General features: G+C 38.0%; 7 protein-coding genes across 9 annotated transcripts; 4 read left to right on the forward strand and 3 right to left on the reverse strand.

Moving 5' to 3' along the window:
- The first annotated feature begins 19,566 nt into the window (after nucleotides 1-19,566).
- LOC121511373 lies at nucleotides 19,567-22,867 on the forward strand. The gene is made up of 2 exons (XM_041790026.1): nucleotides 19,567-20,085; nucleotides 21,795-22,867. The coding sequence occupies exons 1-2, from the start codon at nucleotides 19,591-19,593 to the stop codon at nucleotides 22,122-22,124; spliced, it is 825 nt and encodes a 274-aa protein (XP_041645960.1). The 5' UTR covers nucleotides 19,567-19,590; the 3' UTR covers nucleotides 22,125-22,867.
- Nucleotides 22,868-25,141: 2,274 nt separating this feature from the next.
- Nucleotides 25,142-26,422, forward strand: LOC121507394. Its single transcript, XM_041783734.1, has 2 exons — nucleotides 25,142-25,696; nucleotides 26,023-26,422. Exons 1-2 carry the CDS (start codon nucleotides 25,178-25,180, stop codon nucleotides 26,323-26,325), a joined length of 822 nt encoding a protein of 273 aa, XP_041639668.1. The 5' UTR covers nucleotides 25,142-25,177; the 3' UTR covers nucleotides 26,326-26,422.
- A 3,059-nt stretch (nucleotides 26,423-29,481) lies between these two features.
- Nucleotides 29,482-62,674, forward strand: rufy2 (RUN and FYVE domain containing 2). Of its 2 annotated transcripts, none has more exons than XM_041787660.1 (20): nucleotides 29,482-29,611; nucleotides 31,545-31,806; nucleotides 38,469-38,642; nucleotides 38,825-38,942; nucleotides 41,481-41,582; nucleotides 41,930-42,053; nucleotides 42,925-42,989; nucleotides 43,093-43,158; nucleotides 43,679-43,748; nucleotides 45,191-45,292; nucleotides 45,488-45,604; nucleotides 45,702-45,794; nucleotides 46,223-46,297; nucleotides 46,378-46,475; nucleotides 57,778-57,897; nucleotides 58,070-58,199; nucleotides 58,286-58,380; nucleotides 59,801-59,849; nucleotides 60,072-60,152; nucleotides 60,239-62,674. In XM_041787660.1, the coding sequence occupies exons 2-20, from the start codon at nucleotides 31,731-31,733 to the stop codon at nucleotides 60,380-60,382; spliced, it is 1,899 nt and encodes a 632-aa protein (XP_041643594.1). In that variant the 5' UTR covers nucleotides 29,482-29,611; nucleotides 31,545-31,730; the 3' UTR covers nucleotides 60,383-62,674. The 2 variants fall into 2 exon arrangements, with proteins under 2 accessions (XP_041643594.1, XP_041643586.1); XM_041787652.1 differs by lacking the exons at nucleotides 29,482-29,611; nucleotides 31,545-31,806 and adding exons at nucleotides 34,624-34,977; nucleotides 35,102-35,390.
- A 111-nt stretch (nucleotides 62,675-62,785) lies between these two features.
- Nucleotides 62,786-72,486, reverse strand: hnrnph3 (heterogeneous nuclear ribonucleoprotein H3 (2H9)). Its single transcript, XM_041787674.1, has 11 exons — nucleotides 72,422-72,486; nucleotides 71,292-71,388; nucleotides 70,895-71,050; nucleotides 70,484-70,627; nucleotides 68,992-69,130; nucleotides 68,027-68,226; nucleotides 67,339-67,434; nucleotides 66,848-66,963; nucleotides 65,716-65,851; nucleotides 63,872-63,928; nucleotides 62,786-63,679 (listed from the first exon to the last, which is right to left on the reverse strand). Exons 2-11 carry the CDS (start codon nucleotides 71,377-71,379, stop codon nucleotides 63,600-63,602), a joined length of 1,212 nt encoding a protein of 403 aa, XP_041643608.1. The 5' UTR covers nucleotides 71,380-71,388; nucleotides 72,422-72,486; the 3' UTR covers nucleotides 62,786-63,599.
- Nucleotides 72,487-73,092: 606 nt separating this feature from the next.
- Nucleotides 73,093-78,712, forward strand: LOC121509508 (phenazine biosynthesis-like domain-containing protein 1). 2 transcript variants are annotated; one of them, XM_041786936.1, is made up of 10 exons: nucleotides 73,096-73,276; nucleotides 73,550-73,649; nucleotides 75,881-75,979; nucleotides 76,207-76,316; nucleotides 76,708-76,737; nucleotides 77,085-77,173; nucleotides 77,291-77,382; nucleotides 77,592-77,675; nucleotides 78,218-78,280; nucleotides 78,423-78,712. In XM_041786936.1, the coding sequence occupies exons 1-10, from the start codon at nucleotides 73,193-73,195 to the stop codon at nucleotides 78,533-78,535; spliced, it is 864 nt and encodes a 287-aa protein (XP_041642870.1). In that variant the 5' UTR covers nucleotides 73,096-73,192; the 3' UTR covers nucleotides 78,536-78,712. The 2 variants fall into 2 exon arrangements, with proteins under 2 accessions (XP_041642878.1, XP_041642870.1); XM_041786944.1 differs by lacking the exon at nucleotides 75,881-75,979 and having other exon boundaries at nucleotides 73,093-73,276.
- A 963-nt stretch (nucleotides 78,713-79,675) lies between these two features.
- dna2 (DNA replication helicase/nuclease 2) lies at nucleotides 79,676-92,773 on the reverse strand. The gene is made up of 25 exons (XM_041786926.1): nucleotides 92,361-92,773; nucleotides 92,011-92,064; nucleotides 90,632-91,505; nucleotides 90,332-90,443; nucleotides 89,625-89,774; nucleotides 89,159-89,342; nucleotides 88,300-88,448; nucleotides 88,011-88,133; nucleotides 87,615-87,864; nucleotides 87,338-87,452; nucleotides 86,316-86,472; nucleotides 85,948-86,139; nucleotides 85,577-85,819; nucleotides 85,342-85,455; nucleotides 84,199-84,308; nucleotides 83,854-83,963; nucleotides 83,525-83,653; nucleotides 83,124-83,216; nucleotides 82,786-82,979; nucleotides 82,470-82,559; nucleotides 81,950-82,163; nucleotides 80,815-80,904; nucleotides 80,488-80,673; nucleotides 80,236-80,382; nucleotides 79,676-80,000 (listed from the first exon to the last, which is right to left on the reverse strand). The coding sequence occupies exons 1-25, from the start codon at nucleotides 92,388-92,390 to the stop codon at nucleotides 79,947-79,949; spliced, it is 4,164 nt and encodes a 1,387-aa protein (XP_041642860.1). The 5' UTR covers nucleotides 92,391-92,773; the 3' UTR covers nucleotides 79,676-79,946.
- Nucleotides 92,774-93,488: 715 nt separating this feature from the next.
- Nucleotides 93,489-99,332, reverse strand: LOC121514850 (zinc finger protein 32-like). Its single transcript, XM_041795233.1, has 2 exons — nucleotides 99,114-99,332; nucleotides 93,489-95,321 (listed from the first exon to the last, which is right to left on the reverse strand). Exons 1-2 carry the CDS (start codon nucleotides 99,271-99,273, stop codon nucleotides 94,372-94,374), a joined length of 1,110 nt encoding a protein of 369 aa, XP_041651167.1. The 5' UTR covers nucleotides 99,274-99,332; the 3' UTR covers nucleotides 93,489-94,371.
- Nucleotides 99,333-132,542: the final 33,210 nt, after the last annotated feature.

The following is a 132,542-nucleotide window of genomic DNA, read 5'->3' on the forward strand; positions in this document are numbered from 1 at the left end:
AGAGCAGTGATGTGTATTGCTCATCCCACAAGACAATTGTTTCTGATTTGTGGGATTGAACACTTTGAGTTCAGTCTTTTTTCATCCACAACAAAGGAGAAAAACAAGTAGATGTGAAAACTCAAAAGGCATGTTCAGCATAAGAGTGTTTGACAGTTGTGTGGAGGCGCTGTAGGTGTCCGGTGTGTTTGTGGATAAAGGTGCCTCCATTTGTTTGGATTTGTGTGTGATTTGTGTGTATGAAACAGGTTTATTCTTTACAGTCAACACAATGAATCGTTTCATGTTGAGCAGAAATTCTTTACAAAAGACAGGAATGATTTTTTGTTTGTTTGTTTAAGGGTCTGTTTCTCCAACACCAAAAGCTGAAACCTGGGGTGTCAGAGGTCATGCCCTGCATATTGAGGCCATAATTCTCCAAGCAGGTGGCCAATTTTATGGCTCCTTTCCTGTCATTCCCACTCCCTGATTTCTGATGCTGTCCCCTGTCCTGTTGAATAAAGGCATAAAATTCACAAATTAAATCATTTTCTTGGTCAATTGTTTATTGTTAGGCATCACATTCAACAATGGTAACAAATTGTGGTTTCCAGATTGTGAAATTCTCTCTCGGCCTTACACTTAACTTGGAATAGTAATATGATTCCTTAGGCTGCAGAGCATTTGATCAGTTAAAAATGTAAAAGTTATCTATATAGGGTCTTAATAAAAGGAATGCATACAAACAAACAGATTTTATCTCTTGATTATACAGAGATATTCTCTCTGAAAACTACTCCTATCATAATCAATGATAATCAGAATAGTACTGCATTGATCTCATATTTGGGTCCTTTGATGTATTTGTCTCCTCACTGTCATCAATATTAGGGTGTTTTATGTGAGAAGCATCAAATATAACATCAAACTTCTAGCCACACACAGAGATGTGCAGTAAAACAAGTTTTTATTCCAAAGGTGTTGTCTTTAAACACAATTGGCTGAACTCACTTCTCTCAGGATGGAATCATCCCAAAAATCTGTAAATACACATTTATGAGTGAAATAAATACACTTTCACCTTTGATACAGTTTCTTGGGAGTGCCACAGAGCCACAACTGCATGGAAACATCTTAAGCAGGGCGACACCACAGGATAATCATGGGTCTGTTTCCCCCCCCCCCGACCAAAGTCAGCAAAGGCCTGATGGTTGGATGGTTCTAAAGATTATCCTACCAGATTTTCTGTGGTGTATTAAGAATGATCTTCCCCTCTCTGACCTGCTTGAATGATGATTTGGTCATTCTGACTTGGGATCGTAAATACTGAGCCTGTTCAATAGTAACTCTCAGGGGTCCACGATCACACCGTCGCAATTTCATCAAACGCTATATTTGTCATATGACAGCATGAAAACCAAGCCACATTTTACATTGTAATCACTTTGTGTGGAAAGCATGATCTTTAAGCTTTCTTTCAGTTTTTATTTGATGTCAATAGGCTAAGTAAAACAGGAAATATGATCATTTAATTTAATATAAAAATCTATGTTACACATAGGGGACAGTGGACCATGCTGTGCAGGACTGGCACTGGTATTTTTTCATCATTTCGACATATTGTACTTTCTTTTTTAAAATGACAGAGAAAGAATTTACCTATGTTCCTGCAAAATAAAGTATATGGATTCAATACCAGAGATATTTTGCCTTTTTTTTCTGAAACCAGTTTATGACCCACTGTAAACAGCCCTATGACCCACTTTTGGGTCCTGACCCACCAGCTGAGAACCACTGGTCTATAAACTTTACTCAGGTGCGCTGCTCGGCTGCGCACTGCATGGCAGCATGCTCCATCAATCAATTTGTAATCAAGTATTCAGACGACACTGTCCTGCTAACACTGCTGAATAACTCTGACAACCCAGGCTTGCATCAACAGGGTGTGGACAAGGTTGTGACATGGAGCAAAAACAACGCTCTGGAAATAAACACCAAAAAAACAGAGGAAGTAGTTTTCAGCTCAAAACCCATACCTGCAGCTCCCATTGTCATTAATAATGTCTGCATAAAACAGGTGGAGTCATTTGAATATTTGGGCGTCATGATCGACTCAACATTATCATGGAAACATCACATTGACTTCATCTGTAAAAAGACTAAACAAAGAATATATTTCCTCCGTCGCCTCAGATCATTCGGGGCCACACAGCAGGTGCTCCTTCTGTTCTTTAACTCTGTCGTCCTTAGTGTGCTGCAGTACTGTAATGCCGTATGGTATAGCTGCCTCACAGTCACTGCAAAATCTGGACTAAGACACTTGATTAAAATCTGTTCAAAGATTGTGGGCCAACCTCTGGACGCACTGTTTGACGCTGCCTATCACAATAACACCATGCGATTGGCTAAGAACATCATTTCCAACCCCAGCCATGTTCTAAACAAAGAATATGTAATGTTACCATCAGGGCGTCGGTAATCTGTGCCACGCTTTAATAGGGTCAGGTTCAAACAGTCCTTCATACATAAGTCCATCCTAAAGCTAAATGAGGAGCTTAATCCACAAAATCACACAAAATCAATGAGGTCATAATTGGGTAGACGTTTTTTTGTTAATTGTCCTCATTGAATGTTATATGTATGTCTGTGTATATCGTCCCTTGAATTGTGTATGACGGAGCTGCTGTTTTAATGCAAAACAAATTTCAGATCTTGCTTCTGACAATTAAGTATTATCAAATCAAATCAAATCAAATATAGGCCAGTGGTGACCGCAAAACCTGCTCTTCTGTTGCCTTTAGTTTAATAACGATCCATACTGTTTGCAGTAAGAGTTCAGTCACACTGAAAATACTAGAGGCTCATTTTTGAGATAGGTAAATATGCAAGAAGGTCTTACTTTGTTTATAACACCGGTGGTTATCCTTTACTGGATGTGCTGCTTTAGAAATGTGGGGGATGAATTAAGAAACTTCTGCAGAAACCACTACACCACTGTGTGCCATCTTTACAGAAAGAAGACCCTGATAATTGATGGGTTTTTATAATAAAGGTACTTAACAAGTTTTGTCTCTTTTGGTCTTCCCTCCAAAAAAAAAACTGTCACCTTGTCTAAAACCTGGTCTGGAAGTGTAATTTGTTCTCATGTCTTCATGTATGCCGCTGCTTCCTCATGCTCCCTGCATAGATGTCATCATCATCTTTTTTCTCCCACAGGCATGGTCCTTAAATTCCTGCTTCTTTTTCTCAGCTTTGTCTTGATCTAATGTAAAGTTATCTAGCTTGACAGATGAGCACAATGTATTTCTTTGTATGTGGGGGGTTTAAATTGTGCAACAATGACTGAATGATAGAAAATATTCAGCAAACACAGCATTACTGACCACAGTATCTACAGAAAGTTATGGTTAACCGAGACATCTCTCAGTATGTGAGCATGCAAACTGCAGTTGTGCTGCACATCCGGCCTTAGACTACTTTCAAACATTGCTGTTTATTCTGTATTTTGTTCTCTTGAGGTCTTCGTTTATTTTCTCTTTTCTTAGATCTTTTGCACCATCATCCTTCTTCCTTTTAATCGTTTGATCTTCTGCTTTTCTCTGATCGTCTCTTTATTGAGCAGATTTGAGTCAGGATTTTGGAATTTAGTGCAGTTACACAGTCCTGACTGTGCAGTCAACTCTCCTCCCTCCCTCAGACTATAAATATAAGTCTTTGGTTATGGTGAAGAGAGAGTTTAACATGTTAGGCTCCACAGGGTCAAGAAAGGAATGTTTGTGTGTGTACCTGTCTATTTCTTGGTGTATTATTAGTTTGACATCCCTAAAAACCCATGAGGTTCTAGAGACACATAACACTTAAACCACAATCACAAACAGAGAACCAAGCACACATACGCCATCCAAATTCTTTATGCTCATTTAACTTTAAGTCATTTGCACGTGTTTATTTTCTTGTTATTCTTGAACAGTGAGCCACAGTGTGCGTGCAGTATGAACAGACACACTCTGACTGCTTCCATCTGCAGCTATTTTATGTTAATGATGAAAAAAGAAGCACACATTGTTTTGTCTCTCCGAGACAGCCATGCTCATCACAGATGTCCATGGGTTTGTCTCCTACATTTGTAAACCACAATATTTGTGAGTGAGGGAAAAGAGTGTGATATGTTCTGTCTTTTGACAGCAGCATAAATAGCTCCTATGATGTGCTCATTAAACTGATGAAGAGTGAGAAAAAAATACCGTCTGCTGGTGCTTTCTTGGATGGGTGTGTAAGAGTCTTTGGTAAAGAAAGAAATTCAGGAGATTCAGCTTCAGATGAAAAAGTCAAATAAGGCTGAGGTTGACTTAATTCAGAAACTTAGGCCATAAGAAAGGTCTGATATAAATGCTTAGTGAACCTGAGCTTGTACTATCCTCTAGCTGTCTGACTACTCAAGGCATTTTAACAGTGCAGGCCACATTTAAGGCCTGCTGAGACTACACAAATTTAGCCAGCTTTTGCATTGTCACAGCACATCAACAATCATCAGACCAACTACAAACATCAGGAACACATAATAATAAGTGATGCACCCAAGATGGCCCACGACCACAACTTGACAAGACTGGCATATTATTTTCTCGCATTTTTTGTCTGGTTTGACCCGTGGATCTGATGTCAACAACATCAACCCTGACACTGACACAGGATAGGATTTCTCCCTAAACAACATACAGTAAACTGTGTCCTTGTAGTAGCTTTATTCACTTCCCCTCACCAAATCTTTTTGTTTAAACACAGAAAAGCTGGCATATCAACCTGGACTAATTTTCCAACTCTTTCTAGGGGATCCTGAGGTGTTCATAGACCATATAATTTCTCCAGTGTATTCTGGGTTTGAGGTCTTCTACCAAGTAGGACGTGCTCAGAAGACCTCCGAAGGGAGGCACCCAGGAGGTATCTTGATTAGATGCCGAGCCACCTCACCTTCAATGTGAAGGAGCAGTGGCTCTACTCTTGGCTCCCTTTGGATGTCTGAAAGGCTGAGCCCAGACACCCTCAGAGGAAACTCATTTCAGTTGCTTCTATCCGTAATCTCATCCTTTAGATACCGCTGGCAGAAATTAGTTTTCATACCTCCAATTCTATTTGAAAGACAGTCAGTTTTGTACTTTTTGATTGTCATGAGTCCATGATTGTTGCTTCTTTTGTTTTCCTCTCTTTTCAAAGGACAAGACTGCTAGCATCAGACAAAAGGCCTCTGTTGTAGCTGTAGTCTGATACGGCTTTTAACCAGTCATGCTCATTCATACTCCATTCACACGTTAAAGGTGGAGGCTTTTATGCAAAAGCGTCCTCCAGTATTACATTCATCCACATTCACTCACAGTTTAATTTTTGTGTCTCACCCAAAGACAGTTCAACATTTGGCCACAGGGGATTGGATCAAACCCCTGCCCTAGCGGAGAGATAACCCACTCTGAACACCTGATATGAATCTGAATAACTTATCTTAATCAGTCTATAATAATCACTTTCAGTGTCTCGTTTCTGTGCAAAGTCCCATTTAGATAGAACGGATTGGAAGTTGCACCCATATTTCACGCATAGAATCATGGGGGCTAGGAATAAGGTGGATACAAAATTTAATCCTTGATTAGACCTCTCACCATTTTCTGTGTTTTATTTATTAATGTTACTAGTGTGTAATGTTTGCCTTATGATTATTCCATGAATGTAATTGCCAGACATTGGTAATAAATAAAGTTGAATTTAAAAAATCTTGAACTTTAAAGATGTACATATTAAGGCAATCCTTTTGGAAATATACAACACCTCAGAAGAATGGTCTGCTGCAGCCAACCTTTTGCAAAATTTGACAAGACCCTGAATTGGTCTAATCTTCATTTATGCACTGAGTGTTGAGTTTCAACTTTACCTGTAGTAGCTTTCAGTCATGGGACCTGGGCAGAGGCCAGGGCAAAACAGCTTCGGACAGTGGCAGATACTGCTACTATATGTAGTGCTGAGGCAGAAGCATTTTATTCTCCAGTTGCACATTTTCCCCATTTACATACTATTATATTTACAGTGGTAGAGGAACTTTCTTACACAACTGCCAGGATAAAAGTCTACAAAAGTACAGACAGTTTTAGGTATTTATGGTGTGTTTGGGTGAGAAATGCTGCTTTTAAGATAGTGAATGGGCAAAATAAATCCTACTCTAATAATGCTAATAACCTAGCATTAAATAGTTTGTGTTACTTCATGAGAGTATAAGCATCATGGTCAGCGGTCACTTTGTAGTATCAGTTAAAAAGCAGTCTTATTTTGATCAAGTTTACATGATATTCTATGGCAGGATTAGGAGAAGTCTGTTCTATAGAGACAGCAGTGTCTAACAGCATAATGCGCTATTTGCTCCTCCAAAAGTTTTCTCAGATGGGATTCTGCAGAAGTAGAGCCCAGGCTTGTCTCCCCATCAGTAAATAAATAAATAATGAGTGTGTGGTGTCACATGAAAGCTATGATTTGGTGTATTGTTAATACGCTGCACTAAAGTTGTGTTCATTTTTACTTTTGAAGCACAACGGTTAAGAAAAACATTAGATAAGGATTTTGTTATTCTGCAGACTCTCCCTTTATATATATAATCATTGCTCCCACCACCCCATCCCAACCCTGCTGCTGGAAACTAGCGTGCCTGTTCCACTACTTAATGGCATTCCTGTGTTAATGTATGAATCATGACACTTCACTTTGACTCTGTGCTCCTCTTTCCTCCTCTCCCTCTCTCTCATTCATCTCCCTCCGTCTCTCTCTCTCTCTGTAACGGTTTAACCCTCCACACATGACTTTTCATTGGGACTTCCTCTGAAGTGCTGGTAGGTCACATGCATGACGACCAGGTTAACAAGTGGGCAGGTTTAGGAGGTGGGCAAGAGAGGTTGAGGTCAAAAGTCAGGATAACAGGGAAATCCCAGAGCTCATTACAAAGCCGCTCATCCTCCTGTGGGATGATTATTTCAGTGAAATGCTTTGATCTGCAGCTCTTTAACAGGTGACAGATGACTGTTAATACTTAATCTGCTATGTTTTGCTGCTTTATCCTCTGTACCCTTTGCTGTTTGACTGTAAGCCCTACTGGTGATGATTTACTGGCATGCTAAACGTCCATGTATAATGTGGAAAACATTACCATGTGGACTGGATGTTGGAGGATCTACCACGCCTGACAACCTCTCACTCTCTCTTAGGTCACAGTCACTGCTGCTCTTAATAGATATATTAGAGGAATCCAGGTCTGATAGAGCTACACTACACTATAAGTATTTATCCACTCCTCTTGATTACTGAATTCAGGAGTTTCAATCAGACCTGTTGCCACAGGTGTATAAAATGAAGCACCTAGCCATGCAGTCTCCATCTGCAAACATTCATATAAAATGGGTCGTTCTGAAGAGCTCAGTGACGTCAAGCGATGGATGCCTCCTTGCAATAACACAGTTTGTGAAAAAATCATCCCTGCTGGATATTCCACAGTCAACTTTAAGTGATATTATTAGAAAGTGGAAGCATTTAGGAACAACAACTCAGCCACAAAGTGGAAGACCACTTAAAGTCCCAGAGAAGAGTCAACTAAGGTGCATGGTGCGCTCTGCTGATTCCAGAGCTGAAGAGTTCTGAACTTCCACTGGCATTAACATAAACATAAAAACAGGAGCTTCATGGAATAGTTACTGTTGAGTGGTATAATAGGTATGATAGACTAATGCCAAAGGAAATAGATAATATTAAACAAACAATCCTGATAATCACAACACAGAAAATCTATTCTTGTAGCCAAAATGAATGAAAACAGATGTTTTTTTCTTCTAAAACCCTACACACAAAAGCATATATTAAAAAGTGTTTGCATCAAATATTACCATTTTCATGATGAATCTATAAGGAACAACTCCTAATATGTTTTCAATGAAATGACTGGTTTCAGTTGTAAACTTTTATACCTAACTTACAGAATCTATGTCATAAACATCACATGATTTCTGTACTTTTTTTGGTAAGTTGAAGTACATTTTATTGTTCTTTAACATTTTCTAGTATGATTTTAGAGTGATGACGACACTTTTAGAGCCATTTTATCTTTAAAATTATATTAGCTCTATAGGGTGTTTTTTGTGAACCTGTACCCAAATGTTGTATACATTTTTTTTTTTGGTATTTGAATAAAATTGTATTCTAGTGTTGTTGTACTTGAGAATGGTCTTGTCTTGTCTTGTCTTGGACCCAAAAGTCTTGGTCATGTCTTGGTCTCGGTGTACTCTGGTCTCAGGCAAGTCTTGGTCTTGGATAGTGTGGTCTTAAGAACAATACTGTTGTATTCAAAATTGCTTGAAACTGGGTGCTGGTTTAGCAGGTACCCATATACAAAGGCTATGGTCCTCCACGCACATGGGATTGATTTCTGTTCTCGGTGCGTGTCGTCCCCTACTCTCACCCCATATCTCCTGTCTCTCTTCAGCTGTCCTTTCATAATAAAGGCAAAAAGGCCCAGAAATAATCTTTTAAAATACTTGAGATTAGTGCATATAACTTCTTCATAGGCTAAAACTATTTCTGTAAGAGAATGCTCCCTGGACTGTCCTGAGTTTGGGCCGAGCCCCAGATATTTAACTTTTGTGTCTCCACCCCTGACCCACACATAAATGCACCCAACACCACCACACACTGAAGGGTGAAGGGAAACAGCTCAGTAAAAAGCTGATGGCTCTTCAGCAGGTACATGTCACCTCATCCTGCTCTTTGATAAGAACAGACACTTCCCTTAACATGGGACTGGCAAATACATGCAAGCACAAGCACACACACAAAGGACATTTCAAATCCAGCCTTCCTCAAACTTTTCAAACAGTCTTAGTGGAAATCAGGAAATGAAACAATCAGAACCAATCCACACAAAACTGTATTTGCCCAAATACACAACTCCCCCTCTACTTCCAGATAATATTTCAAGGGCAAAACGTTGTCTTAAACTGGGTTAATATGGTGATGCACAGATGATGTTTGCAGACTACAAAAAGGAGACAATGAGGAGATATGTTTGCCTGACTATTGATCAAGTTTCAGTGTGTATAATGAAATAAAAAGCCTGAAAACTAACGTAATGTTTTCTGTTATCCTGTAGTATAGCCTGTATCCCAGGACCCCAAATGTCTGCAAGAGAGTGTGACTGGTAGCAGAAATTTGAGTTAATGAGAGAAGGAAACCAGCACAATACACACATCTACAGAAACGTAAAGGTGCTGATCGAGGAACAAAAAGGAAGAAAAAGAATCTCACAGAAGTCTTAAATGGTACAAATGAGCCCCAGCAGCCCTTAGCATGTGTGTGTCAAAGAGGAACAGGATGTGTGTGCCTGTGAAACAGCGTTTACAGGATCAGGAGCCATGTCATGCTTCTGCTGTGAGAGTGTTGGAAGTTTAACCACAAGTTCCCGAGTCTCTCCAAGAATAATCCAATAGATATCTAAATCACACTCATATATTTGGTGATAGATAGGGCTGACAGTATGGGGAAAAAATCGAACTGCTTTTTCGCCAATATTAATAGGCAATTGGTTTTTTAAGTATTTAATTTTATGTATTTTTTCAATAAACACAAGCATTGAATTAATATATATTATAACCAACACAATTAGATTTAACAAAGGCTGACAGATTGTGAAAAAAATATCTTCTTGCAATTACTCAGACTCAGATGATATGAATTGTCATATTGAAGGCCTTGATCAGTTTTGTGAAAAAATATTAAAAAATAAGGAAAACAGGATGTTTTGCAAATATTTTTTAAAATTGACACTTGAATGTTTGCATGCTAAGTAAAGTATATCATCTCTGCTGCAAAATATTCTGCTAAACTGACTCATTTCCAGTCAAAGAAATATTACACCTTCTGCCGTTTGAAAATAACAGACGCTGAAATTGTGATTTAATCTGAATTTCAATTAATTGCCCAACCTTAGTGATGGTATAACTGTCTTTTTTTTAGAAATGAAGCTGTGCAAACAACCAACTCTATCACGGTACATTTCAAAGTAAAGAAAAAGTCTCACATCTCAATGCATAGAGGATGTCAATTTTAAGTTGCATCACAAAAAGTCATTCTATTGCCATGAACCTGCTTCTCTCAGTCATCTCAGTGAGCAGATTACAACAGAAACGGGAGCTGGCATATTTTAACATTACTGAGGGGCATGTTTGTGAGGAAAAGTCACATTTCCATAGAAGGAATCCATTTTGACAAAATAATGGCTATCTTGACAATGAATGCATCATTCCTGTGGTTTCTGACTGATTCTCTTCCCTGCAGGCAGACGTTTGGTTTCATCTGAGATACTCTGAAAATCAACTTGAAGATGTTTGGCTTCCTCAGAAACTCAGAGACGTTTGAGTTTACAGTACAATAGAAATGTATTCAATAGGAAAAAAACGTCAAATTTACATCATCAATTTACAATTCAGAATTATAAAATATAACAGGGTTGTTTTTGTTTGTCCTTCAGTGTTTGACTTCAAGGTGTTTGTGTCTTTTAATCAGATTTCAGATATCTGAGCTTCCTTTAACAACGAACAGCTTTCAGAATCTTTGAAAAACCTGCATTTTTACCAAAACAGAATAATAAAACTGTAAGAATAGAAAGTTTTAAAATGACTACAGAGGAAATAAACAGTTGCTCCAGATCAAGGCCGCCCATAATGGAGGATAAGAGGGAAAGCTGTAGTAACAGTTTTTTTTCTCTCTGAATAATAATCACTCCTTTCAAAGCAACAAATTTTTTTTTATTCCGTAGTATATAGTCTTCTTCAAAATATAAACCCCTTTTCTTAAAAGAATGAAAACAGCTTAAAAGTGACAGAAATGGGTAAACTGAGACAACAATAGATGGGAATTTGCAAAAATGGGTATTAGTGTCAAAGACAGTCAGAAAAGTGGTGGAAAGGGTTTGATAAATGGCAAAATTGGTTAAAAGTGGCAAAAGGTCAGTAAATGTGGGGAAATAACATCAAAAAGTAGCAAAAATTGGTTTGAAGTGACAGTAATGGGTAAAGAGAGACAGAAAGTGAGCAGAAAGTGGCAAAAAAAATGGGTCAAAAGATGCAAAAACGGGCTCAAAACTTTAGAAAAGTGACAAAAAGAGGTGAGAGGGGCAGAAAAATTGCTGTAGAGGTAATTAATGGGATTGTAAAATGGCAAAAATGGTTGAAACAGAAAAAAATTGGTCTATGGTGGCATGAACAGGCAGAAAAAGTGTTGGAAAGGGTGTAATAAGTGTCAAAATGGCTTAAAATGGGCAAAAAGAGCAGGAAAGGTGGTTTGAAACAAGATTAGAAAGTGGCTGAAGCTGATTCATAGTGGCAAAAAAATAGGTTAGCAGAGATAGCAATAGGTGGACAGTGGCAAAAATGGGTTAATAGTAGCATGAACAGGCAGGAAAAGTGGTGGAATGGATTTAATCAGTAGCAAATGGCTTAAAAGTGGCAAATAGAGTATTAAAGGTGATAAAATAAGATTAAAAAGTGGTGAAATAGCTCAAAAGTAGCAATAATGGGCAAACAGATGCAAAAAGCAGAAAGCTACAAAAATGGCTCAAAATAGTGGTGAAAAGGGATTTAAAAGGGACAAAAATGGGTAAAAAGACCAAAAATTGGTGGAAAAGGCAGTGAATGGAATTTTTGAAGTGGTAAAAATGCACCAAAAGAGGGAACAGGCAGAAAATGTGGCAAACATGGGTTAAAAGTGGCAATAATGGGTTAACAGAGGCAAAAAAAAATAGCAGAAAGTGGCAAAAATAGGTTAAAAATGTATTGACTGGGATTGTAAAAGTAGCAAAAACAGGGTGAAAGTGGCCAAATTTGGTTTAAGGTGGAAAAATGGGGGGATAAGTTGATAAAATGGGGTTAAAATTCGGCAAATTGATAAAAAGAGGACAGAAAGGGCTAAAAGTATGACAAACTTAAGAAAAGTCTCAAACAATAGTGGCAGGATGGATGAAAAAATGATTAAAATGAATTAAAATGGGCACAAATAATTTCAACATCAGACACCAATAATAAATGGACACACTTTTCAGCTCTAAAATGAGATACCTGTTAGCCAGGATGCTAGCACCAGTTCTACTTATTCATCACACAAGCACTGATATCAATAAATCATAATTGGGGAGGGCCCATTCTCTGGGTTTTCAGGCCCAGCCAGGTCTGTGGGCGGGCCTGCTCCAGATTGTAAAGTTATTGATTCATTGATAAAGCAGAAACTCACAAGAGCAGCTGCATGTTCTTTTAATGTGCAGCATCCAGGATTTCTCATGTGTGCTTGTGTATGTTGGAGTGTGTATTAGGAGGTTAGTTACAGGATCATCTCCTACCGTCAATGAGGTGTGAACCCCAGACTTCTCACACCACCCTCACCCCACCTTTACACCCGCCCAGGTGTCAAAGCCCCCACTGAGGTGACACTTATCACTGGTCTGGGAAAGAGCTGCTCTGCAACAACACACACAGAGACATTCAAAGATACCAGAGGATGTCTCGGGTTGGAAAATGTCTCTCCTTCTCAGCAGATATTAAGGTCTATAGATTATCAGGTCTAGACCAGAGGGATAAAGTGACTGCTCCATGGTGATACATGACAACCATGGAATCAGCACAGGATCTTTAAAGTGGCCATTCAAAGATTTAAGCCAAACCACTGTTTACTGGCGATAGCAGGCTCAGTAGCTGGCTCAGCATGTTTCAGGCTCTAACACACACATAGAGGTTTATCTCTCACTACCTGCCTTGTGACCGTTTATAGGCTGTGTATCTCTCTCTGTCCGTCCTCCTCCTTTCCTCTAAAGATAACTACATCACTCACACAGCAGAGGCTGAGACGGTTTGGGATGTTGAGTCACTCTAAAAAGGCAGATAACTAAACAGACACATGTGTCAGCATTACAGCCAGCAAACTCTGATTTTAGCTCAAATGGTTGACCTGGTGGGTCCTCAACTATAGGAACATTTTGTAGAAGTTTCCCATGCAGCACAAACATCAGCGAAAGTGTAAACATTTGAGGAGGACAGGAGCCAAATGTTGTTTCCCTAGACTGAGTGACAGGGAAAGTTGCAGGTGTGTTATATAACCTTTATCCAGCCCTGCTGTGATTTCCAAGTAAAAGTTGCATCAAACTTTGGGATTTCTGCAGAGAGCCCTTTTATCCAGAGAGGAATTCACTGTTTGTGTCATGTGTAGGAGTCCGGGTCAGTTCACTGTTTCAATCCAATTCACAATCTTTTCCAGGACCAAACCATTAGAGGGCTCATGTTTGAGGAGCTGCTGCCAGGTTATGTTTTATTGTTGGATAACATGATATGACAACACTGGTTTTACTGTCACACTAAACAGCCCAGTGGCTTCAGGGGCTAAAAAAGTTTGCATTGCCAGCCAATCACAGCACAGCTGATCTGACTTGGCTTGTTGGGAGCATTGTACTCCAAAGGCTCCAGTTTTACCGAGCCTTTTTATCTCATTTCTAGTCAAACAATTCTCATGATAGTAATTGTTGCAACACTAACCTTACAAGAGCAGATGAACATCTTATTTCAGGATATTACACTTGAAAAAAGACCTGAAATGGCTGTAAGAAGTAAGAATATCTGCCAATGCACTTCCCCTTAGTGTCTTGAAATGTGATTTAACTAATTTAGATAAAGATATCTAATTTTAAGACACTCAGCAAAAATGTGCTTGTTAATTGTTACAAGCATTCCAGGTGTGATGTTTCACTTATATCTTGAAAGATAATGTTCACTACCCTCTTAAGAGCCTGCATGTATATATAAGGACATTACATCTTGGCTTTCCAACAACATACTAGTAATTTCTACCATTTGAAATTTAGAGAAAATGGCCCAAAATGTCCACTGCAGTTTGAATACTTTGCTTGAAATGTTTGGAAAATTTTCTGTGAATCTTCAGGGATTTTTATAGTTATTTTAGGGAATTTACTTGGATAGTTTCATGAAAATTTTAGGGATATATGTATATATTTTGGCAAGTTTCACTTGAAGTAATAGAAATTTGTTTTTAAATTTTAGGCATTTTCATATTAATTTGGGAAAGTTATGTGTAATTTTTAGGAATTTGATTTGTGTTATGGGGAGAATTTGCTTAAACATTACATAGCACTTTATTTTAGTTGGCCCTAATTACCTTATAATAATAATCCCAAATAAGTGGTAGAAACTAAAAATCATTCTAAACACAAGGTGAATTAATATCACAGTGAACATTATGAGAAGAATGACAAGAAAGCAGACAAATACACTCTCTGAGATGTGAGTTGTTGCAGTGTATTGCATGCTTGCAGACTGCTGTTTGTACTGGGCTTGGTAGCTGCCAGAGACATAAACCACAATTCACTTGTTGGCTCTGTATTAAACTGTCTGTTGGTGTAAATAAGGTGCATGTTCTTAATAAATGTCACAAATCACCATTTCAAAAATAGCTAATAATAGTTTTAAATGGTCACAAATTAATTCTGAAATCATCAAAAGCCCTATCCCCACACAGGATCTCTGGAGCTCAGCCAGACTGACAATCAGGTTCTTGGTCACTTCTCTTACTAAGCCCCTTCTCCATTAATTGCACAATTTGGTCGAGCAACCAGCTCTTGGAAGGGTCCTGGTTGTGCCAAACTTTTTCTCTCATGCTCTTGGCAACTCTCAGTGCTGCAGAAGTATTTTTGTAGCCTTCCCCAGATCTGGACCCTGCAACAATCCTGTCTTTGAGCTCTGCAGGCAGTTCCTTTGACCTGATGGCTTGGTTTTTGCTCTTTGCTGTGAGGTGTCACCTCTCATTAGAGAGGTGTGTGCCTTTCCAAAGCATGCCAAATCATTTTAGCACATGTGGACTCCGATCAAGGCATAGAAAATCTCAGCAAAGGTCAAGAAAAATGGGAAGCACCTGAGCAAAATTCCAAGGGTTTTTGAAAAGGGTCTAAATACTTACTATGTCAGTGTTTTTACTGACTGCATCAGGCTGCCACATAAGAAAATTGAAAAAGTGAAGGGGGTCTGAATACTTTCTGAATGCACTTTATATGCGGTTCTTGCTTTACTGGCTGAGCTTGAACAGATTATTTATGCTCAGCATTTGGATTTGTGTTTTAGGCACTGTGGCTCACTGAGAAATAGCTTGTTAGATCCGAACAACATCCAAATATGCACCATACATTTTAATGGTTTGTCAGAGCTTGTTGCTTCAAGTTTTTCTGCAGGCCCACTTCACCACAAGTTGTATTCTTAATTATCTAAAAAAACAGGGTAAAATGGTGTTTTTCAGAGGAATGTCATAATCAACCTCTGCTATTGTGTAGCATTAAGATCAAGTGTGTCTTCTAAGTTAGGTTTGGCATTTGTTTTGAATTTTTTTCCCGGCAAACATGAACTGTTGTACAAGCGTATTTTGGCTCTGTTTGCCATTTAAGCTAACAAGAAAAGACAACAAAATATTTCCTAAATTATATTATCTTCTTTAGCAGCTTTCATACTGCCAAATGGCCTTTTTGATGAGTCACAAAAAAAGTGAAAAACTTTGAGCTCCTGCAGCTCATGATGGATGTTTAGGACTCCGCTGCTCTCTTGTGGTGCCCTTGTGTCTGCTGAAGGGCAGTCTGGCACAAACACTACAGGGTTTGATGCCTAATGGGTCAAAACTCTAACTCAGAGAAAATAAAAGACACTTTTTGATTCTCCTCAGTTCATGAAGTAAAATCTGATTCCAGACACTAACACAGACTGACTGTACTTTCTATATCAAAGACAGTACATGTGGTGTTTTGTTCATTTTCCCTTATCAGGAGATTGTTTCAAAAGTTTAACAAGTCTTTCCATTTGTCAACATTTAATCGCCACTGTTAAACCTTTTCTCTACTTTTTATCTACTTCTCTACATCATATTGACACATACGTTCATGAAAGGATGGGGACAGAGCTACTATAAAGTGAATTTGTGCTACACTATACACAACAAAAAAGGACCCCTCATGATCCTGTCTGAGCATGAAGCTATTTTGACAATGTTTGCAACTGTATTTTACATTTTTTTCAACAACAAAACTGCAGCTGTCACACTTTTCCAACTCAATTAAAAGGTCAAATATAATGATTCATCCAACTATCACATGCTGTCTTTATAATTTGGTTTTCCCTTTAAATGGAGGTGTCTTGCCTTGACTCTACTCCAGTAATAACAGGCTGCATCCTCCCGTGGACACCATGAGAGTCTAGTCACTTGTACTGTAATTGCCACTGACACTGGGTGTGCCATCTTTGTGACATCCCAGTGATAATAGCTGATATCCTCATAAGTGTTGTTATCCTCTGTGCGGTCCCTGTAATCTGGGTATGAGGGAGGTGACACTCAGACTGCCTCCAGCAGGGACTACGTTTGATCTGTCGCGCCTCACCATCACAGCCTTCACATGTAAATTTAACTCGATGCAGCGATGAAAGTACTCATCACACTTGACTGGAGTCTTCATGTGGTTACCATTTAAAAACTATTCAAATTAGCCTTCATTTGAATTCTGGCCTTTGAAAATCACTTAATCCCCTACTAAAGTGTAAAAGATGGCATGATTATCTGACTAAAACGAATGTGTTCAAACATATAGTGTTGTTGGGATTTCTCCTAAAATGTTCACTATTTTAATCACACAAATATCCAAAACTGATGACACTAACTGGGAGGGGGCAATCTTGAGCAGAATGTGTATAGAGTAAACTTCAAACTGTTGGAAATCTTTTTGAAAAAATCCTGTGTGGGACTTTAGGTTTGAGTCATTTTTGGCGACCCCTGTGGACAAATCAATTGCTATTATCCTTTTGCCTCTCTTGTCCTGTTATTTTTCACCCAAAAAAGAAATGATCGAAAATGTGTTACTCAATAAGAGTCATTGTTGCAGATTTATTTAAACAGTCTGTTTTGGCATGGAGCATTAATCACTAAGTAATCAGTCTTATCCTCAATGGCCTTGTTAGCTTTTGTAGGTCAGAAATACACATCAGTCTTTCAGTCTGTTTAAAAACCATCTAAAAACTCCTCTGAGGAGCTTTAAGGATATTTTTACATACAAGATATTTTTAAAAGCTGTCTGCTGCAATTTTATGTAGTATGTATGAAACACTCACAAAGCAGGCAGACCACACTATGTTTCAGTAGAGTGGAAAATTAAAACTCTAAGATGCAGACAAAAAGAGGGAAGAAAGAATAAATTATGCTACTATCCCATGACTATAACACTGACAATTCATACTGAACCACAGACTAAATTTCCAGTCCACTGCTGTGTCTTTAAAGGAGAGCCAATAATATTTATTTTACTTTTAAAAAGGGGTACTGGAACCCTTTCAATTATACCAGGGATGTCAAACTCAACTCACATTTTGACCTTTTAAGCTGATGATATTTGAAACTTGTGGTTTTGAATTCCATCTAATATTTTGACCTTTTAAACTAAATATTTTAATTTTTCACACATATGTTGTGCTTTTAAACTCATGGTCTCAAGTTTTACCTCATATTTTGACCTTTTATACTTCTGATGTCCAATTCTATCTTAAATTTTGACCTTTAAAACTGAATTTTATCTCATTCTTTTTTCTTTTTAACTCAAGATTTCAAATTTGTCTCGTATTTGACATTTTAAACTCCTGATATGAATTTTTTATCTCATGTATTTGCCCTTTAAAACTATATTTTTTCTTCTAATTTGTGTTTTGGCCTTCTTAACTATAACTTTGACTTTTTTTCTCAGATTTATGGCCTTTAAACTTATAATTGTGAGTTTTTAAAATCTCCAAACCACTTATCATTAGTACTAAGATTTTTTTTTACCCCCATAATTCATCACTGGGTAAAATGAGGTTGACAGTTTATGGTTAAGTGTTGATGCTGTGAGGCTCTCAGGTTAGTCCTAACTTCATAATTCAGCCCCTGCTGTGACTGATTTTGCGTTTTGTTTTAAACAAAGGTCCTATATCTCTTACTCAAGAATGTCTCAAATCATTGTATAGGAAGCACTGGGAGTGAAATGCAAGAGGGAGAATGACTTTAAAGTGTACTTTTAAAGAAGAATAGGAACCACTTTGTATGATTAGGCCTATTACTACAAAAGAACACAAAATAGCCATATCCATGAAATATACTACATGGCAAAAGTAACTTTCCTGGATGGCACACAATATGTGGAAATAAATATTAACTCAAATTTAGAAGAATTGGCTTTACTTCTAAGAAATATGTGGCCTAGGTGGAATGGGGGGTTTGAGGCTGACTGGGCATCTATGTGTCTTTGTTGATTCAGCTCTTGGATTGTTAGGGACAAAATCAATTAAAAAAAATAATGTTCAGTTAACACACACAAGATTATCTAAAGGTAACTCTTTTTGATTGCTGATGGTAACTTTGTTCAATCATACATCATTTTCAGTCCACGGTAGTCTATTAAAGCATCTTTAGGTTGGAACTTTTTTTTTTTTACCAAAAACTACCAAAGTACCTTTGGATTTGAGTTTCGTTTACTTTTTTATTATGCACTGCCAACGCACTGACAATAATAATTAAAACAAATGCGCCCTCTGGTGTTTGCAGGCAGGTAGCACATGTACACTGCTGAATTCAAGTCATCGTGAAGAAAAGTCTTAGAAACTACAGTTTCCCGTATGTTTAGGGAAAAAATCCTAGATTGAATTTTGAGCTTTAATTGCACAGTGGACAAGTGGAAAAGTCGAAAAGCCTTTACTCAGCAACAAGGAAAAAACAACACTACGCTATAACTTTTAATGTTGATAGATGGAAATGACTTCCTTCTGCCAGCCGTAGCTTGACATACCGTAATATACTATTTTCTTTTCCTTTCTTTTTCTTTTTTAACTTAATGTTAAACAAAAATAGTTCTTAATGTACCGCAGTTTCCATATAGATTTGTAATGACTAAACTTGACTCTTTTCTCTAAAATAATCATAATGGTAATTTAGTTTTTTTAATGGTTATTGTGGAAATCGTGGCTTCTTCAGCAAAGAGAAAATACCGAGCCATATTTATAAAAAAAAATACATTTTTCATAAATGTATAGTGTCTAAACATGAATTACTTATGAGAAGTACGCACGTTTGCCTTTATTCACATAAGAATAGTGGCCCTATTTATGTAGAAGCATCAAAACAAAACATTAAGTGTCAAATGGCACCTTCGGTGACACGTGCAGCACGGAACATCCGGGTAGTTTTCACAATAAAAGCTGTTTCATGTTGACCAAGGGTCCAAGTATCGCATACTTTTTACAACACATTGTTTTTATAAGGTAACTGTTAAACAGCAGAACAATTACCATATGCCTGTCATCGCCTATGCGTTGCAAATAATGTAAAAAATCAACGAGTTGTGCGTGTTAGCATGATGCAGCCTACTACGGATGTCATGCGCTTTACTCGCGTGCCATTTTGTGCCACTCGGCGTACCGTAGTTAAGCCGACACTTCCTGACGTATTCCTGCGGCTCCAGTGGATGACAATAGTGATGCCATGGCGCTTTTGAATGGCACTTTTTACTTCAAAACATTCCCAGACGGCTCGGTTGACAGGTCTAAAGTAATCTGCACTTTTTGCCAAACTGAATTTAAATATCATCGAAGTACTTCAAGTCTGAGCTACCACCTTCGAGCTAAGCATTCATTCCCATCTACTCCGACTAATTCAAGCGGTCAATTGTTTCATCAAAGACTGCAGAGCACCATTTTGGAGTGCGCTAATCGCCACAGACCCGTGAATGAATTTCAGCCTGAAAGGTTAAATTCAGCCTTGCCTAGTTGGCTCGCGACTGACCGCAGGCCGGTGGACATTATGGACGAGTCTGGAGTGAGGGATGCCCTCAGATTGGCATGTTATGACCAGTTATATGTCCTACCGTCGCAAGGACCAGTAGTTTCAGGAGAGCAGGACGAAACGGAGAAAGTGATTAAACAAGAACTCCTGGAAAGTGAAAATGCTGTGTCGTTATCTGGGGATCACTGGACGTCAGTGAGTCACATGCACTTTGGCATTTATCTTAATGTGTAACAGTTCTGAAACAAACAAGCTTTGTGTTTTACAGAGTTGGCATTTCGAAGCTGCTCACTACCATCACAGTCATAGTTAAAGATCACCCGGGCTGTAAATGTGTTCAATATTGAGTTGAGATCATGAAGCAGCTGCATATTTTCATTCAGCTGATTCTCAAATCAAGACACTGGTTCAAACTGCTTATCAGTGTTAAAGGTTAATTCACTTTTTATAACACGAACTAGATTTACTTAAAAATGACTCACAGAAGTGGAAAAAGGCCATTTGCGGCTACATAAAGTTACTGTGTATTTAGTACTGTAGTTATTGATGCTGAGGATACAGCTTGGGTGGGGGGTGTCATGTGAGGCATGGGTAGCTGAATAAATAGCCCCTTTCTCCCGCTCTTCATGGCTGTGATTTCTGATGAGCAATGTATTTTTTCTGTTGAAAGACAGCCGGGTGAGAGCTTTCTCAAATTATAGGTTCCTCTTTGGAGCTTTCATCTCGACTATCCACTGTTTTTGCATGTAAAATACATGCAGTCATAATGTAATAAAATGAAGTAAAATCTTCATTTTTTGAAATCTTTTTATTTGTACTTTTTGCAGCCTAAATCAATAGTTAATTCATTCCTTGTTGCAATTTCTTAGCAAACTGTAAAACAATATACAAAGGTTTATATTTGCCAATAATATACAAGTAACTGCATACTTTTCACATGGACTCTACAGGACAGTTTAATACAGAAAATAAGACATTTTTTTCTAGAGCTGTCAGACAATTAAAAGAAATCAAATTAATTATAAGCTTTGTTGTTGATTCATCACAATTAATCACATATGTTGATTATTTGAAAAAGATTGCATTACTGTCAGATTTAAGAACAATAGCAACAAAACAATCAGAAAGGACATCTCTCTGAATGGCATCAAAATTTTCCACTAGCTTTTGAAACGGAAGAATTTGATACCGAGGGCAGATTTTCTACTTACTAGTCAATCTAGGATGGTATTAATCTGTAGAATATGGATTTTATCCTTAAAATTATAAAAATAAAAAGCAACAATATTTTTTACATGTCTTTTGATCAAAGTTATGAAGCTTCTTTAGGCAGTTGTGTGAAATGCATCAAAGTGTGATTAATCAGCAGACAATTTTTAACCGATTTTTCACACCTGTGATGGAAAATTTGGTCAGCACTAATTTTTCTTTTTTTTTGCAACACATGTTTTTTGATCACAGTTCTAATTACATGAAATAGAAACCCAGTCAGAGCTGCGATCTTGTTCTTGCCCTATTTGTCAGGATGTCTGAAAGAATTATTTTTGAATAAATGTTACAATACCATTTAGCAGATCCAAGTGTCCAAAGTGATGTACACCTGAGAGTAAGTGTAATGCAAGCAAAAATCTAGACAAGAGGAAACAACATCAGTAAGTTCTATAAAGTGCTTCAAGTCCAATCAGACACTGGTGCTGCCATGCATTGCTAGAGGCTACGCACCTGGTCTACAGAAGTTTTTTGTTTTGTTTTGTTTTCCTAAAATAGTCAAAATCTGCAATGAAACAAAAAAAATATTAATGTGAAACCTCTCATCATTATCAAGTTGATGTGTTCACAGAAAGTATAAAGATTATTTCAACTGCTTGTTGAGCAATAATGTTGTTTCCTGTCATGCCACACAGGGAGCTGGAAGTGGTGATGACCAGGAACAGGAGAGAGTCAGAGATGAGAAGGAGCAGCATTGCCCCCTGCCCGTCGTTAGCACAAGCCTTCCCCTGGTGGAGCCCTGTGAAAATAGCCATCAAGAGATGGAAGTTTCTCTTAAACGAAGAAGACGAGCCCCCACAGAAACTGAGATAACTTCTGCAGAGGCCCTCAGCAACTTTAGAGATGAAGATGAACTGTTTCTGCTCAGCCTCCTGCCTTCACTGAAGAGACTCACAATAAAAAAAAGAATGGAGGTCCGGATGAAATTCCAGCAAGTGCTTTATGATGCAGAGTTTGAGGACTGAAGTGCTGGTTTAAGAACAATAAATGGGTTTGTTATTGCAATGAACAATGGACAATTATTCAACAATGAATAGGTTTCTAAACCATTATAACCTACTTATTTATGAAACACCAGGGCTACTTCACAATATCAATAAGTAGATCTCGTTATGTCATTGTAGCACAGTTGTGTACAGAAGTTTATCCCTTAGTTTGAAAACAGAATAGTATTAATTTTTATAGGTGAATAAGCCACTTTGTTGTTAGTATCTACTAAATGAAAGATTTAGTTGTTAGTTATGTCAGCACACGTGCAGTGTAATACATTAGTGCAATATATGGAAAGATGTGTTTAATGCTATGTCCACATATTTATGTAATTGTGTAAGGCTAGCTTTGAAACATGTGCTAGTAATTGTTAATGTTATTGTTATGGAATCAGATGATTATTTGTTTAGCCATTGATTGGCTAACGTTTGCACTGGCAAGTTGTCTTTAACAGAATAAACATATGAGTCTTGCTGAGCCATTTTAGCCTTTGACCAGTACTTAGACTGAGAAAACTGTTTTTTCATACCTTTGTTATTGGAGAGGTCATGAAGTGTCAATTGCTGTAAAAGCAATAACACAAAAATATTCAGCTTACCAACACTGCTTTTTTCAAATCATTTGTACATATTACATGGTGTTCACTGACTGTTCGTTGATGTGCCCCCTCTTTCAGAAGTGTGTTTTTTTACTATGTTTTTGCTTCAAATAAATGTGTCATTGCTCCTGTAAAACACTTTATATTTCCTTGATTATTGATAAAGGATTACATTTTCTGAAGTTAGAGGATGAGCAATGAGGTGTCATGGCATTACTAGCCCTTTAGACAAAAATTCACCCGGTTTATTGCTTGTTTTGATGGGCACATTCAAATGTTATACAGAAGTTGGCATACAAAATATAGCATGACTTAAAGGTCACATATTTTACCCTTTAAAGACAAGTTCATATTGTTCTCAGAGGTCCTCAAAACATGCCTGTGAAATTTGCTGAAAAAACACTTTAGTACAGGATTTTTGCATGTCTAAAAACCCCTTTGTTTCAGCCCTGCTCAGAACTAGCTGTTTTTGTGTCTGTGGCTTTAAATGTTAATGAGCTCTCTGACTCCGCCCCTGACCACACCCTTCTCAGGAAATGGATGTGGCACTCTTGATGTTACAGACACTTTTATCCAAACTTTATAGCCTGACTGGGATTTGAACCATCAACCTCCCAGACCATAGTCAGCAGGGTAACCCACTGAGGAGGGTGGAACTTTCCTCCGTGGGGAGGGCCAACCAAACCTGGGGGCGGGTGCTTACTCCCCATGTGAGGTCACTAGAGATAAAATCTGAGAACAGCTTGTTTCAGCACACATTTTCTGAAAGGTGGAGAAAGAGAGGGTGGAAGGGAATGGATTTTTCTGGTACTTGAGGGGATTGTGGACAGGCCAGGGGGACATATTTCTGTTAGAAAAGCCTGAAAAAGTGATTTTTGCATAATATGTCCCCTTTGATTATCAGTCAGTCAAGGTAAGCACTATCTCTAAAATTTTAAACAAATGGTTTATAAGCTTATAGAGCTGATTGATACTCAATGCATGACTCTTGAGCCACATGTGGCTCTGTTGTGATGACTTGTGGCTCTTTTAAGTTTTGCTAGGAAAAGTAGGTTGATTCCCGCAGAAAAATTAAAAAACTGACATGTTGACATCAGAAATGATCTATTGCAAGTGACATCAACCACTTTGTTTCCCACATTTACACAGAAGGCTTTAAATGTCAAATTTAATAGTCAACCATGTCTGTATATTTCCATTAGATATGTGCAACAAAAGAACATGCAAGATAAATATCACTGATTCTTGTGAAAAGGAATAAAACATGGTGAACACCTGACTTTATACTTTTGATTTACTAAAACTGTAAGTTTAGGACTGAAGTAGCAGATTATTAATTCTAATTTTAAAAAAATTTTGTCCACCATATCTTGTATTTTGTCAACTCTGTCAGACACTCTAAAATGTATGTAATTTGTATTTAATTAGTTCGAGGTGAATGCCAAATTTTCTGTTTTCTAATACTGGTATTCAGTGATGATATTTAGTAATAAAATGCATTTTTTAAACTCACTTTTTTATTTTCCCGCTCAACTGAAGGACCTCATCTTCTGAATTTTCTGCTTTCCTAACTTTACCAAATCACCCTGTTAAACCTATACTTTAAAAACTGTTATTATTGTATAAATATCTTTTATATTAACAAATAGGCAGAATAAAATGAACAGATAATAATGCAAGTTTGGCAAATGGAACTAAACTGTCGTCTGACACAGTCAACAAACATCTGAAGGACTTGACAATGGGAATAAAAATGTGATAGTATAAACTTTTTTTAACCCAAAATGGTCGTTTTAATCACCCCCAGGTTTGGTTTGTGGCTCTTGCAAAGGTATTTTTTCAACAGTGTCGCTCTTTGGTTGAGGAGAATTGAGTAACACTGCTTTAGAGTATCAAAGCATGTTTTTTGTTGCCTTATTTGTGCAAATCCAGTCAGTAGAAGTGTTTGCATTGGTTCGGTTCTGAGAGAATTATTTGATAGGGGACAACTGTTTGTTCATTTCAAACCTACTCCCCATACTCTGACAATGCGTGTGGATGAAAAGCAAACATAACTGTGTTCTTGGATATCTTAAAGATATCCCCTGTCAGTAGCAATGGAGGAAAGTATGGGCAAAGAATGGCTGGGGGGTGAGTCTTGGCTGGATGCCGTAAGCATCGGTAGCATCCTGGCATTGTCGTCAGTCTCTCCCATGATGGATGGGTTCTAGGAATGTGTTACATTTTACTTCATAAATCACATTATTATTTTTCAATAATTGTTTGAACATAAAGAACGACCAATAATCGTTTCACCAGGACTGCCAGTGTCAGCTACAACCTTTTAAAATCTGAATTAGTGTTCATTTTTGTCGCGTTAATCGCGCGCTATTTTGTCCCTTTGGGCACACCGTACTCAACTCACCGTATTGTCCTCTTGCTGCAGCAAAGATGGAAAACAACGACCCTACAACGATTTTAAACGGTACATTTTACTTTAAAACACTTCCGGACGGCTCAATTGACAGGTCAAAGGCAATATGCTCCTTTTGTCAGACTGAATTTAAATATCACCGAAGTAATTCGAGTTTGATCTACCACCTACGAGCTAAGCACACAGATGTAGCTAACCAGACTTGTGTTAACGGGCGACAGCAGCAGCAAAGGCAGCAGAGCTCCATTTTGGAGTACGGGAATCGCCACAGACCCGTGGATGAAATTCAGTCGGATAGGTTAACGACAGCGCTGGCTATATGGGTGGCAACTGACCGCAGGCCAGTGGACATTGTGGAAGACCCAGGTCTAAGGGACGTCCTCAGGTTGGCATGTTGTGACCAGTCATATGTGTTACCATCGAGGGGAACTGTAGTTTCACGAATACAGGAACTGTACGAAACCGAGAAAGCGACCAGACTGGAACTCCTGAAAGGTGCAAATACTGTCCCATCATCAGGGGATCAGTGGACTTCAGTGAGTCTTTTTACACACCTTTCTGATTGTGTGACATTGTTTTTCTTAAAAGCAGCCCCTTTATAAATGTTATTTTAAAAAGTCAAGTCCATGAAGTACATTTCTTTTTTTATCCACTTGATTCACAAATCAAGATACAGGGGAGAGTTTCTTTAAACTCTTTACATAAATTTAAATGCAGATTTAAAATGCTATATGATGACATATTAAAGATTTAAGTTATATAATTGATCATATGTAGCCCCATGAATCTTTATTTGTTGATTGGTTAAAATTCTTTGTTATTAATATTAAACAACTGTTTATTCTGTTCTTATACCATACAGGGAGCAGAAAGTATTGAGGACCTGGAGGTGCGTGTTAAAGATGAGAAGGAGCTCCAATGTCCTCTCCCCATCATTAGTACAAGCTTTTCTCTCATGGGACCCCGTGAAAACAGCCAGCAGGAGATGGAGCTCCCTCTTAAACGTAAGATAAGTTCTGCAGAGACCCTCACCAACTCAAGAGATGATGATGAACTGTTCCTGCTCAGCCTGCTGCCCTCACTGAAGAGGCTAACTATAAAAAAAAGGATGGCGGTGCGACTGAAATTCCAACAAGCCCTTTATGATACAGAGTTTGAGGACTGAAGGGCCAAATCAAAGGAAAAAATGTTTGATTAGTGAAAGTGCTTGTTACCGTATATTTAAAAAGTTGGAACATGATAACATTAAAAATTTCAACCAATATCACCTGTTATAATTGATCAATCAGTGCTTGCAGTTTGCCATTGAAAGGTGGGATGTTTAAATCCCTTTTATGCCTCACCTGCAGTGTGTATCACATAGAGACGAAATAGTGTGATACTGGAACCAATAACAGAGGTAAAATGGGGGTTGGTTGGTGGCAGTGTGTAACGTTGGATCCTCAAGGTCTCAATTGCCTTTTTGTGTGTATGAGGTTATAGCTGTTTGTTTACAGATAGTGCCTCTTATGCCTCCTTAAGGCTGTAATCTTAAAACCACACACTGAGACACCAATATTATATTGTTGCTGATGCAATGTTAAAGTACAATGGCAAAGTTTTGTTGTGGTGCTGTTGCAAAATCACTGTGTAAACGACTAATGAAACATCAGTGCTAAAAGATTTAATTTGTAGATCTCTATAATCAGTCTAGTCAGGCATGTGTTCAGAGCTATATCTCTTTTTTTGGAAAAATGTGTTAGTCTTTTAGGTTCATGTGCAGTAAAATGTAATGCAGTGTAATGCAACAACTATTTTACTGCAATATATCAAAAGCTGTGCTTAATATTATGTCAAAACACATCTAATTGGATCTAGGGCTAGCCTGTAAAAATGTGACCGTGAGTACTTGTTAACCTTGTTATACAGAAATAGAAATTGTGTTTATTTTCTTTTGCCATTAGTAGGTTAATGTGTTGTGTGGGCAAGTCTTCATTGACAGAGAATTTGGTATTTTGTCATAACATTGTAACTGGGGAAGTAAGACATTGCCAAATTCCAATAAAACTACCATACAGTACATGGGACAAAAAGAGACAACAGGAGCGCTATCAGTATCCCTCAAACCACCAGTGGTCATGGAGGGAAATATTTGAAAAAAAGAAAAAAAACAGGGGGGGGGGGGGGGCGGCGCATAAGACCTGATCACATTGATATAGATGATCCTGGTCCAGACACTCAAGATGATTTGATTCAGAGGGATAGAAACACGTGAAATCTAGCATGTGTGTCTAAACACAGTAAGTATGTTCAAATCAGGTTGAGGCCATTAAAAGCATCAGAATGGAGAGATTTGTGACAGAAAACAGACTTCTCTCTCTGTACTGGCACAGAGCCAGGTAGCTGTGCTTTGGCCATAGTTCACCATAAGGTCAGGGGGCAGGCTAGTTGCTGGAGTGCTTGTCTATTTTTCATCTGAACCAGATTCAACAGGATCAACATCTTACCTGACAAAGGCATGTTTTAATCCATATTTCACTTGTCTTAAGTCCATTATCACAATAAGCAGGCTTTGGCTTTGTCTCTCTCAAAGCTGAAACAATTCAATCCCCCTTCTCTGTTTGTGTCGCAATGCTAAAGATCGGTAAAGTATCCGATGATAGACATATCTGTCACAATAAAAGCCTCCAATCCTAATCACTGTTGACAGCTTTTATTTTGAAGCATAACATCAGGAAATGTAGTGTTTTCAGCAGCAAATTAACAAAGATGTCTCATGAAAGGGAAACATTACTTCACATAACTCAGAAATTGAGATATTATGAATACCTGCTGTGTTAAATACAGAATGAGAAAATAAGATTTAAGAATAAGATTTTTTATCTCTAAATTGTCTGTCATGATGTAAATGTAGGTGGTTTCTCTGTTGGCTTAAAGAAAGAGTTTTAACATAGCATAGCAGACAGATGATACCTCCATTCAGGTTATCTGTGTTTTTTGTTTTTTTTTTTTGTTTGTTTGTTTTTTTTTACTTGAGAGGATTGTCTTTGTTGGATTTTATGGCTTAAGCATATTCAACAGACACCCCCAGCATCCTAGAGCAGGTATTACTGCCTCTAGTCTGCCTTTTTTTAAGCTTGATTTTAGAAACTTAGAGGTTTTTTCATTCCTGAAATTTAGTGTGGTGGTTCATAATACAAAACAAAAAACCCTTAATTACAGATTTTTAAAATGATTTCATGGGGACTTTAAGATACTCCAGTGTGTGTCAGCTTGCACCCTGTGTGCCACTCTGTGTCTCAAAACACCCAACAGTACATGTTGGTGCATTTTTTAAAAATATTTCTAACCATATGAGTTAAAGGCCTTTTTAAATTTCTCAAACCATCTTGAGGGTCTGAACCTGGATCATTTGTTCTTGTGCCCCCCCCCCCCAAACAAAAAAATCTGCTTACTAACTCAACCATTTGTGGATTTTGTGTCATTTGTTATTAGAGTGCTCACTGGATGTACAAAAATGTTTCCTTTCAAAAGTGTTTTTTTTTCTACAGTTTATTTGTTACGAATAAAAAATATATTCCTCCTGTAAAACTGTTTTCATTTTTTGCCAGTAGATCGCAAAAAAGGACTCAGTCCTTCAGAAGTGGAATCTTGTGCTCAACCAGATCTGAACTTATAATCCGAATGGAAGTGTGTAAAGCAAGGAGCTGTTTCTCATTCTTAAACTACAAACATAAATGTTCATATTTTCTACGTTAAATATTGGATGGTTATACCTCCTCCTTGATCTGAGGTCCTGTATTTCCAAAGGATGCTATGTCATTCATCTCAAAACTCAGGCAAACACAAGTCTCCACACACAACCAGCTTTGTTAAATTCACGACCAGGGATTGGCTGTAAATCATAGGCATGACCCTTATTTTGCAACTGTCAGAATTCACCATTCATATCTTTTTTGTTTCATTCATATAAAGAGTGAAATATTTTGATTTGTGGGTGGGGTGGTATGTGCTAGTTCATATGAATCCTCCCTCTTGCATCACACTCTGCTCCATCCTCCCATCATGTCTCTCCTCTCCTCTCCCAAACCTCCTCCCTCTCCTCTTTTTGCTGTTACTCACAAACCCCTCCCCCTTCCTCAGGCTCTGTGCTCTCTTGTCATTGGGTGCTGTGTGGGGTGATGGTTGTGGTTTCTGTCGGTGATGTCTCCAGAGCGTGTGCCGGCTTACTGCTTCAGAACTACAAGGGCTTATTTTCTTTCACAGCCTCGCAGCAGCTGTATTTGACATGAAATGATAGATAGATAGATAGATAGATAGATAGATAGATAGATAGATAGATATAGATAGAAGAGGTGGATTGCACATTTTACAGGACATAGATCATGCACATTTCCTACTTCTCTGGACCGACGACTGGGTGCTGACAAGCTGCAGATAAAGGACCTGAACTCGCCTTTCTTTTGCCTGAGGTGAGATGCAATGACATGACAGCATTCTGTACATTTCTATGAGGGATGGTTATGTGTAAAACATACTTCCAGCTGTGTCCTCCGTACTTTATATAATGCAACCTGCAAAGGTCCTTAAAATACTTCATGTCATGTACCAGAATCTGTAACATAGCATCAAATAGAGCCAGCAAATGCTGCAGCATGAAAGGATGGTTACTACGATGAAACAGCATCACACTCCTATTGGTGGGGACAGGCTTCAGTGGAGACCACTGATTGGTTCCTGCAGCTCTCTGTTATGCTGAAGGGTGTGTACCTAAAGTGATGAGCCTGGTCATATGGTACAAACACATCCCCATGATAGTGTGTGTTTGTTTAGGTGTGGTTCAGAGGGGGTGACAGCAGAGAGATGGAATTGATGGAAGTCAATGTACACATAAACAAAAAGAAAGAGCCTGGTTCATGTCTATTTTAGATGTTCAATCAGAACGAGCATTAGAAAGGTAGCTTTAAAAACTTCATCAATTTCATGAGAAAGGTACATTGAATAGCATTAAATTAATCAAAAATTGCAGACGAACGCCAGCATGCTGCTTAAATTGCACAAATAAAAGCAACATTTCATTGGCAATGTATTTGTGCGATTATAGTGTACATTTGCTTGCAATCTTGATAACTGGTAACAGGATAATCTTATATTGGGAGCCAAGGAAATCTGCATTAGTTGCCATGGCATGGAATGAGGTGTCAGTATTATTTTACCTTGTTTTTTACTAGTATCATGTTGCACTTTAACTTCTGGTATCATGACGGCCCCACATGAGGAAGCAAAAAAGGAAAAATACTTATAAATGTATACAAAGCAACAGCATTTGAGATAGAAAACCTTTTGGTCTGAGTTGCCTATTCTTTGCTTACTGTGCTAAGAAGTAGCCATTTAAAGAATGAATCCAAGCAGGAAACAGCTAAAGAGTTTATAGATTCACAAGAAAGCAGTCATATGATCCTGGTCAGGCTTGAGCTATTAGGGAGAGAGAGAGAGAGAGAGAGAGAGAGAGAGACTTTATGGCAAACAGAAAAAAAGGACTAATGCCACTGATCTGTGTAATGTAGTTTACTGTAGCCTCTATACTGCTACAGTTTCTCTCCCAGTGTGTCAGTGGCTCAGAAAATATTAGAATAAGTCGGTACGGCTGAAGGTTTTAGTCTATATAATGGTAAAATGGTGGCTCAGTGGATGCATATGCTCGCAGAAAAGGTAAAAATTCTATTTTGTTTTTTGAACAAACAAAACTTTATAATGGCTGATGTTTTTTTTTTTTTTTACAAAAATCTGATTTATTAATTTGTTACTCTTAAGCACTATAGTGAGGAGCATCTTACTTTATTCATGACAATAATGGTCTAGTGCCGTGCTGTAGGGGTGAGTGGTGTCGTCTGTAACAGAGAATTTTTAGATAATATAAAGTAAGAGGCACTCCAAACAATGTCTTAACTTTTTTGGTAAAATCAGGAGCTATTTTGTTGTTTTCATATGCATTCATTTTTCTCATGGCTGGCTTGAAATGTAATTTGTAAAGTAATTGCAGTTTCTGAGAGCATTCAGGAAAACTTGAGGGCTGTCCAGTCAGAAATGTTTGACAGAAATTCAGTTGACCACAACTGGAATTTTAAGCAACATAGGCCCTATTGTGGAGGCTAATGTAAAATTAATAACTATATTCATTAATGTATTGTGTACAAAGCACCAAGACGTTAACCAAAGTCATTTTCCTTCCATGTGCCTCATTAACAATAATGATTGTAACAGCAGTTTTTGTTGTAGATGTCATTACAGCCACACAAAAAAGTATAATAAAAAAAGCAAAGGTTTGTACCCAGCTTAAAGCACAAGTGATCACAGATACAAACTGAGTAACTATTTCTGTTTCCACCGTCTTTTTGGTCCCAGTCCATCCAGAGCAGCTTAGCAGAAGTCCTGCACCTTCTGACACTGTGATCTAACTCAACCTTACTGAAGGGAGGATCCACTGGGAAATCTGAGGAAACTTGACTGTGCTAGCTACCAGAGCGAGCCTCTTCAGGACTCAGGGATCTGCATGAACAGTACAGTGGGCGGAAGAGAGTCCCACTCACCATGTACTCCCCTCAGAGTCTCCACCGCTGGGGCATCACTCACAGTGAGAGCATGGAGAGACTAGCCTACAGCCAAGGTAGGTGGAAAGGACTAATGAATTACAGGAATGAGGCTATCTAATGCAGGATGACACATCCTGTCACATCCAGCTGATTCCTTATCTCATACATGGATGACCTAAAACAGCCTAAACCAATCAGTAAATTACATGAGTTCTCTATTAAAAAAGGCTTAGATCGGGCTGAACACCTATGATTCACCAACGCTTCAGAAACTCATCTCATTTAGACAGATCACCAATCAATGAAGACAGGGAAGCTCTAGTACTGTCAGTGACATCATAGGTTGTTATGAAGCACTCATGTGATGTAGAGATTTGTTTAAAAAGACTCTATTTATACCAGGATCAATATAGTAATATAATTTGTTTCACAGTGGCAGAAATTTACTGTTTCCATCTTTGTCATTATTTGCATAATTATTGGCCATCAATGATACATAGCTGAATAGCCTGGGGTTGTTGATGGTTTGATAACATCAGTTTAGTATAAATCAATACATAACTATTATTACTTGTTTTACAAATATTTAGCGGAATAATTTAGTACATTTTGAGAGAATTATTGGTAATCGTAAAAAATGTTGAATGCAGCCATAATTTATGTTGTTTGGTTGTATTATTCCAAACACTAATTTCCAACCTGAAAACCAAATACTCCTTCCTCCTACACAATAGAATACACAATCCTAATAGTGTCCTACACAACATTTGAATATTACAATCAAGGCATAAACAAAACTGGTTCGTGTCTGAGTATTAAAAGAACCACAACACTGAAATGATTGATATAATCTTTTTGAAACAGTATTGGTTATTTCTATTTCCCAAATCGTTCTTTCAAAGCTGTCGCTGTAGAGTGACATCCTTATATTTGCTGCTCTCCTTATCACATTTGGGGTCTCTTGTACATAGTGACAGTTGATTTTAATAACAGCTAAGTTCACCCCCTTTAATTTCAACAGCAACATGATAAAATGTTTTAAAGATAAATTTTATTTCTTTTAATTTTCTTTTGTTTTTTAAATTTGCTTGAAAGGATCTAAAATTACATATATACAGTGCTTAACAAATTTATTAGACCACCACCCAAAGTAAGGTTTATGGCACAGCTGCATCATGAAGTACTTTAATGCTGACTCTTTCATTTTCAGTGAGCACTCCACGTTTTACCATTTTGAACAGGAATGAGGAATTTCAAACTGCATTCACCTTTTTATAACCAAATTTGAGCCGGCTCACTGGGCTTCTCTGAGAAGTCAGAAATTAATCAAGCATAACATTCGACCACTAAAACTCATTTTTCTGTTCAGGAATGCAAGTAAATAACTATAATTTGACATGTTAATCAAGAAATAATAACGTGCTTTACTATTTTTTTCAGTTTTTTGTAAATCAGTAAATTTGAAAATTCATGGATAACAACAATAATTATAATTTAGCATTAAAAATATCAGTTGGGTTAAAGAGCTTTTACATATTGGTGTATTACCCATTGCAGAAACATAAAAAATGATTTTGGTAATTACCATTGCTGTTAATTTAGGGCAGCTGTGGCATAAACCTTACTTTGGGTGGTGGTCTAATAAATTTGTTAAGCACTGTCTATCACTATTTAAACCACCCCCCCCCCCCCATAATTCCTTCAGAAAAACACAAACATTACACATCTAAATGAATTCTAGCTGTAATAAAACTCACAGTAGGAAAAAAAACAGATATAAACAATACAAGTATAATGAAAGTGTTATAAGGCTACAAAACTGGCCAAAAATCACTTGTATTTTATTATTTATAACTAAAAAAAATATCACTGGATTACTTATTAATTAAAAAAAACTTTTGGCAACATCTAACTAAGTTAGTGTAACATTATCCTACAATGTAAATGGTTATTTGTCAAGAAAATGCCTTCAGTATCGCTTGCTAGTTGAATGTGCCTTATAATACATAAAACATATGACCATTTCAAATATAGACACTATTTTACACCCCTAAATGGTAAAATGGTCACATATGATGCTTCCATTTTTCAAGCTTAAATTGCAGTAATTGCAAGAAATCCTATAAGAACAGAACCTATAATGACATTTAACACTACTATTCACCTGTTTAATAAGTAGGTTTCTTCATTTTAGTTAGAATGTTATGGCCACTGCCGTAGTACCAAAAGAGATTTAAAACTGCATTTCGTGAGTTCTGGAGGAAACATGAAGTTTGAGTTGATAGAGGCTACAAAGAAAGTCAACCGAAGAGAGCATATATGGTTCCTTGCCCCATAAAGGGTTAAAGAGCAACAGACATTATTGCTGTCATGTGTAAATGTGTACTGTACTACAGTAAATTACAGTTATACAGTTAATTTGAGCATACATTTCACTTAATTATAGTGGCTTTACAATTGATTGGTCTAAATTTATGTATTTTTTTTTTATTAAACAGCAAAATAAAAAAAAGAAAAAGAAAAGAAATAGAAACTCTTCAAGGCATTTCATGATGCAAGCAGTGAGGTTACTAAAGTATTCAATCGTCTGTCTGTTTATGGCTTTACATGAAGTTTGTTAATTAAATCTAAAACTTGTCACCTATGATTTTTAGATTAAAAATGTCAAAATAATATTGGTTAGTCAAGTAAAATATCCAAAGAAAATCTCTGAAATTGCTCCGTCTAACAGATTCTCATATCTTTCTTTGCAGGTTTGGATGAGGTAGCTTTGTATAAAAGATTAAGATTTAACCATTGCAGTAAGATGAGTAATATTAGCCCCCTTTTTGAATCTCAGATTTTTAAACAGCAGGTCTGTAGGGACGAGTAGGCAGCCGTGTGCTTCTCACCTCCCCCAGCAGGGGGCGGCACGTCCCCAACATGGCAGCCCTGATGGCAGCCACCAAAATCATGACGTAGTGCTCCTTTTGTGTGTCTTGTGAGCCTTTTGACACCGCCCCTCCAGCGGGTGTAGCGGCACGGGCAGAAATCTGTCTGTTGGGTCTGCAAGCTGTAAACAAATCTCTACAAACGCTGAAATGGACGATAAAGAGTTTCTAAATATCTGGAGCAGCTGTCCGTCCTGTCACCGCCGCTGACGGCCACCATGTAGACGGACGCCTACGTTCTCCTTTCAGAGACCGATGCGTGGTTTGTTTTTACACTAACTAGACCTGTCAGCGCTTCCGCCGGTGATAACACAGGTATTTTATATTCTGGTTGTCAAAATGGTCGCCTGGTGAATTGTACATCCAGCTAACGCTCGCTAACTGTTAGCATCCCGCATGAACCTGGTTGTTTTCGCTCCGAACTGTGATCATTTCAAAGGTACTGAACATGGCATCGCCTGCAGACCACGACCTGACTCTGTCCGAAGTGGACAGCAACAAGGAGAAGACCCAGGTGTTTGGCATTTTAAGGCTGCAAGAGGAGAAATCTGCTGTTGGAGATAAAGCTAACAGTAGCAGCAGTGCCCGAGGAGGAGGAGACGGGCGATGGCAGGCTCCTATCTTTGCCTTGGCCAGGAAAGCATCCGAGACCATTTCAGGGAGCATTCACGTCCTGCCCAAAGTGTCTGAGCACAGGACTTCTTTGCCAGGGGACTGGACCGTCCAAGGTAGGGTTTTATCAGCACCACGGGACATCAGATTTATGCAGGGGGTGCAGGAGTGTGTCCGCAGAGGCGGTTCTGGTTCAGATAAGTCTGGTGATTGATTCAGGGACTCAAAAGGTAATGTGACCCAGCCCTGAGCTTATCAGGCTCTTCAAACAGACGAACCCCCCTCCTGAGGAACAACCAGTCATTTAGTCTGCTGCTAACTGAAGCTGAGTGAACACCTACAGCTGCTGCTGTGTGCAGATGTCATAGCTGGTACATCTCTCTGTCTCACATCCAGCATTTACCTCACTATCCTCTGTGAGAGTGAGGACAATTGATTTTTCATAGATCTGTGCTGCACTCATGCTTTCATGCTTCATCCTCTGTCAGTGTTGGCAGTGAAACAGTTCACAGCCTGAAGCATCACATGCTGCACTAAAGCAAATGGAAAAAATGTTCTCTTCCTTTTTTTCCTAGGGGCTTTTTGCACTGAGTCGATATAGTGTCCTCTGTATTAGCTTGGTGCCCTGATATATCTACAATATGGCTTTTAGTATTTCAGTTCTTAGACAATTTACAGTACCACAATTTTAAAAGATACATTGACTTCTATTTGAATGAATGCTGGTATTGGAAAGTGCAGACACTTTATCAAAACTGTTTCTGTTTCAAAAGACAGGAAGGGACGAATGCTTTGTTTGCAGGCAAACTCCTACTCATTGTAACTTGCACAAATGCAATGGCAAAGTAACAGTGCTGAAATGTAGGAATTTGCCCGCAATATTTGATGTTTGACAACAAGAAGATTCCAGCATTTAGTGCCGAAGGTTTCTATTTTTTCTGCAAATACAGCAGCTCTTCAAGACACTGCTGTAGGGCTTTAAATATTTTTTGTTCAGTTAGTTGTAAAATCTATTTTTCTCCATTATTTTGACTTGCTTTATCACAGTATTGCAAGAATTGCACGTCAACATCTGTAAATGTTATGTTTTGGCCGACCTCTGTCACAGACCCCCCCAAATCTTATTTTTGTGGTTGCGCAAAACAACAAATAAGCATGTGAAAACTGCTAAAGCTTGGCAAATCTACTGTCAGCTTAGTCATGATTAATCTCCTGTTTTAACACCATCATCTGTTGTTTTATCAAAGCTCTTGGCTCTTTTCTCTTTCTGTCTGTGAGCCACAAAGTCAGTGTGTTTGTCAGAAAAGGGTCCTGCAAACTCATGAGTCCCCGCTATGTTTAGTTTCCAAAAGATGGCACAATTTTGATTGACTTGATTCTAAATGTTGTTTAAAATCTGAATCATTTAAAGAGCTGACCTTGGTTTTAGGGTGTAAGTCTAACATGGTTTCTTGATTGTCATTTTTAACTAGAGTTTAGGGAAAAATACCTATAAAGTTTACTTTAAAATCTAAATATAGTATTAGAACTAGGGCTGAACTGTTTGGTAAAATAATCTTCCCCCTAATATTGCAATTGCAATTTGATATGCAGATATTTATTTTCTTATTTAATGTTTTTTTATTCAACAAACAGCAATAAATCATTCTATATTATTAACAACACAATATTGGATAGATTAAACTTGAGCTGCAGGATTATTTTGGCTCATATTGCACATTGGATGTAGATTGTGGTTTTGAAAGGAATGGCCATTTTTATTTTTTCTTAATTTAATTAAGAAAAACATTTAAGAAAATATCATCTCTACAGAAAAAAATGCTTCAAACTGGTATATTGACACACTTGGCTGGAGAAGAAAATACTAGAGAAGGACAGTTTAATCTAAATTGCAATTTATTGCCCAGCCTTAATTAGAATTTAAAACTTGAAGAGTTATTGTTAATCCCCAGGTCTACCTGCCTGAGTTCACCTGACATTCATGCTGCTCTCTAGAGATCATTATGCTTCCTAGAAATGATCATCACTGATCAGCGTTTGTCTCTGCTGGGACATGACAAGCTTCTGCATTGCTTAGAAACATCTCTCTGAACAGATCTGCCATGTTCTTGTGTTTTGCTACACATTAACCCAGAGGCCCAGGAGTAGACCATCCAAAGGTATACCTTAGTGGCAGGATATGACAACCTTAGACCTCAACAGTTTTTATTCAGGGAAAAATGATGATTGTGTGTGTTTCAGTTTCTACTGAAACAGTTTTAGCTGAAGCTTTGGCACACCCATAAAACTATGTTTTGTTACCTCAACTGTCTTACAAAGACAATTACCTTGCAGTGTAAAAACAATGTATTACTGAGGGTCTAAATAATCACTTGTAGGCCTATTACTACTTAATAGTTATGTAAGAAGGATAGAACATGGTTTACAGGTTTATTTAAATCATACTTACTGGCACATTTCTGCTAACAACCGATTGTACAGCATTAAGCCCACTGACCTACTTGTTTGTCTCAGACAGAGCTATTTAAAAACTAAAAGTTTTCTAAGTAGGTTTGTAAGGTTGGATATTTGTCCACATGTAACAAAGTAAATTGAAGTTCTGTGATAAAAAGGCTTTTATACTGTATCTTGGTTCTTGATGCAAATAAAGGAAAAATGCACCTAGTTTATATGAAGCGTTTTTTAATTTTGCTCCTGCAGTTGCATTTCCACTTAATGGTTTCAGTGGTGTGGTTTTAGTCTGTAAGCAATCTGTGCTCTTAAAAATGTCAGAGAACAGACATCAAACTCTAAAGCCAACCCTCTATTAGTTAAAATGAAGTCAACATGTCTGTATACTAATTATAAACTAGGGATGCCCCAGTACATCTGTTTAACATCATTTAACATAGCCAGACATCGCCTATTGGCATATAATGTGGGCATAAACCAATGTCAGTAGCAGATCTATAGCTGTCATTTTGTATTAACTTGATACTAGCAACTAGCACACCTAACGGTTGATTCAGAGTAGATATTTTTCATTGGGCAGAAGATGTGCTCTGTTGAAAATTGGTAATAATAAACTTCAAAACATCACTTAAGTCTAGATAATGATCATTTATAGACTTAATTGTGCACTTGCTTCAAATTATTTTGTGTATTTGAATCATACTTTATATGTATGTATTTGTTTTTAATGTTTCCTGCTGTAGCCATGCGAGACCCCATGGCCATGGAGCGAGCCAACCTGCTGAACATGGCCAAGCTAAGTATCAAAGGCCTGATCGAGTCTGCTCTGAGCTTTGGAAGAACACTGGACTCAGACTACCCTCCTCTGCAGCAGTTTTTTGTTGTCATGGAGCACTGCCTCAAGCACGGCCTCCGAGGTAAGAAGAATTGATTTCTGTGCTAGTTGAAATATACCTGCATCCTTCCAACTTATTAATATTCTGTCTAAGCTGCTGTGTGTTCATATGAAGCCTCTTTTATAACATGTATCATTCCTAGGTTATTATTCCCCCTTCATTGTGGATCTGACTGAATCTCTCCTCTCTCTCCCTCTCTGCAGTGAAGAAGTCCTTCCTGGGCTTCAGTAAGTCTCTGTGGGGTCCTTTGGAGCTGGTGGAAAAACTGTGCCCTGAAGCAGCAGAGATCTCGGCCTCTGTACGAGACCTGCCAGGACTGAAGTAAGGAGCACATTTGTGAATACACAACTAAACCTGACAGCATGCAGGTAAAAAATAAGCCACAACACAACCAAAAACTTTCACATGCTTCAGTAACATGAGATTGTGATGTGAGCCAGAGCAGTTTAATACCTAAGCTGAATGTGATGCACTTTCACTTCACCTTTCCTTTCACTGCAGTCTCAACTTCTTCCTCATTATTATTGCTCTACTTCTTAATTCAGATGGTTTTTTCTACTATAACAGCTGTTACAGACGGGTAGTGTTTAAACTGATTCTGACATGAGTTGCAGTTGCAGTTGTCAAATTATCTTTTGTTGGGGGAAATATCTATCCTTAAAAAATTGAGGCATGACTGCAGGATTAAATAAGAAGAAGAGACAACAGTGAGATATCATCAAATAAACCCATTAAATGGATTTGAGCGTATATAGCACTTTTCCTGTTGTCTGACTCCTCAAGGTGTTTTCACACCACAGACCCTTACCATTTAAACCCATTCACTCTACACTCACACACTAATGTTGAAGTATTAACTATTCACAGTCACATATATCCATACACATTTACACACCACTGATGCAGCAGTGGGAACAAAGTGGGGTTAAGTGTCTTGCCCCAGGGCACATCATCATGTGACTGTAGGAGCTGGGACTTAAACCCACAACCTTCAGAACAAGGTTGAGAAATGACCAACTCCAGCTACTGAGCCAACAGTTGCCCCATGTTAGACAGAGGCTACAGAGAAAGCTGAAAGTTTTCAATTGATTGAGCAGTTCCAATATTTTCAGGTAAACTGTTCCACAGTCACGGAGCTGCCACCATAAACACTCTGTCACCTTGCATTTCAAGCCTTGAAACATTTAAGAGCATCTGATATGTTAATCACAATAATCTGACATGATGGTGCAATAATTCAGACAAATATTCTAGGGCTATCATGTGCAATTTTTTAAAAGCCAATAAAATAATCTTATACTGGATCCTGAAGCTGACAGTAAGCGAGTGGAGGGAATCTGAAAGTGGTGTGATATCACGTCGTCTCCTCCCTGTCAGAAGACGTGCAGCTGCATTTGAACCAGCTGCAGACGACAAGTAAAGACTGGTCAATACCAATGTACAATGTAAATAACCCTTTCAAACTCTTTAGAGGGGAGATAGAGTCCGTACCCTAAGTGTCGCAGCTGGAAGAAACTCGTCTTTACCCCTTACAATATCTTTTTATCAAAATTGCAGGAGCTATCCAAGATAACTTTAGGATTTTTGACAGAGGCGACTGTAGGACACTAGAGTTGCAAGAACATTGTCATAACCAACCAGTAGGTCAGACTGACCAAAGACCATAATGTTAGTTTTCTTTTCACTCAGTGTCAAGAAATTAAGCTCCATCCAGGATTTAAGATCTTCAAAACAATCTAGCAGAGCATGCATAGAGACGGTCTTATGTGCAGGGAGATCTGCAGATAATCTGCAAAGCAATGAAAAGAAACTTTCTATTTCTCAAAAACTGTTCCCAAGAAAGGAAAGGAAGCAGGTACAAAGAAAACAGAGTTTGGACTAGGATTAAGCCTTGAGGGACCCCATAGCCTAGTGGGGCTATAGCAGAGGAGTATTGGCCCAAATGTACTGAAAAGTCCTCTCTGCAAGATATGATTGGAATCCCTTTAGGAAGGTACTTCTTAATTCCAACACATGTCACAAGATGTGACAAGAGAGTCTGATGGTAAACCATATCGGTAAACCGTAAAAGCAACAGTGCGGCAGAGTTTCCAGAATCAACAGTTAAAAGAAGATCATTTGAAAGCTCTTAAAACTACTGCTTCTGTACTGTGGTGAGATTTAAAACCAGACTGTTTTTTTTTTTTTCTAAAATGCTGTTAAAATAAAGATGTGACTGTAATTGATGTGTACATAATGTAATGTAATGTGTAACAAACTTTTTTGTTACATTGCAGTGTTTTACAGTTTAGAGGAACTTAACTCAGTATGACTGAGTGTCAGGGTACTAGTTCATCTCTCACCTCTTTGTAATGCTTATTCAGTTTTTCAGTCACTGCATAGCAGCAGAGCGTCCAGTGGGGAATCAAGTGAGTAATATTCAGGTCTTGTCTGAACCAGCAAAATAGGGAACAGTTGTGCTGTTTTAGGGGGGAACAGAGCGTGTTTCCGTTGGCAGTGCTGAGTCAGAGCAACTGACATGTTGTAGAGCAGTTTTTCTGTTTTTTTTTTTTTTTTTTAAACACAAAGCACAGACAGTATTTATTCTTTCAAATAGGGCTATGCATTCAAGAACAGCTCCAATGCAGTTTTAGTTGCTGAGATCTCAGAAAAAATTTAAATGTTTCATGTTTCTAAGTTGGATCAAAGACTAGAAAAAAGAAACATTTGTTACAACAGGAACAAGGAGAAAAGAACACAGCTGCGTTTGATACAGCACTGAGGACTCATCTAATTTTGAAGAAAGTCAGTGTACAAAAACTTTCAAAACCTTTGTAGAATGTAATCTTATCACCTGTGTGATTTTGGTGTGTTTTTCAGGACTCCTTTAGGCCGGGCCAGAGCCTGGTTACGCCTCGCTCTAATGCAGAAACGGCTCGCTGACTATCTTCGTCTTCTCATCACCAGAAAAGATCTATTAAGGTACACAGAGATAGTTTGTAGATGTGGTGGTACACACAGAAGGAACATTTTTACAAGTTACTACAAATATTTCAAGTTTGACAGCAAAAATAAAGATGGTAATTCTAGATTTTTATTATTGCCAACAAATCCCTTTCCGTTATTCATCATATGAGTCGTTCTGAAGTACCAGTAATTAATAACAGTTTTTAAACAGTAATTCAAAACCTACATTTAAGCCAAAGACATCTCACATTCCCAATGAGAAAAACACATAGCTAAAACAGGAAATTAAAGCCAGTCCTCTCTGTGCTGTTACTATTGAAGCTCCCTGCAGTATGAGTGAACCTGCTGTGTTTCCTCCACAGTGATTTCTATGAGAATTCAGCGCTGATGCTGGAGGAGGAGGGAGCCGTGATCGTGGGCCTGCTGGTGGGCCTGAACGTCATTGATGCTAACCTGTGTGTCAAAGGCGAGGACCTGGACTCTCAGGTAAACACTGCTCTGATGCATAATCCTGCCATCGGGCCGAAACCTCCTATTTCTAAAATATCCACATTTCAAGGAAAAATAAAAAACACGTCTTTTAAATAAATAAACAATGAATGCTCATACTTATCACCTTATTGACACTTTTTTTGCTTCAAAATTTGTTAAAACCCACTCACAGATGTAAAGGACGACCAATAGCAGTGATTTATGAAAGAAAAAATAAAAACATGAAGAATAGTGATATGAGGTTTTGGCCCAACGCCAGCAGTATGATGGTTACCGTTGAAACAGTGGCAGCTGTATTCAAATTTAGCTAAATGTGGGTTTTTATGAGATGAGCCAGCATTACAGTAATCTTGCACAGGATAGCATACAATAAAAAATGAATACACTTTCAATGTTCACAAGTTCATTGAAAAGAAACTGTTTGACTCCAATGTGAGGAAGAAAAAAATGCACTAAAGAATTTTTTGTATTGTCCCTTTATCTTTGCATCGGGCTGACAGAGCAGACAGCAGGGTCATATTTCTACTCTGTGGGTGGAGACTATTTCCTAACTGCAAACACAATTTAATACCAATGCAAACAATCTGCATGGGCTGTGTCCACACCTTACTCAGAGTGACTGATACATTTGTACTGTGAAGAAACTTGAAATGTGTTTGTTTGCATCAAGTTGGGGGTATGATATTACTACACAGACTGACAAACACAGATCTGACCTTGGAAAGCAGGTGTTAATGATAGCCGCTCCGGTCCCTTTAGCATAGGTGAAAAAAAAGATAGGAGAACATAACACTTACGGTGCAACCTTGTTCAGGGTCTTTGTGCAAAGGGGATTTTAGCTTCACTTGTTTAATTTATATTTCAGGTTGGGGTGATCGACTTTTCCATGTACTTGAAGAATGACATTGATGATTACAGAAGTGAAGAGAGGTACTGTCTTTTATCATCTGTCCATTTGATTTACTCCACTGGATGTCTTGGGCCTCTAAATCTGATGCAGAGCTCTGTTTAACGCCTGTTTCCATGGTAACAGGAACAGTCAGATAGCATCCATCTTGGATCAGAAGAACTATGTGGAGGAGCTGAACAGGCAACTGAAGTAAGATTTGTGTTGTTTTTGACAGACATGTATTTAGGATTTTCCTAAACCACCAAGATATGATATTGCACTGTTAGTTTTCTGCTAGCTGCTTATAATTTTCTATATTTCTAACTTGTGTTAAGATTCTCATTTGTTTACTCTCTTTTCTGTCTGAGTGATATCTTGATGCCTCTTATAGGCAGAATACTGGATGTGTAGTTACAGGCTAAGATGGATCTGGTGTTCAGTAAACAGGTTTGATCCATCCATCTGTTTTTTTTTAGAAGTGCATGTATGGCATCCCTCTACTGACAATTCAGTTCAACAGATGTTGAGTCACATTTTCTTGTTTAAACATTAATTACTAACAAGCTATTTTAGTGAACCTGAAATTATCATCAGGGTTAATTAGAAAGATGTGGAGCTGAAAATAATCTTGCAATCTTTACCATGATAATTTCTTAAGATGTCTAATGTTATTTCTCTCTCTCTCTCTCTCTCTCTCTCTCTCTCTCTGTTTTTCTGTTTGTATATTAAGCTCCACAGTTCATGGTCTTCAAGGCAGAGTGGACTCTTTAGAGAAGTCTAACTCTAAACTCATAGAGGAGGTGAGACCCACACCCATATTATCTGTAAATAATATTTAAAACAATATTGAAAGTCAGCACATCTACCTCTTAATTTATTGGACATCTCTCCATCAATCAATGTGCTTGTGCTATGTTGGATTGGTAACAAGATAATAACTAAAGCTGCATGTTTGTTTTGCAAGTGAACTGCATTACTACTTAAGAAATCACAGCATCTAATGCTATTATTAAGCCAAATATGTTTATATAAAATGAGGCCCAGTGTTAGTTATACCCCCAGATGCGGTCAGCGGATTAAGTCATTGTTTCCCTGTTATCTCATCTCATTCTCTCAACAAGGCGGCCTATTTAAAATAAATCTGCATCCCCTGCTTGACCAGTTTTGATCATACTATTCTGACCTACTATTCCTCCTTTCTAGCCCAAAGCTTTTGTTGCACTGTTATATTTACTTTGCTGCAAATCAGTGGATTGCTAACAAACTGAAGTTTATTGCATTTTGCATGCATTGTCATTAATATGCAATGCACTCAGAAAGTATTCAGACCACTTTTACTATTTTCAAATTTTACTTTCATTTGGAGTTTGTAAAACTCCAAATGGGCTTTCATGTGTTTTGCTCTGAGAAGGGGCTTCTGTCTAGCCACTCTGCCATAAAGCCCAGATCAGAGGGCTGCAGTGAGGTTTGTCTTTCTGGATCTTTGTCCCATCTCCACACAGAATCTCTGGAGCTCAGTCAGAGTGACCATCAAGTTCTTGGTTACCTCTCGTACTTAGGCACTTGTTCCTGAATAACTCAATTTGTAATAGTCCTGGTTGTGCCAGATTTCTTCTGCCTTCTTCTGATCCGTGCCCTTCAACAATCCTGTCTCTGAGCCCTGCAGGCAGCTCTTTTGACCTGATGGTTTGGTTTTGCTCTGATATCCATTGTCAGCTGTGAGGCCTTCTATAAAGAGGTGTATGCCCTCAAATCATGTCCAATCAATTTAATTTACCACAGGTGGACTCCAGCCAAGGTGTAGAAACATCTCATCAAATATCCAGAAAAAATGGGGGGAGCCTGAGCTAAATTTAAATTGTTTTTGCAAAGGGTCTGAATGCTTATGTCAATGTAATATTTCTTTTTTTATTATTATTTTTGATTAATTTCCAAACAAATCTGAAATTTTGTTTTCACTTTGTCATGAAAAGGGTACTACGTGTAGATTAATGAGAGTATTTTTTTCAACAGTAGCATCAGGCTGTAACATGACAAGATTGAAAAGTGAAGGAGTCTAATTACTGTCTGAGTACACTGTGGATCAGCTTCACATCTGTAATGATGTAACCAGGGATTATCTTCTGAAGAGCCTTCACTACAAAAAACTTTATATCCCTTCTGAAACAAGCAGTTAAATTTATGAGGTGAGTGTGCCCGCCTGAAGTCAAAGCTTTATTATTCTCTATATTCTGTTTTGCAGTTAGCCATAGCCAAGAACAACATCATCAAACTGCAGGAGGAAAACCAGCAGCTGAGGAGTGAAAATAGTATCATCCTGCTGAAGGCACAACAACAGTTAGAGGTACTCATTTACAAAAAACACACACAAAAAAAATCATCTTCGCCTCCATATTATCTAGTTATTATAAAGTTTATGTTTTGTCCACAAATAATGCCCTTTGCTCTCAATATTTCAACATTTATTTTTTTTAACTCTTGACTGATAATCTGATGAATGGCAGAAGTTTCACGTCTTCCTGCTTTTGTATCTTTTAAGGTAACACAGGGTGATGTGTCTGTGGAGAGAGATACATACAGGCAGTCACGCCAGGGTTTGGACGAGATGTACAACGAGGCTCGAAGGCAACTGAAGGAGGAGTGTCAGCTCAGACAGGTCAGACTGAAGCTGCTTGTGTGTGAAGTAAATATGTTTAAAATACTTGTGGTGACAGCGTACTAACAAACATCTGTTCATGTGTTTTTCTGTTTAGGATGTGGAGAATGAGTTGGTGGTCCAGGTGTCAATGAAACAGGAGATGGAGTTGGCTATGAAACTTCTGGAGAAAGATATTCATGAAAAACAGGTTGGCACAAATATGCTTTTATCTCTCTACAACAAAAAACAGAAAATTACTGAACCCTGAGAGTCGTGGTGTATGACTTCAAAATGATAAAAATATGGCTTAATGAAAAGCCTGTGGAAAATTAGAGCATCAGTAATGCTTTGTGCCCACTCTGCACCAACATGTGAATTCTGCTGTATAAACACCATCGGCTGATATTTGTAGCCAAGCTGTGACATACAGCATCGTGGCAGAGGCTGCTGGGATCTTTACCAACAATATCAGATCTCATGTGACATGCATGCTTTGTTAAACTTCACTATCATCCATATATTTTAACCCTATGATGGGCTATTACCTTGAATGTGACTAAAAAATATTACACTAGAAGCTGTCATAGAGTGAAAAAGTGCCTCCAGATTCAACTAACCTTTGTTTTTCATGAACAGGATACACTAATCGGACTGAGACACCAACTGGATGAAGTCAAAGCCATCAATGTAGAGATGTACCAGAAGATGCAGGTACAATCACACACGTGCACTTGCAGGAAACTTACTGTTATCAGTACTATGGATTTTAACATTTAACTCTTGATTTTTAGTCATCTGATGAGGAGATGAAGAAGAAAAACAATATGATCAGCCGTCTGGAGGAGAAGACCAATCAGATCACTGCCACCATGAAGCAGCTGGAGCAGAGGTGAGAAGCACTACCAATAAAGGCATAAAATACATCCTAAGACAAACAGAAAAAAATCTATTTTTTTCCTATGACTTTTCTTAATTTCTCCAATCTAAACTGTTTAATTCCCTTTCACATAAAAAAAATACCCCTTTGGCGATCAAAGGGACAACCCAGAGAACCTTTTAACAGCTATGACTATGAATAAGCCATTTTAACTAGCTTATTTTAACATTTATTTTCATGTTAAAATCAGATTTTACTAGATTAGATGTTCATCAAAGAATTCAGTCATTTTCACTTGTCAAATTTAGTTACAGGTTCTTTTTGATTAAAGCTGGGCATATATAGTCCAAGCCAACTCTGTAACAATCATGGTGGCATGTCAGCTCACACTGTATGACTGAAGTGTTTACAGCACTCATTATCACTACGATCCAGTTGGTTTTGTATGAGCTGAATGTTCACACTGTATGACTTAAGTCAGGACAGACTGGCAGATACCGGTCATGTTTCCTTTGAAAAGTCATACAGTCACCTTTTAATTTTCTTAACCAAAATGTGGGTAAGGCTGAATCCCATTTCTCCCTTTAACCCTCAATCTTACTCTCAAGCTCAACCCTCAGTCTTAACTCGCCCCTCAGAACCAAGTGTAAGGGCCATCTCGTGACTTAGAAATGGGACACCCCTTAATAGCAGTTACGATTTCAGACTGTAGATGGCAATAATGTGCCAAAACGGTGTAGTCTGTCGATTCAGAGGAAGAAGAAGAAGAAGAACGAGAACGCGTTAATATTCAACCAAATAACATGTATAAACACCACAACCACAGACATAGTCAGCTGAAAGTCTCCGTATAACCAGTAAAAGTCACCGGCCACTAGCTAATGTAAAACACCAGTTGTAACTAGGGTTCCTATTTCCACAGCACCAAAAAGGAGGACACTTTGCAGCACTTAGTGAAGCCAGAATAATTGCAACAAATAGGACTCCAGTGTATTCCCCACTACAATACAATTTTGTCCATTAAAGTAATAGTATCATGATACAGTGATTCTGAGATACTCTACTCTTTGAAGGACAATCTGATCCAGGACCGCTCTTGGCCAAAGGCCCTAAGCAGACTCTGATATGAGGCTCCCCACTATCGCCCAAACATACTCACTTAACAATACTCAAAAGTATCTTAAAATAACTGAAGGATATATTACTACATTAATAAGGAATACAAAGTCGTGGCAGTTTAGCCCAGGTTAGTCACATATAAATGACACAGTTCTTAGTTAATAGAATTATCATTGATTTTAATGATCATATTCCTTATTGCAATAATAAGGATATTTTTAATTTCCATCTGTCCAAAGAAGTGGTTACTATGGGTTAATTATTTTCATCATAACATTAATCCCACTTTAATAGATATCTGTTTTACTGGGGTCTTCTCCTCAAAATAAAACTAATATAAAGCAGCTGATCTTGTCCCCCTTACACCCCTACACACACACCTTTGCACATCTCCCCTTCCCTCACACACAGCAGCTCATCCGTTTTGCTTCTTTCTCTGCCTCTCTATGTTTCTGCTTCAGAGTTATCATCTTTGGTTAAATCACCTTAAATTATACATTGTCTTTATTTATTTTCACCCGCGATCTGGTTTTAAAACAGCTGATCTGCGCAAGGAAGTTTGACAATGTCAATCAATTCCTGATCAGAACCAGCGCTGGAACTTCACAGAGTTTTATCATAAATTCACAAACTAAACAATGGTAGATGTAAACATTTTACAAGAGAGGCTGCAGAATAACGGAGAGGGGCCTGGCTGCAGCCAGGGACCACAACCCCATACTGGAAGCTGGAAGGCTTGAACTGAATGTCTTCTTCGTTGTTTCCTTCGTATAGGCAAGTCCGCCATATAAGGAAATAAAAGTAAACGAAAAATACGAGAGTTTTCAGGCTAACAAGCACAGCGATTACATATCATTAATTTTGATAAATCGATTTATGATCCAAATTCAAGTATCACTGAGCACAGACATAATATGCCCATGGGCATTTTCGTCTGCTTAACAGGATTTCTTATCATTGCCGCACGCTGAATTATAATAATGAAACAAGAAAGGACAACTTGTAACAATCACATACTCCTCCACCAGTTGCTCCGTCTGCAAATATGCGTGTGACAACTTCTGACTGATTTAACTCCTATAATAATGGTAATATAACAGACTTAATTTATATTTATCATCATCTAAATCCTATGTTAATAATAGTTCTAAAAAAACGAACATAATGAACTTTATTTAGGTTAAACATTATGAATTAAGCCAGACTTCATCTAAGTTTACTGTCTAGCGTCCGGCTTGATGCTGCACTGGATGCCGGACAAGGCATTGAAATTCCGGACTGTCTGGCCTAAAGCTGGACATATGGCCACCCTAGTTGTAACTCGTAGGCTTGTCTGTGGTGGCACAGTTGCCAGCTTATGATCGTAAAAATAAAAGTAAATTTTTTTCTAAAAAATGGCAAATAATCCATAAAATAACATTAAACTAAGATATTGGAGTGGTTTTTTCATAATTTTTAGTTCTCTATTAACACAGAAATTTACATTTGTAGCTTGATTTCTTCCCCACATTTGCCGCCATCTTTCTTTGAGTGATAACCCTCAATACCAAGAGAGGTCCAGGAACATCTCAAAATTGAGGGAGATAAACCCCTCAAACTCACCCCTCATCTCAACTCTCAGGAGAATTGGGACAGCCCTCGCACTTCGCACTACTTGCATTTTGAGACAGAGGGTTAAGAGGAGAAATTGGATTCAGCGTAAGACCTAAATTGTTGTCTTTGGACCCCATGGAGGCTGAACCAGCCTCAGTGCAGATCCATCCACTCTTGAGCCCTTTCTAAAAGACTGCAAAAAATTTGGGGGTGATAATGGAGAGATTTTAAAATGGATCTACAGATAAATGCAGATGTAAAAGCCAGTTTTTATCCTCTTTGTCTTTTATCCAAGGTCAAGTCCTTTTTATCTTTTAAAGAGGTAGTGAACACTTCAACATTTTTTTTCAACTGTACACTAAGGTATCTGACTGAACTATAATAAAACACATCAGTGTTGGTGTTATAGCTCAAATTTGCCCCAAACTGATAAAAGTATTTTAACTGGTCGGTGTAAATATGACCATATTTCCCCCATTTTAGCCTCTCTTCACTGGCTTTCTGTGTGTTTTAGGATTGATTTTAAAATTTTGTTATTTATTTATAAATCTCTTAGCGGGCTGGCTCCTCCCTATCTTTCTGACCTTTTAAAACCCCATATTTTATCTCGGACTCTCAGATCCTCTGACCACTGTCTTCTGACTGTCATGAGGTGAAGGTCGAAGCTCAGGGGTGACCGAGCCTTTTCAATAGCTGCACCAAAGCTCTGGAATGCTCTTCCTCTTCATGTTTGACTGTCCCATTCACTGCCTGTCTTTAAATCAAACTTAAAAACGCATTTTTAATCCCTGGCTTTCGACTCTACTTGAGAATTTGGCTTTTTTATCCTTTCGGTTTTAATTGATCCATTTATGTTGCATCTGTGTTTTATTGTTTGTTTTATTGTTTTTCATTTTTACTGTACAGCACTTTGGTCAGCATTTTGTTGTTTTTAAATGTGCTTTATAAATACATTTGGATTGGATTTGGATACAGACAGAGGTTAAAGTCAGATCTCTTGTTCTCTTGATCTCATTTGTTCAGATCATTTAGCTACATACAGAGATAAAAACACTATCGCAGTCTCCAGCCACACATACACAGCATCACCAGCAAACACAACCAGCAGCTAAATTATAACAAATATTCTGGTGATGGGAATTCCAGCTCTTTATAGTGATCTGGATCTTTTTGTTCAGCACAGCTATAAGACCAATTCTTTCAGCTGTTAAATGGCCTTTCATCTGGTACCTTTATGGCTTTTTAAAAAATCGGCCAGATTTAACAATTTCTCACCTTTGACTGACATATGTTTATTGTTTTATCAAAATTATTAATTACTATTAAACCAAACCATTAGGGGTGGGGGAAAAAATTGATACAGCATAGAATTGCGATATTTTGTCTGGTGATATATCGTCTCATCAACCAAGTATTGATTTTTTTCAAATGAATTCTAATATGAACTGAAGTCTATGATAAAGGAAAAAATATATGGAAAAATATGTGGAGAATGCATGCAGGGCCAAATGAGATGGAAATGACACATGAGGTTTGCAAGAAGTGCTACATGAAAATAAAATACTGAGGAAATACAACAAACATGAGGGCAAGACTAATGCTAAATCAGCTAAACAGTTGAAAAAATGGTATAGATCGCAATAAATCGCAATATATGGTATGACAATATTCACTGTATTGCAAAATGTTTAAAATAATAACAATAATATCAAATCGTGACCCAAGTATCATGATACTATCAATCATGGGGCCACTAGTGATTCCCACCCCTACAAACCATAGATTTCCTGGGAAAAAAAAGCTTATTTTCATGATATTAGGTGTAAAACACTATTGTTTGCCAGTAGGTGGGCCGTAGGTGTGCCTTCAAGGACCATCCCTTTATTTCAAGGTGTATTTAATAACAAATAAATGTAAAAAAAATGGAAAGTGGCCCCCATCGCTCACATGAATCAGTCAGCTCTTAGAACAAGCTCATTCATGATCAACACATAATAACTGTGGGTTGGAGGTCTGCAGATATTTCCTGCTTGTTACTTTGATAGGAGGGGAGGCATTCTTACCTTTGTCATGGTGATTCCAGATGCTGTCTGAAAGTCTATAAAAGACAACATCTCCATTAATGTGGTGAATCTGCTCATAGCTTTTTCTCACTGCATGAGTCGTACCTCTAAAATATCTAACATATCAGAAATTCATTGGACCAGTTAGGAGCAGCTGATGGGGCCATGATATGGTCCATCATGTCCTCCTGTACTCTGTACAATAAATGAGACAAATCGGGCATGATCAAAACCAGTGGACTCGAAATTCTTGGAAGAATCGGCTTGAAATCCCATGGTGTAAGACCCGGTTTAAGACATGATCTACTTTTATGCTTTTAAGAAGAGCTGAAGATAACAGTGAAAATTGATTTAAAGTGTTTTGAGTTTTGGTTAGGTAACTGATTAATTCATCATCTTAGCTAGCCTCTTTCTCCTGACTAAAATATTCCAAATCCTGCCATTTTGGGACAATTGATTGTACTGATCAGTGTAAGTCCTCAACTCTGTAGAGTCTTACTTATGTGATGTGTTTAGTTAATAGATGGCTGTCTAGACAATAACTGCCATCACATGGCTTTTATAAATAAAAATCACACAGGCTTTCTTGAAGATCTCCTAAGGGAGACCCTACAATTCTTAACTCACCATGTTTTATAGATTACACTGCTGTTACTTTCATGCATGCCATGGTATTTACAAAAGGGGTGTAATGATATTTGTGTTCGTCCAAAACGGTCATGGTTCGGATGTCATGGTTTAGATGTCACAGTTCAGCTCAAAGGACAAGTAAGTCTGAGAGAGGGAAAAATAGTGGTATCCACTCCCCAGTCCAGGTGGAGGTATGCTCATATTTCTTTACCAACTGCTTTTGAACAACAAATGTAAGAAGAAACAACAAAATACAAGGAGGGGGATTTTCAGGTTCTCAGTTCATGTCAATTGAAACATGTTTAACATGTGAATGAATATCTGAAGGAACACTGGGCTAATCACCTGAGATAGGCAAAAGGAAACAGGTATCCACTGGTATCCCTGCAGTTTTTACAAAGCTGAGAGGGTCAAAGACATTTTTGAATCTCATACAATTTAAAAGCTTTGAGCCTCAAACAGTAGAAGAGGATGCTGGCTTCAAGTATTAAATATAAGTGCTTATGCCTTGTCACATTGTCCCATCCTGTAAGCACTGAAGTCAGTTCTTTACATGGGCGGGGAATAAATCAGAGTAACTGCTGCACCTGCAACCGTACACTTCATTAATCATAAATATGATATATTGATCCTAAGGGCACATGTTTAATTTTGTTTTCTTATGGTTTTATTTATTTCATATTTGTAAACCAGGAGTTATTATTTATTTTTTTGTAGCTTTTTTGCATCATTTTGTTTAGTTTTTAATGTTTAATACACTGCAGGATTTTTCCTGTTGAACCAAAGTGATAATGAGCCGTGACCCTAAACTGAGGTACAAACTGAACCATGACCTCTATGACCTTTTGCACCCTTCAGTAATGCTCTTAAAGTGTATTAAGTTCGATATCTGCATCAGGCATTTTGAAACCTGCTGGTGTATTGATGCTTTTTGATCCCTCCTCACCCCATTGTTTACCAGCCAACACTATCCATCCCTCCCCTTTCCTCTCCCATTGGTTTAATCCACGCCATCCTATTTGTGATTGGTTGTGAATGTTTTTTGCTGCTCTAAAGGTTCATGCAGACCAAAAGGACTTAAACCCTGGTTACACTTCTTTTCTTTCTAGAGGAAGTTTTTTGTTGTGGTAGGAAATCAAAATAGTGAAAAATGTAGGCCATGTCCAGGCTTCAGTGTCTTGTGTTAGAGTCTTCTGTGCATATTTCATACAAACAATTCCAGTTTATATCTTCTTGTTCATCTCTCTGTCCACACATTAATTCCCCCTGCGTCTTCTTCCCACTTCTTTTCATTGCTCACATTTCAACTGTGGAGGGAAATAAACTCAGACTAAAGAAATCTGATGACAGTGTGAATCTGAGAACCTGAAACCAGATTTCTATGTTTTCATGCCTTTTATTTTCTCGTACTGCTGTGCTTGTGATGTTATGGGTCACTTCAGGTGCTCAGTGTAACCAGGGCCATGTAGAATACTGATGTATTGACATCCTTTCTCCTTCCTTCTTTCCTTCCTTTCTTTCCTCCCTTCTGTTTGTCTCTTTTTTACCATCCATTCAATCATCATTCTTCATTTTGCTCAAACTTTCATTTCATTTTTCCCCGGTTTCCCCCGCTTCCCTGTGCAGTGATAAAGACCTGCTCAGTCAGACCAGAACGCTTGCTATGTCCTTTGTTAAATGTGCGAGCACAGACACCGAGCACCAGTACAAGCTAGTCAAGGACATCTCCTTCTGAGGATAAACACACGCACATGCAGACACATGATAACTAATTAATGGACTTAAAGGAACATTCCTGTTTTTTTGCACACAATACTCAGATGGTTTTAGGCCAGAGCAATCAGGTGAAACTTGAATGCAGGGTTTTGTTACCGATACATGATCATCATCAGCAGAGAACTGTAGTTTATAAAGTCCACTTCAACATGATTCATGATTTTCAGTTAATTCTTCAAGTGTGACCTGCTGGGTAACAATGATAAGTTTCCTGTAAATATCTTGGTTTGCTGCTCAGAGAAATTTCTGAATATTAGATCAGTTGATTTCTAAATATACTGAGAAAACATTTTGACCTAATTGCAGCCTACTTAGTTTCTTCATATGTTGATGGTGCACACAGCCATTCATACATATTGCTACTACTACTCTACCTGTATCAAGTCTTCAGATTATATGCAGTAACACTGACAGTGGATAGTTGACTGTTATGGCTCTGAGGTGTAATCATAGGACTGTTGTTATAATTCACACTAAGTTAAAATGATTAGAGTGGATTTTTTGACCCTTAGCCACTGGCTAACTGGAAAAAAACATTATTGGATTAGAGACAGTGTGCTTAGATCATCTCTGGCATAAACATTTGTCTTTGTAACCCTAGAAAAGTATTTTAGCTTAGATTATTTTCGGCCATTCATTTTGCAACAATTTACCAAGAATGCACAAAGATGTATGAAAATAAATGAAAGCTTCATTAAGAATTCAAACTCTTATATGTTTATGGAGAAATACGTTTCAAACAGCTCCTAAGTTGCACAAATCAAAGTATGTGGAATCAGAAGCTGTTTTCACACACGCACTCATGAAAATTTCTAGAAAATCTAAGGGCCTCTGCCCCAGAAGTCTTTTGAGTTGCCAGTTCACACTTGTCCATTCCCAGCAGGAAGTTTTCTCTGCCAGGGCTGAAGGGTGGAGGATGGTAAGGTTTACTAGTGAGCTGGCAGGAAAAAGTCTGGGTGAAATATCTGGCAGTTTGTGTTCACACAAACAGCTCACCCAGAAACCAACCCTTAAATTTCAGGAGTTTTTTATTAATGTGAAAACAGGTAGTAACAAAACAAGGTTGTCAAATTTAAAATAAACCAATACTTCTCAATACCACATTCAGAAAAAAGCAGTATCTCTTACTTTAATTATCAATCATATCAAAAGTGCCACAGTTTTTCAAAAGTTACAATCTTTAGTCATATTCCTAACTTAAAGCTGATGTTAGCCAAAGAAAGAGAGCAATGTCTAAATTGAATCAATATTTGAGAGATTTAGATGTTGGTGCAGATTAGATTGTTGGCATTTTTTTGTTACTAAAAATAAGTAATCACCCAATTTAAGTGCTTTTTGCTTGTATTTACTTGATGTTGTATTGGTATCAAAACATGTATCATTGCTTGAGTATCCAAGTATAAAAAAATGGCACTTTATTTTAATGGGCTTTAATTACCAAGTAATTTTAGAGTAATAACATAATAGTTTTATTGTGATCAGCATAACTATCTTCTAATTTATTAAGAACAAGGTTGTGATTACCTAGTAAAGTACAAGTAATTTCTTAGAAATAAGTTGAGAGTTGTTTTTATAATCTAGGTTGCCTGATAATTCCCAGGTCATTTCTTTATTTTGGTCCACGAAATTAAAAAGAGTCTTTTCTGAGTAATTTTCAAATAAGTTTGAAGTAATTTCTGAATGCCTTCATTCACACACAAAAAATGTACTTTATAGTTCATAAGTAGTTTTTGGTAATATCTGCACATCAGCCCACCAAATTAAATAGAATCCTTCCCCCATAATTTCTATGTAAATTTTAGGTAGTTTCTTAATGCCTCCCTCCAAAAATGTAAGGTATTTTCAGGTCATTTCTGGTTAATTTTCTTCACAGTTCAAAAGCAACTTATATAGGAACTATTATCTTATTTCTAAGATATTAGTTGGTGGAATTGCAACCTTATTCTCGAGAAATGACAAGATAATTATTACAATAAAAAATACTACATAATTACTCTAAAATTACTATGTAATTAGGGCCCTTAAAATAAAGTGTTACCAAAAGTTGCTCTATGAAAACTCATTATATTATGAATTCTGTCTATTAAAGTTTTGCATAACTCCAAGAGCATGTAAACTACCAGACTAGCTGCGTTCACCACTGTCAGTCAGCAGCGTTCAATACACATGGATAGTCAGAGATGAGTTTGCCTGTGCAGCCTTCAGCTTTGAGTATGTTGCCAGTTTTTGCTCTGCATGTGATGCACCTCCTGACCTGCTTCTGACTGGCTGCGATGACCCTTGCTGTGCTACGATTGAGCCCTCTGTTCACTCTCTCACCACTTTAAAGAACACTCAGCAGTTTACTCTAGTGAGCAGTAAAATTAGATTTCATGCCGGACATGCCGGTCTTTGCAGCATTGCAATGAATTTGTGAAATTGTTAGCAAAAATGAAGTGAAAAAATGGTTAGATTATGTACTGTAGAAGAGGAGAATTCAAAACAAGCCTTCTCCTTCTTGTTCCTCTCCCTCATGAAGATTCACCTGAACTATAAATCACATTGTTGAGTCAACTTTTAGCAGGTATAAACGTCTCAGTGGGACCAGCATCTTTAGTTCACCTCTCATGCTTTGATCCTGTAGAGCAAACAGAACCAACCCAAGTGTAAAGAATTGTAATCACACAGATGTACACCTCTTGAGATGGAGGGGATTTGAATGTGTTATGTGTTGTCTTTGAATGACTTTTGTGATAGATAAGGAAGCAGTCGTTCTCTGGATCCTAACTCCATGCTCATAGTACTGTAATTGCTCTCAGTTTGTAGAAGAATAAACCCTCGGTACAGCTGTCGGAAACTCACAACCTCTGTCTTTAACCACGTGATCAATAAAGGTAGATGTTTTGAAATGGTTGGGTGTGGCTTTGAGTTTGTTCAGTGTTCGAAGTTCAAGAGAACATTTATTATGTGATTTAACAGAGTAATATAGCTTTATGTCAGCATTTATACATCAGGATTTGTAACACCAGATTCAGTCTGCACTGTAAACATCCTGTGGGAGTTTCCCGCCTGTAGAGTACTGAATAAAACTCTTTTACTGCTATACTTTTCAAACTGGTAATTATATGCAAGGTAGCGGTGAACAGACACATGATGATGCTGTAGTTCACCCCATCTTAGTCGGCTGGCTTTCTGGGTTTATTTAGCTACCCTCTTTTTTTCTCTTTTTAGCTTCTTTACTGTCTGAATAGTAATTTTGCAAAAATAGAATATATATCCTACCTAAATATATCATGTATTACTGACTTATTCAAAGGAGAGAGAAGCCAAACTCCTCTGGGTTTGTTGATTTCAGCTTTGTGTTAGCACTAATTGAACAGCACTTTTTCAGCTTGTTTTTGCTTCATTTAGAGGCGTAAACATGATTCTATATGTTTATTCTGTTTGTGCGAATCTCTCCCCCTCCATCTGTTAGTGCTGACACCTCTTGGGAAAAGAGAGATGGTTTTGCCCACTCAGTGGCACTGTGTCTATTGGACTAGTAATGGAGGGTTGTTACAGGACAATAACTGAAGGAGAACCAGCAGACTTTACAAATCACATATTTCATTTAGCCTAAAAAGACAGAGAACATCCCAATCAACTTTGAGATCACTTTAAATTGATCACAGAATCACGCTTTCAGATTTCTATCAGCACTCGTCTGCCGCAGAATGTCTCACAAACACTTGCTGGTGTATCAGAAGGAGAAAAGGGGCTTAGGGATTAAAAAGGTGTGTCCAAAGACAACATTTGATTTGTGCTGAATATCTTTTTAAAAAGTCACATAGTAAGCCTCTGAGGCATTTTCCCCCTGTTCCATCATGAGTTTTTAATTTAAATCATCAGCTGCTTGTATTCCTTCCTCTTCAGTTTCAAACTCCCAATTCAGCTCTCTTTGCCCTCTCTTTACTTTCACTCACTTTCAAAGCGCTGTCCTTTTTCTTTTGATCCTGAGTCATCCCTCCTCCATGCCACCATCCTGAAGCCTCAGTTCCCAACATCCATCCTTCCCGTTCTCCTCTGTTCTTTTCTCCCTCTCCCTCCATCAATCCCACTCCCCCCAGTTTTTTCTCCCCATGGTCCTGAGTTTGTCCCTGGTTATAATGGTGCAGATTACAGGAGGCAGAGAGGCACCGCAGCTTGGCCGAGGAGGGAACCAGACGCTTCAAGCTGGACTTTGCTAACAAGGCGGACAGCCTGCAGCGGCAGATCGAACACAGAGAGAGGCAACTGTAAGCAAAACCAATCCACACACTGACTGACTGACTGGTTGATTCAGGACAGAAATAAATGAGTAATAAAGTGTAATGTGCTTGCGTGTAGTTTCTTTGCACTTTTTCTCGTCACATCTCTTCCATTGTCTCTGTAATGTCTTTCAACATGGTTATTGCTTTACATTTGTAGCCAGCAGCTGGAGACAGACCTGAAGATAGAGAGGGAGTGGAGGCAGACATTACAAAATGATCTGGACAGAGAGAGGGACACGGTGTCTCAGCTCAGCACAGAGGCTCTACAGATCAATGGGCTGAAAAAGGTAAAAAAGATAGAGAATATTTACTTGCTTTTGTGTGTGTTCCTCCAGATTGGGATCTCATTTGCATGTTTTCTTAATAATTTCAGGAGTTTCATCGTCTTCAAGATGAAAACATTCAGCTGAAATCCATCTGTGAGGATCAAGAACAGGCACTGGAGGAGCTGGGCTCCAAACTAAGCGAGTATGTTTGTACTGAACTAAACTTTATATTATTTCCACCGGTTGGTGCTTGTGTACTTCCGTTTTTTTGAGGTATACAAAGCTTTAAAAAGCACCATTTTTTCAATGATAATAGTGGTAGTATGAAATTAACTGTATTTGGGTAAATGGCATGACGTGCAAATTTTTGTGTACGAATCTGTTATTTTCTTTTGAAGAAATTAATCAGTTCATGGAATATATCATTTGATTCTATGAAAGCCACTTTATGAATACGTTTTCAGTTTATTTGAATATCATTTATTTCAGATTTTTGCATCTCAAAACCAAAAATGTCAGGTGTCCAAGTAATGAAGAGATTACTGATGCCATTAAGATGCTCATAAATTGTAAGAAATTCAATTTAGAATTCTTTGGCATAATTTTATGGTTGAAATCTTTTAAATAAACAAATGTTATTGCTAATGTTAAAATTTGTCAATATAAAGTTAGTAGGATCATCAAAAAACTTTTGTCCCAGAATTTGCAAGTGTTTTAATGGCGGGTGGTCCAACTGTACTAAAATACTGGGTATTTTATTTTGAAATGAAGTGATAAAAACTAATTGTAGCACAATTTTTACTTCAGCAGACACTCCTGGCAGAGTGAAATGGTTTGTGTATCCTTTGCAAATAAAGATAAAAGACAGTGGGAGGGTACACTTTCTGTGTCAGGTGGTACAATCAATGTAAAACATCAAAATTTTATTTTTGACCATAAAATTCTTCATTTGATTTTAAAGATATATGTATCCACTTTCTGACAAGAAAAAGGTAACAACATGTGGCTAAGTATTTGCCTGTTTAATGTAAAATTAGTTGCAAATGTCAGGTGGTGCGACCTTAAACAAATTACAGTAAGTCTTATATGTGAATGACCATTTATAAACTGACATGACTGTTTAACATATGCACTACATGGGGTATTTCTCACATTCATCTCGGCATAAGGTTCATGTATGTACACAGTTCCTTTAAAAATAAGAGACAAGGGTTTATAAAGAGCTTTGATAACATCCAGAACAAAATAAGAACAGCAAAAGAACCCAAAAACAGATACTGAGACCAAAAGGACCAAAAATATAAGGGGATGCAAGCAATAGAAGGAGATAAAAGAAAATATATTACAGCAATTAAAAGGTAAAAACTGAGTAGGTAAAAGTATGAACAAAAATAAGAGATAAAGCAAAAATAAAGGAAAGCGAAAGAAAAGCAAGAAAATTGTGCGAAGTTCAGGTAAAAGTGAACCTTTGACCACAGAAGGGTCATAACAGGGTTTTTGTAAATAGTTTTCTACTCTGTAACCTAAAAAAGGTAATAAACAGTCTTGCAAAGACTCTACCCAAATTAAACCAAAAAATTATTATGTCACAATAATCTATCATCATCTTGTTTTGTCATCAGGTCCAAACTGAAGATTGAAGACATCAAAGAAGCAAACAAAGCCCTTCAGGTAAAATGACAGGGAGGTAAAGCTGTAACTTGTCTGTAAACTAGCTCCTCATTATGAGTATTTTGAATTAGTTATGCCTCTAGCATATCTTAAAGAGAAAATAATATAGCTCTGTATTTGCTCTGTATCAGTGCCATAGTTATGGTGAAATTACACTAGTACATTATGTTTTTTTTTTTGTGAAGTCTCAAATGTAAATAAAGTTTCGGTGTTTTTTTTCAGGGGGGTCAGGTTTGGCTGAAGGACAAAGAGGCCAGCCACTGTAAGCTGTGTGAAAAAGAGTTTTCCATATCGAGACGAAAGGTCAGAGCTCACACGAAGAAAAAGACAGTACAATGGCCGCATCATAAAATCTGTTTTTCTGATTCTCTTTCTCTCTTTTTCTCCAGCACCATTGTAGGAACTGTGGGGAGATTTTCTGTAACAGCTGCTCAGACAACGAGCTCCCTCTCCCCGCCTCGCCAAAACCAGTCCGAGTCTGTGACACGTGCCATGCCCTCCTCCTTCAGCGCTGCTCCTCCAATCCAACGTGAAGGAGTTCAATGCTTCTGTTAGTACTGCCTCAAACAATCTGAGACCAGATGCATAAAAATCCCCACCCTCAAATCCTCTGTTAGATCCATGACTCAGCTCCTCTCAACATGATGTTTGCTGCTAGAATCAGAACATTTGCATCAACATTTAGAGCATCAAACTTGCACAGACAAACAATGAAGAGCATCTGCATCATTCATACCTCACTGTTGAATGTGGCTTTTTTTTTTTACATCAAGAGGCTGTTTGTTCACCATAACATTGGCCAAATTGTCTTCACTTCATGAGAGACAAATTTCTGTTATGAAATCACAAGCAATCACTACTGCTGATAATCAAACTCCAATTTAAGATTTCACCATTGGTTTGCAGTGAAATGCTGCACGGAACAAGCAAAGAGAGCCCCACAAATAATGGATACACTTTATAAAATGCAATGTACTCCCCAACTAAGTTGAGAAACAGTGAAGGACTTAATTTCCATTGTACATCCAGGGTGCAGGGCACAGCAGGAACAAACAGCTGGACTGTTTGGCTGGTAATGCACATTTTCAGGAAGTTGTAGGCTTTGAGCTATCTGACCTTTTAGTTTTCTGAGTAGTAGTCACATTCAAACCCAGTCTCTTTAAAGCACAACTGTGGCTCATAGACTGCATATAAAGATGAATAAATACATAAAGATTATGTAGAAGTACAAATGATGTGGACATATGTATGTGACCTGCAGTACATACTCAAACCAATCAGTGTGTCAAGTTTTAAGTTTAAAGGGAGGGGAAAGTTCAGTTTTGAAACAAGGAACAACTTTGAAGTGAAACTGCACTGACTGATGAGCACTACAGCTACAATTTGGTCACTTTTCTTACACAGTCCTTTAGTCCTATGAGGTACTGCTTTATTATAAAGTACTGTAGCCTTCAACTGTGTACTGGAAGCAAAACAGATGAGATGAAGTCATGTATACATTCAGCACTGTGGCCTTGTTACTGTAACTGCACCTCTGATGAATGTGAGATAGGCACAAAAAGTCAACCCTATCAGATGCTAAACTACAATATATATAAAGGTTATAGTTATGCATTTTAAATGTGAGTGGGATAAAAAAGGTTTAGTGCTGATGGATTATCCTATGATCATGGGAAAGTTTTGTTTCAGCCAGAATACAGACCAGATAGTCACATCTGTGCTCCTCACAGTTTAATGTGCAATCAAACTTTTCTGCATCTAGTTCCCCTTTCAAGGGAAGTGAAAATCTTTTGTTTGTTTTTCTGAGTGTTGGTGCCACTTGTGCCTGTGTTCAGGCAACAGTTATTCCTGAAATGTGCTTCTAAAGTTGCCAAAATAAGTCCAACATTTCTAGAGACAGTTCCTGCAGAGGGAAAGAGATTGTAGCAACTGTAGCGTATACTAGCCATGGTGGCAGCCTAGATTAAAGGCACATTTAACTGTTTGTTGGAGACACTAAAGAATCAAAAGGAGCATCAGATGTTTCATCTGTTAGCTCTTCTGTTGATGAACCACTGTTTTCTCACAACGTGACCACTTCACTGAATGTGGTTTACAGCAGACTATTAGTGTTACAAACTTCTGACACCACAAAGTATGAACACTTAGATTTCCTTTAACATGATGTAAAGATACATTTAAGAGTATTTATATTTGATTTTATGTTTAAGCACATTTTTTTCAGAAGTTCAGGAACTTGTTGAACTTGAAGTTATTTGTGCAGAAGCAGACTATAGAAAGAACCACATTTTACTGCTGCTCATTCCTAAGAGGGAAAGTTAAAACGTCTTGTCTTTGTCAAAGTAATGCTGATGACTGATGCCTGCACATTCTTCATTGATGGGTAATGATGCAAGTTCCACTGCACATTCTGGTTTTGTACTTAAATACAATGTTTACAACCTGAACCTTTTTTAAGAACTGGAATTATTCATTCCTACAGACAGATCAGACTAGGGTTACTTTTAACCAGAATTTGTCCTTTGTCCGATATTTTAAAAGCACGACTAAAGCATATCATCATTACTTTGTACTGATGGAAAAAGCTTGAAATGCAGCCAGGTCTGAAGTATTTTGTACAGTGTCACTCTTGTAGTCCTTACCTTCACTGGGAGCTGTACAGTCTTGATTGTATGTTGTAAATACACAATGTTGATAATCACTGTGGCCCTTTAGTTAAATAAGACCTGCCAGTTTAATATTAAATCTATTGCCAACAATTTGTTGCCTTGGTTGTGTAGCAGTTTCTGATTAAATCAAGTTACAGAGAGAATTTCATACCTTTACTGCATGTGTTTTGTTGCATCTTTTTTCTGCCCTGTTGAACTATACCTTTATAATTGGATTTTCTTTTTTTGCTTTAATGACACATTTTGAAGTCACACCAGAGACACAAAGAGAATTAAATATAAAATTTATTCAGCAAAGTGTACAACAGCTGCATAAGCCATCTTACAGCTCAAATATAGAGACTTTATTTTACTTCCACTCTTTGAGAGTGGAATTCAATATTCAACTTTGTTTTAAATTCTGTAATGAAGTGTGAAAACATTCATAGAAAACACACTGGCTCACATTTATCAAACTGTTCAAAGCAGGAAAGGGAATCTGAAAAGCAGTTTAAATCTGTGTATAATAGGATGACCATCAGTTGAAATCAGAATAAACAAAATGCATTAAATCATTTTCTCCTGCTGACACAGCTGTGTATTGTTTTGACACTGCTTCTCACTGCTGTGCCTCCAGATGAGCATCAATCATCTTCCCTAAAGTGCATCTCAACAAAGTCATCAAAAAAACATTTAGTTACCCTCCTCTCAAATCTGTGAAAAAAAAAAGATTTCCAACTTCTCTCAAATTACTTTTTCAAAAATTAACTTTCCATGTGAAAAACTATATAACAATAAATTGTTTTAAAAACAAGACATCTCCCAGAATATTCTTCAGCACCGACAACCAGCTCCAACATTGAATGAATCATTAATATTAAAGTTGTGTTCTTCATGTGTCTTTAGGAATGGTGTGCCAATGGAGCTTGATGAGATTATCTCTGGTGTCTGAAGTGAACTGTTTGAATAAAAACCATAACAATGAATCTTATGCAATAATGACTGACTTCAGATAAGCTCTCCTGCTTGGAAACTGTAATCAAGTGGCCTAAAGACACGCGGGACAAACGTAAGGATGGATTGGAGGAGATGTGTGACATCATCAGTATGCACCCCGCAGTCCACTGCTTCGGGAGCCTCCAGCACCCCCTGAGTTACCGTAGTAACCACCACCGCCACGGCCTGAAAGAGTTTCAGATAGAAAGGTCAGTATTTAAGGGATGGAATTATTAGTTATGGCTGTTGGGGGGAGTCACTAAACAATTTCAGTTCTTCTTCACCAAATTTAGAATATTATCAACTGAGGAAAAGGCTTATAAGTTTTTATACAGAGATTTAAAACTTTGATTACAATGAAATTGAAAGTAAACTTACTCATTTCAGCAGCTCCACTGGCTGTTGAGTTTAGAAACAGCTCAATATAGCGATGCTCTGTGGGGAAAAACAAGATGAATTGATCAGAATTCTTTAACTGGTGTTTCTTCTATCTTTTAATGGACATTAAACCCATTTAAATGTCTCCCTAATTGCCGGCCACTTTCATTTTCTTTTAATGTAATGAGTCTCTGAGTCGAGATGAGTGAGTCTTGTGAAAATTTAATGAGCCCCAAATTGCGATCCTTGAGAACCAACTTTATAACTGTGTGATTGAAGAAAGTACAATTTTCAAAATTCTCAAGCCAGTATTGCTGAAAGTAAATGTACCCTGTTAAACTCAATACAACCTCAAAGCTAAGGTGTTCATTTACATGGTTTAAAGTACTGTTATAAATAATTTTGGAGTCCTTCTCAAAGACTTCTTAGCACTAATTTTTTTTCTAATTCTCTAGTGTATTTTCATGTTGTGATTATTTCTTTCAAAGTGAACTTATTTCGTTACAGTACTTTATGCAGTAATGTTAAATTTAACATTGTAGTAAAGTGCCATCATTCACATGGTTGTGTAGTGATGCCCATGACTATGGTACTCTCATATTAAAGAATTTTTCAATTATTCAGACATAGAAAGCCATTTAGGTTTTAGTTTTTATGCCTGGACGAGAACTTCTTTTTAGTTTTTGTCAATCTACCATGAGAATGACTTTTTCCAACACCATCCTCAGACCTGTGAAACTGATTTTTAAAATCCAGATGGCATAAATATGATCTTGTACATTTACATCTCTTTCTCTTTCTCTGTCGCTGTTAGTGGCAAAATGACTTTGTACTTTGTTTATATCCACTTACTACCAGTATGTATTCTTCTGTAATATTTCTGCACATAATAGCCCTATTAATAACAAGTAGTTACCAAGATGTGCAGGGGCTGAATATATCAAATAAATAAACCTATAACTCCAACAGAAAGATGCATGAGAGAGATGCAGACATAAAGCATTTCCATACAGGCAGATGGGCAAATGTAAAAACAGGACATTTAATGGTTAACCTTTGTGCTGTTCTTTATGACTCCCTGGGTTGTCATTGAGAGTGAAGAGTAAAAATCTTCTGCTCTGATAAAAACCCCAAACTGACATCTGTCTCATATGAACAAGTTGTCTGTAGGCAGAACATATATTTGAAGATTTGCAAGTTATCTTTTGAGTTTTTGAGCTTAATTATCAGCAGTGATACCCCATGCCTGCAGCCTCTCTACAAAATGCAGAAATCATTTTATAATACCGCACTGTCATCACATAAATACAGCTGATAACATTAAAATCACTGAGAGCTTCAAAAATTCTTAATGAAACCACCTGCCAGATACTGACAAGAGCTAGGGGTATAGCATCTGACAAGGGCAAGATGTTTCTTTAACCAACATTTGTTTGTCGTTTACATGGACAGTTATGTATGAGAAACAGATAGCGGGTGAACTGTGCGTAAATGATGCAGGACTTGTAGCTGTATCATCACTGTAAAATTAAGACACTTTAATCCATATTAAAGAAACACTTATTATTTCAGTGTTCTGATTTTCTGTATAAAAATGGTCTATCCTAAACAAACTGCTTCCCAAAAGGTTTCTTTAGTTCTAACAGTCATCTGACAAAAACATGGCTGCTAATCTGTGAGCACATGAATATTTTCCCTTTTATTGTGCTTTGGTACATAACTGCCCCCTTTTCTTAATATTTTTGTGTCATAAACTCAGTGTTAAAAGCATGAAAAACTAGCGTCACAAGAACAGCCATGAGTATTAAAAAGCTGCAAAGCTGGACAAGAAAAAAAGGACATACGCATGTGGTTCTTGTCTTTGGACATGGCTGCAACAGCATCTTCATGAGAGCGAAACTCCACATCAGCTTCTCCCGTTGACTTGCCGTTAGGAGCCACATCTATGTGGACCCTTAGCGGGATCAAAGGAGAGAAGAACTACGAAAAGAAATAAAAAATAGAAATAAAACAAATCATGATGGCTGTTTAGACATGAAGAGGCTGACACAAAGACAAAAAGGTGACAACTTTGTTGTGGAGATTAGTTAAAGTTAAAATCAAACTTAGTCATGTGACCTGCTGCAGTTTTATGGTCATAAAAGTAATCTTGAGATGCCAATGACAGATTTTTAAGTGTTTTAAGAGCTAATCCTAAAGAATGTCTGTATCATCCAAATTTTTGTCAGACCAGAAAAAAAATTGAAAATTGGAATCGCCAATCAAATTATAATCAGTACACCTTATGTTTAATTACCACAAGAGAAAATTGTTTAAAAAGAACACAGTTTTCATGGATAAAGCCTCTTAATTTTGCTCTCAAAGTGCACAGGATTGGTGGATTTAACTTCGAAATGTCAAAATTCTTCTCCCAGGAAAGCAATCCCCAGATCTGCCTAGAAGGTTTGGGGTCCCCCCCATCATAGTCTCCTAAAATCCTGTGGGAAACACTGAAGTCCCTATCTAGAATGAGTTTGTAACTGGTTAGATGAAGCCCTCTGACAAACACAGACAACTGCAGCAGTACCACCCATTGTCACAATAATCCCACTTCAGTGTTTTAAATGAATAATGTAGAGTGACAGTCTGTAATGAAATACACAAAAAGTCTTACAAGATTTTAGATTACAGTTCCAGTACCTTCTAAGGCCTCCTGGAGGAAACTAAATTCAGTGCTTTTTTAGACATCTCAACATACAACCATCATAGCTCCTTTGCTCTTCAAAATAAATAATAAAAGTGGGGCTCTGGAAATCTAGTGACATATCTCCAGGCCTCATGTACATAGGATGCAGTTTTCAAAGTTGGCAGCCAGGGTTCAAACTCTCTTTAACTAATTCTTGTCTCTATCCACTGTCATGTCTGATAAAGGCATAAAAAGCTCCAAAGACTCTTCAAAAAAGTCAGTGTTGCCACAGTGTGTAAGTGCATTCTTACTTTAGCAACGTCTCCCTCTGTGGCACGGAAAGGTAACCCCCTCATGTGCACAAAGTGGCCGCTATGAAAGCCTGAACAACCATCACCTTGAGCACTGTAACCATGGCTTGCCATCCCTGAGCACAAACACATACACAGATCATAAACTCCACCTTTAGTCATGCAGAGAAGTCATACAAACCAAAATCAATTATGTGTGACAAATATTCTTAGAGCATCTTTTTAGAGGTTTGGCTTCATTTTGTAGACTACAAACCAAGACTCTTTTACAAAATCCAATACTATAACAATGCAAAATTTCATATTTTAGTTAATTCATCTAGAAAAAACCCACTGTTAACGTAAACAGATGAACAACTATATAAACTGTTCAGTCTTTAAAGCTGAAATGCTTTGAGTCTGCTTACCTAAATACAAACTGGGCCTTTCAAATATTAACTAAGCACCACTTAATGACAGATTTAAGAGGTTAAATAATAAATGGACTTTACCTCTCCCTCCCCTCTCTCCTCTCACTCGCTCATCAAACATGCCGTTTCCAAAACAGTAGTTGTTGAAGCCATTGTAGTTGTCAAAGCCGCCATAACCTTAAGAAAGACAGCGAAACATAGCAAAAGCAATACTCAAATTGTAGTCTCAATCATAGAAAACAAAGCAACATTTAAAACAGGGCTTATGTTGCACAACATCATCTACTGCTCCACAACAAAGAAGTTGAGATTAAAAAAATCATCAGCAAAGTAAAATTGGCCCCACTATAAGACCTCAGTGAATCCCTGGGTTGATGACATTTATAAGATTAAAAAGGCAGGTACAAATTAAATACAAAATATGAACGTGTTCATTATGCAGCTCTTTTGATTCCTTACATTCAAAGAATGATAGGTGTAAGATGTTAGACTTCATTAAAGGTCTTTTTGTTTAGCCAGTCAACTGTCAGCATTTTTAAATGTGGGCCAAAGGTTTCATTTCTTTCTTTCTTTCTCTGCACCTGAGTTTGACAACTTTCTGTTCATATCGCTGCTTGTTTGTCACAGTTTCTTACTATATATCCAAACATACAGTGTGAGTACAGCATTTTTGCTCAGATCTAGAGCTGAACACAGAAAACATGCTCTTACATATTTCATATTTTTATCCTTATTTCTTTATTTTAAAAAAGATAATATTGATGCTCACCTCCTCCATAGCCCCCTCCACTCCTCATTGTGTCCATCAGAGCCCCACCGCGGCCAGGCCCTGCCCCAAAAAACCCTCCTCTGGGGCCTCCCATCATGGGTCTATCATAGGGTCCTGGTCTCTGGGCTCCCATCCCCCGCCGGGGCAGCTCATAGTAGGCTCTGATCTCATTGCGACTGCTTTTAAAAATCTCTATATACCTGCAATATGAGATGCCCATGAGGTGGAGGGGGGCAGAGGAGAGAGTTAAGGTGTAGAAATGGCTATGCATGGTTTGATACACAGTAATGACTTACAGACAACAGGATAAACACAAAATAATGTCTAATATTTAAATAATATCTTTAAACTTGGAGCTGAGTACCTGAGGACTGAACAACCTCAATAGAATCTCATAATTAGCTGGGCTAAGGGCTGTCATAAGAAATCTCTACACCAACCTGACCTGCTGTTACTGAGAGTAAAGAAAATCTTTTATATATGCTGCATTACTGAGTTATTATGAACCCGTATGTCCTGTCCTGCACCTCATTACCTAGCCCCTCTTCCATACCAAATTACCAATAGGATAAATTTAAACATTTCTGATTTAAGTGCCAAATGATTCTCTAGTACATTTCAATAGATCTCCCAGGCCTTAGATGACAAACATTTTAACTGTCTTTGGCATAAAATACACCATTTTTGCTTCATGATACATCCCTTTACATCCCTTAATTCAACATGTTTCAATACATAACCCCATTTAACCCATCCCTTTAGTATTTAACAAATATTACATGCTCCGCCCAATTAATTCACCCACTTTAATCTTTTTTTACCAGAATTATTCTTGCACACCACCCATGCTTATTTTTCACAGAATCCATCCCATAAAAAGCATAATTACTCTGATATGACCACCCATTAAACACTACAATAGAAGCCAAACCCAGTCCATCCCGTCCTCTTCCCGTCTGTCCCACCTGTGCCCTATTCTTTCCTTGTGTTTCCCCAGAGCCTTTTCTGCTATCTCCTTTGAGGCAAACTGCACGAAGGCTTCCCCTGTGCTCCTCCCCTGGTAGTCCACTGGCAGAGTAATCCCATTTGGCACGATTCTCAACCCTTCAACCCAAGCACACATAAATACATAGGTCGGTAGACTGGTAGATGTATAAAATAGATAGAACAACACCCACTAAAGCACTGTAGCTTTTAGGATTAATAAATATCATGACAGCAAATAAATAACAGCTGTAGTTTTTGATGAGACTGTTAAGACTGGGGCATTTAAGGGGGCTAAATTTATACGCAAATGATACCCAGTTAAAACACTTTAAACATAAACTGACCTGGAGTCAGTCGCTAAATAACTCAAATGTGAATTCAATTAAGTAGTTTTGCCTGATAAACAACCAAAATCGGGTCACTAACTAAGTTATCAGTTAGAAGCATTTAATTTTACTTGATCATAAAATGAATGATTAATGATATACAAGATGAAGACTGCCTACAAGCAGACTCAAAGTACTGACCCCAGATCAGCATCATGGGACTATCTATTCTAAGCCAATCCAGCCCAGCCCATCCTTTGTTTTATCCCCCTTAAGGGGGCATGATAACAAGGCCATACAGCCCAAATATCACTTTAATAAATTAGTTAAAGTAAGACTTAACTTGGGACAAAAGAACACAATACAGCTATGGTATATTACAAGAACAGGCATACATTACACCCATAGGCCATAACACATGGACACGATGACTGACTAATCGTTAAATGAATATGATTTTGGGATATGAGATAGTGTCAAGTGTTGGTAAATATTTGATATGATATGGCACTGTATGCTTAGAATGTTGGGTTTATCAGTGAAGTGGAAAGAAAGGACAAAGGGCAGATGGCAACTCTTTGGATGATTTTTCTTTTTTTAGGATTCAGTCAAAAACACATTTTTTAGTACAGCAGTAAATTTTAAAGGATCTGATAAATGTAGTTATCTGTTGTGCCACTTTTCTTCAAACTTTATCTCACCATCAAAATAATGTTAAAGCTACTATAGTCTGATACAAGTCCAGCTTATTTTAAAATATGTGACCTTGAAAAAAGAAAAATACTAAATTTTAACTTTAAAGAATACTTCTTTTCTCACGTTCTATTAAATCCTACTGATACATTTTTTTGTAATGCATATCCTTAAAACAACATTAAGACATGACTGATTGAATTAATAGCCTGTATGTTTAAAGTATTGTTTGTGTGCATGTTTTCCTCATTTGACTGTTTTACATAGTGAGTTAAAATGTTTTTTAATTGTTTTGATTTTAATGGCAGTTCTGTGATCACACCTTACTAAAATTAAATGTTTGTCAAACAGCATGTCGGTTAAAACGTTCCTAAAAACTTACCGGTATATTATGATATCAGTCACATTAAATGGTACAGAAAAGATTTTGAACATGCAATCAAGCATATACCTGAGAAAAACTGAACTATCTCCTCTTTGCTGCAGCCAAAGGGTAGGCCTCTGAGTCTCAACATGCAGCCACTGCAGCTGTCATAGTCAGCAGGACCACTGCGTTTCAGCACCCAGTCCATCTCACTGCGGTTTGACTTGAACACTGATTTAGAAACACAAAGGGCAACCACAAAATAAATATTATATATGTAATGTGAGAAATGTTTATGTGTACAGGAAATCAATACAACAGCAAAACAGAAGAACAAACTGGAAACACAGGTAAAAAGCTTTCTGCAGTACACTGATGAGATGACAGCAGCAAAGGGGTTACACTCACTGTATCAGTAATCATATCCAATCATCTAAAGAGAAAATCCATAAATGCTCACAGGTAAATCAGTCTTTTAAGATGGTTTGTATGGCTTACCCTCTATATATCTGTGTCCCATGTATTTACGGTCCTTAGAAAGGGCATTCTTGAAATCCTCAGCCGTTTTCAGCTCGATAAATGCCTCTCCACTGGGACGGCCTTCTTTAGAGTAGGTGAAACACACCCCATTTACTTTCCCAACAATGTCGCAGTCTGTAAAAGAGTAAGGTGCAATTATGGACATTTCCTGGCATGATGTTAAGCTCTAAACAGAGAGGAAACTTATTTCTATTGAATCTGAACTGTCAGAAGAATGTAGAATCCAACAGCAGACTTTTTAAAATTTAAAATTTACATCATTACAACTGCTATGTTAGTTGTTAATTAGACTTTCACTAAAACACCTAAAAATACCCACACCTCAAACTTTCCTGAATTGTGCCAGTATACGCACCTGAGAAGAAACTGGCAACCTCCTCCTGTGTGCAGGACCAGGGCAGTCCTCTGATCCGAACAACATAACCTTCTTCATTCAGAGACATTCTCACCCCCTCAGAGAGCACAAAATACAGTAGCAACCCATCAATTTACTGTCAAGAGTTCTTTCATGAGAATACAGGCACAGATGACAGTGAATATCACATAAAGCTACGATGCACACAAGCCCTTATGTCCTCCCTGCAGTCTTAATTTACAATTGCATCATTATTGCCTAAATCTCTTATTACAAAGTGAATTTAAAAGGCCTATATATTTGCATAAACTAACTTGTAACTCTTGTTATTTTTCCTCCTCGTTTATATTTTATTTCAGTACATGTATGCTATAATGAAACAAAGATATATTTCCAGTTGTGTTACTTCTCATTGTAAAATGCCAACTATAAAGATAACCGAATTGTTAGGTCGTGAAATAGAATATGATTATATCCTCGGACTACCGTTAAATAAACACTGAGCAACGTTGTTCCATCATTTAGCTTATATTTGTGCTATTACAACGATTTAGCCTGAAAGAAAATACACACCTTTAAGAGGTGGAAGCATAATAGCTAAAGCTAAAACTAAAGACACAAAAGCTAGTTTTAACATACAATAATTACGCACTTTAGTGTAAGTAGAGGCTGCTATAGCATTACTTCAATGGGTGAACGCTAACCTAAGTTACTTCCTCCTTCCAGATGTGTGTCTAAGTGTAGTCCTCGCCAACATAAGCTCGGTCAAACTTACACTAACGTTCACATTCCATGGAGTTTCTTGACAATATGGCAGGTGTCCTTAGCTATCGTCAGTTCTTTAAGTTCGCCTCAGGAGGATATTTGTCAGCATCGAGTTGGAGTTAGCCGGCAATGCTAATGTTTCCTTACTTTCATGGAGACGTGCTAATGTAGCTTGTTAGCATTAGCAGCTAGCAGGCTAATAGCTAAAGCTAACTGTAGGACACTGGCAGCGGTCAAACGTTCTTGACAAACCGTTTCAATTCCCAACGGTCGTATGCTGCCACTGTTTAATGAAATTGGTCCCCTGATACAAACATGTGATAAATCTTTACATTATGTCAGAAAAAAGACTTTATAAAAAATACCTTCAGTCGTCTCTTGTCCCGTCTCCTGCTCCTGTCCCGAGCCTCAGGTGTCACTACCAGCGAACCAGCACCAGCCCAGGTATGTTGTCGCGAGACTTCGATAACTGACCAAATGAAACAAAAACTAACCGAAAAGTTATAATAATGATGATTATTATTATTTGTTGTTGTTCTTAATAGTCAGAGGAAGACTCAGGGGACTGAAAATGATTTAATGGTGATTTTAAGGAAATTCAAATACATTGCAGTTATATCGAATATTTATTTGCTGTTAGATTTGTAGTGACCGAGTCACTGTATGAGTTGAAAATTAGATTTTAAGTTGATCGAACTAGGAAAGGTTCAACAATGCATTAAATGCAAGGTATTCCAAATAAAGACAGAAAACATAAGGCGTTTTTGAAAAGATCAGGAGATAAAGCTGACGTTGTGTTTGGCTCCTCTGTCTGTAATCATAAAAGGGGGTTTCAAAGTCTCAAGCACCCGCATATATTTTCTGTAACACATTTATTAAAACTTAATTGCAGGGTGTGGGCTTAATCTGTTTGCTTATTTGACAGTGACAAAAGCGTTTCAGGTTTTGAACTAGCTCCAACATTTACATGCTTTTGAAAACATGTCAAATATCTGGCAACCCTGACGTGAAAAACTGACGCTGATGGGCGTCTGCTGAAACCAAACACGCAGGCTAAAGTCCACTGACAGCAGCGGGGAAGCATACACAACCGTCGTCAGAGCTGACTCTTTTAGTTTCAAAAAGTTTCCTCAGTAATGGAGATTTCAGTGTATACGGTAGATGCCTTCACCAATCTAGCCTTCAAGGGAAACCCTGCAGCTGTTTGTCCACTTTTGCACGTGAGTAAGCCTACAATGATAATGTACCCTACACATACACAGACAGCCAGTAATGGAGGGATTTAGTGTAGTTATTTGATGGATGACCTAACTTTTCATGTCAGCAAAGTTTAATGTTTTAATTTTATGTGACTCAGTATTAGGCTGTATAGTATATATCATACTGTAAAAAGTTGTTTAAGCAGCCCTGTATCTCGCATTTCCACAGTTTAATTTTATTTTTCATCAACATTAAAGAAGCTTATTTGTATGTGTGTATTATGTCTCTATCAGGAGCTGAGTGATGACCTGTATCAGAGGATTGCAGCAGAGATGAACCTGGCAGAAACAGCCTTCATTACCAGGATAGATCCCTCTGACAGTTTCACTACAGGTATGACCATATGTCTGATCTGTTACAAATGTGTTATCAGCCTGCATATTTGTTCATCTTTTTTCAATGGATTTATGAGAAATGTACCTTATGGGACAGGTCAAAGTCTTTGTATGTGTCCACATACTTGGCTAGTAAATTATTCTGACTTTGAGGTTTACATTTCATTTTATGAGTAAACAATACAGGTTTTGACATCTGGTATGTCCTTGGTTTTATTAGTGAAGCTGATAATTGGAAAGAAAAAGACAACTGTCACAAGTGGTGGCAATAAACAAATATAAATAAAGATTCTATACCTGCCTCTGGCCAGCTGAAGTTGTGACAATCTATACTCCTTTGAGTACTGAATAGAACAAAATGCATTGATTTTCTGCCCTCCTATATGTCATGCTGTAATATTTTTTCAAACAAAACTCTCTTACTATTAAAGCCTTCATTGTATAAAGGCATGCTTTAAAAATCTAGGTAACAATTAGGAGAAAACAGAAACTCTAAAGTAAACTAGGTTAATAAATTTATAAAACCAGCATTTTAGACCCTGTATGAAGACATTCTGGTTGGGCATAAAGCTATTGACCTCTTTGCAGTCTAAATGAGGTTGGTATGCGTGTTCTTGTGTGCTCACAAACTGGGAAAAAAACACATGTACTCAGCAGTTTAACAGATAACAATGTTCAAAACACAGCTAAGACTTGCATTGTTGGGAATGAGAGGAACAATGCAATGAGCTGTGACAGTTAAAAATGCAGTGTGCAGTCATTTTGCTGTTTTGCACATCAGCTTAAGAATCTCTAGTACGTTAATGAGCTTTTTAACAAAAGTCAATGCATAGAACCACAAAAAAATAGAAAAGGTATCAGGCATTAAATTTTTGATGAGGAAATTTATATAATAATATATACACACTTCAAGCAGATTAGGCTACCACCAGTGTTAATTTTGACTGCTATTTTTTAATTTTAATCTTTAGATAAAACATCTTTTAGTTTTGGTCACATTTTAGTCATTTCTACCCTTTTTCTTCTACACCAGAAACATTTTAGTCTAGTTTTAGTCCATAAAAAGTCTTTCAGTCCAAGCATTACTTCTCTTGCCTAAATCTGGTACCGAATCATGGTAGTGTTTTCTATGCACCCTGCCAAACCTGAGGTCCCTGCTTGCCACAGCTGAGAGGCAAAAACACACAGATGCATTGTATTTTGACAGACTTATTTTGACAGAGAAATATCATGGATTTGAATGTTCACCGAAAACTGAACTAATTTTGATGAAAACTAAACTTGCTTTTTGTCAGTTTTAGTCATCAAAGATATATTTTTGGTTAGTCCTAGTTTAGTTTTTGTCATGGAAAAAAAGGCTGTCGACAAACATTTTGAGTCATAGTTTTAGTCAACGAAATTAACAGTCTAGCACTCCTTTTGGAAGAAAATTAACTAAAGTCCTCAATATTATAAATTTAAATACTGAATAGGATAAACTCTACATCTAAAACATGATTACTTTGCCTTATTTAATAAAGAAGAACTGGTTTTATGGTACATTTTATTTGTATATGCAGTTCAGTCTTGGCTGTCTATAGTATTTAAGAACCTACTACTTACGCTTAAGCAGAACTTAACATTTTAAAATTAACATACTCATAGTAAAAGTAGTGGTGGATATGTAAAGATTTGTTGTTTTTTTAAGGATGCAATATTGCTAAATCTGAAGCAAAGTTTTTGCCTGCTCCAGTTAACTGTGGATTTAAAGACAAAGACTATGAGGAAATCTATAAGCTGCATAAAAATGTATACAATTCAGCAATATCATGCTCAAGGGTGTAATGCTTTTCAGAATATCAGCACTGCTATTTTAGTTGGCAGGCATGAGGCAGAGAAAAAGAGAGAAATCTATTTTTTTGTTCAAATAGTTCTAGAATTTAAACTGACCTGTTGCCAGTAAACCCAAATATTCCCCTGGCATCTTCTTACTTTTTATTATTCAGTGACTTAAGTAGTGGTTGGTTTTGTAATTCAGAGGTACCCCCTCCATTGTTCAGGTCAACTTGTTTGCAGTAAGGTTAGTTTGTTGTATTTGGAACTCCCAGGTGAGACAGAGAAAGACACAATGGAAAAGGTTGCACAATCTTCTATGTAGAAATCATTTAATGCCTATTGTTCAGTCAGATTATTTGGTTGGAACTGAATGTGGTATGAAGCATTTTTCTGACAGCGTAGTGTGATTAACAGGTTCAAGGTTCCGGCTTCGCTGGTTTACACCCACCAATGAAGTCAATCTGTGTGGTCATGCAACTCTGGCCTCTGCAGCAGTGCTGTTCCAGCATAAGAGTAAGATATAAAACAAACTTGAGGGTATATATGATCTGTAAACCAGGGTCCAACTAAAGCTAAGAATACAGACCGTGCATTGACTTGATATGGAAAACAATTAAATGTCAACCAATTAAAAGTATTTTGAGATACACTTGTAATAATTAGACATTAACAATATTTTAACCTGGCAAAGCAGCCGCCCTGTAATCATTTTAACGTTTCCTGTGTGTCATGTGTGATAGAAAATGAGAATCCTAAGCTGGTGTTTGAGACCAGGAGTGGAGAACTGTGCGTCATCCAGCAGGGAGAGCGGTACATCATGAACTTTCCTCTAAATCCACCTACTCAGGAGGTACATTATGTGGTCACACAAACATATCAGGACATGGATGCTTGTTATCCACTTCTATGACTTTTTGTCATATAATTATCATATCCACCAGTATTACTATAAAAATAAATATCTTCCCTGAAACAAAAAAGCCCCTGGGCCATCCTAAAACAGTTACATTTCAAATCTTTTTTGGGTGAGCTGAGGCCCACCATCTATTTAATAGCACTTCAGAAATTCCTTTAAAAAACAATTACATTTTTATGAGGGGCTAATAATTTTGTCCTCATCTGTACATGTTTCTGTAAGCACTGCATCATTTTTATCATGTTTTTGTAAAATATAAATTTTACGAATATTAAACAAAATGCTACCATTTTAACTTTTTTCTTTCAAAAATTTAATTTCTCAGGATCCCAATGAGTTCAGAGATGTCATTGAGGTTAGTGAGATCCCTATACATTTATCCTCATATTGCTTAAGATGCTCAAGTGTGATAAGGATTTTGTGTCCATGAATTCTTTTACTATTGCTTTTTCTGCCTTATTTATGTTTTTCCATCTTCTTTTCTATGAAAGAAATAGTCCTTTCTGGGGATGTCCTTATACAAGCCCTCTCAGGTTTCATACTTTCCCTGCACATATCTAAACATTTCTTATTGTTTTTTCCCTTAAATCAGTTTTTTTAAATCAACCTTTATGTATCTAGCAGTAGCACTGAGGTACAAAAATCTCTTGTACAAGGGAGTCCTGGCCAATTAAAAAAACTTTGATTCTGCATGTGCTATAGGCTGCAGTTGGAAACCATCCAGTCCAGGATGTTTATCTGAGCTCTAACACAAAGAAACTGATGGTTCGACTGGCTGACAGTTGTGACAGGTTATAATAACAACACACACACAGACTCACATACAGATCAGCAGAATAATGTGATGCTAGGAGACAATTAATGATGAGCCAAAATGGACTCCCATCACATGTTGCATGTTTCTCCAGGTCCGTGCTAACCCATCTGAAAGTTGACCCGGTTGCCCTTCAGAGCAGTGAGAGGACCGGACGAGTCAAAGGAGTGATCCTCACTATGAAAGGTAACGTAAAAGAACTCATTTGACTTTAATTTATTTGGTGAATCCAGATGAGACATATCTTCTTTTATCTAGCTGGAACTTGCTTGTTGTTCCCAAACGTCCCTGCTCAGCCTTTTATCAGCAAGACTGTTGGTTTCTATGTTTCTCTGATGTTCAAGCAATTGTTTTCTCTTTTAAGTCTTTTTTTCTAACCAATATATTGTCAATAGGATCCCCAGACTGCAAGCCAGGATACGACTTCTACTCCAGATATTTTGCTCCATGGAACGGCATCGCAGAGGATCCTGTCACAGGTAGGCCACAACTCATACTTCCCCTACAACAGACATCCAGACAGTCTTGGATGTGTTATATTAATAAGTTTTAGCTGGTTATGGGTGAGTTGGTGAGCCCAGAGCTGTAAGGTATTTGTTTCCCCCCCTCTCTCTTCAGCTGTCCTACCAAAATAAAGTAAAAAGGCAAAAAAAGCAAAAAATTACCTTTAAAAAGTTTCAGTAAGTCGTTCAATTGTTTCTACATACTGCTCCATAGACACTTAAAGTGTAAGTGAACCCCCGGCTCAGAGCTAACTCTGCCCACCTCTGTAATTAAAAAAAAGAGATAAGAGATAAGAGGTATTGAAATGTGTACAGGGGACATTAAGATGGGCACAAAATTAACACTCCTCGCAGTAGCTTTGAAAAAATCAACATATTTGCAATAAAACGTTCGGAAAATTGAAGTATTTTTTAACAAAACTACAGTGTAAAGAAGTCAGTTAAATGAATTAAACTTCCAGTATGCTTATTGTGAAATGTTTCAGTAAGTTTCTGGTCTTAAATTTGTGTCCCTGCAGGTTCTGCCCACACTGTGCTAGGAAGCTACTGGTCTGAGAAACTAGGAAAGAAGAAACTACTGGGTAACTTTACTAATAATTCATCTTTTTTAGTCGAGAACAAATGCATTACATTTTATGTAGTGTAATTTCACTCAGCCCTTAAATGTTTGATATGTAAAGGAATGAACCATACTGACCCGTGTATTACCCTGTGCGTGTGCAGCTTACCAGTGCTCTGAACGAGGCGGGGAGCTGGAACTAGAAGTGAGAGATGACGGACGAATCAACATAGCCGGACAAGCCGTCTTTATGCTAGAGGGAACGCTCACATTGTAGACACTCATACACACAGAGAAGACAGGCTGGGGATGATGGGACAGGTATAATGTACCTGGTTTGAAGAAAGATGAGATGGATTCAATAAAAGATGAAAAAACTTCGTCTGGACTATTAAACTTAAACGTCATTCTTATGAGAACATGTTACAGGATGGAATAAAGATGTTAAACTTTAGTTTCTCTGGTTATTTATTGAAAAAAAAAACACAAAATCAACAATTATCACAAAAGAGAGAACAACAATTAGAAATATAACATGGAGAGTCTCAATCAAAGAAATTAAAAGTAGAATCAGCTACTCTGGTCAACATCCTCACTCATTCAGCAGTGAAAATATCATTTCTCAGTAGTATGTGCTATAAGCTTATGTGTTTTTATTCAAGTATGGTTTCAACAAAACTCAGCTTTGACCTAGTTTTCATGATACCAAAGTTTGTCCTTGTAATTACCAAACTGGTTTGTTGTTGAGCTTTCTTGACTCTAGTAGATCAGTATACTGTTAAGCATATTCTATGAAATAATTCATCAATGTTCAATGAAATCCAGCAGGCTCAGATTATACCCTATATAAGAAAACACACAAAGAACTCATCTCAACCTTCTTGAATTAGTTCAAGGTTTTAGATGCAAAAAGCCTTGAAGACCAACAAGTACCTGATGCTGCCTTATTGAAATGTAGCTTGCCTTTTCTGCTTTCACTTAGGTTCTTCATCTTTGAGACTGAAATGTAGTCAGTTTCTGAGCTTTTTTAAATATTGTGGTGGAATGACTGGCTATAAATAACACTCTTTACATATTTACAAAACTCATTTGGTTTGGTCTGGGAATGCATATTGAAAGATTTAACACTGTAAATTTATTAATGGCGGTATAAACGGTACAAATTCCTACTTGTGGTCTGATGCTCAGTACCATCACAGTGTAACTAATACATCTTAATTTTAATGAGGAGTTCACACTAGGCTATTCCTACTGTGCCTGAGCGTGTTTTGCACCACATTTCAGTTTTTTATAGTGTAAGTGTTCAGTACCATGATAAAGCACCCTCTTGATCCTACAAAGCTTGTTGAAGTTCAGTCCATATATCAAGTTCATTAGTGTGACCGTTTCCTTCACTTGCATCTGAATGAAATGTCAGTCAGAATTTACAGTCTGTTCATCTGCTTAAGATGGAAATGTCAGAAGTTTGCTCATTTCAAATTGCTTTGTACAATGAAGAATCGGATAAAAATTCACTACACAACCTAGAAGCTTCAACCAGTACTCTACACATTAGAGGTAGTGTCACAAACAGATCAACACAAAATAAAAACAGAAGGAGCTGTAAAAATTAGGTGACAGGAATGACAGACATGTTTTTGCAGATTGAGGTGAGCTATGGTTTCTTCACAGTTAGAGTTAGTCTTGAATCACAGGGACATGCTTGGTAAGGCTTTATGGGCAGCAGGTGGGAGCTGGATAATGTGAAGTTAGCATTAAGGAAAAAAACTTCAATCACAGCTTTGTGATATAAGAAGACATGTTACTAAAAAGAGTTACAGTTATTAATAAGCTTTTTCTTTGCATGTGAAGAGGAATTCTGTTGAGTTGTAGAAAATAGATACCACTCTAAAAATGTATGACTCTGAAGTATCAGATTTTGTAAAGCAATAAAGAAATGTTTGGTTCTAGTGCCATCTTAATGTTTTTAAAGGATATCATGTTCTCCTGCTGGAGATGGTTGAGTAGTTTCTCCACAGGGGCGTAGCGCCGCAGTGTTGCGGCAGAACCAACCATCAGCAGCTTGTGTTTGGCTCTGGTGATGGCAACGTTCAGACGCCGCCAGTCCTTTAACAGCTCTCCTAACTGTGAGAATCAGTTAACTGGTCATTGCATGTTCATGTAAGCGGAGATTAAAGCACAATAAAAGGATAAGCAAGAAAAAAATATGATGAAATGAGAAACACTTACATGCCCCTCCTCCGCAGTGCTCCGGACGAAAGAGAGAACAATCAGACTTTTGTCTCGTCCTTGATATTTGTCTACAGTGTTTACCTCCACACCGGTGAAAGCCGAGGACTGCAACAAAGCAGAGATGCTCTTTAACTGCTGCCTGTAGGGGGCGATAACGCCGATGTCACTGGGTTTACATCCAGCCTGAGTAGAGAGGGACAAGCAGGGGTTAGCACCATAATGAAACAGTGATGATTTCTCTCAGTATTTACATATTTTGCACTTCACTGCATTAAAAAGTACTCATGATCCAGAGTAAACACTGAATGTAACATCTGTGTGTACCTTAATTAGCAATGAAAGTAACTTGTATATGATGGCGGCCTCAGTGTGATTGCTAACACCTCCCTGCTCCACAGATTCAAGTGCTGGTACCTAAAGCAAGCAGAGGAGAGAATTATTATTCTCACATGAAGAAAGGGTCTAAGGCTTTTACAACCAGCCGAATTTTAAAAAAGATAAAATGTGGACCATACGACGTTCTATAGGATTTAAACTGCAACATCTCACATATGTTTAAGGGGATGTTTGACCAAAGCAACATAATCTATATGTACTCTTCAGCTAGCCCACTTACAAGCCAAATTTTATATCCAAATATAAACATCACTGTCATTAAGACAGATAGAAAAAATATAAAGCCCTTGTCCAGGTAAGCTGAGGCGCTAACGCAGCAAGTAAGTCAAAAAAATTCACTGCAGTTGAGAGGGCAAGGTGATTATATCCCATGAGGCACCAAGACTATGGAAAAAACTTAAATATTACATTGACATAAGCATTCAGACCCTTTGCAACAACACTTGAAATTTAGCTCAGTTTCCACCAATTTCTCTTGATCTTTGCTGAGATGTTGCTACACCTTGACTGGAGTCCACCTGTGGTAAATTAAGTTGATTGGACATGATTTGGAAAGGCACACGCCTCTCTACAGAAGGCCTCACAGGTAACTATGCACATCAGAGGAAAAACCAATCCATGAGGTCAAAGGAACTGCCTGCAGAGCTCAGAGACAGGATTGTTGACCTCATGACTTGGTTTTTGCTGATATGCATTTTTATATTTGATCTGTAATATTTTAGGGGTTTTTCATAATTTTGCAAAAATCTGTTTCAAAAAGTCTGTTTTCACTTTGTCATTATGGGGTACTGAGTGTAGATTAATCAGAGAAATAAATAATCTAAAGGACTGTAGCATCAGGCTGCAACAAAAAATATAAGAAAGTGAAGGGGGTCTGAATACTTTCTGAATGCACCATGCATAAATTATGAAGCTGCTTCATACTCTTCATCTTAACAGGACATAATGTGTTGAAGGGAAATTCAGGGGGAAAAAAAAAATCAGGATTTGGGCTGGCTGTCTAGAAATGCACGTGTGAAAGGGTCTAATAACTACAACTCTTGTGATGACAAGCTCTACCAACCATTGAGCAATCTAGGAAGCACACAGGGTTGCTAGGCAACAATGTGGCCTTCACCCAAGTCAGGTCATGCTGGGGATCAGACTCATTGTGAGCCTTGAGCTCAGACTGGACAGAAAGCAGGAAGGGCAGGGTGAGCAGAGCCTCGGCTGTCCTCTCTGATCCACACTCTAGTCGGCCTTCGTACATCAGCGAGTTACTGAGAGACATGATCTGCCTGAAACACACACAAAGCATTTATTAAGGAGGGGTAATGTTTCTGCTCATGCCTTGTGATGCATTTGTCACAAAGAGAAGTTTTCTCTGTAGGGTTATTGCAGGACAGAGCAGCAAGAACAACTATGAAATTCATAAAGTTATGATGAAATTTTATGCTTCAATATTCTTTTTGTTCTAAAAATGTAAATTTCAGCGTTACTTACATGTTGTGTAATAATAGGAGTCAGTGTCAAAACACAATTTTAAGGCCTAAAATATGTGCAAATATTTAAAAATTTGAAGTCAGTGTTTGAAGTAAGTTTACTTGTTCATCCTGTACTGCACATTCAGTTGGACCACTGCTTCACTATGGAGCTCCAGTCGCTTAAACAGACTTTCATCCATCCCAAGGGACCTGCAGGAAAACAAAGAAATAAACACCTGATGTTACTATTAACCCTCTTATTTGAATTAAAAACTAAAGCTGTATTTAGTGTTAAATTTTAAATCTCAACCTAAAACAAATTTAGAACCAGAGTCTCAAAGAAAAGGAAGTGTTTTTCAAATGTATGTCAACTCATTATTTTTAACCATTCAAATATAAAATATACCTTTATTTTTCCTCACCACAAATACTTTACCTTGCCTCCTGATTTTGAACAATTGGTGGCAGTTGTTGGTGATCTCCAACCAGGACAAATCTCTTGGCATAGAACAGGGGGCCCACACAGATCGGCTGACTGATCTGTGAAGCTTCATCTACGATGCAGAAATCGAAGCGACGGCGTGTGAAAATGGGATGTTTGATGCCCATACAGGTTGTTCCCACAACCAACTGCAAAGTAAAAGTAAAAAACACATTAAAAAAGAACAACTGGAGTTCATATATACATTTTAGAAAAATATAACAATTGTACACAGTGTAGACAAAATGAAAGGCTGATGAAAGGATTTTCCAAATAAAGTATTTACACCTCACCTCCTTGTTATAAAGCTGCTCCAACTCTGACAGGGTGTGAACTCCTTTTTTCCTCAAACTTTCTTCTGTGTAAGGCAGAATGTCAGGATGAACCTGAACAGGCAGCATAAAGCAAAAAGAAGAAAGGCAGATACTGTGAGGTAAAAAGAAAAGTTCTGTATTTGCTGATAATACAGAATTTTTCTTTGCTGATAATATTTTGATGAACTGTTACTGAAAAAGTTCAACTATTTAAACACTACACTGCTTGAATATTTTCTAAAAGTGATTTGTGCAGTACCGAGGCTTATTTTGTCATTAACAGTAGGTCCATCTAAAAAACATTAGATTTCAATGTAATGCTGTAAAACGCATCAGTAAATATTTCTTGTACTTTAACACCATCATCAACAACAGCACACCTTTTGTCCCTGACCGAGACGCAGAAACCCAACTCTGAACCGCTTTAACTTAAGCAGGATGTTGTCGACAGCAGAGTGTGTGTAGCTGGTCAGCAACACACTGAAACCACAAGCGTGAAGGATTCGAACCTTGAACACAAAGTGAGGAGAAGACAAGTGACAAAAAAGTGGAGTGTGCCACATGAGCAGACAAAAATTATTACTTAAAACCTTGTTTCAATAGTTTATTTAATTTGAAATAAACGAAAGATAGTTGGGGCACAAGCAACGTTCATTTCCTATCAATTGAAATAAGTATAACCACATTTAAAAGACCATGGCTACGTTACCAAAGTGCAGATAGTGGTGGTTTTGCCTGTGCCTGGCATGCCAACAATCAGTGTGTAGTTTTTGGATAACAGCACCTTCTTCATGGCCTGCTTCTGCGGTTTGTTAAGTCCTACAAAACAAATACATGAAATGACCACAGTGGTTTTCACACTCTCACACAAGTTGTAATTCTCATAAGAAATGGCCATAAAGTTTCCATCAATGATTTAAAAATTAATCAATAAAATTGTTCTTTAAAAGCCAAATCCTCCATAGAGACAATGAGTCAAACACACCTGAGAATGTATAAAAGCATGAGAGTAAATAAAAGCCATGAGTTAAAGAGTGTAGAGATGCACAGTCACCTTTGAGGATGTTAGCCACCGTGTCTTTGGCCTCTCTTGGCAGAACAGAACTGAGGTTTGAAATAAACTCTGGAGGCCGAAGGTCAACAATCAGCTCCCTCAGACGGTCACTGCACAAACACACAGACCAAACATAAAAACTGCAGATAGCCTACTCATTATAACAAAGCTTTGCAAATGCGACTTAAAGATTCTGTGAGGAGTTTGCAGAAGTTTATGAAACAAACTGAAATTATTGCTCATTCTTAATATGATCTACAAGTGCAAACAAGATCATCAACAGGACTTTAAAAAAATCTGTATTGTAAGAGGCCTTTTTAATACAAATGTCTTATCTAAAAAGTTGGCTCAGTCTTGTAAATACCAGTGTGACCAATACACCAATAATAAAATGCTGAGAGGCACTGTCATGACCGCTCCTCCACCATCATATGCAACCTTATGTAAATGAAAATTTATCCCCCTTTAACATATGCTAAAAGCAGATGTTTGACTGTTTAAATATACTGAGAAGTATGGCAACATATCTCTCCTCCTCACTGCATTGGTGAACAGTATTTGTGGTTGCATAGATGTTTTTAATCATGTTTTATTTGGAGGCCACTGTGTTCTTGGGAATCTTGACCTCATAGCTTGGTTTTTGGTCTGATGTGCATTTTCAGCTGTGAGGCCTTTTATAGAGAGGTGTGCGCCATTCCAAATCATGTCCAATCAATTTAATTTACCACAGGTGGACTCCAATCCAGTTGTAGAAACATCTCAGCAAAGATCAAGAGAAGTGGGAAGAACCTGAGCTAAATTTCAAGTGTTCTTGCAAAGGTTCTCGGTACTTATGTCAATGTAATAGTTCAGTTTTTTATATTTACTAGTTGGAAAGAAATTCTTAAATCCTCTTTTCACTTGTAATGACAGGGTACTGAGTTTGGATTAATGAGGGAAAAAAAGATTTTTTGAATGTAACATCTGGCTGAAATATAACAAAAAACAAAAAAGTGAAAGGGTCTGAATACTTTCTTAATGCACTGTATACTCTAGCTTTAACAGTGTAGCAGATTGACTGTTAATAGGGTGACATTTTTTCCCATCCAAAACTAATCAACATACAAAGTTGCCCAAGAGAGTAAATACTGTGTTTTACTGTACCTGTCCTGACAGTCTTCCATCAGTCGAGAGAGATTGGTGAGATGAGTGCTGAGGCCTACCACACCTTCATCACCATCCAATCGAAATAACACACCACTGAACTTGGACAGGTCTCTGTAAAATATGTTTTGCACCGAGGCAAGAGCAAGTAAGGCTAGTGCTTGACTCAGTACAAGGAAAGGTCCCAACAAATTGCTGTTTTCTAGTTTTTCCACAGATGTCCATTCACTCTCACCTGTCCAGAGTGCAGCTGACTGATGTTCTGCTGACTTCGCACAAGTAACCTGTTGCCAAACCAATCAGCTGGCCTTCCTGATCGCTAACAACAATGCGGTCTCCACTAGCCAAGCCACTGCTTGTCAAACCCTTCTGCTGAGCTACACTGCTCCGCTGGAACCGATGGAGGAAAACCCCGTCAGACTGCATGGTGACTGCACCACTGAGCTGCACGTTCGCCACACAGCTCCCACTCTTCTCACTAGTAGCACAGAATAGAAGGAAATACATGTTAATTAAAACACATAATCAAAGTTTAGGACACAAACTGAGAGAAAATTCAAGACTGTATGTGTTAAAATGTCTACATATCAGATATAAGCCTTATACCTCTCCTCAGCCATCTGAAGCCACACACGCTTTCGGGAATTCTTAGTCTCCATGGTTCCCGCCTCAAGGCAGCAGAGCAGTAGCCAGTGGGAAAAGTAGTGCAGATGTTTTTGGGTGAGGTGGCCTGTCTCCTGCTGCAGGAAGTCATGCACAACATCCTCATGATCGCCAAGAGAGTTGCCATCCACTGCTCTGGAGGAGAAAAGATAAAAAGAGGATCAATAAAACAAAAAGGTAGAAAAGTAGAGGGGCTGATGTCCTAGTCTAACCGTTCAACTACCGTCTTAGAACTCAGTATTAGTGCATAGACTTAGAAATACTAGCTTATAAAGGTTAGAACAAATTCCATGGTTGCAGAGCTGGTTTACCTCTCATATAAAGCACAGTTTCTCCTCTGTGGACAGTACTGGCAGGTTTGTCTGTTCGTTAGGATGTCAGGAAGTCGGGACAAATTGCTTTTATTGGCTTTTTTCTCCACACAGTTATTAATGTGGTGAACCAAAGTGTTCCTCAGTTTCAGCAGCTCTGACATAAACAAGGGGAAAGGTGAAGAAGACAAGGTTTTACTCCATCGTTGTCTTATGACTCATAAAGACAGGCTGACAAAATTCAGTACAAGCCATCACCAAATATACAATCCTGAAAACCTCTAGAAATTTTCCCACAGCTGCCTGAAATCTTCCTGAGTTGTTTATTTACAAAAGTCCATCACAAAAGAGAGTTTTCCTGTCATACAGGGAGGAATGGATCAGAGGGCAAGAGACGATGTAAAAGAGACGCACCAAGATGGCAGGTGAGCATTAAAACCATAGCTATGGTTACAGATTTGCCTTAAATCAAGCTGTACATGTAATTGGATATGTTTGCAGCATAAACAAGAGAGTAAAGTCAACATGCAGCTCACCATTCAACTTCTGGCAAATTTCAGGAGTTTTGTGCATTTGTTAATAGGGCTTTAGCATTTATAGTGAATCGTCAACACTTTTTGAAATAAATTAATGCTAAACAGCAAAAGAAAACATGATTCTACAATCAGTGATAAAGATATATTTATGGGGCACAGATGGCCTAGCAGTTGGGTTCCACTCCATCTCAAGTCTGGCCTGTGGATCCTTTCTCATATGTCTCTTCGTCACTCTCTCAACCCAATTTTCTCCCACTGCTTTGTCTGTGGTGTGTACATGGGTATGAATGCATTTGAATGAGATAAGCTTATACTGATGGTTAACTCTTCATAACAACCTCTGCTATCAGTATGTGAATGTAAAGTGAAAGGGTGTGAATGTGTAGGTATGACCTGCAGTGTAAAGGCACTTCGAGTAGTCACATGACTAGAAAAGGGCTATACAAGCTCACATACATTTACCATTTAGTAACATGTTTTTCTCACCTCTGCGGTCCATGTGGGTGGCCACTACAGGGTGCATGTTGCCAGTTTTGAGATAAAGCAGGAAGCCAGCTTCAGGACTGTATCTCTCCAAGCTCATCAGAGTGTAAAGAATCACCTACACACAAAAAATGTGTCTGAATATCGTTTTGAGGTCATTATTTTGCAGCAGCTCTGACTGAGTCTAAATCAACATTGTTCAGTGCAAACTCCGCTCCTCCACTGCTTCCCTCAGCCTTTGTGTGAGTCTGTCTTGTTGGGCTCACTGTGGTTTACTAACCTGACTCCGATGCTCTATGGAATTTGACTCCCGTCCAGTTTTCAACTCCAGCGGTATGATCCTCTCCTCAGGATTTCTGTAAGTACCGTTTCGTGGTCTTTGGATTCGAACTCGTGCAGTCACATCAATTTTCCCTTTTAGGCCAAACCTCGGTGACCATACATTCTCCTCTATGTCAGCCAGTTCCGTAACTGTGGCGACAGAGGCCGAGTCTGTACCCACATTTGAAGCCCTGCTGTAGCTGCTGGGGCTGAGGTGATTAAGACGGAGACAACATCTGAGTTTTAAGTATGTCTTAACAGAGATTAAACTTTGAAAAACTGTGTCACTTTTACCAGAATATATATTACTGTTCAAAACTTTAAAAAATCTTTTAAGGTTTGTGTGTGTATTTACATTTTAAGGCTAACAGTTTTTGGAGTTGGGGAGCTGAGGTACTCCTTTGCCCAATGCTCCAGTGAGGGTAGATAGTCATGTAGCTCCTGCTTCATCTCTTCCTGGCTGACACCCAAACTGTACCTGAAGACACATGCCAAAAACATAACAAAACCAGGACAAAAATCCACACATAGGCTGGAAGAGAGAGAGCGTGATACATCACACTGAAAACAAGAGCTTCATTCTGAATAACATTACAGTGTATCATCACAAAAGGAACAGTGCACATAACAATTTAACCACTCACATGTCTCCCAGGTACTGAGGACCATGCAGAGCCTGATCAGCCAGCTTAGACAGCATCTCTGAAGAGAAGTCTTTAGCCCTAGCTGCTTTTTGGAAGACTTCATGGACCATGGTGCCATTCAGCATTTGTTTGGAGCCACCATCAAAACTCTGATTCACAGCAAACATAGCAGAGGAAGATGAGAGTTAAGCACCGATTCAGATAACTTTAGTTTTTTGTCGTCAGTCAGTACATAGACTAAAGAGCTCATTGGCATGTTGACCCCCTCCTGTGGCTCCTTTATGAATGACACACTCAGAGTAAAGCAAGATTAAAACGCATATCTAAAAACAGCAGTAGACATAAGTAAACAAATAAGATTCAATGTATTGGATATGCTACAGTGCTTACAGATTACATTGTAAGTCTCGATCATGGAATGTATGAAAGAGCCACCAGCTTAAAACAACAGTTGACTTAAAGGACAGGATGTGGTCATGTTAGGAAATTATTCCTTTAGCTTTCTGGACCACCTGCCTCTTCCATAAAGAACGCAAAGCTCTCTACTGGACTCTGATTATTTTTGAGCAGACATTAATAATGCTGTGAAGACTGCTTTTGTCTTTGATAGATAAACCATCAAACCAACAAACGTTAAAAGACTTTCCATAAAGGACTGAGAAAATACACATTTTGTTACAGACATTAAAGGACTTAAATTGAGCCTCAATACATGGATTCTATTTTGACCTCGCTTTACAATAACCAAATCAACTACATTCACAGTGTGCAGAGTGCTAAATCCACTTCAGAACCCTGGGAAAAAACACACAACCAACGTAAAATTAATAACTCTGTGATTTTTCAAGAAGATTTCCACCTTGAACATGTCTCCCAGCACTGCTCTCCTCATGCAGCGGATGGAACTGGAGATGCTGGTTCCTGAGATGAGGCTATCGGGTAGTAAAATCAGAAAGCCCTGCTCCCTGTCAACTATCCAGGAGCCATCATCAGAGCGCCCCTCAATGTGCACCACATCACCATGGCAAACAGGTGTCATCTCCCTGCAAACATGCACACAGTCATTTCATAGATTAATAGAGGACACAGATGTACAGAAATGCATGATGAAAAACTACACGTGCTAAATCTATGAGACATACTGACGCCTTCAAAGCACAACCAGTTGGCTGTTACTGCAAATACAGAAATATATGAATATATGCATGTAGAGCTACAAAGGGGGGAAATAAGCTTTACTCCCACACATTTGTGCTGCTTTTGGAAAGAGAGCATGCATGAGGAAAAAAAATTACAGGAAAGAGGGTCCTAACAGACAGCATTACCATCCATCCTTTAGCAGACATGTCTCAGTTGTATGGAGAGATTTGAAACACGAGATGGTCAGTGTTTTGCTTCCAGGCTTCTCATCAACATCTAAAACCCAGTAACGGTTATTGGCGCCTCCAGAGAGGATGATGTGATCAGGCACTTTACTGTAGGGACAAAGAGAATTTTAGCAAGGATGTGTTTTCAATTCTTAATAAAGCATCATACTAACGTTGTCAAAACTTAGGGTTATCTATTTCTGCACCAGGTTTACAATGATAGAACCTCTGTTTCTTTAACAATTGAAAGTATTGAAAAGTACTGATTTATGTTTTTGTACAATTTAGCCAGTGCCCGAGTTTTTCTGCATTTTTTTGTTAAACAAAAACAGGAAATTACCTAACATTTAGTGCTTAGGTCTTATGTTTTTTGTTGCAACCGGTGTTCTTATCATTTGATCACAACAACCCTACATTACAATAAAATCGCAATTATATTATCCAATAGGAAAGTAAATATCTAGGTCCTGGTATTATTAACTTCCTTGTCAAAAAACTCATTGAGCAATGACTCTCAGCCATGACAAAGTGAGAAACAGACTTCTCCCACAATTAAGATCTTGATTTCCACGTGTTGTTTACTGTCACTTTATTGACCCCCCATTCATACAGAGATGAGTGATTTTGAAGTCACCAAACTATCCTCCAGATCAAGTGTTTCTTACTGAGGCTTTTTTCTGGATTTATCATCTGCAACATGTCCTTCAGGATGATCCATCTGCTCTGCAAACCAGCTCTCATCAAGCCCCTCTTCATCAGGACACACGGATGCTTTTCCTGTTTGTTTTTTGTGTGGAAGCAGTCAAAAAAATTAAATCAGAGGAGAAAAACCAAGGCAAGGTGAATTTTTGTTATTTTTTTGTTTTTACAGCAACAAATGCATGCTATATTTTGGAAAATTTAAACAAACTTTACCAGAGGTCTTTCAGGTTGCTATAGAAACATAAATGTTAAAGTAAATGTACCTCTAGGTTGCTCCTGATCTGAGGACCCTACTTTGTCTCTGTCTCCATCAGATGATTGAATAGTTGATCTAGCAGCTTCTTTATTTTTGAGGTCAGTCTCATCCTCTTTTTCACCGTAGTCCGTCTTAATTTTTCTGACACTTCTTTCTACTGCAGCTGTGTTGGTTAGTGTACCTGCCCAACCAGTGGGAGCGCGATTGTCAGTATTCAGACGAGCGTGTGCATTTTTATTGGATTTAAATTCAAAAGCCTTCTGCTCAGTTATCACAGTGAAACCACTATCTTTATTGTTTTCATCTCTCTCCTCTTCACAGTTTTTTTGTTTCCTCTCAGACTGGTGAGGTGTCTTCAGAGAGCCAATCACAGGCCTTGTCACTGTCAAATTGTTTTTAATGGGGCTGTCAGGTGCTGGTGGAGGTATTTTTGCCATTGAGTTTGCAGTCCTTGGTCGCTTTGCATTGTGGGGCTCATGTGTAGGGCTGAAGAGTCTTTTTAAGGAGCCAGAGGATCCCTCTTTTCTCTTAGGTTTTGCTCCCTCCTCAGTTTTTACTCTCTGACAATTTTGTCCTTTTGAGTGAGGATTACGACATATAGGGGAAAGCTGGCCAAGCTTCTCCAGGACTGTCCCCTCTTTGCTTGAAAGGGGGCTTAGTTGACCTGGATCATTGAAGGAAGAAGAGAAAGAAGAAGCCGGTTTGATCTGACTGTTGGGGGTCTCCGGTACAGAACAGAGGATATCTGGCATGGATGGCAGGAGGTTTTTAAGGTCCCCAAGAATGCCCCTCTTTAAGGGGGACTGTGGTCCGATTAATGAGGTTTGACCATGTTTGAGCTGAGGTTCAGTCTTGTTGAATGCAGCACCAGACAGTAAGCCCTTAAAGCACCACAGAAGATAAGTTCAGCATTATATATCAAATGTACTTTACATAAAACGTGTTAGTAGTGACTCTTTATTGTTAATCACAGAGAAATGAAAGTAGCTAATAGAGCCAAAAAGATCATACCAATATAAGAGGTTATAACAAGACAAATATTTAAAAACAATACAAATTTGAAAATAACTGACAAACACAACAAAAGCAACTTAAAGATATGTGCAGAAAGGATTAAAACACAAAGGAATAATAATAGTTAGACATTACTGAGTACTGATGTTGCAGTGTTTTTTAGTGTTCAAGGCAGTTTCACAGACACTTTAACAATAATATTATTATTAATCCAAAAGAGCCATCCTATGCTTTTTTATTTACCAAACTATTTCCGGAAATATTAAATTTTACTTCCTTTGACAATGTTATGCAGGGCACTAGATTACTGGACCAGGAAAGAAGACAAACAGAAAAAATAGAGCAAAATCTGGCAGAGAAAATTAAATTTACCATGTGGTGGTTTTGAGAGGAAAAGAAGGAAGTGATCTTTTGTCCTCCTAATACCTGACAGAAACAAAGGATAACGTTAACATAATACCCCTGTTGCCTTTTACATAACAGTTCATTCACGTTCAGACTGTTACAGATTAAATACACGGACGTTATCAAAAACATGATTTAAGACCTCGTTTATGTAAGATGTTCATTTATTCTGCATGCTGCCATTCTTCATAGTTGAAAAAATACGAAAAAGGGTATTATACAAGGGAGTGATCATACTAGACAGACTGCGCTGTCAAGAGGCAGTTTTACATTATCGAGCAGCGTTTCCCTTTCTCAAACATAAAAGTAAAACTCACCTTTGGTTTCTTCAATTTGTTCCTGTTCATGATGAATCTTGTTTCAGATTTATATTTTAATGCAATTTCTATTTCTATCTAACACCCAGTTTGTCTCTCAGAGGATCAATAGCGACATTATTTCAGCTCACAAACCGATAATATGATTAACTGCTGGAAGCATCTCAGCTACCCGCAGAGATCTAACGTTGCTTGGTATCGAACGCCAACTCATCCCTACAGTACGGATATAATGAACGTTACACACAGCGTTAGCTCAAGTCACCTTTTGTCCATAGTTTACTGACTAATGTAACGTCTTAATTCGTCTTCATCGTAGTTTTACCGCGTTAACCCTCCAATGTTTGCAAGGACCTTTTTGAATATGCGGCGCCAAAGTTCTAGTATCGCGTAACGGAAATGACGTTGGCCACTTCTTCTTCTTCACGTGTTTCCTGCAGTTGCGACGCTACTAGGTGTATAACTGCCCTCCACTGGTCAGACTAAATGCCACACTCACGTCTCATACCCTCACATACAGTCCTGTATTGCGCAGGAACTTTACTCACAGAGAGAGAGAGAGAGAGAGAGAGAGGGGAGAACGTGTCGCTATATAAATGGACGTAATCACTTACAATAAATTAGGCAACAAATAATAATAAAATAATAATAATGCCAATATCACTCTGCCAGAACACACATTTCAGTCGGGCATTCCGACAGGCATCCCATACAGTTGTGGTTAGCCATATACTAGGTTTTAGACTAGTCATGTTACATAGATTCTGAACCTTCCCCAAGCATGAACTGTTTAAGTTGTGTTTTGCTTTACTGTACATTTCTTTGTCCTCTTGAATCATATCACATTATTTCAAGCATGAATTTTGATTAGATATTCTCTTACTGTAAACAGATACTTTTTAAATTGTACAATATTGTGGAAAAATGTTACTGCATTGGAAGCAAGTGCAATTAAGTTCAGTTTAAAAAGTGCATTTACAGCAAGATTTATTTCTTTATGTAAATGTTTACTTTTTCCATATTGTAATATACAGCCACACATTACCAGTGGCCTTCCTTAAATATAAAGACTACAGAGCATCTGTCTCTGTATCCTGATATCCAGCTAGAAATCACCAGTGGCCTTTATTATGAATGAAGTTTACAAACCAAAGTATATGACTGTTTCTCTGCCCCTATGTACATTAATAAGAAACACCTTATCACGCATTTCATTTCTGTCTTTTACGTTCAGATAAAAATAGAATTTCTTAAAACAACACAAAAGGCCTTCACTAGCCCTCGGGCAGCAGCATGACATTTGCAGTGGGGTCGCAACCAAAAGGAACTGGTCACAACCAAATAGAGTGACAACTTGTTGTTGCCATTCTACTTTAGTTCCATGGAGTGGCAGGATCTCTATAATGAAGAGCTAGGCTCAAGTTTCACCATAGTGCAAGTTTTTAACATTGACATTACGCTGATTACTTCACAATATATCACAATACCTGCATTTATATCTACCCTGGGAGATCATGTCAATAAATACATGCATACATACCCATAACATGAGATCCAAGTGTCGGTTTCAGAATATTTCTGAATGAAGTTTACCTTCAAGATTTTTTCTTTTGAAGAATTAAAGTTACTCTGGGCTGAGATACACCAGGAGGGTAGAAAACAGAGTTAGCTACTATTACTTACTTTTTGATGGAGTAAAGTTATATTAAAGAAATTTTTGAATACTCTGTCAATATTCTACAGGCATCAGTGACAAACTTAAAATAATTTACAAGGTCAAAATGTCCTCTTGCTTTATTTCTTTGATAAACGTATTTGGCCAAATTTGGTACATTTCTTTTGCACGTAAACTAATTGAATAATTAGAATATAGCAAAACAATACATGACCAACTTGTCAAATAAAAGACTTGCACATGATTAGATGCATTTCAGACAAGGTAAAAATGACACTGCTACACTCACATTGTTTTATAAGTAATTAAAATAAATACCATGGAGCAATATCCAGTCTATAGATTTTCTCCTGTGTGAGTCTTCATATGACTGATTAAATGGGATCTCCTGATGAATCTTTTCCCACAGGTCGTGCAGCTAAAAGGCCTTTCCCCTGAGTGCGTCTTCATGTGTCGTGTCAGATTAGACTGAGACGTGAATTTCATATGACACACAGTGCAGATGAAGGGTTTCTCACCAGTGTGAATTATTCTGTGCTTGGTAAGATCTGCCTTCTCTCTGAATCTTTTTCCACAGTCAAAGCAGCTGTGAGGTTTCTCTCCCGTGTGGATTCTGATGTGAGCATTCATGTTTCCGACTTGTGTAAATCCTCTGCCACAAATGCGGCATCTGTGTGGCTTCTGTCCAGAGTGGGAGTTCATGTGAGTCCGCAGGTATGAGCGCTGGATGAAGCTTTTGCCACAAATGCTGCAGCTGTACGGTTTTTCTCCTGTGTGTGTCTTCATATGGCGAGTCAGGATAGATTTAATCCTGAAGGTTTTGTTACAAACACTGCAGGTGTGCGGCCTGTCTGATATCTCACTAGCTTGTTGTAATTTCTTAGTCTTACCACCAGGGTTAAATCCTCCAGAGACTCTCCATTCATCATCACTTAATCCACGCTTCTGGCAGTCTCCTGTTGGCTTGGGTACACAAAAACCATCTCTCTCAGGATCTGATTTTAACTGCTCACCAGGCAGACTGTCTCTTTTATTTTGAAAGCACTGGTTTGGATTTGTGATCTGTTTTCCTTCTTCATCACATCTTTGCACATAAATTATATTGAACACAGAGTCTTTGGCATCAGCCTCATCCTGATTTTCACTGCTCTGGGCGGTCCACAGTTGCTCCCCTCTTTCTTCTTTTATCTGAGGTGGCTCCTGGTCTTTCTCACACACATCAGACCTCGCACAGTGATCCTTCACAGAGGGAGCATCGTCTTCCTGGACACAAAGCTGCTGGGGGGCTGGCAGTATCAAACGTGAAAACAAAAAGAAGCTTTAGTTTTTAAATAGAAACATACTTTACATACATATAACCAGAGGTGGAAAGTAACTATTTACTCAAATGACAGTAACTTAGTCATTTTTTTTAAGGGCACTTGTACTTTTTCGAGTACATTCTGAAATCATAGCTTTTACCTCTACTCATGTCAGTTTTAACCAGAGGGAATTTACTTTTTCTTGAGCACAATATTCTTGTATTTTTCCACCTCTGTTGACTAAACAGCAGCATATAACCAGAGAATGATTCCACATCACTTCCAACAACAGCTGTTGTATTTCACTTTATTAGAAAGGTGTGACTTTATCAGAACAATCTGGTCAGATGACCCATTTTCTCTTGTTGCTTTTGTCAGCAAGGAAAGATCTTATTTTACTGTACAACTCCTCAGTAGCTCCAAAAGCTTAACGATTGGGGAAAAGAGTGTATTTGGGTCTTTTTTTTCTCAGTATTGTGAAAGCGATTAAATATGTAAACATTTTTTAGTCTTTCATGTTGTGTTTTCCCATCAAACTTGAGTAATGAATCATTTAACATTGTAACCAACATCATATTAGATGGATCAAACATCAACTATTCTTTCCTGTTGGCCAGGCCCATGTGTTACGATGAAATTAGATGATTTATGAATCAATACGAACTACATATTTTTATTTATCTTCTCAATTACAGTAGTAAATTGATTTGTATAACTTACAGTCTTGTAAGCAACCATCATGATGATATATCGAGGCTCTGCTAAACAAGTGTAGAGTATACATCAGTATGAAAGTCAGTAACATCCAGGGTTGAGCACTTTTTAAAACTGTCTAACTGTGATTACTTTGACTCATATTGAAAACTCAGTATGAAATGTTGAATTAAGGGGAAAGATCATTTTTATGTCATTCTCATTTTTAATGAGAAAAACAAATACAAAATTAGGGAAAGTAAGATTTTCTGAAAACTTTTCTTAAAAATTTTCTTGAAAAGTTAGGATCAACAAAAGCTATGTTCCTGTCTTGAACCTCAATTTAAGATATGGCCATTGCACTGGTGACATTAAAAATGCACAATATTAGATTTTTTCCGATATCTGACATGTCGCTATTTACATTTTAGCTGATACCAATATCGATAATGATATTTCGTTCCAAAAACACCACTAATTTGTTAGTATAGATGAACAAATTTTACAGCCAATACAGATACACCGCAACAAAATAGAATATCATGAAAAAGTTCAATATTTTTTGTCAATCATTTCAGAAAGTGAAACCCATATATTATTTAGACTCATTACACATAGAGTGAAATATTTCAAGCCTTTATTTCTTGAAATGTTGATGATTATGGCTTACAGATAATGAAAAACCAAAATTCAGCATCTCAGAAAATTAGAATATTACATAAGATCAATAAAAAAGGATATTTTAAACAGAAATGTCAGACTTCTGAAAAGTATGGTCATTTCTATGCACTCAATACTTGGTTGGGCCTCCTTTTGCATGAATTACTGCATCAGTACGGTGTGGCATGGAGGCGATCAGCCTGTGGCACTGCCCAGGCGTAATCGAAGCCCAGGTTGCTTTGATAGCGGCCTTCAGGTCATCTGCATTGTTGGGTCTCTCATCTTCCTCTTGATAATGTCCCATAGATTCTCTATGGGGTTCAGGTCAGGTGAGTTTGCTGGCCAATCAAGCACGGTAACACCATGGTTATTCAACCAGCTTTTGGTACCTTTGGCAGTGTGGGCAGGTGCCAAGTCCTGCTGGAAAATGAAATCAGCATCTCCATAAAGCTTGTCAGCAGAAGGAAGCATGAAGTGCTCTAAAATGTCCTGCTAGATGGCTGCATTGCCTGTGGACTTTAGAAAGCACAGTGGACTAACACCAGCAGATGCCATGGCAGCCCAAATCATCACTGACTGTGGGAACTTCACACTGGACTTCAAGCAATGTGGATTCTGTGCCTCTCCACTCTTCCTCCAGACTCTGGGACCTTGATTTCAAAATGATATGCAAAATTTCCATTCATCTGAAAAGAAGACTTTGGACCACTGAGCAACAGTCCAGTTCTTTTTCTCCACAGCCCAGCTAAGACGCTTCTGACACTGTCTCTGGTTCAGGAGTGGATTGACACGAGGATTGCCACATTTGTAGCCCATGTCTAGGATTCATCTGTGTGTAGTGGCTCTTGATGCACTGACTCCAGCCTCAGTCCACTCCTTGTGAAGTTCCCCCAAATCCTTGAATGGATTTTGCTTGACAATCCTCTCAAGGCTGCAGTTATCCCTTATGCTGGTGCATCTTTTCCTACCACATGTTTTCCTTCCACTCAACTTCCTATGAATATGCTTGGATACAGCACGCTGTGAACAACCAGCTTCTTTGACCTTTCCAACGACCTTTTGTGGCTTACCCTCCTTGTGGAGGGTGTCAGTGTCTGTCTTCTGGACATCTGTCAAGTCTGCAGTCTTCCCCCTGTTTGTGTAGCCTACGAACCCAGACTGAGAGACCATTTAAAGGCTCAGGAAACGTTTGCAGGTGTTTGGAGTTAATTAGCTGATTAAGGTGTGACACCATGACTTTACAATACTGAACTTTTTCACAATATTCTAATTTTCTGAGACACAGAATTATGGGGTTTTACTATCTGTAAGCCATAATCATAAAATTTTCAAGAAATAAGGGCTTGAAATATTTCATTCTATGTGTATTGGGGCTACATAATATATGGGTTTCACTTTCTGAAATGAGTGACAAAAAATATTGAACTTTTTCGTGATATTCTAATTTTTTTGAGATGTATCTGTTTACCCTGATATTCACAGCCAAAATATTGGATGTAAATATCGGCAGAAATTTTGATATCTACCAATACCGATATTAGGCAGATGATATCATGCCTCCCTAAAAATACTGATTTAAACAAGTGTTGAAAAATAACAGAGAAATGTATCATATCATAAAATATATATATAAAAAACTTTTGACCTTAGTGTCAGCTTAGTTACAGCAATTGTTTACTTAAAACAACTAGAATAAAATGCAAAGTTGTGTTAATTGGTACAACTTCTGTCTTGACTGAATTTTTTTTTAATTTTAGGGAATTTTTATTAAAGGATTAGTACCTTGAGATGAATCTTTTTTTTTTCAAATTGTTACTCGGTTCATGGCTTACCTTTCATACTGTAAAATGCCTTCTGATACCATATTTAAAAAATAATAATAATAATTTCTTTTATCTAAAGGTTTCATGCTTCTGAAATCTACAAAAGCTACAAAAAAACCTACAGGTCCTGAAACATATCTACCCCAAACCAACACTAAGAAAAAGATACTGCAAGCCAAATACACATCAAGAGTAAAATTAAGGTTAAATATTGTCTGCATACACAAACATATTTTTAATAGAGAGGAACATCTCATTATGACAACAGACTAGCTCCTAAAAGCTTCACTGGTCCCTTACTCTCACTCTATCTGTCCTCTTTCTCCATCAACCTCACTGCCAGGAGGCCAAGAACTGCAAAGCCCTGTTGCCCTCAATGGTCTTAATCAATTTATTCCCAGTTTATGGAGAGACAGTAGCCATTTTGCATCCCCATCTCGCCTGCAGGGAGCAAAATGGCTACTCTGTGTCTCCTGCGCAGAGGCTTTTGCATTTATGAAGTTACCAGAAAGAAAACGGCTCCAGTGTACTTTAATTAATTCAACGTCAATAAATGATATCAAGTCCCGAGCCGCGTCACAGTTAACCTGAGTGAAGTTACCTTTCCACTCTTCCAGTCTTTGTTGTTCGTCCTTTATCTTTGAGCGCAAAAGAGTCTGCTCATAGTCCTGAAGAGTTTTCTCAAAGATAGTGAAAATCTCTTCAGCTGCAGCATTCAGTCGCTCACAGACAGAAGCTCTCAGTTCCTCTGTTTTGAACATTTCCGCGGCGAACACAGAGACCCCAGCACGTTTCCTAACAGCACAGGTTAGCTGCTCACTGGTTTGCCAGATATCGCGAGAAAAGCAAGCAACGTCACCGACAAATGTGCTTCCAAAACACTGTATCGTAATTGTTTTAAAAAGAATTACCCTGTCGTAGGCTAACAAAAGAAAACAGAGAGAATATTAATTTACATCAATTATCTACTGAGCACACAAGTTAAAGCACATTATTTGGAGATTTACGGGAGTATGTAACTTTGTATTAATATTCTATAATGATCATAAACAAGAAATAAGGCTTTTACATTTGTTAATAACAAGAAAATTCCCCTTGGGGGGTCATCGTGCAGCCCGTTGTATCACATTGGCTGACAACTGAGAACGTCCTTATCTGTCATTTATATTTTGGGCCACATTCAAGTGTAAAAAAAAAAAATATATATACACACAGCCTGTAAAGAGCTTTTTTTTTTAAACGGACATGGCAACACAGCAGCAACAGAAACTGATCAGGCACACAATGGGTCCAGACCACCTCCTAAAAGATCTCTGCTGCCACCAAGTGGCAAAGAAAGAAATATTGGAAAAAGAGCAGAGGAATGAAGAATCTGATCATATAACATTTAAAGGTCATTTCTGCTGCATTTTTTGTCACCCTATATCAGTACAAATGCAAACTCACCAAGTAGTTTAATTTAACATGAAAGGTTTAAAAGATAAAATAACAATAACTGAAGGACTGTATTTCATGTGAAAATAACTATACACTTAAACAATATAAACCTCAGCTCCATCCTGTCTGACTTGGTAAATACAAACCAGATTTGCAGTTTACTCCTGCACCAGGAGATGACAGCAGATAACTGGATAAAAAAGCACCATCAGAAATAAGTATAAAACATAAGATGATAAGCAGAAGTTTGCTTTTAAGACACATATTGCACATATGATATTTTTGCTTCAGTGAGAGCTGCAGGCAGAGTGTAAAAATGTCCTGTCTGAATTATTGGGATATATATATATATATATATATATATATATATATATATATTTTTTTTTTTTTTTTTTTTTTTTTTTTTTTTCTTAAAGTGAGGAAAAGTATTCGGACGTTTTCCGGGATGACGATTTTTGTTGTTTTTACAAATCTGAAGTCATTTTGACATGATCCTCCCTCGTATTCTCCCTCCTCTGAGAAGCTTTGACAGTTTGGTTTTTGATGCCCTCTGTGGACAAAGTTGTTCCTCTTATTCTTAGCTGATTTTGCCCATGTAAATAGGGTTCTTTACAAAGAAAGACAAAATCTTACTGTGCATTCAACCAAATGCTTTTTACATGATGAATATTTGCTGTGCGAACATGCAACAAAAGCAATTACACAGCAGCATTTCACCATTTCATCTGACACTAATACTGCGTTAGAAGTTTTAAGCATCAATAATAACAACTGAAAAATATTAACTCTTATTCCTGATGGTATGTTTTAGTTTTGTAGGCCATAAAGTGTCGTCCCATCAGTTTCATTATCAGATAAAAACTCCTCACAGGAGCCTTAAAAGGCAAAATGATCCTAATTAACCTGATCCTTTTTAAATGTGCAAAGGTAATGTGCTTTTAAATGACAAATTATGTTCTACACCTAATCTGGAGTAATTATTCCTATTTCACTATCTGTGGTGTTTCAAAGCGCTTTACAGAGTATACAACAAAATAATGAAAAACATTAAAACACATTGAAATAACTGAGCTAAAAATATGATATTAAAACATAAAGTACATTAAGATAGATGGGCATGAATGAAGAAAAGGATCATAGTATTAAGCAAAAATGAAACAGGCAATCATAAAGTGTATTGAAATATCCTGAACTTGGGTAATCACTGATCAGTAGTCTGCTCTTCAGGTCTAATATTAATCTTACATACATATTTTACTCATAATTATGCAATTATTATAGCATTACTTTTGTTTTTACTTCAGTGTTACATCTTTCCCCCAGTTCCACTCAGCTCTTTCCTCTGCGTCCCTGCCAGCCCTTTGTAAAATACCAGAGGTACCATTCATGGTATTGTTAGTTTAGACACGAGGATTAAAGCCCACTGTGTCAGTAAGGTCTGACAATAACATACCAGTGAGGGGCCCTCACACACACAGCACCAGCTAAGGTCGACATCATGTAAACTTTACATGCCAGAGTGACAGATGCTTTGGTATTGCACAGACCTCACTGTCTGTCATTCTCCTGAATTAAACTACATTTGATCACCACAGAAACATAAAGTGTCTGCTCTGTGTGTTCTGCTTATTCAAACTGGGATAAAGAAAAGTGAAATGACACTTCTGGTGTGTGTGCTCACAGCTGGCACCATGGGGAATATTTGTGTGCACGTCCCAACACAGTGTGTTTACTGTGCCAAGAGCCGGTTTAACATAAACACTACAAAACAGAGGGCAGCACTTCCCTATTACATCCTTTACACTGACATGTGTTTCATTATGTATGGTGTTTGGACAGGCATATTTTTTAAGTTTCCAGTCTGATGAAGAAGCATTTTTAAATAGAGTAGGCCAAAAGGAGCTTTTCTGCGGATTAAATCATAGAAACACAATTTCTTCGCCTCTGTAAACAGCTGCTAACAGGACAAAGTGGACAAATTTACGTAGCATGTAAATTTGAGCAGTCTGTTTATTTTACAGTGCAGAATCATTAGGCTCGTGCCTCTCCACCACTTCACTACATTACTTTTAACATGTGAAAATATTCTAGTGTCATTTATGGCATTTCAAGTGTTTACGCTTCCTCACCGTTCACTTGAGGGAGTCATGATTGATCCTCTGAACGAATGCTTTATTAGAAGCTATTCTGGAGTGCAATCCACTGCAGAGCAGCCTCGATTATTCTGAGCTGCTGACACACTCCTGAAATGTGATGCATCTTTATTTCCTTTTGGATGCTTTGATAGATCTTACCAAAGGGCCTATGAATTAGTTATCACTTTGTTGCAAGCATGACCAAAGTGACCATCACCAGTGTGACACAAAGAATAAATTCAAATCCAAATGGGTGTTTGCAGAATGCTCTTAAGTGAGCCTTTTTCTCTATCAACATCAGTGTGCTGGTATTAAAAGGATTTAGAATTTTTAATGAACTTTTCACAACTGCAGGTGTTGCAAATCTCATGCACATCAAAAATAAAGGTAAATGACTGGAACACAATAACTTGATTATTATGATGTTAAGGTCAGGTTGAGGCTAAATTAATTAATTAATTAATAAATTAATTAAAATCCTTTTCTTTAGTTTGCCTTACCTGAAACCCAAAGCTCATAAATGCCTCTACCAACATATATTAGTCACTGCAATTCTGTACTACCTGAGCAAAAGCAAAACAGCAAACACATTTTTAAATATAAGCTGATCTCTTTATTTCCTGTTTGATCAGGAATTCCCTCACATCAACCTGCAAAACACTACATCTATTCTTTTATATTTGTATCAGAGATTTGTATTATTAGCTTCTTTTTTCTTTCTTCCCTTAACTTCTGTGCTTTGTGTTCATATTACTATTAAGGAATTGTTTGCATTGATATACAGTACTGTGCAGAACTTTAAAGCATGTTTGGAGTAGAATTGAGGCTTGAGTAAGGTTTGTAATGGCGAATAAGGCCACTTGAGGGCACTATCAGGCAGGAGGGAGGATTGACACAACCCCCATCATACTCTGGATGTCCTTGCATATTGCCAGGGCTATGGGGAAAAAATGTTGTTGAAAAAAATTAAAGTCCACACCCTTAGGGTGGAGTCAGAGGTGGATGTGGTGAGTTAGCATGGCCTAGGGTACTGTCGGGACAGGTGGTAGGGTTGCACTGAGCTCCTGCTTGTGCTTCAGATGCCCCAAGGGCCAGAAATAAGAATGATAATAGATGCAAGGCTGATGTTGGTGTTTCCACAGCAGCAGGCTGTTGATGTTTATGATAACAGTAATAGTGTATCACTAGGAACAGTTATGTAAACTGATCATTGTAATACTAGCATTAGCAACAATAATGGGAATGAGGAAGAAAACAGGTAAATATAGCAAATCAAGTCAAGCAGTGCCTAAATTCTCTTCAATACTTACAATAATAACAGTACAATTGGATGTAGGGCTGATGAGCTGTAGTAGTCAGATTCTGGCAGGATCACAACAGCAGGTTGTCCACTCCACACCAGTGATCCAGAGGAACCTTAGAAGCATGGGGGTCCAGGGGCTCCCAGGAAGATAAATGGTTAACAACATAAAGCATGCTTGGGCTGGGTTAGATTTTTGTTTGGTTTGTATGATATCTTTAAAATTTGTCAATAAAAATGACATACAAAAATATCTGCATGAGCGTCTGTATCAGATATTTAATAGTACTGGGATGGGGTGACTCAGAGGACAACAAAAGCAGTAGAGAGATAATTGTGATAACATGGATGTCATGGAAACACTAACAATGACATGTTTGTTTCCCTCAGAGGACCAGAATTAGTTCAATTATTTCCTGATGATCAATTTATCATGAAGATAAGAAAGAAATGTTTCCTGTTGCTTCATTTACAGCTCTAATGACAGCACACACTGCATGTTATCAGATCTCTCCACTTTTTATACTTCATAATGTCCCTTAAGGGGCTCCGTAGAGAGTAAACCATAATTAAACAAACAAATAGCTGAATAAGATAATGTTGTGGTCCATTCCTGCAGCTTTAGGATGGAGGGAATCTCTGAACTCTGCCACAAATAAAAAGAGTTATTAAATGATTTTAACACTCTTCTTGTACAGTAGGTTTTCTTGTGCATTGTGTATGAATTGACATGAAAGTGATGTGAAGATGCAATGTCACTGCTGCTGAAACTTGTGTTACCTTGGAGTCAGTGGATGTGAGTGTGCTGAAAGCTGACCGAATCAACATGATGTATTTATCAAGAAATTGTAGCTATGTGGGCTGCTTTCTGTAGCATACTCTTTTTTAAATATTTGTTGAAGACATTAGAAAAAGTTAAAAGTTTTAATAATTCTTTAAACACCAGCAAATCTTTAAGAATTATGAAAAAAAAATTCTCTCTGTATTTGTTGACAACAGCAACACAGTAAGTTGACACATCTACAAAAAGAACCCACCAAAAATTAACCACCAAATCTCAGAGTATGCACATGTAGCCAGGCTCTGCTGCACTTTACTGCAGCTGACTGATTCAATATATCCCTCCACTCTATTTCTGCAGAATAATGAGTGAGAGGTTTCTTTGTCTGGTTATTATCTGAACAGGAACAGAGGAAGTACTATCTGTCATTGGTAGCTCAAACACAGCACTTTACAAAAAGACAACAAGGGACTGTACAAACAAAAGCTAGCCAGCTAGATCGCTGGCTAATACAAGTAAAACATGGACATGTAGCACTTATGAGTTACACTAACCTGATATGGGCTTATCTTATCAACATTACTACACATTACAGTGCATCCAAAAACAATCCACAGGATGGCTGCACAGATGCATTCAATACCTATACTCTAAAGTCTTGGTTCACAACCCGTGAGTTAGGACTGTTAAGTCAAAAAGGCATTTTCAGATTTAACCTGGGTAAAAATGTGTGGGGAAAAAGTCCATGATGTGCTTTTGTGTCTCCCTCTTCTTTCCATCAGATATTTGATTCCATCTTCATGGCCAAGCGGAAGAAAGTTTTGGTCCAATGAGACCGCAATGGTGCTTTCTGGCCATCAGACAAGACACTGTTTTGACGATCCCAAACATAGCACATGACCACCGTGAAGGAATGTTAAGCATATTTTCTTGATGTTAAGGGTTTTAGCCATGAGGGTTTTATGATGTTGGTCAGGAAAGCAAAAATGCACCATCCCCACTGTAAAGCACGGTGTCAGCAGCATCATGTCATGTGGATGCTTCTCAGCAGCTGGCCCTGGACATTTGTAACACTAGAGGGTAAAAAGTGGTAAAATGTAGGAAAATCCTGAAGGACAATCTCAGTCTGCAAGAGAACTATGGTTTGGGAGAAGATTTATATTCTAGCAAGACAATGATCCAAAGCATTGAAAGAAAGAAATGCACACAGAAATGGTTTAAAGACAACAAGGTGAATGTTTTGGAGAGGCTAAAACAAAGCCCTGACCTCAATCTGACAGAGGATTTGTGGCTGGACTTGAAAGGGGCTGTTCATGCCTGATCCTTGTGAAACCTGACAGAGCTTGAGCAGTTTTGCAAAGAAAAAAACGAGTAAAATTGCAGTGTCCAGACGTGAAAGCCTGATTGAGACCTATCCACACAAACTCAGAGCTGTGATTGCAGCCAAAGGTGCATCTACGAAATACTGACATTTCTGTTTAATTGTCTAAAAAGATCTGTCTCTGACATGAGAGACATGAGAGAAACTTTTTTTTCATTCCTGCAGGATTTTTGGTTGCATTAATGTGTTTTAGATGTCTATCCATAAACTGCAAATTGGGTAAGAACTGAATGAAGCGATTTAAAATAACTGTTATCTAAATCTGTAACATATTCGAATCCCTGACATGCATGCATTCATTCCTTCAGTTCCCCTCCTGGTATGTTTATCTTTTTGTCTCAGGTTCTGGATGTTTTCCTCCTTCAGCAGATCCTCAAGTAAAGGTCAAAGATAGAATTAGCAAAAGAAAGAAACACAAAAGACAGAGGGGAAATTAGGAAGACTCATTAGCAGCAAACACTTCCCACTCCCCTGGATACCTGACTGAGCTGACCTTTTGATCTCTATCTGCATAGTAATCATTCAGCTAGTTAGGATGCACAGTCATGTTTGGCTAATTAAACACTTGATTTGGTTTATCAAAGACCAGATTGTTGAGAGGTCCATGTCTTACTCTACAGGGTAACTTATTTGACTTTTCATAGTTTTTATTTCATATTTCTAAAACTTTGTTTTGTCTCAGTTTGCACAGAGTTGTTCATATAGACACTTAAAACCCTGTTTTCTGTTCACAGTAAATGCGCTTATAAGAGGAGTATAAGGAGTATGTGCCAAACTCAAACCCTTTCTTTAAATTTGAGCGGAGGATGTTGTTGCCTATCACAACTCTGCTTTTAATTCTGCTGAAGTTATGATGATGCGACCTGAACTCCTGACAGCATACGCTGCTGAAGGTCTGCTTTTTAATTGGGGAGTATTGCCACATCTTTGAGGCTTTAATTAAGAAATTGAGAAGGTGGGGTTAAAAAAAACAAGAGGATTCAAAAATTTGTCAAGCAGAAGCCCAGAGTGACAGTGAAGCTGTGATTTCAGCTGATTACATCTCGTTTAGATCTATCCCTCTAACATCAATCTGTCCTCCTTTGTAGCACACTGATACATGCTGAACAAGAAATCCACCCATTGTCATAGAAACACTTAAAGGCCCTTGATGGATGTGTTCACATTTACTTACAGGACACTGATGTGTCAAGTATTGTCATTTCAGTATGTAAACTTCACAGTATTCTTTCTATTTCAATACCAACTCTGAAGGATTTCATATTGTGATCACAGAAATAAAAGGTCAGTCAGCCTGCATCACATAAAGTTATGATCATCTGGAAATATTTGCTTTGAAAAATAAGACTTTCATTGTTAGGTCTGCAATCTTGAATTATTTGTGCGCTCTGTTAGACAATGTCTCTCCTCACAGTTTAGACACAATTCATCTAGAGGAAGCAGAACATGTCAGTAGTGGTACTGAAGTTTCAAACATGTTGGCATGCTGGTGTAGTTAGTCAGAGTGAGTAGAAGTCCCTTTCCCCTTTTATTTGTACTTTGGTCCAAATATGAAAAAACATCCCAGTACAACTTGTTGTTATTTATAGACAGCTGGTGTCTTATTTATGATCCTCTTGGATGACCAGCATTCATTTAACAAAAGTTTGAGTAATGACACTCTTTAACTAACAGACGAAAGAGTCAATATTTAGAATAAAAGCATAAGAAGCTGCTCACTCTTTGCTCTGTCTTTTGGAATCTTCTACCAGTCAGGGCTGGGGAGACAGACACCCTCTCTACTTTTAACTGTAGGCTTAAAACTTTCCTTTTTAGTAAGACTTTATGGTTAGGACTGGCTCTGGCATGGAACAGACCCTTGTTATGCTGCTATGAGCCTAGACTGCCTGGCACACTGAGATACTGCCCCTCCTCATCTCTCTTTCTCTTGTATGCATTTGTGTCAGAAAGTTCCAAAGCTCCCTTGTCTTGTAGGTTTCTTTGGGGTGTTGTTGCAGATGGCCTGCTGCTGTGGACCCACCTGACTCCAACTGCAACTGTCATGTGCATAAGTTTTAAGCATGTAGGGTGCTAGGGTTTCATTACAGGCCCAATGTGGAGAAGGGGGTGGGGCATCCATAGTCAAGCTCGACACATAACAACACACACCTGAGTTTCTTGGAAGCCATGGTCAAACTCAACAGCATCTCTTTTGCCCAGGCCTTTGTACCATAGGTAATATGCCTGAAGACTGCTGGTGGTTTTCGGGCCATTGGGACATCCACAACAAGACCAGGGGTTCATGACAACACTTCTACCCGTCTGGATGGTACCCTGGGCCTGGGTTAGGGTTAGACAAGGGTTCTGTCAATCCTCCTTCCCACACGATGGTGTCCTCAGATGGCTTTCTCACATCACACACCTTATTTCAGCTTCATTTTTTGGTTTAAACACATCTAAAAGTTCTGTACTGTACCTTACATTTTACAAATTTGAGTCTTGTGACTTTTCTCATTATTATAAATATCAAAATGAATCTAAGACCCTGTTATCTTTAACTGCTATTATCAGTCCTCTTCATTTTATTGTCATTAAAACTGTTTATATACTGTATAAACATTATCAGTCGATTATCTTACATACTTTGGTTTGCCTATTAATGATGCAAACTTTTCAAAAATTACTGGCACTGTAGCTATTAATCTGTTTCATTCAGTCTGTTTTTTTGTGTCTTTTACCAGCTCTCGTTCTGTCAGCCCAACGCTGTTTCGGCTGTAGCTGTTTAACATGAGGCTGAATCTGCTCTTCAGGAGGTAATAGACAGATTTTTCCTAGCCTTTATAACCTTGTTTAAAGTTGCTAGTGCTGTGTTAGATTAATATTGGGTCTTTTGTAGATAGATGGAGGATAAGACTGAGGCAGGCTACTGTGGCACCAGTCTTGAACTATGAAAACTGTACACTGCTACAACAGCCTCTGTTTTGAAGCCATTAAAAACATAATCAAAGTGCCCAATGCTTATCAGTTTTGACATATTCCATTTTCACCATTATTACCTGTTCCAGTCTGCTGGTCAGCTGTTGTTGGGTTAAAGGGGGGAAGAAATACGGTATTCTTGTGACAATAATCACTGAACTCCCTCTGTACTTACTGGTGTCTTCTTAACAAACATCTCAAACCATCCAACCAGATCACAAAACTAGGTCACTCTAAAAATAACAAGGTTTAGAACAGAAATTGCCCTAAGTATTGCTGCACCCATTACGTGAGATGAATTTCAAACTAAGGCCAAGCTGTCCTCCTGCTATCGTATGGTGTTTTTGAAGAGGCTGGACTGGTCGAGGAATACAGTTGCTTTTGATTTCAAGCATGCAAATATGAGTCAAGGCACAAGTTTGCAACTGTGTCTTAAGATTGTTTTATAATTTCTTAAACTTTGTGTGTGGCCTACTTCAGTCCATTTATGTTCATAGAATTGTTTCATTGCATGCATGAATGAGAGCTGTGGATCTCAGTGGGCTCATTTCCTACATAACAACATGGAAATGTCAGAACACCACATAGTTTATTGTTTCAAAGGTTTTTAACAATATTCAAATATGCTGTCCTCTCCAATTGTTTTAAATTTTTTAGATATACGATGCTCTTGGCTGTGTGTAAAGGTTCTCCGTCACTGGGGTCACGGTAATCAAGACATTGTCCAAAAACCAACTAGAAATAAAACATTTTTAAGGCTTTCAACAGAGTCCTGTTGCTTTTTGGACCTGTGTGTGTCCACCAGCTGAGTAGCAAAAGTATGTTGCATCTGAGTGGGGGATTTCAGGGGAGATTCAGAAGTCCATCCGTTCCCGAACAAGCTTGTTGACTAAAATGTCCTGACTTTAAGGAAACTGGTGCCTAGCTATTTCAATAAATGAACTCCTAAAATGTTCCGGAAAATTTTAGAAAGCCTGCTCTTGAAAGCTTCCTGAGTTCTGTCTTCACATGTCCCTCAGTGCATTAAGACCCGCCTGGTGGACTGGAAGGTGCAGAGGTCACAGGAAGCGAGACATGACAAAAATAACTGTGGACATCCAAGGTGGCAGACAAAGCAACAGTGTCCACACCACAGTGTGAGCTATTTGTCCTCATATCAATGTTGAATGTGTTCATAGCATCAACAGACGTGTTGAACAGAACATATTTATTATGAAGCGGCTTCACAACTGCACAAAGATCACATCAGCTGTAGAGTTCACCAAAACTTCATACAGACAATTTACAAAAGTAGCAAGTTAAAGTTACAATATTACAATGTTAATGTTACAATGTCATTTAGCAGACACTTTTGTCCAAAGCATCTGGGTGAAGTGGCAGCTCCAGCTTGTGAACAAATCCAAATTATTGATCACTTGCTGTCATAACTATGTGAGTCATGTCAGTCTGATATTTGATTTCTAAAACATTAGAACCTTTCCAGAACGATCTGTCCTGACCTTTTCCCTCAACATTTTTTCAAACCTTTTCTTTCTAAATGTGGCAGAAATTGGGCCCAAAGTACCAGAAAAGCTGTAGTTATATGAAAGGTTCTCCACTTAAGGTAAGTCCTGGTAGCAAAAATGATGTTTCCACTGAGAGGAACTGGCATATACTGACAGATGGGATTTTCACTGGAGACCTTTTGCTGCATGTCAGACTGTGCTCTCTCTTCCTCTTTCTTCATGTTTTGTAGTAAGTATATGAAAGAAGTGACTAAAGTACAGCAGTGATTTTTATATGTTTGCAGTGGCTTCTGACCGCAATGAAGAACAGGAAAATGCAATCAAGAGCAATGGCATACAGTGCCTACAAAAGTAGCCACCCAATTAGATGTTTTACACTTCATTGATTTTATCAATCAATCAATCATGATCAAGATAATTTGGCTTTTATGAAGAAAAAAAACTCTTCAGTGTGAAAAAAGATATCTTCAAACTAATGTTAATTAAATAAAAATATGTAATGTAAAAAAGTGGTCACATAAATATTCACCCCCTTCAAGTCAGTGTTCAGATGCACCTTTAATCACAGTACTGAGTCTGTGTGGTGTGTGGATAGGTCTCAATCAGACCTGCACATCTGGGCACTGCAATTTTACATGATTCCTCTTTGCAAAACTGCTCAAGCTCTGTCATGTTACATTGGGATTGGGCGTGAACAGTCCTTTTCAAGTCCAGCCATAAATTCTCTACTGGATTGAGGTCTGGGTTTTGACTCAGCCACTCCAGATCATTTACTTTGTTGTCTTTTAACAGTTTCTGTGTAGCTTTTACTGTATGCTTCAGATCATTGTCTTGCTGGAAAATAAATCTCCCAAATTTTGCCTCACTCATTTTTCCCTCTACCTTTACAAGCCTTCCAGGGCTGGCTGCCAAGAAGCATCTCCACAGCATGATGCTGCCACCACCATGCTTCACCATGATGGTGTGTTTGTGGTGATGTGCAGTGTTCAGTGTCACCCGAACATAGCATTAAGTCTGATGGCCAAAAGTCACCATTTTGGTTTCATCAGACCAAAGAACTTTCTCCCACTTGACCATGGAGTCTCCCACATGACTTTTGCCTAGTTACGGTGGATTTCTCTTTGACACTCCCCCATAAAGTTCTGACTGGTGAAGAACCCAGGTAACAGTTGTTGTACGCAGAGTCTCAGCTGCTGAAGCTTGTTACTCCTTCAGAGTAGTAATAGGTGTCTTGGTGGCCTCTCTCACTAGTCCCCTTCTTGCATGGTCTCTCAGTTTGTGAGGACAGTCTGACCTCAGCAGGTGTACACCTGAGCCAGATTCCTTCCATGTTCAGTGCCTTTGAATTGTTTTGTATCCATCCCTGACTTATACTTTTCAATAACCTTGTTGTTGTTTGGAGTGTTTTTTGTGTCCATGGTGTAATGGTAGCCAGGAATACTGATTGCCCAGTGACTGGACCTTCCAGACACAGGTGTCTTACTAAAATCACTTGAGACACATTCACTGCACTCAGGTGATCCTCATTTCACTAACTATGAGACCACTAGCATCAGTTGGCTAGAACTCCGATGAATTAGGTCAGTCACTTTAAAGGGGATGAATTTATATTACAATTGACATTACTTCGAGAAATCTTTGTTCACTTTGATATTAAAGAGGGTTTTTTTTTCTTTGTCAAAAAAACAAATTACATTGACCATGACTGATTTTTGAAATCAATAAAATGCTAAAATATCCAAGGGGGTTAATACTTTTATTGGCACTGTATGAGGATATTTTGTTAAAAGATCTTTATACTTTATTAAAATTCTGCAAGAAAAATGTCTTTCCCATGTTTTAAGTCCCTTTGATGTATTGTTGTGATAGCTGGTAAAGACTGTGTGAGGTTATTTTTTTATTGCCAGTCTTTTCCAGTGAGTTAATACATGACAAAATTTGAATGTTGCTCTAGTAACATGAATTTACAGATTCTTTGCTGACCAAGTCAAATCATTTTAAATTCCACAGATCTGCCTTTAAATGTCAGAGATCCATCCTGGGTTCTTATCCCTCCTGTCTCAAACTTCTGTCTTTGGACACAAAAACACTGAAATGTCCAAAAACAGGAGCTCTAAAAGGCATTTGGTGTTTGTACGCATGCATGCAGAAGCTGGTATTTGTGTTTGTCCTTCTGTCTTTGTATATATGTGTGTGAAAGCATTTCTGTTGTTTACATGGGAACCTGAGGGAATCTGACCAATCACAACCCTCCTCTGTGGATGAAGCCAAAGAAGGCAAAGATTTATAAATGTCATCCTAGAAGTAGTAATGTGTTGAAGAAAGACTGAAAAAATGTCAGACCAATTTCATGTGTGATCTGACACATAACGGGACGTTTCCCACATCATTTTGATTTTTTGGCACTTATCTATTCAGGTTTTTCTCCACAGAAGCCTTTTATTCTCCTCCTGTCATTTCCTTTTCTTGTTTCTCTTTATATATTTGTGTGTGTGGTATCCACATTTTCTCCTGTCGTCTTTTGTTCTCCTCTTTTTGAGTACTTCATGATGTCTATCACAATGTCTAAGAAAACGTTTTCAAATATAGAAATCAGCATAGTTTTGAATGCATTTACACACCCACACTTAGATACTTAAACATTAAATCAAACACCAAACCACTCATATCTACAAGGTAGTAAAATACAACCATAGCAAACATGAAAACACAATAGAGTCCCAAACTGCTGATTACCTCTGACACAGGTGATTTCTGATGCAAGTTTGTTTTCATAGTTGTTCATATTCAAATGAAGCGTTTCTTCTTTGTCTATATTGTGATAAAAATGAATTAACTTAAGAAATGCTTTTGAAATTATTGTTTTTTCTTTTCCTATTGAGTTAAAGTCAACGTCCTGCTGCACATGCAATTCTAGGGAAGATACTGACAGAATAGTACAGCAGTGTCAGGATTTTTCCAGAACAAACAAGACTATTACACTGTCTGTCCTATCAGGGCAAAATAAAATGATGACACTTTTATACCCATTTTCACCACTAATATGACACTTCACACTCATTTTTAACCACTTCTTTTTTTCCATTTTTATTCCGTTTTTGGCACTGTTAAACCAATTTTGCCACCATTTTGCCACTTTAACCAATTTTTGTAGCTTTTTGTCCATTTTCTGAAACATTCTATTTTGCTAATTTTGCCACTTTTTGCTTATGTTACTCACTTCCTTTTGCCAGTTTTAACTCATTTTTGCAACCACTCAACATTTTCTTGCCACTTTTATTTGCCAGTTTGAGTGTAAGTTGTAGCTAGTTCAAGTCAGGTTAATTTAGGAAAGCTCAGCCTTTGTTAGCTACTTTGATGGAATACCCCCCAGGGCTGCTGTTTACATAAGCTTTACGTCTATACAACTGCCATCTTGGGAAGGGGAAGCTAAATTTTATTATTAATGTCAAACTGTGACAGCTGAAGGTCTATCTGTGATGAAAATATTAAAAGCTTTGGTTATATGAAAAATGCAGATTTTAAAGAAGTGTCTTATCTCATATGAGATTGCTATGATTTTCTATATGGAGATCACAGTAGCAGACCAAACATTAACAATTGCATCGTGAAGGCCATTATATTAATCTTTTGTTAAAGTTATTTAAAATACATTGTGGACATATCTCAGGAGTGTGAAAGCAGCTTCTGTATGTATATATTTATGTCCTTTGATACTGTATTACTAGCAAGTTAAGGCTGAATGCTATTATAAGCTGTTTGCTAACAGGAACAAAGTAGCTATGATGCTAATTTAAAATCAGGGTTTGACATCCTTGCAGACTTCAATCTTCCTTGTCTTGTTATTTTCAGTTTTTGATTCATTACAGAACCAGAGAAAGCAAAACATCTGTCAGTTTTCACTTGGGCACAGTTTGTGTCTTGTCTTCATGAGCATGATTTATGGCTTGTAGTAGAAAATAACAAATTAGCATCAGCTAAGTGTGTAGTGAAAACTGACTCAGTGCGACAGAAAATGAAGTTTAAAAGATGTGGTAAAACAATGAGTCTGTCATCCTTAAATTCAACAGCCTCCACAGCAGGTAGGCAGCAAATATTGAGACTTTTTGTCTCAGTGAGGGTGTTACAGACAACCTTAAAAGAAGCTCCCTGCTGTTTAACTATCCTCTGAACCACAACACTGTGACTTTCTTTCACAGTCAAGGTTCCTGAAAAACAGAGGTAACAGTAATGTAATATAACCCTTTTTCCATTGCGACATATCTACATTTGATCTGTGAAACTGTAAGAAAAGCCTTCACCCTATGATAAGAATAAATACATTTATCTTTATTCTTTAAACAGAATAAAACACCTCAGATATTCAGATTAGTGTGTTACCAGCTGGATATTCAGTGAAGGAATGAAAACAGACTGACTGCAGAGCAACATCAGGGGGTCCCACTGCACACTGACACCCACTCAGAGTGCATGTGGGGGCATGTTGGGATGTGGGACAGGTGGCATGAATTAATTACAACTAATGTGCTGATTAGAATGTCATTGAATGGATTATAATAAATTACACACACACACACATAACACAGCAAGAAGACAACTGGACAAACACACGCAACACACACTGGGAAACATCCAGCCCTATTCACACTTACAAAATAAATCCTCAGTGAGGGAGCTGTATATCGGGACAAAAACAGCTAAGTTTTATAAAGAAACAATAGGGCTATTGACAACACATTTTACATTGGTCTCATATTTGCTTTCAGTAGGAAGTTCCCATTGAATTGGTTAGAATTTGAGAGAATGACCAATCATGGTTCTCATCTCAAATCATCTCATGTTAAATAGTTTAGAACCTCAAATTTCATTGACATCACGTAAAAGACACTTTTTAAATAAAAAATTATATCTTCAAGGATTATTACTGTACATGCATACACTGTGCACATATCTGAAACCACTAAAGGTTGCATTAATTGCACTGTTCCTGCTCTTAAGGGAAAATGATTGATTTGTTTATGTTTACATTTTCTGAACTATAATGGTAATTCCATAGTTTACATGTGTATCATCTCTTGGTATTAACAATTAAAGAAATGATACACTGTATATCAACCAGTTATCTATCCATCTGAGCTTGTCTTAGCTTGCCCAGTGCTGACCGTTTTCCTGAGCTGTTAATCAAAGTGTATGTTTAGATATTGATATTCAATCCTTTGTGGTACTTAAGCTCTGTCAGATTGCCAGCCACAAACTCCCTATTGGATTAAGGTCTGGGGTTGACTCATCTTGTCATCTTTAAACCATTTCTGTGCGTATGCTTTGGGTCATTATCTTGTTGGAAATACAGTAAATCTTCTCCCAAGCCATAGTTTTCTTGCAAACTGAATAAAGACCTTTGCAAGCCTTCCAGGGCCAGCTACTGAGAAGCATCTCCACGACATGATGCTGCCACCACCGTGCTTCACAGTGGGGATAGTGTGTGATGTACAGTCTTTGGTATCTGCCAAATATAGTGTTATGTCTGATGACCAAAAAGCACCATTTTGGTCTCATTAGACCAAAGAACTTTCTTCCACTTAACCACGGAGCCTCCCACATGTCTTTCAGTGAACTCTAGTTGAGATTTAATTTGAGTTTTCATCAACAGTGCCTTTCTCTTTGCCACTCTCTCGTAAAGCTCTGACTGGTGAAGAACCCAGGCAGCAGCTGTTGTATGCAGAGTTTCTCCTATCTCAGCTGCTGAAGTGTGTAACTCCTTCAGAGTAGTCATTTGTGTCTTGGTGGCATCTCTCACTAGTCTCCTTTTTGCGCAGTCACTCAGTTTGTGAGGATGGCCTAATTTAGGCAGATCTACACATGTGCCATATTCCTTCAGTTTATTGATAATGAGTTTAACTGAACTCTGGGGATGTTCAGTGCCTTGGACTTTTTTGTATCCATCCCTTGAATTAAACTTTACAATAACCTTTTCTCTTAGTTGCTTGGAGTGTTCTTTTGTGTCCATGGTGTAATGGTAGCCAGAAATATTGATTACCCAGTGATTGGAACTTCCAGACACAGATGCCTTTATACTACAATTACCTGAGACACATTCGCTGCACTCAGTTGATCCCCATTTCACTGTGAGACTACTTGACTAATTAGCTGGACCTCTCTTGAATCAGGCCAGTCATTGTTTGTGTGGTGGTGGTGGTGGTGGTGGTGGTGGGTGGGGGGGTGGGGGGTGGGGCATTTATTCAGTCACTTGTTTTACCTTTCATATATTTGATTCAACTGACATTACCTTATAGAAATCTATTTTTTTTAAATTCAATTTATCAAAAAAGCCAAATTATATTGACCACGATTGAGTTATAAAATCAGTTAAGACCCAGATACCTGAAAACTTCTTTTATTGCAATAAAAACAAGAAATGACTGTATTTTTATCTGTGAATAGTGCAGAAAGTCTTCTCATGGTGATAGATTATTAATGAAGTATGGAAAAAAAAAATCACATGTTCAGTGCCCCTATCAGCAATGGGGTCCCACACTTGCTTTAACGTTTCTCCCACATTCAACACCCCTTTGTACATCTCCAATGTTGGATTTTTTGCCATTTCTTGGAGGTTGAAGGTGGCAGCATTTTTCAAGGACTTCTGGACAGAATTTATTAAAAGAGGAGAGGGTGTTTTCCAGTTCATTTATCAATTTGAACCCAGGCTTAAACGCTGACTCAAGGGCACAGAGCTGCCTTTCCTCTTCACAAGCATTATCTCCTACACCACAGCTCCTTCAGTTTTCATAAACTGTTGTTTTCTACAGTGATCATCACCGACCATCTGACCCAGTAATCACTGCACTGTTTCACAGTCACCACCGAGCAATGTGCAGCTGAAAATTGGATCCAATTAATCACACATGTTGTGTGGTAATTTTTAATAGAATTCCACACAGCAAACTAAACCACTATGACCCCTTCCTTCACCTCAGGCTCGATTACACCTACCAATTATATCTTCATTGTGTGTCTTGTTTTCTTCTTTTAACACAACTTCATTTTTAGCCATTTTAAAGCCACATTCACAGAATATGACATAACGGCTGCCAAACAAATGACACACATTAAGGGTAGACCGAGATATACAGCAACAGGTCATAGTGCCATTTTTTCAAGGTGTTCATGTGAAAAAAATTCTTGCAACATCTTCAATAAAGCACACAGAAAGAGGTTCACCCATCTGGAAAATCTTTAATATATTAGAAGGAAGTGGTTGTCAAAGCATTTCAGAGCTCTACAAAAGGAAGCATTTATAATAAATTGGCTTCACCTTTACAGTGCCCTGGAATATGCATTCACAACGCTTTATACAATCCATCATTCAATCTATTAAAACACACGCACACACTGATAGCACAGCCTTAGGGAGCAATTTAAGCTTTGGTGTCCTGCTCAAGGTCTTTCCCTAGCAGGATCAAAATGCTGATCATGCCATTAGTAAACAACCTGACGTACCTTCTAGCCATAACTGTCCCACTATAGTGGCCCAAAGGCAAGTCAAAAAAAGCACTGAAAAATTTTACAAAACAAATGAGAAAAAGCTAAAAATGAAACTGTCACCACTGTTGCTATTAGAGACTAGGTGCTACAAAGATGGATGAATGAGAGCAGCACAGGAGTTAGTCAGCTACTTTGGTCCTGACTGAAACAAACCAACAATCATTGTTTAGATTAGATAAACACACAAAAGTGATTTAAATCCATAGACAGTATAATAAGATGGACAACACATGTCAGTCTTACTCAAATTGAAGTAAAATACCCTTGCATGGGCACTCTCTTGGGGATATTTTTCAAGCAAACTTTCAACATATATGGCTTGCTGTGTGGCTTATGGTATCAGTAAATCTGTGCATCCTTGGGTAAATAACAGGCTGCCATTTATACGTTAGCATTGATACCTATATCTTACATATTAGACCATACTTTTCCTTTCCTTTTTCATATAATGTTCTATTTGTGGTGGCTGTGACTAACTGGGTAATAGCCGTATGGTTTCATATGATAATGGTCTTCTTTTACAGCCTGTGCAAATAAGACAGAATGACACTCTTGTATGATTATAAGGGCTTGTGCATTACAATTAAGCTAACGTCCCACTAAACCTGGCATTTACAGATAAAATATCTCTCTTAGAGCGCAGATAGCCCAGTGGTTAGGTTGCACCCCATGTGGGTTCAAGTCCAGCCTGCAGCTCCTTTCCCACTCTCTTAATCCTGTTTCCAGATCTATCCACTGCCCACCTGTCTGGATAGAGGCATAAAAAGCCCAAAATGTCTGTCTAAATTATGTAACTTTACTGCAACAGGTCAGGAACTCAAGACTCTAGAACCCCAAAGAATCGGGACCAGCCCAGGTCCTGGGCACCCAGTATGTGGTTAACTGGATCAGGCCCTTGAGAGCACACCAAGTGCAGTAGAAGTGCAACTGCTATTCCTGTATCAGGCAATTAACCCTTTACATCCCCACTCTCCTGAGTTTGCCAGCATTAGACAAATGGTCTTGCCAACAATACTCAAAGATGCGTTGAAGGGAAGTCATCGCAAAGGAGTCCAGTCGACGCCTTGGGCCATCAGTCTAGGCCTCACAAGAGGATAGTAAGACAGAGAGGACCAAGGACTGACAGACATACTCTGATACAAGAAATGCCGCACTGTCTTGCTCAGCGAACCCACTGCCCCATGCGTGAGCCCAATTCTGCGGTTGATCTCAGCCTCGCAGTCAGCGAAACGATGGACTACGTTCCCAAGGTAGGTGAACTGCTCTACAACTTCCACACTCTCTCCATTCACAATCACAGATTCAATGGTGGCATCCAAGCTTCCCCCAATGCCTGGATCTTTGTTTTGGCCCTGGAGATGTGCATTCCCAACGCTTTAGCTTCTTTACTCAGCAAGTACCATCACAAAATGAAATGCTAATACTCAAATCAAAACATTATAGTGTATTTTGACCTGAAATGCGTATTACATCTTACACAAATGTTTCACAAGGGAACTGTACCAATAGTTTTGTCACTGTATAACTGCCAAACATAACTGTCATGCTTCATCTTCTATATTACATTCTGATGCTATTGCTCATTAGCTCTCATATCCACCGTAGTTTTTAGAATAATGGCTGACTAGCCTATAAGCCAGATAATGAATTAGTCTGTTTCACAGACTGTACAGTTTTGATAATAACATTGAATTTGCAAACCCCTTACACTTCTCAGGGCCAACAAGGTGATGGCTAAAATGTCCAAATATCCTTCGTACCTTATGATCTACATCAATCAGAAAAGTACAGGAACTTACAACCTTCAGTCTTTGTAACTGTCTGTTTAAAAGATCAAAACTGGTATAGTGGGGCAAAGGGGTTGAAATCTGCTGCTCCCTTTACTTGGAACTTGTTATAAAAAGGCCTGAAACTTAATGAGCAGATATCAGAGAGCATTGCCCCTTCAAACAGGACATGCTTGGGAGTAGCTGCCCTATACAGCGCCACAGACTGGTATAGTTGCTCCACGTAATTTTGTGAGATTTAAGTAAAATGGGCCCAAAAACAATGTAGGCTAAAGTGTATGCTATATTAAAATTTTTTAAGTGTATTATTATCCACCCACAAAGCATCTGTGTTTAGCAATATTATTCAATGTGAGCTTAAGCTACAGGTTACGTACGTGCTCTACCGCCTCAGTGTTAACTGAGTAGCTGTTTGCATCTGTGGGCTTCATCAGAGAAGAAAAAACACCAAAATTAAGCTAAAACAAATTACTTCAGCTCAGTTTTTCACTCCAACAGCTGACAATGGTTTCAGAAGGTAAACATCAAGGAGACTGTAGATTGTCCAACTATCAGGTAGAGACAGATAAACTTACCTGAATGACAATTTGCCTCTGATTGGAGTCAGCTTCTCCAAGTTTATCTTCAGAAAGTTGAAGAAGTTCTGTAAAACACCAGTGTTTAGTAAAGCAAGGGAACTCTGGATGGAGAGTGATGTGATGTGTAGTCCCCCTCTCTTGTGGGCATGGGCTCACAGGTCCCACACCTACACCACCAGGTACCCTAACCAGTTTCTACAAAAGTTTCTCTCCCTCACTCTTCCTCTGTGTACAAGCTCATAAAAGTATCACCTCATTTCCACATTAATCGTCGCTCGAGTCAAAATCGCTCATTTGGTGTCTTTTAAGCGTAGTTACTTCTTGTTTCCTCTGACCAAGCCCACAGATGCTAACAGCTGCTTAGCTATGCTGAGGTGGAGGAGCACATACGTAGCTAGTAGCCGAAGCTTGCGTTGCAAAGTAGTGCCAAACACAGAGGAATTCTGGGTCAAAAATGAAATGCTTCAGAATTTGGATATAGTGTGAAAATGAATCAGCATTGTTTTCTTTTTTTGGCCCATTTTAACTGAAAACTCATTACATCATGAGGGGAAGCTATACCTGTCTATGGCGCTATATAGCCTAGCTTCCCCAAGCACATCCTGTATGAAGGGCTAACACTCGCTGGAGGCTGATAGCACTATCGCCAAGTAGTTTATACAATCTGAATTTAACAGACAGAAATATCCCTTTAATGTATTATTATGCTTGTATGTATGTCTGCTTGACGTCTGTTGGAAAATTGACTGTGCTGTCTATCATCGCCAGGAAAGTCTTGAAAAAAATATAGGTTAGTAATTCAAAATCATAATAACAATCCAGTTAGCAACTTACAGTGTGCTACACAATAGCACTGGGTGCCACCATGAATTTAACAGATTTGATTTGTATTGAAATTCCTATATAACTATTGCACAGTTCACCATTACATTTGTGTACAATCAAAACTAACATATCTAAAACGTTGGTTTATGAACCAGAGGGGCCAGGAAATGTTAATCATTGAACTCATGATTAAATAATCTAAGCTACTGAACAAAGTAACACAGATTTGAAAGTTGTCTCTTTTGAAACAATTGGTTTGTAAATAATTTTCTTTTATTTCTTGATGTTGATTTGCTAAATCATTTAATTTCCCTTGCTGAACTTTTAACATCATATTCAAATTGGTTTAAGCTTTTAACAGCATAGAAACCCAAAGAGAGAACAAATATAGAGTCACCAGAGCCCATTCAATTTCAAATGAAACTTTCTTCATTAAGAAAACCACCAGAAGATCACCTCAGTCCAGACAGATAAACAACTAATTTCAGCTGTTCCATTTTACATAGCCACTTTAATTACTGTGGAAACAAAAGAGAAATGAAAATAGGGATTTAAGGATATAAGAATGAACTGCATAAGAACCCTCATAGTAAAACAGCTGTTTTTTACTGTTTTCAATTGACCTGTTTACATCTTTGATTGTGTTCTATTATGCTTGATGTAACATTTCACACACCCATCTATTCCCGTTGTTTGTTTATTGTCAGTGTTAAATGCCAGCATCAAATCCATCTGAGTAGCAGACTAAAATATTAGTCTCCCTTTTCATTGGTTGTCATGGTTTAATCATTTAATTGATAAATTCAAACCAATTGTCTGTTTGTTATGCTCTGAAGAGTAAATCTTCATTTCTTTGGTGGTGCTCTCATTTCTACTCAGACACAGTTAGAGGAACACTGCCGTCTCCTCTGATGTAGTATCATCAGCCAGTTAAAACTCAATGGTGTAAATTAACCATGTAGCTTTATAGACCCACATCATCCTCTGTGTTGTCCATATAACTAATTAGGTCAGTTTGTTACTGTGTGCAGGGCTAAATGTCAGCACTAGATCAGACGCTGGGCCATCCACCAGATTAATAAATGACCAGCAGTCTCCCGCAGTATTTGACTCTGTGGGTGAGACACAAGGTGTCTGGTCTGGTCTGGATTTGTGTTGCTGGTAGGTAGACCACCACACACAGATAGTTTTGATAAAAGCTATACTGTGCACAAACTGATGGTTGGTTGTGACTCACATTGTTTGGGGCTCATTAATTACATGTAGGAGAGCTGCATAAGTAAGGTGATTATGCATCAGCAGTAACTGGCTTGATTTATAAGGGTACAAATGTCAAGTCCTCCCTCAAACACATAAACAATCGCCTCCTCTTCACTGCTGGGGAAAGAGACCTTTGCAGTTACTTTATCAAACCCTGCCTTTCTTCAGCAACAAAGAACTGGTAATTTGGAAGGTTTGTATATTTGCAAGTAAGCTAACAAGACATATTATTCAGTCCTAAAACAAGCTTACAGACTTTACTTGTGGCAGACATACATATCTGTACATTTATATACAGGTGCATCTCAGTAAATTAGAACATCATGGAGAAGTTTGTTTATTTTACTGTATAGTGTATAAGTTAATTCTAACCTTGCAAAGCACATGGATACGCCCGTTTCCATGTTTCCCACTGGCAAATCCATCTTGCAAAGCTCCCATCTGAACAGACTGGGCCCTGTAAGAAAGTGACAGGACCAATCAACGACGAGGGGCAGTACTTTCAGGCGCGGCGGAGTTGTGATGTAAGCAGGCAGCAGCAAGAGGTCAGTGCAATTATGGCGGAAGACATTAGCGTGGATGCTGCTAAAGTGTCAGTTTTGTCAGAATTTGATGACATTTCTTTGTTAAGAGAAGAACAAAGAACAGCATTGAGTTCTTTTCTTTGCGGAAGTGATGTTTTAGCCCTTCTCCCGACCGGATTTTGCAACAGTCTAATCGTCATGTGTTTTGTTGCTCTGATTGGCCCGTAAAGATGAGAAACACAGAACGTTCATCCAATCAACCTCCGAGTATTTTTAAAAAGGCTATGCCCTTTTCCAAAGACCATCTATGGGAGGTTTCCCAGATGGATGTGTGAAACACATCCATCTGGCGTGTCAGGTTAGATTAATTACACACAGAGGGAAATATTTAAAGTTTTTATTTTTTTAATTGTAATGATCATGCCTTACAAGCTAATATAAAACCCCCAAATTTACTATCTTAAAAAATAGAATATTGTGAAAATTTCAGTATTGTAAACTAATGATGACACACTTTCATCAGCTAATTTACTCAAAACATCTGCAGAGGGTTCCTGGGCCTTTAAATGGTCTCAGTCTGGTTCAGTAGGCTACACAATCATGTGGAAGACTGCTGGCTGCTCTCAGAGTGTTGTATACAATCATATTAATAGAAAGTAGATTGGAAGGAAACCGTGTGATAGTAAAAGGTGCAAAAGAAACAGGGATAACGTCAGCCTTGAGAAGACTGTTAAGCAAAACTCATTCAAGAATTTGGGGGAACTTCTCAAGGAGTGGACTGTGGCTGGAGTAAGTTTATTAAGAGCAACCATGCACAGACGTATCAAGGAATTTGGCTCCAAGTTGATATGATCTACAAGAGCAGGGAACAACAAAACTGATCCCAGCATTTTCATTGTTAATGCTTTTAACTGCTGCCAGAGTAGATGTCATGCTTCCACAGCCAATATTCAAAAAAGCTTTTTCTACAGTATAGTACACATTGCAGAGACAGTATCAGCAAAGAGAAAAAAGGCAACACTGTCCATAGGAAGTGCCAAAATGACATGAACTACAAATTCTGATACACTATTGATATTTGCCAATCAGTCATGCCAGAATGCTTTTTTTTTCTTATTCAAAAAGTTAAATCTAGAAAAAGATATTTATTTTCTTGCTTGAGAACTTTCAGCAATTTTTCAGGTTTTTGAACCAGGAAACTTGGACCAAGAAAGCAGTCATGTGCCCATAAAAGCACGGCTGGGGTTCCTGAAAGCAGGCAAACTCACTCAGTGAAGTTTGTTGTACTTGATCAGTTATATATCACTATTATAGCCTCAAACCAGATCTATCCAGGTAATCTGGGTGTGCTATGTCTGTAGCTAACCATGAGATGGCATATGGCATTATCCTTACTAAAGAGTGCTGTAAATCCATTTTATTTTAAAGCTTCACTTTCAAGTTTTAAACATGAGCTAACAAAGTAATAAAACTATCAGAGGTAATGGGAGGCATAACTTTGTCAAGGATGTTTCTGCAGGTTTAATTTTGCTGCAGTTACACATATTTGTCTGGTTAAACTTTTGCAAACACACTGCCTGCAAACAGAGGAAAGGAGTTTGAGTAAACATCAAATGAAAATGATTAAAAAACACAATGACTGAAAAACTGAACACAATGGTCATTTTGTAGCTTTGAATTACTGAAATTATTTTGTTTTTCTTTTGTTTTGCACCTTCCTCTCTGTGTACTGTTGCCTAAATGTGTGATTTTGATTCCAATGTGACATAACTAACTCATTCTGATTTTATTGATTTTTTTCCCAGTATTTTCAGAACTGCAGTTTTTTTAATAAACAATTTAATCAGGGACCATTACCTTTTTACATCCAGCCCTTTAGTGGAGGTTAAAGAGAGAAGAAAGTATTCTCTGTGTTTGATAGCTTGGTGGGTCTAAATGTCCTACGTAGAGCAGAAAATACTGCTTGTGTGACATTTGTGGTTGCTTTAGTTGGAGTTTGACAGTGATGATAAATAACTCTGCAGGAGCTGAACCAACTGCACCAATCAGCCACTAGTAAGAAACGCCTGCAACCCTCTGCAGTTACACATGCACACAAACTCTCTGTCTTTGTCAGTCCCTCTCACTTATTTTCTCTCCCCCACAGGTAAGCCTCTACTTTGTTTTTCTGTAAGAGTTTTAATTTCTTCATCCTGAGAAAAGTTTTGTACAACTTTACTAGAAAACCGTTTTGCTTTCAGCCCTTTTCCATAACGTAATTATCCAGTTGCAGAACTTGAATCATAAATAAAATCTGGACTAACCACACATACGTAGCTCAAGCTCTTACCCCACTTGACAGCGAAATTGAGAAAAATATTAGTGTTGGAAGAAAACATTTTAGATTTATAATGATAACAGAAGGGATTTTTATTTGTAGCTGAGAGCAGCTGGAGTGAAATTTTGTAAACTGACCCTGAGCAGCGAGCAGAAAGATGGAGGAAATCTGCTTCTGCCCCAATGAGCTGTTCAAACATCTGATGTTATCTGAGTTTAGAATTAAAGTTTTAATGATATCAAATTAATAATAACATCAAAATATCAAGCAGGAGAAATGCAGTAGTGCATTAGTTGTTGGAGGATCAGTGATTTATGATTGTGGTTAGGACTGTTTATCTGCTGCATTATGGTGATCCCATATCAAGTTGACTGCATGTTATCATGTGCATTTATGCTGCTCATTAACATACATCTCAAGTAATGGCCTGCGATCTGAACTTACTCTTCCATCTCTTATGCACATGACAGCACATGATGCCTATAAAAAGCAATCACAGCACTGTCTGTGTGGATAGGGCTCAATCAGGCTCACACATCTGGACACTGCCACTGTACTCTTCTTTGTAAAACTGCTCAAGCTCAGGTTGCATTGTGATTGGGAGTGAACAGCCATTTTCAAGTCCAGCCACAAATTCTCTGTTGGATTATGGTCTGAGCTTTGACTCAGCCACTCCAGAATTCACCTTGTCATCTTTAAAGCACCTTTGTGTAGCTTTCACTGTATGTTTCAGGCCATTGTCTTGCTGGAAAATAAATCTTCTCCCAAGCTGTAGTCCCACAAACATTATAAGATTGTCTTCTCGGATTTCCTTACCCCCAGGGTCAGCTACCGAGAAGCATCTCCACAGCATGATGCTGCCACCACTGTGTTTTTCAGTGAGAATGATGTTTTTGTGGTGATGTGCAGTGTTTGGTGTCTGCCAAACATAGCGTTTTGTCTGATGGCCAAAAAGCATTACTGTAGTCTCATCAGACCAAAACTTTCTTCCATGTGACCATGGAGCCTCCCACATGCAACTCTAGTCCAGATGGTCTTCAACAGTGGTTTTCGCTCTTCCACTCTCCCGTAAAGCTCTGACTGGCGAAGAACCCAAGCAACAGTTGTTGTATGCTGAGTCTCTCCCATCTCCGCTGCTCAGCTGTCATAGGTGTCTTGGCGACACTCTCACTAGTCTCCTTCTTGCAAGGTCACTCAGTTTGTAAGGACAGCCTGATCTAGTCAAATTTACACATGTGCCATGTTCCTACCATTTCTTGATGATGGATTTAACCGTAATTAATTTTGTAGCCATGGTGTAATGCCAGGAATACTCTTTAACCAGTTACTGGATCTTCCAGACACAGGTGTCTTTATACTACAATTACTTGAGACACATTCACTGCAGGTGATCCCCAGTTCACTAACTGTGAGAATACTCACCAATTGTTTTGACCTCCGTAAGGATTGGTTGGATAACTCAATTCAAAGAAAGTAATCTGCAAGGCTGGAAAAATGTAAATAATTAATGTTTTTCTTTGTGACTGACGTAAGTTGGTCTTTGATGCATGCTTGTAGGCATGAATGTCTACCATATAATAGTGATCTGTAAAAAGACATCCCAGATTGCAGTCCTCACAATCAGATATGAAATTGTCATCAGTCTGCTCCGAAGATTACAACTTGGTGTACAAATACCCAGCTTGGATGCTGTAAACAGGGTCAGAGAGAGCACATCCCTCTGCTCTCTGTACATCTGTCTGCTCATGTGGGTCAGAGTGAACAGCTGAGGAGTCAAGCCTGAAGTCAAGAGTGAGACAGATGAGAGTGAGGCAGCAAAGAGAGGAAATGTACTCTGTCAACAAGGTTAGTGACAGACATCAGTGAAGATACAGGGACAGAATCTGATCCAAGATTTGTGGTCACGATGACTCAGTGAAACACAAGTTCTTTGTTGGTAAAATGAGCGTCACACAAGGTGTGCTTTATTTTAAGTCTAATGAAAATGACACTTATTGGTCAGACTGTAGCTCCCACGCTAAGAATAGTTTCATATACTGATATCATACAATATACACCTGTAAAAGAGAAGTGACCATGTAAACAGACAGACAAAAATAACATGGAGAATGCAAAAGAAGCCATCACTGTCATACTTTGGGGATTGGATTTTCATATAGATGTATTTGATTGACTGTTTTATGTTATTATGTGCTGTCCAGTGTGAATGTTGATGTCTTTATTCTTTCAGTGTGAGATGATTTCCCAAGGGGCAAAAAAATGTTTCATCCATTCTTTCAAAACAAATCAAAAAACACTTGGAAGAGGTTTATCAAATACCATCCCTGTGCCAAATGTCATGAATAATAATCCAGCTGTTCTCCACCAGTGTGCATTGCCTTTTTGTGAGGTTGACTCTGCTTTGTTCTTACCAGAGATGACTCACCTTACCACAGAAGAGTTACTGCTACTCTGTGTTTAATTCTCTGAATGTATAGTTAACTATATACAGTGAATTTAACTCTGTGTAAGCTTAATCAACACTGTTGATTTTGATGTGTATATAGCTCTATTTTAGAGGTGTGACTATACCTTCACAACTTAAGTAAACTTTAAATGAGAAATTTTACACTTTTTAACCTTGAGCAGACTAATAGACCAGTACTTAAAGTCAACTTAAACCAGAGTTACTTTACTTTTACTTGAGTAAAATAGTTGTGTATCTTCTGATCAGTGTTATCGGTCACCCTTTACATTTGTCAGTTGGTTTTACAAATTTCACACCAAATAAAAACAGTAAAGGAAAGATGCTGAATAAGTGGTGATTTTGTAAAGATAGGTTTCAGCCCAACTCAGGTGAAATGGCTAAGTTAATATCTATTCACCTCTTTAACTTTAATCAAAATATCAATTGATTACTTTTACATTCCCTTATAATACTGACCATTTATTATTCATGACTGTGTTATCAATAAAGGCCTTACCCGGGCTATTTGGCATGGTTAACAATTTGGATAACAGTTTGCCAGTAGTTAAAGACTTACACTATGGACTTTTGTTTTGAAAACCTGTTACCAATCTTTCTTCAGTTCCTACTGACAACCCAGGATAAATGCTTTCATTAAATATCACATTTTCTTGTCATCTTTGAACTTCTCAAAGAAAGTATGCAGTAAATCTCATGGTTTCTCATTGACTCCATTACATGATCACATCTGTTTCTGGTTTATCTTGTGACTTCTTCATCACTGTGGCCTCTACAACACTCTGTATGTGTCTTACAACTATTTTTCTTTCTTTTTATTTAATGTTTTAAAAGTAAAAGAAGGGAAAAAAAACAGTAAAACATATATCTGGCGTAGATCATAAAGTGAAAACACAACTTAGAGTAAATATGAAGGCTGGCCTTGTAGGGAATGGGAGCCTAAATATTAATAAATAACCAAACAGGTTATTTTAAGCTGTGTGCAGGTGGAGCAGAGCAACAGGAACACCTTCCAGCTCATTCACTACAGCTTTTTCTCTACATGCTGGGGATGCAGGGAAATAGTTTTCTCCTCCATGGCTGTGGTGGGAATAAAATATTTAAAGTTCCAAGCAGCAGGAAGTCCTCAAAGCAGCAAGAGAGAGGAAAAAGTTAGAGAAACACCAAACCTCCCATTACCAAAGTTCAGTCTGCTTAGCAAACCGTCTCCACACAGGGTCATCTGATGAGTAAAGATGGTGAAGACGCTGGTTGAACTAGGGACAACCAAAGCTAAGCTGACATATAGGGACACATTTACACTCATTCGCTCATGCTTTGACTATAAAGTGTGCTGGCGTTTGACCCAAATATGGTCTTAGTATAGGATTTATCAGTTAAAATATTTTAAATATCTTAAAGTAAGAGATTTATTTTCTTATTTTGCAAATGCAGTGTGGGTTTGTTCTGCAGAATAAAATACATGTAAATCATACAGATAACTGCGTGCTTTGATTTCACATTGCTTATGTGTGTTTTCTCTAATTGCGGTATGCTTCCTTTTGCATTTGGTGTGGTCCTTTCACAAACATGTTGTCGTATTTATTCATGAAAAATGTAGAAACACAGCTTCAGACTCAGGGTGAAGCCTGCCCCAGAAAACGCACAGTATGAAACTGTATCAGTCATCATTTATTTAACAGCCTCCCCCGACCCTCAACTACCAAAGACCCCTTTACAAGTTTCCTTCAGCACTTCATCCTTTCATGTTTCTGCTCTTTACTAAAGCAATCTAAATAAATGTGTTTTCTGTCAGCAATTAAATAACATAAAGTTGATTCTGAGCTTAAATGCTGCCGTGAGGAGGTTTAGTTGGTTATAAAACAGACTTTAATGAATGCTGATGCCTCTTTGTGGCCAATTAACGAAAATGAACCACTAGTGATAGGATTGATCATTGCTATGTTCTTACTGTTAATATCCTTTGAGGCTGCTTTGTCAATTGTGAAGAAGATATGAGGCAGACTATCTCATGCTTCCAAACAGCCCGTGTCAAAATGTCTAAATCAAAGATGCTTTATTTGTGATTCAGAAAGTCAAATTTCCATCTATACTAGATTCCTCTCATACAAAATGAAATATTTCAAGACTTCTTTTGTTTTAATTGCAATGATTACAGCTTACAGCTCGCAAAATCAAAAATCTACTATCTCAAAATTTTGTGGAAAAGTCTTTTTTGCAAGGTTCCCTGAGTCTTTATCCTTTCAATCTGGTTCAGAGCACACAACCACAATCATAGGGAAGACTGCTGACTTGACTATCATCCAGAAGACAATCATTGACAGCTTCCACAAGGGGGGTAAGCCACAGAAGGTCATTGCTGAAAGGGCAGGGTGATCTCAGAGGCTGTATCAAAACTAAGCAAAATGAACAAGCAACAGGGATGAGTTCAACCTTCAGAGGACTGTCCAACAAAGTACATTCAAGAACTTATGGGAACTTTACAAAGATTGGACCGAGGCTGGAGTCAATGCATCAAGAGCCGTGACACACAGACATGTCCAAGAAATGGACTACAAGTGTCATGTTCCTAGTATGGAGCCAATCCTTAACATTTCTGTGTTAGAAACCCTTTTTGTTGACTGATGTTTTTAATATTGTAATATTTTGAAATGGGGGATTTTTTTAGTGAGCCATAATCATCAAGATAAAAACAAAAAAGCCTTAAAATAGCTATTTTTGTATGAAATGAATACATTGACATTTCACCTCTTGAATTAAATCACAGGACAAAAATTAACTTTTACTTTATACTCTAATTTTTTAAAATGCACCTGTAAATATCATCTTAACCACTTGAAGACTTGAATTTTTATGGTCAGCTACTGCTATTTTGCACTCTTCTGATGAAAGTCGAATAAAGGTCATCTTTGAAATCAGTATGTCGTCAACTAAACGTTGTCCTGCTGTATATTTAGAAAAAAAGGCAAAAAAATGACTTTTTCTGGTTTACTGGTTTTATACATTACATTTCATCACACAACAAAACAGTTTATGAATCATAGAAAACAAACTTTCCCCATTACTTCAGCTGAACCAGCAGGAGGCTGTCAAATGTTAAAACACATAAGTTTGTTTGTTGGCACCAGTTAAAAATGTGTGAAACAGCCTGAGACTGCCAGAAAATCAGATTAAGTGTAAATGCAGACATCTAGCTCACAATAATATAAACCCCAAACCAGCTTAGAATACTTGCACAACATTTACCTTCAGTAGCAAAATATCTTCAAATGAGTCAAACCTTTTATTATTTACTTTTTCTGCAGCCAGGCTGTTTTATATTTGACCTCACCCTTCAGTGCAAACAAATCCACCATGTAGAAACCTTTAAAAGTCCTTTTTATGTTTGTATTCTGTCTAAAAAACCACAACTAGAACTTCACTCAGACATGTTTTGTGGTGAGTCCAGCAATAACTAATATGGATATCATTAAATCATCTTGTTAGGGGTCTGTGTGGGGAAAAAAGACAAGGCACAGCTTTCTTTCAACAGATATTCAGTGCACACTTTAAGATTAGTGCAGAGAAAATAAATTTAATCTATATGGGAAAGTCTGTCAAAGAATGTCCTACTGAAGAATACTGCATGTAGGATCTCTTTAAATAGGAAAAAGTACAAAGAAATTAAAGCTATACAAAGGAATTGTTTGCTGGCATTAGCAGTAGATGTAGAGCTGCAAATTTCACTCTTGTAAGGATACGATTGTCCATTATTAGTCCCACAAAGGGAAATTCAAGAAAAAGCTGAATGAGATGAGCTCTTCCTCCACTACTGCTAACGATATCAGAAGCCTTGCCTAAATTACTCATTTTTATTGGTTGGTGAAGCAGAAGAGACACTGGCACATATGGAAATGCCCCAAAAGTTAGCTGCTTTTTCTGCTGAGCTCACAGCACTCTTACTTGAAAAAAAGTTAACACTGAGCCTGTTCATTTTTTTTTTTTTACTTAAGGTGCTAAAAACCCGGGCATGCATTGGTTTTGGACTTGAAATTGTTGCTAATTGACACAAGCCATTTAGTACATCCTACCTAAAGACACAATGAACTCCTGTATGAGATTACTACAAAGTCATAAAGGAAAAAAAGAAGAAGTAATTTTAACAAAGACAAAGCTTTTTGCCAAACTTTACATCAACCCAAAAGGTCAACTAGGTCATGAAATTCCCATTATTTCAAATACTTATGACAAGCATGCATGCATGTAAAATGTAAAACCTCACTGAACTACATACATACGGATGTTATATGGCAATTCTTCATTGTGTTTTGATGTTTACATGCAAGATAGTGTCCTTTAATCAATACTGTAAAGTCCTAATCAAATCCTGAATACTTTATGCTCAGTAGAAACATTTTCGTGACTGGGGTTGGAAAAGCAGCAGGTTGTAAGGCTAGGGAGATTTTATAGAAACACACAGATTTTCATTTTGATTAAACACATACAGTCATGTACATAACTTTAAGGCATATAGGGCGCTAGGGTTCTTTACAGAGCCCCACAAACTAGCGCTGGACGGGGAGGGGCAGTAAAGGCCAAGGTCAACAGACTCTTTTGTCTCAGAGATCCCAGGCGGTTGTCAGGCCCCTTGGGACATCCAAAGAATGACCAGGGGCTCATGACAATCCTACTGACTGGATCATTAGGCCATGCTTACTTGCCAAAAGGTGTGAACTTTGTTCAACAGATTATTTTCCCATGCCCCTGGTAAAGTGCAAGGACATCCAGGGCATAACTGGGGTTGGGTCTATCCTCCTTTCCACCCAATGGTGCCTTCAGGTGGGCCTACTTGCCATTACACGCTTTTCTTTGGCCTCAATTTTTGGCCCAAACATGCCTAAACGTTACGCACACTACTGTGCATTTAGAAATTCAACAAAAAAAAACAAGGAGAGCTATGATGACCAATAACTCTGACAAGTCAACTTTTTATGGAGTCTTTCTCTCCCTCCACAGATGAGCCTGCTTTGCATTTTCTAATTACACCAGTAAGAAGACTCAAGATGAGCAGATGAGTGATTGATTTGGCTCTAAATGAAACTTTGATGAAGGAAATGTCTGTGATAAATCTGAGGATTATCGATGACACTTGAGCAGATTGGACTCAACATGGAGACTCAAAGAGCACTTAGAGGAATGCTTGAAAATACTTTTTTATAGGTTTTTTTGTTTTGTTTAATAAAGCAGTATTTCTAGTTCA

This window comes from Cheilinus undulatus, linkage group 1 (genome assembly GCF_018320785.1).
Source record: "Cheilinus undulatus linkage group 1, ASM1832078v1, whole genome shotgun sequence".
In the NCBI taxonomy this organism is placed as follows: domain Eukaryota; kingdom Metazoa; phylum Chordata; class Actinopteri; order Labriformes; family Labridae; genus Cheilinus; species Cheilinus undulatus.

Excerpts from the sequence above, each read along its gene's own strand:
- LOC121511373 (XM_041790026.1), top strand. The coding sequence starts at position 19,591 with ATGGCGCTTTTGAATGGCACTTTTTACTTCAAAACATTCCCAGACGGC. Across the intron at positions 20,086-21,794 it reads CTGGGGATCACTGGACGTCA|GGAGCTGGAAGTGGTGATGA; the intron begins GTGAGTCACATG and ends CATGCCACACAG.
- LOC121507394 (XM_041783734.1), top strand. The coding sequence starts at position 25,178 with ATGGAAAACAACGACCCTACAACGATTTTAAACGGTACATTTTACTTT. Across the intron at positions 25,697-26,022 it reads CAGGGGATCAGTGGACTTCA|GGAGCAGAAAGTATTGAGGA; the intron begins GTGAGTCTTTTT and ends TATACCATACAG.
- rufy2 (XM_041787652.1), top strand. The coding sequence starts at position 35,111 with ATGGCATCGCCTGCAGACCACGACCTGACTCTGTCCGAAGTGGACAGC. Across the intron at positions 41,583-41,929 it reads ACCAGAAAAGATCTATTAAG|TGATTTCTATGAGAATTCAG; the intron begins GTACACAGAGAT and ends TTTCCTCCACAG. Across the intron at positions 59,850-60,071 it reads AAGCAAACAAAGCCCTTCAG|GGGGGTCAGGTTTGGCTGAA; the intron begins GTAAAATGACAG and ends GTTTTTTTTCAG.
- hnrnph3 (XM_041787674.1), bottom strand. The coding sequence starts at position 71,379 with ATGTCTCTGAATGAAGAAGGTTATGTTGTTCGGATCAGAGGACTGCCC. Across the intron at positions 70,628-70,894 it reads GGGACACAGATATATAGAGG|TGTTCAAGTCAAACCGCAGT; the intron begins GTAAGCCATACA and ends TTTCTAAATCAG. Across the intron at positions 68,227-68,991 it reads AAGGAAAGAATAGGGCACAG|GTATATAGAGATTTTTAAAA; the intron begins GTGGGACAGACG and ends CTCATATTGCAG.
- LOC121509508 (XM_041786936.1), top strand. The coding sequence starts at position 73,193 with ATGGAGATTTCAGTGTATACGGTAGATGCCTTCACCAATCTAGCCTTC. Across the intron at positions 76,738-77,084 it reads AGTTCAGAGATGTCATTGAG|GCTGCAGTTGGAAACCATCC; the intron begins GTTAGTGAGATC and ends CATGTGCTATAG. Across the intron at positions 77,174-77,290 it reads CTGGCTGACAGTTGTGACAG|GTCCGTGCTAACCCATCTGA; the intron begins GTTATAATAACA and ends ATGTTTCTCCAG.
- dna2 (XM_041786926.1), bottom strand. The coding sequence starts at position 92,390 with ATGAACAGGAACAAATTGAAGAAACCAAAG. Across the intron at positions 84,309-85,341 it reads ATGGAAGACTGTCAGGACAG|TGACCGTCTGAGGGAGCTGA; the intron begins GTACAGTAAAAC and ends GTGTTTGTGCAG. Across the intron at positions 83,964-84,198 it reads GGTGGCTAACATCCTCAAAG|GACTTAACAAACCGCAGAAG; the intron begins GTGACTGTGCAT and ends TTTGTTTTGTAG.
- LOC121514850 (XM_041795233.1), bottom strand. The coding sequence starts at position 99,273 with ATGTTCAAAACAGAGGAACTGAGAGCTTCTGTCTGTGAGCGACTGAAT. Across the intron at positions 95,322-99,113 it reads AAGACTGGAAGAGTGGAAAG|CCCCCCAGCAGCTTTGTGTC; the intron begins GTAACTTCACTC and ends TGATACTGCCAG.